The 144179-nt window shown below is 38.4% G+C and overlaps 1 protein-coding gene across 1 annotated transcript; it reads right to left on the reverse strand.

Moving 5' to 3' along the window:
* Nucleotides 1-17767: 17767 nt before the first annotated feature.
* On the reverse strand, nt 17768-119986 carry topaz1 (testis and ovary specific TOPAZ 1). Its single transcript, XM_077195545.1, has 18 exons — nt 119171-119986; nt 118916-118977; nt 117282-117343; nt 116913-117024; nt 116710-116762; nt 116481-116567; nt 116290-116353; nt 103935-104086; nt 46712-46804; nt 45440-45555; nt 45273-45339; nt 44917-45088; nt 22779-22879; nt 22527-22692; nt 22288-22440; nt 20712-20915; nt 20186-20363; nt 17768-18606 (listed from the first exon to the last, which is right to left on the reverse strand). The coding sequence occupies exons 1-18, from the start codon at nt 119917-119919 to the stop codon at nt 18396-18398; spliced, it is 2802 nt and encodes a 933-aa protein (XP_077051660.1). The 5' UTR covers nt 119920-119986; the 3' UTR covers nt 17768-18395.
* Nucleotides 119987-144179: the final 24193 nt, after the last annotated feature.

Here is a 144179-nt window from a genome sequence, read left to right on the forward strand (position 1 = left end):
TTCTGGAGGGCAGCTCCAGGACCAGGAGTACTTATTTCTTAAAAGTAAGAGTTATGTAAATGTTTAAGGTTATTGTTCAGTGCTGCTGAACACATTAGGTGTCAAGTTTATTTATGTTTGTTCATGAATGTTTTCTTTTCCTGTCAGAAAAACATTCTTAAAGGAGCCAGTGCCGTCTTCGGGCCCTACTTGCTGGGAGAGTGCCACTGGACCCTCTTTGTAGGTTGCTGTTAGGTTATGCAGAGACTATTATTCGCTAAATAGCATCACACTAGTCACTATTGTTGCTGTTGTGTCATTCTCATTTGTGTTGTTTGAGCTGTTAGTGCTTCACATTTTAAAATAATTTCAATCATTTTCAACACAGATTGGTTGAAATTCTCCTTCAAACCTTTCTCATGTTTTCCCATCTTGTGTATAGCATTGCAACTTGAAAGAGGGAACACTTTCCTACATTGACTCCTTGGGGGAGCAACCACAGCATTGCTTCCAAATAATTGAAAATTGGAGGTACAAGGTTTTTGTATTGCTCTATAAAATGAGATAATGAAAATTCAGCAGAGATCTCCTTCACAATTATTTTCTCTAATCTTTCAGCTTATTCGCTGCTGCAGAGGCTGCCAAGGGCCCTGGAAGATGATGAAGAGGGACCATGACTTACAAAACGACTCTTTGTCATGTGGAGTGTTCTCAATAATGGTACAGTTTGGTCGTTTTCTGCATACAGTTTCTGTTTTCTTTTGAAAATATAAATATTTTAGTTTTCACTTTAGAGCAATTTTGAATAAAAGTTTCAGATCAAATATTAATGGATTTTGGACATGGACAAAGTACTACCTTCAGCACACGATACAGGAGTCATGATCGTATAATCATTAAATGAGCACCATAATCTTCTCTTGTAATATAGTCCAATTTATTATAAGTTGCATTATTTCATTGAAATAGACTTTCTGTTGCTCTTTTAGTTTGCAGAAATGCTCCTCCAGGGACAACAAGGGCACCTCCAATGCCTCCCCATCGCTCAAGAGCGGGAGAGACTTGGGAATTTGTTGTTTAACTCCCTTGGTAAGTAGTAGACATTTGTACGGTATGGGTGCTCCTTATTGAGCTCTGCTGGCTACCTGTAGCTCCCTGCATTAAGTTTAACTTACTGATGATTTGGAGTGGTAGCTTTAACTTGTACATTCGGAGGATGTCATACTTTGGAGTACATTGTTACTACATCATTTCAAGCATAAAATACAACATTAAGTTTATGTTCAAAATCAGATGCTATTTATTTACGATCTTTCTTAGAAGGATGAGGTGAATACACAGTCTTGGTTCTACGCACATTGAAATAAGCATAATGAATCATTATTTTCATGATTATTATTTGGTTTTTGGAACATTATAATAAAATTAAAATGACATTAAGAAACATCTTCATTTCTTTTAGACACGAAGACCCAAAGAAGAAAAAAGGCAAGGGTTAATGATCAGAATATCCATACTGTTTCTCAACACATTATATACTTAACTCAATGTTTTTTTTCTCTTTTCTAGGGAAAAATCGCCAAGTCTAAAAATACAGGTAAGAGCAGCCACAGACTGGGACTAATTTTAGGTGTATTGATATTCTAGGCAAGTCTGTTTGTTAAGTAGGGCTGATGTATGTAGACAAGCTACAACCAAACCTAGTATAATTGTTTACATACATACAGAGGGAGGAATGGAAGTAAATTTGTACCAATGTTGTTCTAAGACTGGTTCTGCTTTTGATTAGCTTAGACACACACACCACACACACACACACACACACACACACACACACACACACACACACACACACACACACACAGTAGTGTTTCCATGTTTTATGGGGACTTTCCATAGACATAATGATTTTTATACTGTACAAACTGTATATTCTATCCCCTTACACTAACCCTACCCCTAAACCTACCCATCACAGAAAACTTTCTGCATTTTTACATTTTCAAAAAACATCACTTAGTATGATTTATAAGCTGTTTTCCTCATGAGAACCAAAAAATGTCCCCACACGAACAAGGATTTCAGATATTGCCATCCTTATGGGGACATTTTGTCCCCATAAGGTAGGGTTTACCAGGCCACCCACCCACACCCACCCCGAAGGCATTGAAATTGAAATTGGTTCTCGTGAAGGCATTGAAATTGGTTCTCGTTACGCACAATACAAACACATTGCCAGAAATAACTCTTCTGCATGACATTGGGCAGTGATTTTTTTTTTTACCTCGAGTACCACCTCAGAAAATATTAGGCTTTTCAAATACCACCATCTTACACTTTACAGCAGTATGGCATGCAATCGGGGTGAAATTGCAACAATACTGTGATGTAAAATCATCAGAATGAATAAGACAAATAGCAAAAATAATTTTTAATTTTCAAATATTGTTTTACAAGTTTTATTATTTATTGTGATTATTGCATCATTGACCTATTCACTTAGAATTTGCCACCAACACGGATGCACATAGATTATTAACTCTGATCTACACTCACCTAAAGGATTATTAGGAACACCATACTAATACTCTGTTTGACCCCCTTTTGTCTTCAGAACTGCCTTAATTCTACGTGGCATTGATTCAACACGGTGCTGAAAGCATTCTTTAGAAATGTCTGCCCATAATTGATAGGATAGCATCTTGCCCTGGATGTGCAACCCACAAATCTCCATCAACTGCATGAAGCTCCCGTTCCACCATATCCCAAAGATGCTCTATTGGGTTGAGATCTGGTGACTGTGGGGGCCATTTTAGTACAGTGAACTCATTGTCATGTTCAAGAAACCAATTTTAAATGATTCGAGCTTTGTGACATGGTGCATTATCCTGCTTGAAGTAGCCATCAGAGGATGGGTACATGGTGGCCATAAAGGGATCGACAATGACATTGTCAAAAACAATGCTCAGGTAGGCCGTGGCATTTAAACGATGCCCAATTGGCTCTAAGGGGCCTAAAGTGTGCCAAGAAACCATTCCCCACACCGTTACACCACCACCACCAGCATGATGGATCCATGTTCTCATTCTGTTTACACCAGATTCTGACTCTACCATCTGAATGTCTCAACAGAAATCGAGACTCATCAGACCAGGCAACATTTTTCTAGTCTTCAACTGTCCAATTTTGGTGAGCTCTTGCAAATTGTGAGCTCTTTCTCCTATTTGTAGTGGAATTGAATAGTACCCGGTGGGGTCTTCTGCTGTTGTAGCCCATCTGCCTCAAGGTTGTGCCTGTTGTGGATTCACAAATGCTTTGCTGCATACCTCGGTTGTAACGAGGGGTTATTTCAGTCAAAGTTGCTCTTCTATCAGCTTGAATCAGTCGGCCCATTCTCCTCTGACCTCTAGCAACAAGGCATTTTTGCCCACAGGACTGCCGTATACTGGATGTTTTTCCTTTTCATACCATTCTTTGAAAACCCTAGAAATGGTTGTGCGAGAAAATCTTAGTAACTGTGCAAATTGTGAAATACTTAGACCGGCCCGTCTTGCACCAACAACCATGCCACGCTCAAAATTGCTTAAATCACCTTTCTTTCCCATTCTGACATTCAGTTTGGAGTTCAGGAGATTGTCTTGCCCAGGACCACACCCCTAAATGCATTGAAGCAACTGCCATGTGATTGGTTGATTAGATAATTGCATTAATGAGAAATTGAACAGGTGTTTCTAATAATCCTTTAGGTGAGTGTACATTTCATATTGGTAAAACACTACTTTTGCTTGTGCCATTAATGTAAGTAGTCTATATATTTTCCAAAACTTCATAAAACTTTGATTTAATTATCAGTATTTTATTTACCTTATCAACTACCAAGAAAATTCATCAACCAATCAAGACGGGCGCTTTCACATGCAAACAATGGAACCTCCAGTATAACAGAATTAAGCTCTTCTTGCTCTTCTTTTGTTTTTAAAGTTCTCAACTACTGCTCTCTGCAGTCTAGCTTTTTAATTTTCCTTTTTCTGGACACAGCAGTGCATTTTCCAAAAGCCAGCTTGTGTGCTCTTTGGATGGTATTGTACAGTTCAGGGGTATGTTCAAATGCTTCAGACTTGCTCCACTCTATTAGGTCTAATAACATGGACTGTATGGGAGGATTCCCATGGGAGGCTTCAGACACTTGTGCATTTTCTTTGGGGTCTGTGAAAATGTCTTGAGGCTTAAGGACATGTGTGTCATGTATGCAAGCACATCTTTCTCCAAAACTATTAGCAATGCAAGTGCACAAACTCGGAGTTTCCCTATTCACAATACTCATAGTCCCATCACTATTGAAGATGGTTATTTCATCTTCAGTCTGCTGATTGAGACGGAGGCTGATGATTTCTAGCGCTTTATTATTCCACATTTTTTCAATGTCAATACCTCTCCTGCCTACCTCCATCTTCACCAAGAGAAGATGTTTGCATATGTTTCCCCATCCGGAAATTGGTGCATTCACACGTGAAGTCTAACAAGTTAACTTTGTAGGCTGTGTTGGTTGACTGTGACGGCACAGAGCACTGCCCCGCTTTTATGTCCAAATCTTTGCCCAAGCCATTTTTAAATAGCAGCGCAGCAGCCTGGTGAGCAGCAGAGCTGGATAATGTCAGTCATCCTTAGGGCTGTCGCGATAACCGCAATATTGCAGTATCGCGCTACTGACAGGCCAACCGCAGAGGAATGCAAGTAACCGCAGCAACCGTGAACCGCGTTTTCTTTTTTATAAGGCCACCCTTCGTAGTTCGTACCATGTGTATTGAATGTTAAATAAGTTAATAATGATAAGAAGACTGTTTATCATGGTGATTTGTACAGAGGATTCGTGGATTTGGACTTAAGCCTAAACAGACAGTGAATGTGATCGACTGAGCGTGTGCGATTACCTGCGTCTGTCTTTGAAGTCAAGTCCTGTATATTCGTGAAAAGGTTGCCGTTTCCAAGGAAAGCGAAATATTTGTCGTAGACTATCATCCTTTTAACGTGTAAGGGTATTTACCATGAATGGCATCAGTGACGCTGTTTAGTTTCGGTTACAATGGTTACATTGTTTTTGTGTATGCTGACCACATCATAACACGTATTTATACAGCAACAAATAAATATAAATAAATTAAATAAATGGCGGTAAAACCGCATATCGCTCTATTGAGCCACTCAAAATTACCGCAAGGTAAATTCCTTCACAGCGACAGCCCTAGTCGTCCTGCTTCGCTGAGGCCATCCATGTAGCTGCAGTGATGAAAAACAGGACACAAATTTGGAATTACAGCAAAATAGTAGCCTTTGCCTCAGATAGGACAGTGGGGAGCGACAGGACACCAGTGTGTGAGAGTGTGCCCTAGCTAGCTGCAACACAGGTAAGGGCACCATCATAAACTTTTTAATGGCACACATTTAGCATATTCTGATTAGATGGACAATAACTTGTCATGCAATACCATAAACTCATAACCATACTGTATATTGGCCCTAATTGTTAGATAGATTTTAGCTAAATGCAAGTTTCATTGTGTAGTCATTGCCATGGTGATTGTTTTTTAATGCAACAGCTCCATAAAATGAGACAGCTACTTTCATGAAGCTTGCCACTCTCACACAGTCTTAACAGTGAATTTAATTTTTTATTTTATTCTATAACAGGCTGAAATAGCCATTTGGCAACATCCACATTCCCTGTTAGAGAGATTACAAACCTGTAATAGTTATCTACATCTCCACATAGCAAGAGCAGAAGTTGGTCGATTCTTCGGTTTGCCTGGCCTCACAGAAACTGGTATTTCAACGTAAGGAAGAATCTTTAAGACAGAAAGGCATGAAAAACGTGAAAAGCTTGATGATTACAAATCTGACACCCACCATACAATCGGCTTCCTATTAAATTGGGAGAAAATAATTGAATAGCAATACAAAATAAACTATCAGTGTAAAACACTGATTCCTACATGTTTTGTCTGACTTTAGTGAAACAAACGGTCATTCAACCTAAAGAGCTGCATTAACTGCTGATTTGGGGAATATGGGTTTTGCATATGAATATGTCAAGTGCATAGTAAGTCAGTGTTCAGCATAGGTGGGAGTAAGTCACACATGTGCAAGTCACAAGCAAGTGTCAAGTCTTAACCTTCGAGTCTCAAGCAAGTCCAAGTAAAATTTTATAAAGTCAAGTCAAGTCACTGCCTTATGTCAAGCAAGTCAAGTCAAGTCGTAGCTTGGGTCACAAGTCACTGGCAAGTCATACAAACGTTTGACGATTTCACTGACTTTATATATTAAAATAAGTTAAAACTACAGAAGTTGTGGAGTATGGTTTTATTTGCAACTTTATTTTTTTTAATATATGCATTTCCACATATAGCTGAGTGGTTACTACAATAAAAATCTAAATGTCACTGAAATTAGGCCAACATTAAAGCATGAAAAAATAAATATGCCTCAAACATTGCAGAAGACCATTAAAAGGTATTAAACAATTCACAATTCAAGTATAATTCCTATGCGACCAAAGGCATTCTTCAAACTGGCATCCCCTTAATACAAGTTATATATTTTTAATTATTAAGTTAAAACCGCCAATAGGTGGCGCCAAATTACCGTATTAATGTACGAGTCATAGAAGCATTCATTTAACTTATGTTCAAAACGGCAGATTCGTACTGGAACTAAGCAACTAGGTCACTGAATCACAAATACGCATAACTCTTTCTGTGGCTTGTTTGGAACTATTGTCATTGGAGAAATCGAGCAAAAACAGAAAATATTTGGAATATTAGGCTATGTCTAAATGTCACATCACAATATTCACTCTTTGTTTACTGAACAGTTTTATAAAATCATTATCACATTTGCAATCGCGTCAATATTATGGAAATATATATATTTTTAATATCATGTGTTATAATTATGAAAATAACTCATACTAGGGCATTTTTTTCCACCACATTTTGAATTTTGGGTGCAATATTAATTCTGCTGGCATTTTGATAACATCTAATAGATGTAACCCCTGATAACATCTAACCCTGCTTTAAGAGAAACAAAACACGACAAAACATTAACAGTTTTCAATGTTGTTTTTTGTCATTGGAAAGAATGACATATTTGGCTTTAAAGCATGATTTAAAAAGAAATGTGGCAAATGTTATACAAAACATATGACATCATTAATTATCATTTGAATATTGACAACATTAAGCTACATTTGAAAACATAATTGTGTATGAAGAGGCATGCTCTTTTGACCAATATTCTCGATTTAAAGATAGTCAAATTAACTATAACAAACAAACAAGCCATAGCTTACTTTTAGACGTGGTGAATGAAGTTCGACTGTTCGCGGTTGTGATGGTCGTCCGATATCCCTTGCCAGTTATTATGCGTACAGCAAATCTTCTTGTATGAATATAGTCAATTTATAATGTTTATATCCAAAAAGAAACGATGCTGGGAGATGTTTTTGTATTTAGCGCGCTCACAGCGATGTATGTTTTATCTGGGCTTGTGCAGTGTCACGCAATCGCGCAGAATCTGATGACTGGCGTCAATGGTTCCGTTGCTTTCATTTTGTTCATCAATTGATGTTGCGATGATAAATGTATATCAAGTCATTCTCGAGTCATAGAGATCAAGTCAAGTCAAGTCTCAAGTCATTGGATCTCAAGTCAAAGTCAAGTCGAGTCATTTTCTTAATTTAGTCAAGCAAGTCTCAAGTCCTTAAATTTGCGTCTCGAGTCTGACTCGAGTCAAGTCATGTGACTCGAGTCCCCCATCTCTGGTGTTCAGTATGTGGTTTTTATTAGGCCCCTGCCATTTTGAGAACAGCTAGAGACTGGCACTGTATTTGCATGCATAATTTTAGGAACATGATGTAAGCAACACCTTGATGTTTTAAGCAAATCCTCTGACTCCCAATATGAAAATAAATTATTTGAAATATTATTGGCAAATGTAAGTAAAATACCTTTCAGCCTAGTTGTTTGTCTCACTGCTACAGTGATAGAACATTCTTCCAAAGTTTACCCACAGCTCCGCTTAAGTAAACCAATTTGTCTTCAGATAAGTTGTTACATGGGGACTATCCAAAAAGGTGTCGATCTCACTGCATTTCTTGGCAGATACATTGAGAAACTCTTCCTCCTTAGGGGAAAATATATTTAATCTGAGATGCTTATATACAAACATTAACATCTGTCTTCACAAGCCACCGGTTAACGGCCTATAACAGCATTAATTGCTTCAGATGCACATTAGGTTATATTATTTCACCCTGTCACGTGGCAGTTAGTTTCCATTTCTTGGCCAAAAGGTAGTTTATGTTATTGTATTGCAATGTAACTGTATATATCCCAAATTTTCACCAGAAGGCTCAGGTATGTTTCATGTAAGTAGAATTCAGGATTTTAAATAGGCAAATACTGTAAACTGTAAGTATTTATGTCACAACCACCTGCAATTACATTGCAGACCACTAGTTGATTGCCCTTAAATATACAGTACGGTTAAAGTTTGCACTTGTTTACACACCCACCACATTTTTAAAGAACACTGTTGAAAACATCTCACTGTGCCAAAGATCCTTAGAGAGTACTTTGTACCTGCTCAGTTGACCTTTCCTGTTAGTTTGTCAATGTCAACTGCACAACATCGTAAATTTAAATGTCACAAATAGTGATATTGTATATTCATCGACTTACCTGAAGCACATGGAACCAACAAAGAGGAAGCTTTGCATTTCGGAAACCGCTTTTAATAGCATTAAGCACTCTCAAGTCACGGTCCATCATCACTAACCTGTAACATTGAAAAAGAAAGAAAAGAAAAGAGAGGAAAAAGTTGCATCACACCCAAAAGCATACATTAGACAGTGTATTGTATACAGTGTAAACATTGTATCAAGAAAATTTAGAATAGAGAGTTAAGAACCTAGTGAGATCCAAAATTCAAAAGCTGTAGCTCAGTGCAGTAGTATTTTCAGATTCAAACATTCATATTTCCTGTAGTTCCAATTACAAAGAAAAGAATAAATACAGCATAACATATATTATGCTAATATTTGACTGAACTTGGATAGAAGCTTGGTTTACTCAACTGAAGCTTCTGTAGGCAGAGGCTTACTGTTGCAGTAGTTTCCTTGCTCAGGATAAAATAGGCAAATGGCACACCCCTTCCAGTTTTGTTTATCAATAACAGTGCATAAAATGCATACCCGTAGGCTGTTATGCCTTTGTATGAAGCATCCATGAAAACCATTGGATGGGGGTTCTCTTCCAAAAGTTGTTTTTGAAATGGTGTTTGTACAACTAAAATTAATGGTTGTTCGTTGTGAAGTGGCTGATAAAAACAGATGTTGTCTCTGAATTCCATAGAAACCAAATGGTCCACACTGACAGAATCACTGTCACCCAGACCTATGAGGTTTTTCTTTAAAAGCCGAATGTCATGAGGGGTCAAGTAAAACCGGCGGTCTTTTTTGTCCACATGCCCATTTTGTTGAGCCCAATCATATCTTTTTATTAAGATCTCAGAAGTGGAACAACCCTGTTGAAGCCATATTGCGATGAGGGAATGCAGTTCTGGGTGGATTCGTTTTTTCTCTTTAGAATTAGCCTCGTCATGGCCAGTGTGCTGTAGCATCTTTTGGATTATGGCACTTGATATTCCGGCATCCGTGATGACTTTGAAAGAGATGTATGCCTTGCAAGAATTGGCCCGAGTTTGTGTGGCAAGGCACGGTCACAGCCATAGTAATAATAGTCCTGCCGGGGGCAGACTGGGGGTCTGAAGTAGCAATGCTCCTTCTCCTGCACTTCGTTGATGTAACCCTCCATGAACTCCTTGGCATCCCCCCTAATAATAACAACATCTTGGTGGACCCTGGAGTCACGTGGCTTCTTCCGCCGTTTTTTAACACCATTCACCCAATGTGTCGCCATATTCTGAAATTAGAAAAGACACTATACTTCAACATATAGATTTTTGGAGAAACACAGGCTAAGCATCAAACTGATTGGTCCTGATAAATAGTTTGAATATTTAACTAACATAGTCTAATAATAATAATAATAATAATAAGAAAATTAAGGTCTTTTCATCTTGCGCTTTTCTATTTTACAAGTCTTGGCTGCATTTATCTCTCCACTGACTTCTTTTTCGCTTGATGGGAATTTGAGCCCTCAATAAAGTCTTCCAGGCAGCGCTGCAAATTATACAAACTACTAATATACTAAATAATACATAAAAAATATGACTTCTACCCTGAGACCAGGGAAGACGGTTGACTCCCTGTTGTTCAACTACGTTGCCCTGAGAAGAGAAAAATACGACTTCTGCCCTGAAACCAGGAGGGATTCACCTGCCCTGGGACAAAATTGTGGGAATCAGTCTCTGCCCTGGGACCAGATGAGACTAAACAGTTATGAAGAAAAGCCAAATTTAAAAATATGACTGACTTCTGCCCTGAGACCAGGAGGGATTCACCTGGCCTGAGACAAAATTGTGGAAAATAATGGTCTCTGCCCTGGGACCAGATGAGACTAAACAGTCATGAAGAAAAGCCAAATTTATAAATTAGACTACAACGCCCTAAATAGTCATTGATTTTTTTTGAATATAAGTACAGTAAAGCTTATTGCAATGTACTTCATCACACATAGGTGCACATACAATGCTCCATTTTCGAGAATATTACGTTTTTGTTTTTAAAAAAACGTACTTTGAAATGATAACCAGTTCCTCTTGCCTGCGTACCGGTGGGATTTTTATGGTTGAGATCGGAAATGGTGGCCCCGCCTCTGCAATTCTCTCCTCTCTTGTGATTGGTTGTCAGATTGAACCAATCACAAACGTTTCTGCCCTCAGGACAACTTGGACTCTATTCGAAAATAGAATTAGTACGTCCCAAATCATAGTATGTTGAAATGAGTGTTTCAAAGATACCCGGATGGTCTACTATTTCCGGTCAGAATCCGAAGTGTAGATCGATGCACACTCTACGGCTGATATTGCCCACAACCCATCGCGCGTTGGACGAGGATTCGGTTAGAACTACAAACACGAGTGAAAAGTGTTAAAAAACTACAGACATGGAGGACGCGCGAGTCCCGCGGTTATGTAGAGAGGTTTAGATAAAGAGGTTTGAGTGATTAATTATCCGTAGCTATCTAACCTGACAAAAATGAATGTATTCAATGTTGTCCACATTATATTGCATCAACAGCATTGTGAACTTTTGTAAAGATACATTTAGCCATTAAATGCATCATATATTCAAATTGCAAACAGGAGAGTATCCGCATGAAAGACCCACGACTGGAAGATGAACGTGCTCTCCGAAACAGTAGGAAATCAAATTAGATTGAATGGAGGATTTTAACTGTGATGAGATGATTGACAGAGCAGTTTACGGCGACAGGATCCACGCAGCACGCAACAGAGCTGTCCATTAAAGATGACGTGATAGTATGTCCCAAAGCTTGCCTACTCTTTAGCTACACACTCACAAGTATCTACTTTTTCTTCACAAAAAGAGTACATAGTTTTAGGGCGTAGTATAAGTAAGCGAATCGGGACGCAGCATTTGAGTCAAGAAAATTCCCACCAGCAAATCACATGCTTCAGACATCGGTCATGCTGGAGGAGTTCCACAAATTGTCCTCTAGGACCAGTGCTAGGGACCGAGGCGTTAGTCATGTGAACCAGTCTTTACTTTCATTTTAATGTAATTTGTAACCGTTTAAATTGTTTATCTTAGCTATATTAGAATGATATAAAAATCTAAATAAACAAAATGGAATGGCATTATGTCTGTGGGAAATTACATGACAGATAAAATCAAGACCAAAGAGAGACCTTTTTAAACTCAACAAACTGCACAATTAAGCTATCCTAATAATTAACTTTATAGTGCAACTTCTGCATATCTACCATGTTACAGTGCTTCGTGTAAACTTATAATAATGGATTAAAATAATACTACAATAATGTGAGCAGTGTCATTAAAGATAATTCAAAATGCATATGCACCATTTCAAAATTGCACACAGCTTTGAAGCTGCCAGTAGGGTGAACATATTATGGCTATTGTGGATGAATTTAAACATTAAAGCTTTTACATTTACAGATATCAAGTTAAACTGCTTACTCTTAGTTAACCATTAATATATCCTGTCAAAGAAAGTTGCAAAGATGTCATATGTCATACAGATTTTATTAAATAATGTAATTTGTGTAGCGTGATCGGAACACCTCAGAGCACAGAAGAAATAAAAGCTCAACCTCAAGACAAATCAATTATTATAAAGAATAACAGCCACAGGAATAACCAGCTCAGGTCAGCTGGGATTTTGTTCTCCCTGTAAGCAAAATACACTCACCTCAACTGCTTGTGCATCACCTGTTTGACAGAAAGGACAGATTCCCTGGTTCAGGCTACAACATAAAGATGGGTATGTGCTTTTTCTTAGGATTCTTAGTGAAAAAGGGTTTTTACCTGTGGTATGTCTTTACAACATACATTCTCCCCAGGACTGAAACTGGAGCTGTTAACACATGAACACCTGTTATAAAATGACAAAATAAGCATTTTTATAATACTTTGCAACAGGAAAATTAAATTAGCAAAATTAGTCTGATGTACAATTTAGTTTCTGCTAAAATTACGTTATGTTTTTATTTAATATTCCGGCATTTACATGCAAGACAAACTTTAAATTTGATCAATAAATATTGTACTTTTCATAAATATTACAAAATTCCCTAGATCTGTGACTCGATACAATCCTGTCTCGGAGGTCTAAAGTCAATTCCTTGGACTTCATGGCCTGGCTTGTGCTCTGACATGCACTGTTTACTGTGTGACCTTATATTGACAGGTGTGTGTCCTTCCAAATCATATCCAATCAACTGAATTTACCACAGGTGGACTCAAGTTGTAGAAACATCTCAAGGATGATCAGTGGAAACAGGCTGCACCTGAGCTCAATTTTGAGTGTCATGGCAAAGGCTGTGAATACTTAAGTAGCCTACATGTGATTTTTTCATTTTTTTATTTTTAATAAATTTGCAAAGATTTCAAACAAACAAAATATCTGTTTACATTAATAGGCTCTATGCACGAACGCTTCCGCGTTTTGTCTCAGCCGGGCCAGTTACATCCGGTACTGCGCCGGAAGCCGTTTTTGCATTCAGTGGAGATAATGGCATGGAAATTTACAAGAACTTCCAGCGGTTAATGTGAATGATGTCAATCATATTCCAAGGCAGTTAGCTGTCATACCTAAGAGTAAGAAAGAGAAGGGCTTTAAATTATATATTTCGAGTTACATAGATCTCTAAATGAAATGCATGTTTTAAACAGAAGTTGTTTGTGGGATCTACATCCATACAAAGACAGGCACAGTCAGTAAATGTTGATTGTACTAATACTAATACTAATTTTGCTGTATTAATTATTTGATTAATATTAACATGGCCCCTGTGTATTTTCTAGGGAGTCAAGCCAGGTCCTGTCAATAGAACGGTGGTTCTGTCTGCAAGACCCAAAGAGAGGAAGCTTGCTGAGGGGTTAAGGCACAACACAAAAATGTTATACTAAAGATGAATAATACTTTTATCTTTTCATTTCAGGAGTACCCTTTACAAGGGTGTCGCCAGTGAGCTGCCTGACCTCTCTGTCCTCCAAGTAGCAGAGGCATATAAGGACTTTGCCTTATATGCCTCTGTAGTTCTTTGTACAGAGAAATACAGAGTTCGTTCAGTCACCACTATCAGGATGTCCCATGAGGATTCTTTGGTGGATTCTGCCTTTGGTAAAGTTCAGTATGTGCTGTCATACCAGCAGCAATAACAAGCGACATTACTCACCATCAAGATACCCCACCACCGCCACTTGTTGGTTACAGCCTTGACACATCTGTTTGCTTGTTTGTCAATAGCAAACATGGACAACCACACATGAGGTCACACAACCACACTCAGCATGCCACCAAAGAACAGAGTGCATCACATGCTTGGCACTCGGTCTGAAAAGCCCGGGTAACAGCGTCACGTTTTAGGGAGGTTTGTCATGTGCGTGGACAGAGCTCAGCTGAACACCTGGCTGAAAGAATCTGCAATGAAACTCGTCAAACAGCAGACATGAAGCAAGGCCTTGAAATGGAATCTGCTGCAATTGAGGAATACTGTCTGCTGCGAGAAGTAAACTACCACACTTCTTAATTCACCCCGATGCACCTAAGCTGGGGGCCTCTCCTGATGGGATTATTTTTTACCCTAAAAAGCACCATGTTTTTGGACTTTTGGAGATAAAATGTCTCAATGTCAAAAGTTACGTGGACTGTCCTTACCTTAAACTTCACAATGGCACACCAGAACTGAAACAGCATGCATACTATTGGCAAGTTCAAGGACAAATGCTGATCTCAGGATTGGACAAGTGTGATTTTGTCATTTATGCACAGGATGACAAGATGATCCAGCACACTTATACAAAGACATCAAAATGTTTCAGACCATTTGAGAGAAAGCTGACCATTTAGCCCCTTTCACACAGAGATTACGGAAAAGAAAACCTTTGTCGACCATTATTGCCATTCCAGGTTTCAACAGACACAATCCCAGACTGCTTAAAGAGCTCCTTGTCACTGACAGATCCTGCATATAGGGATTACACAAAGGTGACCACACCATGTGGTGCATGCCGATTAACCCCTTGAAGGTGCATTGGGACTTGTAATTAGAGAAGACTTCACTTTGAAGCAGGAGAGAGGATGGAGTTTGGCAACGCAGTTCCGTGCAGTCGATCACCACTTGTATGTCTGGGTAGTCCTGGAACTCATTGGGTAGATGTGCCTTGACTCCCTCCTCAGACATCCATATGCGGACAGAGCCAAGAACGGCGTACAAAAAACTGGCCCAAGTTGTAATAATTCGTCTGACTGTAGACTGATGAATGTTGAATCTGTGGACCAGATCCCGCTGTGTTTGGCCAACTGAGAGGTGGATCTTCAAGAGGAAGAACTCATCAATGGGCTGCAGAGACTGACCCTATACAAATAACAAGGTTTGCAATTATGTACATATAATGTGTAGGCTAGGCTTTCACTGAAAATGTAAGATTAAGTTTTGTTTTTCTATTTATTTATTTACCCATGCACTGCCTGTTGTTCCAGCTTCACTCCTCATTGTAGTTGCTCTTGCTCTGGTCACAAGAATCATGTTGTGGGATGCAGGTTCAATGAGTTTCCAGAAAGTCATTAAATGCCTGTAAGTCATGAATCTAAATGAGATGTAAGACATGTTTATACATATACACACACACACACACACATATGTATACACACACACACAAACACATAGATATACATTTACATACACATACCGACATTTTAAAACGTACCTAGTATAGAACCTTATATCATCGTTGGAAGCAGCAAATCGCCCCAAACTAAATCTTTGACTGACTGACAACTCCTTCACCGGTCTCATTAGTCGGTCCACCTTTTTAAGGAGATCTTCGGTCTGATCCAGTGCATGATCAACTGCCGCGGGTTCTGGAACTAAACAATAATCATGTTCCAGATAATGGGCATCCATTGGCAAAGGAGCCTCATCCACTTGAGTGTAAACCTCCCTTCTTTGCCATACCCCGTGCGCCTTGGTTCAGCAACGGAGTAGCAGTTCCACTAGAATAAGGTTGGTACAGCTGCCTTTCGCAGCAAGCGATGCCCTTTAGGGGTCGATGGCTCAATCAGATCATCACTTTTAAAGTGACGACTGCAGGCCCTTGTATGAGATGTGATGTTAAATCCCTCAAGTCGAATGTTGTGAATCCACTCTCCATGCTTGTTTCTTCGTCCACAGGAAAAGTGTGGAAACTCAGTATAGAGTTTAACTTTGAGTAGGCCTCACATAACGGGACACAACAAATTGTGTCACAACGGATTACAAACCTGCGCACATATATACATAGATTCTTAATGTGCATGTGAATGCCATCAGCATCTATCACAGGTTCGCGTTTAAAGTCTGTTTAGAGAGAACGGTGTCGTCTTAGCGGCCCCTGTTTTAATAACAAACTATAATTTAGACGGAAGTGAATCAATCAAAACTAACTTTAGCTGGAAAAAACATTTTTCAACAACCACTATAAAACTAAACCAATCTCTTTTACCTTAAATTATATGTTTATCTCTGGAAAGCTGCTTTGAAACAATCTACATTGTTAAAAGCGCTATATAAATGAGGATGACTTGACTTGTCAAAAATGTTCAGCCGAACTACTGTGTTCCCGCCGTTGATATTTAAACTTTCTGGAACCCATCACTACAATGCTTAACTATATAATACTTATTATAAATCGCTGTCAAATTAATTTTTATGAAAGTTTTGCCCCTAGTACACTTCGCTATTGAACGCGCTATGCGAAAGTAAAGACACTGGCTGAGATTCTACTGGAAATACGTCGGCAGCATATGAGAGAGAGAGAGAGAGAGAGAGAGAGAGAGAGAGAGAGAGAGAGAGAGAGAGAGAGAGAGAGAGAGAGAGAGAGAGAGAGAGAGAGAGAGAGAGAGAGAGAGAGAGAGAGAGAGAGAGAGAGAGAGAGAGAGAGAGAGAGAGAGAGAGAATAGTAAAACATATTGGTTTAATTACAGCAAAGTTATCACCTCATTGTTGGGAAATATAATGTAGCTTTCAGTATTGAAGCGGTTTGATTTATAGAAGTCACTGGCAGAGATTGAAAACCAGGTCCTGAATATTTCTGTACACACAATTTATTTTCTTAAAGATAAATATAAAGTTTCCACCTCAATAAAAAGCTGTGATTGAGCAAATACAAGCAACATCTGCCTCAACATTAAAAAAATATCTTGTCCTCGCCTTGTGGTGGCTTGCAATTCAAAGGGGAATCGGATATCCGTGTATAGACGTAGGTCGGATGTCCAGATATCAGATATGTACCTGATTGAAAACAACATTTGAAAAAAATCGGACCTTGTGCGAATTTTTGTGTTTACACGAGTGCAACAAATTCCGATCTGTGTCAGACGTGAGTAAAAGATCGGATTTTTTGTGCCAGTGAAAACAAAGCCTTTGGTGCAAGGATTCGGAGTTAAAAAAAGAAGCAAAAACTAGACACAAATAGAAAATTAACTTCGAATGTACTTTTCCCTGCAGTTTACCCCATTCATTATTTTTTGGAAGTGGAAAAAAGTGTAGTTACTTTTGAATAGAAATTTGTTGAGAGAGCTAAAATGAATGTGACTTCTTTTTTTACAGCAGTTGTCAATTTGTTTATCCTTCCGATTTTTGAATTGACAATATTAAATTAAATAATGTGTTAATGCATTTGCATTACCTAAGGTGAAAATTGTGTAAATCTTATCTAAAAACATAATATGGCTAAAAAAACTTTAACCTTTTCAGCAAATTTAGAAACATATGCTTATTACAAAGCTACAAAATTTTAAGACATACTCCTTCAAAAATTAATGCTATTTTCAAGAAATTTCCAGCCTGATTTCACAACAAATTTTTCCTATTTATTGTCTTTACATATTTGACACCCATTTTTACGACTCATTTTTATTGTGAATATAGTATTGAAAGCAAAAAGAAAGAAAAGTTCCACTTGTCCACACAGACACCCGAGGGTCATCAAATACAGCAATGTATCCTCATTTAAGATTTGTCTGCATGTAAAAATATGGGCAACATATTATAAAAAACAACTGACTTTAGATTGGTATTGTATTAATTTTCAATTTATTTGTAATAATTTTTCAGTAAAACTGAACAAACTTAAACGTGCACATCACAGAACTAGAAAAAATTGTATCCAAAGATGGAATGTCTTTCATATTATTGTACACAAGGGCCTTTCAGAACTACCGCGTGATTTGCACTAATCACAAAATGTATTTGACAGTTTCTAATTGGCAAGACAAATGGTAACAGTGAAAGTAACTGTTGTATCAAGTCTTCAGTAGAAAATAATGGAAATATTCACAAATGCAACACTATTTTAGAAAATGTGTTTACATTTGGGGCCACTTTTTTTGTTAGTTTTTTTCCCCACAGAAGTTTGTAGCCTCATATGTAAATCTCTAGATTTCTTGGAAGTTCCAGGATTTTTTAAATTGTTAAGAACATGAAACTAAATATTATGAAAACTTATTTTCTTATTACTCAAAACAAAACAGTATTGTTTTACAACGTTTTAAACAATAAAATATATATTTAAAAAAAAAACACCAAAAAAATTTGTGCAACCAGTTTCAAAAAGTCTGTTTCAACAGTCCGAAACATGAATTAAACTTTGACCAGACTTTGAGACGTTTGTTACATCTGGGACTGTTTACAAGCATGTGTGTGTGTTAGCTTGTCCAAATCTCTTGTGCCCACCGCTCATTCTGTAAAAACCATTTGTGGGCAGAACCACGGTCCAGTTGAAACAGTTGCTCTTGGCTTTGATTGACAGCTGTGTAGCGGATGCTCAATTTGGGGTTTGGTATGAGAGCCGCCGAGAGGAGACGACAACCGGCTGCCAAGTACACACTCTCCGTAACATCCTCCACACCAGCATGCCTAAACCAAACAACTCACATACTCACAAATTATGACCAAACAACATTCAAGCACTTACAAGTAGGGTTGGGAATCAAAAATCGATTCCAATTCTGCAATCAGATACTTTTAGGTCAGGAATCAGATACTTGGCATAAAATTACAATTTAGATTCTGCTTATTGATTTCTGTGGCCACGTTTTAATTTGATTCTAAAGGGACGTCCCGGGTGACGTCACGGCATTTGGAGCAGCCATCTTGACGGAATAGAAAATGCTATACCGCCGGTGATAATACAGCTCGTCGGAAAATATTTCTATCATGCCCAGGGCCGGCGCGTTCATATAGGCGAACTAGACAATTGCCTAGAGCGGCACTTTTGTAAGGGCGGCAAAATGTGTGCCAACCGGAAATGAACAATTCACAAAATATGTTATTTATATGATTCACTGAGCTGCCGCCGCCCTGCAGTGCCGGCGCGCCCCTGCTCTCACGAGTCATGACTGGGTGATGGGAAGTTAGGATCATTTTACTGACTCTCTTGAGTCATTCTATTTGCTAGAGTTCGCTCGCCGTCCCCCGTGCTTTCGAGCACGGACTGTGTCGTTGCGGTCCGTGCTCGAAAGCGCGGGGGACGGCCAGCGAACTGTAGCGAATAGCCTTGTCTTATTGTCCTCACTGCTCAGCACTCATTTTGATATCCCTTGAATCGCTTCCCGTGCTTTTACATGTACAGCTAGGGGCAGAATGGCCTCCGGGTTCCGATCGCCGCACTTCGTGGGCTCGGGAAACTGAACCGGAGGTATGGGCGCGGCGCCCGCCTTCGGTGCTTGAATACGGCGGCTCACTGACAGCGGTGGCTGGCTGTTTCATATTGGATGTTCCGATTGCTTTGAATGGGAAACGTTTTGTGAACAGGGAACAGACTTAATGGACTGGCAACAATCTCCATAGAACATGAACTGGCACAGAGACTCGCAATAGAGGATGCAGTTAAGACCTTTGCTGCGATCAAGGTCCACCGTGCGCGCTTCTGAAACGTAAGTTAAGCTTCATTTGCTCTTTAGTCGTTATTTAAGATGCTGAACCTGCTGCACACATCTGAAGCTCTTGAATAACTTTTGTAACTTTAATAAGGATTTATCTATTTTTGATTTATAAAGTGAAGACTATGCAGTGTTATTTTACATTTGATTTCAATTTCTGTACCTGAATACTAGACCTACCTGAAAAACACTGTTAATTTTATTTGTGCTAATGTTTATTTATTGTTATTAATGTTTATTATTTTATTACTGATTCTTTACTTGTCTTTAATAATGTTTGAAATTTATATTAGTTGGGCTAGTTGTTTCTCTGAGGTATTTTTGTTAAAACTATAGGAAACTATGTAAGAAAGAAATATTTGCAAAAAGTAACTTCATATATGTTTGACTCAATTTGTTTTTATCTTATTAAAATCGAAACTTGGAATCGATAAGCAGAATCGGAATCGCAAAATTGTTAAAACTCAAACAATACCCAACCCTACTTACAAGCAAAAACAAATCTGTAGTTTTGCCTTTTAAGATGTTTCTATCTCACACACGCACACACCTACCGTCTAAGTGTAATTAGAAGTGACTGGGAGGATCCAGCAGGGGCCAGTAGGTTGGTATTAATAATGGTGATGAACATCTCAAAGGCCAGCGTCATCTCGATTTCGGTGAGACTACATGGCAGAAACAGACTGTCTCTTTCGCACACCACTGCAGTGTAAAACCCTGCTGACCGAGCACCTGGAACACATACACAAACATTATACAGGATATGCAGTGCATTAGTGACATGCTGAGCACTGTGGTATTTAAAAGTGGGTGGGCTTCTAAACATCAAATGCTAGACCCCCAAGCAAGTGAATCTTTAAGGCCCCGATATACTTCAGGCGAAATCGAAGAATGAAATGGTGTGCCATTTTCAAACAAATGGGTCAGGATGATTACTAACAGTATATCACTGCAAAGGTATTTTGAACTACTTTTTACCCCTAAACAAGGAACGAAAAAGAACTTCTCTGCGAGTATATCGAGGCCAGTAAAAACTTAAGTTGAGTTGATTTTGAGATATTGAGGAGATATCCGACTCACGTTTAAAAAGGGTCCTGGCCCGGCTCCAGTTGTTCTGCTTGCCCAGTTTATGGATGAGGTTCTGTAGCTGAAGAGTTTCAGGCACCATACCATGTATAAGCATGAACTCAACAATATCTGCTGCAACAGGTAATGTCTGCTTTATCACGCACAAGCGCAGATGAGCACCGAACATTTCAGTATAGTCGTTTATCTGCACACCATCTGTGAAATAAAATTGAATTGTCAGGAAAAATATTAATATATGCAATTAATTAAATTAAATTAATTAATCAGCATATCATTAATCAAATTAAATGAACAATCAACTCGCAGAGTCCTAACCATAATAGACTAAACCACAATGAATGTCTCTTCACACACACACAAATACATAATTTAATGCGTCCTTGCTGATTAAGTTAATTTCTCTGAAAATAAAATCTTGTTACTTGTTTCATATACACTTTTATACAAGATGTATATGTTTTCACTAGCAATAATCAATGTATTTGTTTTTACAATATTTTAAGCAGGTTTACAAAGAACAACCTTACAAAACCCTAATGAACAAGTCAAGGATGACACTATACTTTATGCTCCTTTTCAATTATGAAATGTTATTATGTGCTGAATCATTTATATTGTTTTAGGAAGATACAATAAACACAAAGGTGTTAATTTCAAGAGTATAACCAGTAACAGTAATGTAACAGGTGAGCTATCCTTTTAAGTATCCAGTTTTAAGCAGTTTTAAGTATCCTTCTTCACACTCTCACAACATTAGACATATTTTACTGCTGCTGCTGTCTTTCTAGTCAAAAGTGTATTATAAATGAGCGCACTGGCAAGTGTAGATATGGCATTATGTAGACAGCTACTTTGATTTTAATCGAGCAAATGGTTTTGTTGCATCGCAGTGCACAACTGGTTTGTAGCGCAAATGTAGTTTGACATAATTTGGGTGTCGAAAGAAGGCATTTAATTAGCCTTCATTTAGCGGCCCTTTCATGTTCACATGCGAGAATGCGCTTACTTCACACAGCTCTCTGAGCGCGCAAGAGAAATACTGTATTTCCTCGCACTAATTGTGAAATTATAGTCTGAAAGAAATATTCAAATTATTATTATTTCAGGCATTATAAGGGGGAAGCTATATTGCTATATTACTCAACCGCAAGCCAAAATACAGGTCCTAAAAATATCTATACCTGGAGTCCAAGTATCGATACAATGTCCCCACGCAAAATATCGCAACACTATGCTGTATCTATTTCCCCCCCACCCCTGATAAATACTGTTCTTTTGAACTTTCTATTCAAAGAATCCTGAAAAAATGTTCATCATTCATTTCATTTTAAAATATATTAAAAATAGAAAGAGTTTTTAAATTGTAATATTTCAAAATATTAGTATTTGTACTGTATTTAAATGCAGTCTTGAGCATAAGAGATTACTTTCAAAAACATTAAGGAACAACAACAACAACAAAAAACCTTACTGAACCCAAACCTTTGAATGGCAGTATATGCATGTATGCGTGCATGTGTGTGCGTATATATCACAATGAGAGAAGATGAAAGATAAAATAACTTACTTATCGGTTGTCTGAGTCCAGGTAAGTTGGTAAGAATCTCTAAGGTGTCTCTGTGTGATGTCTTTCCAGCTAAAAGAGTCAGGACATGTTTTCGACTTTCTATGTCAGCCTGCTCACAAGGCCACAGGCTTGAGCTCACAAACCATCCATCAGCTGAAGGAAAATAAACGCATACACTAGTAATTCCTTATTTCCAGATTCAGAACAACACGCACAAAAGTAGCATATCTCCTTTTTACCTCTCAGCATTTTCAATGCTCCCTCAATACTCGCGCTGTAAAGGAAGAGCTCTGTTGCCATAGTGACCAGTTGACAGCGAGACACCCCGTGTTCATTCCCCATAATCCCCTTCAGAGTGATAAACTCAATGTGCAGTCTGAACATCACACTGACCAGCTTCACTCCCTAAGAGCATGCAAGACATACACACAGTTTTCAGTCAAAGGTTTACTACTGTACAGCGTGCTTCCACAAACAGGATAAACACCCACCTTATTCCACTCTTGTGTCCTGTGGTACCTGAAGATCAGAGAGACTCCAATTCTTCCCAGGATGGTTTTGATCATTTCATTAGACGAGGCTTGCTGACACACTTACACAGAATAGAGACATGACAATCCACTCAAAATTAGTCATAAAACATGACATTTATTTTCATGACTTTTCCCATTGTTTAAAAATCGAGTCAGAATTTATTTTCAGAGACTGTACTCATAATATTCACATAATTATTTTAAAGCATGGCAAACCTAAGACACTTTATGTAACAGAAACTGATACAGTGTATATACGTATACATCTCTCTCTCTCTCTCTCTCTCTCTCTCTCTCTCTCTCTCTCTCTCTCTCTCTCACACACACACAATGACAGAAAGGGAGGGCAATTTCATATTTAGCGATTTGTCATCAAACAAACTGTTTATTCATTGAACAAGTAACATGTTTTCGTGGTTTGTTTTTAACATAGTAGGCTAATTGGAAGAAGACAAAAACAATAAGCACGACGTAGCTACAGTCCGTTTTTGCATCGCCAAACCAGATGCTCGTTAGATCAAAAAATAATGTCATATGTCATAATGATTTTATGGGAACCTGCCTTTACCTGCAATAGCCTCCTCCTTTTTAAAGGAGGTGTTCATTTCATAAACTGTACACAATGGTAGCTTATTTATTAACCTGTTAACCTTTGCCAGTGCGCCGACGCTCTGAAGCGTTTTTTTTGTAGCCTATAAATTAATATATATGTCCAAAAAACGGATAATGTCATACTTTTTAGTAGTGCTATCGTGGCGTAATAATCTGTTTGGTTGTAAAATGTATTACCTAAATGAAATGAAATCGGATGTATCGTCCTGTGGAATCATTAATTCACAGACAGCTTACGAAAATGATCAACTAATAAAGATCTTCATCGCTGGCAAAAATATGATGCATTTGCAGATTTGCTTTCACTAGACTAAACTGTAGATCCACGGCCACTTCATCCAACGCTCTTGGATGTTCTTAAATCTTCCTGTTACGAATCCGAGTCGAGTGTGATTGAACGCGCTTCAGACGATTCAGTGCGTGAGGAACTGAACAGATCATTCAGACTGATTCGCAAACCGATTTAGACAGATCTGCTAACTTGTTTGATGAAGTCTTTGAAGGGAATCGACTCAAAATAGTGATTAATTCGTAAATTGAGCATCGCTCATGCCCATAAAAAGATACAGCGCGCTTGGAATAAACTCAGAGGAACGTCGCCCAACGTAACATGTAAAAGCAGGCTATACACCTTGTGTCCCTGACAGGAAAATACCCTGCTGCCCGATCTGTGACAGTGGGCGCGGCGTCAATAATGTCAAATATACTAGGCTACACATTGGAATTGCGCGAAAATATAACGATATTCGAATAAGCTATTTTATGATCCCAACCCAACTTTGAGAATAGATTAACGGCAATATTTTTTTTTATTGCCCGATAAGAGTCTCACGTTAACGCCGATAATGGCCCACCTCTAATATATATATATATATATTAGGGCTGATTCGAATACCATTTTTTGAGCTACGAAGCTTCCGTAGTAATCAACGTTGAATATTCGAAGCATCGGAGGGAAATAAAAAATAATAATAAACGAGGCTCAAACATCCATTTCGTAACAGACATGCGTGTTTATTTGAGCACTTACGTCAATGAAACAATACACTAATGCCTGTAAAGCATTGAAATAAAAATCAGTAAATAATGGCTACTTAAATAATATAATAAAGTAATTTTTTTTAAATTCGTTTTATATTTCCACACAAAGACGCATGATATAGCCTAAGCCTACCGCTCTGTGCTTTGAGAGGGATCAGGGATATGGAACACGAACAGGAAAGAGACCATCTCTTTTCTAATATCTTCATGTTTTCTACTTGTTGTAAAATAGTGAATTTTATCTTCCTCAGTGTCAAGACATTTAGGCTATGTTTGATTTTGCGCTGCCAGAGAAATCGAAACTAAAAATCACACGTGTGTGTGAAACACTCTTTACAAATAAATTTGACGTGCCTTACCAAGTCTAATAACAAGCACAAGCTGTGTTAAAAAGAATTTGACATGCAAGTAAAAAGTTAGGCTACCTGTCCTACAGCGTTTTTTCCTACTTTAGGCTAACACAGTAAAGAATGCGAATATAATAGCCCTAATTAAAAGGGAAACAAGGGAAGAAACATTTATAATTCTCTGCAAAAATGGGTGAGACGTGAGTGAGGATTTGGGAAAAGAAACAAGAGATTCCATGTCCTGTGGAATAACTAATTGAATATTATTAAATACTGATAATCAGGAGACAAGAATACAAAGGCGACAAAACATTTTTATGAGCTCACGCACAACTCTCTCATTCCTCATGAATCCAAATGTGACCAAGGCTGCGATGTAACATTTAATTGTTAACCTATTGTTTATTTTGTAAGCAATGCTTTGTGCTTCACCCATGTCATAATATTCATGTAATACAGTTAAACAGCATTCACATACAAAACAAAATTGTTTTTGCGGACCACCGCCGGTGCTTCTCAGCCGCGGTGGTGCGTTGGCAAGTTTACCAGCACAGCCCTAAATAACGAGTAAAAAAGGCTAATACATTTAGTTTCTATTATTCTGTTTTCCACATTCTATTTTCCACAATGTCAAAGCAACGCAGCTTAACCCAAAAAACAAGCTGCAGTTGTGCGCTTTAGACCGAGAAAACTCCAGGTGCAGGGAAGACTTTAGTAGGCTAAGAATAAGCAAATATATTATATAATAAGGTTGGGTTCCTTCAACTGTCCATCCTAATAAAAATGGCTAAGCTAAGATAATTGTAAAAAAGAGTATTGTATTTCGGCAGATTTTATAGTTTAAACATTTTCAAGCGCACATGAGAACCGTTTCGAGGGGGATCCCAGGTGTGCGGGAAAAAAATAATAATTCCCCCGAATATTCGAATCCAGAAATTGAAAATCGAATACCAACCCACCGAACGAATATTCGGGTTCAGCCCTAGTGTGCATCTGTGAGTGTGAGAGTTTGTGAGTGTGTGTGAGTGTAGTGTAGAGAACAATTTCTGACATTCAAACAAATCCTGTCAAGTTTTCTGATTTGAATTTTTCTTTATTTTTTATAAATTATTTATTGTTCTGACAGCTCAGGTCCCTCTAAACAAAAATAGACATCTTTTTGCGCACTTTATTTTTAAAAGGCCTATATATTTGGCAGATGTAAAGCATACATGTGTATGTTTTTTGTGTTAGTCCATTTTTTTATTATTACTTTAACACAGTGCTTCATAAACTTTTCGGTCATTCCCCACTTTGGACAAAGGGGAATTTTCAAGCCCCACCTCCCCCATCGCCCCAACACAATGCTAATGAAATAAGCAACAAGCTTAAAATGTTCCAATTTATTGAAGTAACAAGTAGTATCAGTATAGTAAAAAGTAAAAGTTGCATCTAAATAATAAAATAAATAAATAAAAATTATATACCCACACATATATATAGGCATATTATAATACATGTTTACACAAAAAGTGTTAACACACACACAAGTACTGCCCCCCTTTACTTAACATACACATAAATTGTAAGAATATGACTAATAGTAAAGACTACTAATAGATAAACATTAGGACTATGCTAAAGCAATTAAATAGCAGTCCCAAACTAGTTTTTCTTAATACAATATTGATATGAGCCACCACAGTCATTTAAAAATATAAAAAATACAAAGTGAAAATAAAGTGGCATTTTGGGGTTATGGAAACAACAGTTACCATGGTGAATACACAATACTAACAAAAGAACTGTTAATGAATAGAATGAAAATCATACCTGCATGCAAATCCCTCTCAGCTAACACGTGATTTATTGGTTTTTACTTTTATTTCGTGACTTACTAATCTATATTGTAACAACGTTGCATGCTCGTAGTTTTTTTTGCACTTTATATATAGTGATTGAAGAGTGCGCGCTACGAGCACAGTATAGCGCCTGACAGGACAGTAAAGTCTGTTTTTCTGAGGTGAAAGACTTTTTATTTCAGCGTACACATACGTCACTGCCTGGTATGTCATATTGTGCTGGGTTTTCTGAAGTAGTCGTGATGACTCGTGATTCACCTCTCATAACATAATTATGCTCTAAACACACACACGCAGAGTGGATTTTCTTTTGTAAATCGCGGCTTTAAACGATTACGTAATCGTGGCATCCGTAATCGTAATCGAGATTAGAAATTCGATTGTGCAGCCTTAATCCATTCTTTACCAAAGATTCATAGTTTAAATATGACAGATCAATATTTCAATATTGATTGTGTTGTAAATTGAGATTATTGTTCATAGTTACACAATCTATTAATGTGGCTGTATGGACCTATTCTGCATGATATGTTTGAGTAGTCAAAAAAGAGAAATTTTTCACCGAGCTGCCTTGTAATTTAGGACAGTATGGAAGAGGATACCACAAATTGCCATGGTTTGAGGTGCTTCATCCGTAGTGGTCCTGGGACTGAGATGCAAAAACTCTCAAAAGTCACTCACAAAGGTTATCAGCAGCTATTATCTTATTCTGAGATCGTAGATGATGCAATGCTGATCAAAAGACTACATGAGGAATGGAAAGATGGAGATGACCCCAAGCTGAAGTACCATTTGGATTGCAGAACCGAGCTGTGCCATCGTTCGAGAAGTGTATACATTGCGAATCATACAGGTTTTATATTTTTTTATTCAGTGAATGTTGTTGCCACTCTCTGTCAATCAATCCTTTCAATTAACCCCCTTAATCCAATACATGTTGTGGCATGAATAAAAACTTCATAAAATTGTCTTTCATCCATCCATAGGACAAGATATGCAGGACCAACGATCAGACAAGACGAAAAGACGCAGGGTACTGTCTGGGCCAAGTACTTCAAGTGCTGGCAGCTCCACATCCCAAACCCCATCAGCACACCTGGTCTACCATGATGTTTGCATCCTCTGCAATAAGGGCATCAATGTTGGAATGCTGGAAAAATACCCTTGTGAGTTACCTGTCTGCTCTGTTCTCATGAATAGTTTTAAAGGTCTTTTTTTTTTTCAAAGTAAATCATGTATGTGGCTATAACCCAGACAGAGCCTGGAAGTTGTATCGTGCACCTGACAATCGCTTCCAGGACCGACTGAAAAGGAAATTGATGGAAACAGCTGTGAGACGAGGAGATACCTGGGGAGTTGAAGTTGCTGGCCGCCTATCCGGAATAATAGACTTGGTATATTAGTATATAAGAGGCATTGTATCATCTTTGGTGCAAGTCCCAGTTTGAGAGCCCAGTTACAAACTCTGAGGTAATATATTTTTTCCAGACTCTGTAGAGAATGTTCTGAAGCCATCATTTAAATTAAAAGTAGTATTTTCCCCCCTCAGGTTGGACGGCCTATAGATGAAGAGAGACAGTTGCTGTTTGAGAAACTGTGCAAATGGATGGATGAAATAGTGGAGCATGGTGTAACAAGTCTCACTGAGATCCACATGTAGATGGTAGAACTTGATCCCACGGAGGAGAAAAGTCTCACATATGGACGGCTGTATCTGAAAAAGAAGCTTCAGGGACATTATGAGGAGTCTCTCTACTTCACATCAGATGAGAGAAGAGGCGACATTGTGTGCTTGAAAGACACTACAAATGCAATCCTCGGAGAGTACCATCAACAGGTCATCAACCCCTTACAGACCATTGGTGATGCTGCACTTAAAGAGCTCACAATTTCCACTGCCATTCATCTAATCTGTGGAGACTTGGCAAGATCTCCACTTGACACAAAGCAGTACACCTCAGTAGACAGCATGACCAATACACAGAGCTAACTTGCTCTGATTCCTGACAGTCTCAAGCAGTTGCTGAAGGCAGTTGTAAAAACAGATGAAAAGGTGGCAATGTAGGGGCAGAATCTGCTGAAAGCATACCGCCCTCGATCAGGAGTGCTGCCCTCCCAACTCGGACTCACGATTCAGCTTGACCACATGTTTGGATCAAAGTGGTTGATTGACCGTATTCATCACTTAGGATACTCTGAATCATATGTTGAGCACCATCACTACAAGTATTGTTACTTGAACGTGAAAAACGGATGTGGTAGCATGGACCAGGATACCATAATCACAGATGAGGATGGTAGAGGAGCTGTGGAGGTTGAGGAAGCAGAGGTTGATACAGTGCTATCCGCAGAACAGCCAGAGGAGCAAGAGGAGAGTGGTGCTGGAATGCATAAAGAAAATCAGCAAACCCCTGCCATCTTTGTTTCAGCAGAAAGTACTGTTTATCAATGGCTTGGCGATAATAGAGATCTCAACATTGTGTCACTACAGGGAAAAACAGTATTCCATGCAATGGGCATAATCAGTGTAACTTGAGGAAAAGGCAGCAACTCTCAAAGCAACAGAGGTGAAAATACTGTCCTTTGTACAAAAAAAAAAGGAGCAGGATTGGCAGACATCCAGTTGGTTCCCATAGCTGATCTCCACCAAGACCCTCAAGCTTTGAAGTCAGGGGACATTGCTTGGATGGCAGGATGGGCTATCAAGAATTAAAACCCCACATTTGATCATCCCAACTGGAATGGCTTCATGAAATCCATACACCAAACTGAATGCAAGAGTAAGTCCCTCATTGAGTTCTTCCAATCACTGAGGGTGACCCAAATGAGTACAACACTATCTACACTACTCTAATGGAGTGCATACGCAGTGGTCAGTCTCCTGCTGTCATCACATTTGACATGCTAATATGGCTGAAAGCAACTCAGATAGTTCTCCAGTCTGACTTGCCCATCATCACAAGACTAGGAGGGTTTCATCTCCTGAAAAGTTTCCTGGGCTCTATCGGGGTTATTATGGCAGACTCAGGGCTGCAAGAGCTGATACAGCTAGTTTACCCAGGCAGCAACACTGCAGAACACATTCTCTCAGGAAGGGCTTATGCTAAGGCCATCCGGTTTCACCTCCTTGCACCAGTGGCAATTATTATAATATAATTCTTTTGTACCTAAAGAAAAAGATGCTACAAGCATCAGTCAGTTTCGTCCTCTTTCACATTTAACCCTCTGGGGTCGACAAACGCGCCGGCGCGTTTTGCTAGATTTTTTTCACATAGCAGGAAAATAGACTTAAAATACTCTGTCATTTTTGGTCATACACACTTAAGAAATATAAAAAAAATAAACTGTTGAATGTGTACTTTTTTATGTGTCCACTTACAATCGAAAAAATAAAACATTGTACTTTTGTAAAATAAAGAAAATAAACAGGGTGTGCTTTCTGCCTCTCTGTCTCCGTTTACTTTTTTCTGGAGCACGTCTCTAAACTTAAACAAAACTCAGCGAATACTATTCACCCAAGCATGAGCAATATATCTTTTTATAATCATTTAAGTTTGTACTTTTAAAATATCTAATTCAAAACTAAAATAAATATTCTCTGTTTATCTAATCTATAAAAAAAGAGAGGTGTCAGCCGATCTCATTATCGTTCTCTCAGCTCATTATTCTGCTAATGTGACACGCCTACGGCAGATATTCAGACGCAAATGATCTGAAGCAACACATGCAAACGTGTCAACGCCCCTCATAAACGCGATAACACAACAAATGTAATCATAAGATTAATGTATTTGTATTTCGTCTTGCGAGGCTGTGTGAGGAATAATCCTGGGACATTTACCTCAGAACATGTGCTGGTTTATTTTCATTTCAAGGAGCGACAGATCTAGCCGAGAATTGTGAGTACGTTTTTTATTCTTTTGCTTTGTTCTAATCGCGATATGGAATATAGTGTCTGTAAACGCAAAACGACTGTTTAAATTTGAATCACGTTTCTCTGTGTGAATGAATTAAGTGCACAGATGGATGCTGTTGTTTATGTTACAGATGAAATATGAAAGACAACATTTTATAGTTTTTGGATAGATTATAACGTTTTAATTCTAAAATAGACATCAAATAAGCTTTTGTTGGCCAGTTTCTGCTCATATGTAAATATATAGTATGTTCGGTCAAAAATAAACTCATCAACTAAGATGTTATTATAGTATTTGTTCTAATGTAAGGGTACTTTTAAAAAGAATACTTTATAAGAAATGTATGGGAAAAGACAATTTTCTTTTCAAGATGTTTACAACTAACTTTGAACAAATTCTGTAGAGTGGCCCATATAGCCTATTTGAACAGGATATGTTTCCAGGCATGAGTATGTACTAAAAATGTGCTTTTGACTTTCATTTATATTTGGATTATATATATACACTGCCATTCAAAAGTTTGGGGTCGGTAAGATTTTTACTGTTTTTAAAAGAAGTCACTTATGCTCACCAATGCTTTATTTATTTAATTAAAAATACAGCAACAAACAAAAACAGTAATATAGTGAAATATTATTACAATTTCAAATAACTGTTTTCGATTTTAATATATTTTAAAATATTATTTATTCCTGTGATCAAAGCTGAATTTTCAGCATCATTACTCCAGTCTTCAGTCACGTGATCCTTCAGAAATCATTCTAATATGAGGATTTGATGCTCAAGAAACATTTATGATTATGATCAATGTTGAAAACAGTTGTGTACCATTTTTTAGGATTCTTTGAAGAACAGAAAGTTTAAAAACAACAGCATTTATTTGAAATATAATCTTTTGAAACATTATAAATGTCCTTACTGTCACTTTTGATCAATTTAATTCCTCCTTGATGAATAAAAGTATTGATTTATTTTATTTATTTCCCCCCAAAAATAAAATAAAAATACTTACTGACCCCAAAGTTTTGAACGGTAGTGTTACAAAATATTCTATTTCAGATAAATACTGTTCTTTTGAACTTTACCTCAGAAGTGCTGGTATTTCGAGGAGCAACAGATTCAGCTGAGCAGAGGAATACTGTAGTAAGTTTTTTTAATCTCAGGTGAATCACGTTTCTGTGTGTGAATGAATGAACGGCAGAGATGCGCTGTTTACCACAACTTGCAACAAGACAGTTTAAATTTGAATCGCGTTTCTGTGTGTGAATGAATGACCCGCTTTTAGCAAACTATATTGCTATACTGAGATGAGTAAAAATCGACTGAAATATGTTGAAATAAAATGTATTTGTATAAGCAACGTATTAAACTGCAAATTAACATTTATATTTCTTATATAAAAGAAAGACCTATGTTACAGACATATGAAAGACAACATTTCGTTGACTAGTTTTGGATAGATTATAAATTTTTACTGTAAAATATTTGCCACCTCAAATAAGCTTTTGTTTGCCAATTTTTGCTCATATGTTAAATAGCCTACAGTACGTTTTGTCAAAAATAAAGTAATCAAATAATATAATATTATGTGTTTGTTCCAATGTAGCCTAGGCTATATCCAAGTAATGAATCCTTAAAGGGTTATTAGTTCACCCAAAAATGAAAATTAAGTCATTAATTACTCATCCCCATGCTGTACCAATCCCGTAAGACCTTCGTTCATCTTCAAAATATGTATGATAAAATGTATACTTTAGTTTTTACAAAGAAAGATTGCACTTGAATTGTTGTTGTAATTGTAACCTTTTTAATAAAAAAACTATATTTACAAGGTATATGTAAACAAACTAGTAAAAGGTAATATAAGCCTTTTCTTTAAATAATTTTTATTGAGTTTTATTAGTGACAAATTTGGGGAGAGGATACATATTCCAAAACTGAAAATACAGTATGAGAATTAACTGCACAATTACTAGACATGGAAAAATATATAAAAAAAGAGATGCTTCCAACTGTGAACCAATTTCAGGGTTCCCACTCTTTTCTTGAAATGATTTTCCAGGACTTTTCCAGGACATTTTCAAGACTTTTTCAGCTGCTACAGTGCGAATCAAGTTATCACAACTAAGGCTGGGCTATATACCGATATTATCATATCGAGATATATTTTGAAACAAATGTGATATTGTACCTATACCGTTATTTCTGTATTATAGTTGTGCAAAGATTGTTGTCTTTCACAATGCCACCTGCTTTCCTCTACTTGCAATGCCACACTACTAAAACAGAAGTTATTCTCTACTTTAGTTCATACACTGCTATTTTACTTGCTGATATCAGTTTAAAAGTCCAAACTCTCACAGTCAAGCTGTATTCGCAGTCAGTCACTAACGTTAGAAAATATTAACTATTATCGGAATTCTAAATTAATTGCATCTGCCCGCACCAAGGCACATTACGCATCTGGTATACATAATGGCATAAACTGATGAGTTATGTGTTTTTGACTCTAAATTATTTTGATTTATCAAATCTTTGTAACCGTTTTTGTCAATTATATTGCTGAAATGGATAGACCTTTTGTAAAGCTAAATGTGTTTAAATGCAAAATCCATTTAGCCTACTGGTGTATGAAATGGATCTGAAGTAAAATATTCTGACAAACTAGGGTAAAATACCGGTATATATCATATATCCCAAGCTTTGGAGAATTGCTATTTTCTACAATTGTACCTTATATTTTGTACATTTAACCAGATATTGCTTAAATGGTTATTCATCTCAATCTTTCTCTATTGTACTTTCTCCGAGTTTCTTACGAGTTTCCGTAAACTTTAATTTAATGATGTAAATAGACTTCTGTCCCTCACATTAAGCTATGGAATGGCTTCAGATGACTTTGTGAAATTATAATAAGACCCTCTCAGTCTCAGACCCAAGTCACCCAAACTGAAGTGAAAAAAGCGTGAGGCGCCGAAAAGCGCGCTGTTTGCATCCCTGCGTTTTATTCTCCCGTAATCCGCACACACAGAGTGAGTGCATTACCGGCCGCGCCCGCACTCGGCCATCAAATCTAGTGCCGCGCCGCACTCTATTGCGTTGGGAGTGCGTACGTCTCTAGATCAAGGGCCCGGCCCGAGGATAGTGTCGGGAAATATCGGCCCGCGGGCTCAAGTTCGGGCTCGGGCAGAGAATCTAAGCTCTAGTTCACGCTAAGAAACCGAGAGTTGTCATCCAGTCTCTTTGGTAGAGAGAGACGAGGAAAACACACAAGCATGCAAATGGAAATTATTGCGACCGGAAAGATTATCGAGCTCATTTTTTTATCGTGCGATTAATTGATTTATTGACTATAGCGACAGGCCTACACACACACACAGTTTACCTTTTTAAGCCCAACTGCAGCGAATGGGGAACATTCAGGCAGAGGGCAGGAGGAGAGGGACGGGAATGTTACGTTGTAGGTTCGGTAGACTCGTTATTCTCCGCTTTTCTACAATGATTAGCTGAAAGTGCTTCACCACGCTGCTGCATCGTGTTGTCACATGTCCGTAGTTTACAGGGGCAAGTCCTACATACTGAGATGTCAAATTGCGTACTTGCTACGCAAAATGCGTACATATTGGCAGGTTTGTGTCACGTGGGGCGCTGTGCTGGCTACATGCAGAAATGAAAGCAGACAAGCGCTTCAGCCCAATATTACCCTTTGAAGGCAGCTGAAAACAGACATTCATGCGTAAAATGTTTAACCCGTTTGCGTTCATCCACAAGGAGGGAAAATTATTTTCCAGGACAACACAAAATTTTCCAGGACATTTTACTTTTTTTCCCATTTTCCATGTGTTTTCCAGGACTGGAAAATTGGTCTTTCATTTTCCAGGTTTTCCAGGACGCGTGGGAACCCTGAATTTGCTAGAATATATATATATATATATATATATATATATATATATATAAAAAAAAAAATATATACACACACACACACACACACACACACACACACACACACACACACACACACACACACACACACACACACACACACACACACACACACACACACACACACACACACACACACACACACACACACACACACACACACATATATTTTGCTCTTGCATTCTTTCTTGTGGCTCAGTGACACACCTGAATGAATGGCTCATTAAGTATGCGGGCCCCATTGTCTCCTCAGGTGTGAACCACTAAATATGCATGATGGTATTGAAATCGTTGACGCCTCTTGTGCATATTGCCTTTCCAAACAAAAAGTGTCTTACAAAATTTAAATCAATGTATTGTTTTATGTGAATGATTAGGCAGGATGATTTTCACATCATTTTGAAGAAAAAACTCTAGGCAACGACATCCATTAGTCAAAAATCTTATTGACACATATTTAGTATGTGTTTTGTGGCCTTATTTCAGAAACTTTAGTTTTTAGTTTTTTCAATAACCATGCATAAACAATATTCCCTCAAAAGTACAAACATGTACATACATGTTGCTCACATATTATGGTAGCCCTGTTTGTGCTAAATAGAGTGTAATTACACCTTTGCCATTAATATGTTTATAACCAACTGAAAAAAGCACAAATGTCAGGGCATGTCAGAACATCTCATGGACCCCAAAAACCCCTTGGACCCCAGAGGGTTAAACGTTGAAGGTAAGATTTTCTTCAGCATTATTGCTCAGAGATTGTCAACCTACCTATAGGGCTGGGTATTGTTCAAAATCTTTCGATCCGGTGCCAATTTCGATAACTCAGTTTCGATACCGGTTCCTAACAATACTTTTTTCGATACCAATTTTATGAAATCCATTTTAACAAGATTACATAACACATTACCTCAGAAAAACTTTGGTTTTATTTTTTCAGTTTGACTCATGCTCCTTAGCCAGTGCAAAAAGTAACAAAAAAAAGCAAAGGAACAACAATTTTTTATAAAGAGCTCATGCTCACCAAAGCTGATTTTTTTAAATAAAAAATACAGTAAAACTTGTAATATTGTGAAATAGTATTACAATTTAAAATCTTATTTGAACATATTTAAAAATGTAATTTATTGTAATGAATTGAATTCGAAGCTGAATTTTCAAAATCATTACTTCCGTGTCACATTACCCTTCAGAAATATGAAAACAGTTTGCTACTTAATATTTTGGAAACTGTGATACATTTTTTCATGATTCTTTGATAAAAAAAAAAAATTCAAAAGAACAGCATTTATTTTAAAACGAATATTTTTGTAACATTACACATGTTTTGATGTCACCTTTGATAACTTTAATGCATTTTATTCCTTACTGAAAAAAAATTCTGAGCAACTTTTATGTTTACCCTGTGCACTGTCAAGGTCTTCATCATATTTGTCGTGGTAACGGTCTTTGCAGCAATTATTTTACCGCAAAAACTGCATCGCGCACTGCTATCATCGAGCCTGGAGAAATGCACCCACACTTTTCCACATCTTTAAGGTATTATGTGTGTGTGCTCGCATTTCATATGAATATGTGCGCGGAGAGTTTGTGTGCGTGTGCTCCGATTTTTTTACAGTCTATGGTGTGCTCGCGTCTCATAAGTATGCGTGTGGATGTGGAGAGTTTGTGCGTGCATGCGCGCGTCTCATATAGTATGTGCGCGGAGAGTTCAGCGCGTCTTGTGTGTGTAGAGTTTGCGTGTATGTGCATTTCATATGTATTTGTTTGAGCACTGACGTTGACGAATTAACTCCTTAAGTATCGAAATCTGGAACCGAACAACATGTCATTTTTTGGTACTCGATAGTATAGAGGCAATTCGGTCGTTACCTAAAAAGTATCGAACAAGGTACCCAGCCCTACCTACCTATTAAAGAATGGCTTCATTGACACTTCAGTTCAAAAAGCAGGCATTCCAGGGTTCTCAGGATGCTTGGAACACATCAATGTTATCTGGCAACGAATTAAATCAGCTAAAAAGGAGAGGACGGAACTCCATGTGACATTCCTGGATTTGGCTAATGCATATGGTTCAGTGCCACATGAGCTTCCATGGGCAGCATTTGATTTTTTCAGGGTACCGATGTCGATAACAAATTTAGTGAAAGCCTATTTTGAGATTTACAATTTAGTTTCTCAACTCCAGAATTCAACAATACATGGCAATGCTTAGAGGTTGGAATAATGGCAGGATGCACAATTTCTCCACTGGCTTTTACCATAGCAATGGAAGTAATCATTAGGGCATCAAAATGGGTAGTAGGAGGAGAGCGCTTGGCTTCTGGGATGCGACTACCACCAATCAGAGCATACATGGATGACATGACAATCATGACTACAACAGTAGCCTGCACTAATCGGTTATTGGGCAGGTTAACCGATAACATTGAATGGGCACGAATGCAATTTAAGCCCTCTAAATCAAGGAGCATCTCGATAATTAAAGGCAAGGTGGTAGATAAAACATTCTTCATTAATGGTGAGGCAATACCAACAGTTTCTGAGAAGCCAGTGAAGAGTCTTGGGAGATGGTACGATGGGGATCTAAAGGACACAGTTCGAGTGGGAGAAGTTAGACAACAAGCAGTGGAAGGGTTGAAGAACATTAACAGCTGCGCTTTACCAGGGAAACTAAAACTCTGGTGCTTTCAGTTTGGTCTACTGCCGAGGTTGCTGTGCCCACTGACTGTGTACGAGTTTTCTTTGACAACAATGGATAAGCTGGAAGCGTTAATAAGTTAATATATCAGGAAATGGTTGGGAGTTCCACGCTGCCTCAGCAGAGTGGGACTTTATAGTGAAGGAATATTGCAGCTGCCAGTCTCTGCTTTAACTGAGGAGTTTAAGTGCGCCAAGGTCAGACTGGAAATGAACTTAGTAGAGTCACGCGACAAATGTGTAAGGGAGGCAGCACCTGTGTTAAAAACTGGTAGAAAGTGGTCAGCAAAGAAATCTGTGGAAGAGGCAAAGGCTGCCCTTCAAATTGGTGATATCGTGGGGCAGGTACAGCATGGAAGAGGGTGTTTTGGACTCAGTTTAGCTCCTCCTAATTGGCACAAGGCAGCACCTGCTCAAAGGAGGAAGCTCGTAGTCAACGAGTTGCGAAAGCAGGAGAAGATAATGAGGTGTATAAAGGCCTTTTCCCAGGCTAAGCAGAGAGAGTGGATGAGATGGGAGAGTGTGGAACAACGCAAGATGGGCTGGTAAGACCTTTGGTCAATGGAAGAGAGTAGGATCAGTTTCCTTATAAGGTCAACATATGATGTTCTCCCATCACCACAGAACCTAAACCTCTGGGTAGGAGAGGATCCCTCTTTTCCTTTGTGATGAACATTGCCACATTAAGGCACATTTTGACAGGATGTAAGGTGGCTATTAAGTACCAAGTACTCCAATGTTTGGCTTTAGCATTAGAAGACAAGCGTAACATGACCAATCAGTTGCCACCTGTTCTAGCAAAACATTACACACAGAAGACAATATTCCTCCGCCCAGGTGAGCAACCACCAAGAAAAGGTGTTAAAACCAATTCTTGCTCAGGACAACTGGAAGCTGCTAGGGAGTGGAAAATGCTGGCTGATCTTGATCAACGGCTTATTTTTCCACCTGAGATGCCACCACTAACCTCCGACCAGATATTGTTTTGTGGTCTGGATCAGCACGCATTGTTCAACTGATAGAGTTAACATTGCCATGGGAGATTGCTGTAGATGAGGCATATGAGAGGAAGAAACTGCGGTATGCTCAGCTGGCCACTGAAGCAGAACAGCGAGGATGGAGAGTCCGGGTTTATCCAGTGGAAGTGGGTTGTCGAGGATTTGTGGCACACTCCACAACCCGGTTCCTCAGAGACGTCGGATTCAGTGGCCAAGAGTTTCGTCGCACAGTAAAGAACTTATCTGAAGCAGCAGAGAGGAGCAGCAACTGGCTGTGGTTGAGACGGAAAGAGACTGGCTGGCTGTGTACAGGCCGCCATGCTACGGTTTTGAAAAATTCTTGAAAATTTGATGAGTCTGTTGGTTTATTTGTATAGCTTGCATAGTAATTACAGTTATTACGTTCCTGTGTATTTTGCGTTAATGAGGATTGGTGTTTGGATATTGTGTTTTGCGTTAGTATGCCATACGGAACCGTTGCCACTGACCGCTTTAACGTCCGCAGTGGGGCTCGACAGCCTTAGTCAAATGGGTTGGCGCGTATGGTCGGATTGTGGAGAGGTTGTGAGAGACTGTGGTTAGGTCAAAGGAGCAGCCTCAGCAGCAGGAGGGATGTAAAGGTCAGTAAGCTGGGCTGAGTTGAGTGGGGGACGGAGGGGGGTGACTCTGGGACGCCAGAGTCACTGTCGAGCCCTCTTGAGGTGTCGTGATGGGCTAGTCGACGAAACAGAGGACGGAAGGTGCCCACTTGAAGACCCTAGAGATGTCCCCTACTCTGCTCAATCCAGACGGTTGTCATGAGGGGACCGCACTGTGGTTGCAGCCGTTGTGTGTGCAAATACACTGCAGCTATTAACACCAGACAGGAGGAGATTCACATCACCATTTGGAAAGAAGCGTAAATGGATGGAGAAGCATAGGTTACTTTAAAGCTACGTCTTGGTGCTTGTCTTTGCGAAAGCAAAGACAAATGAGTACAAATCAGAATGAAGTTTTAACATCTACTCTCGTGTAATGGAAATCAAGTTTCTGCTGAAAGATGTTGTGTTCAGCGAGCAGGAGTATAAAGACATGGAGAACTTCATCAGGACTGCAAAAGAAATGAAAAGAGGTAATTTGACATTTCCTTAATCTTTAAGTCTAAACCTATCTCAGAGTATGCAGAATTATATTTTATCTTATTATTTAGTAATACAATTCAAACTGTCTATCTCTAACAGATTCCATGGACACCCCAAGGTTAGTCACTGTATTCAAGGAGAGGATTGAGGAGAAGTTGAAAACTTTGACCCATGGAGGAAGGAAAGCTGCACTCTGGGTCTGGTACTATGGGAGAATCAACCTCATCAAGGTATTTATCAGGAGTGAGCGTGTCCCAGACCACACAGGTCACCTCAGCTGCATAATTGGAATGCTGAACACCTTTGCAGCAGCAGGCCACCATCAGTATGCAAAGCAAGACTCTATGTACAATTAATGCAGCAGCGACAGGACTCTCCCATGTTCCAAGAAACTCTATCCAAGTACACCGTGTATGGCAACCATGTAGTCTGGTTCTCAGACCATGAGTGGTCAGGCATATGGACTGACATCACAATAGAAACCACACTCATGTGTGAGGCTAAATCCTCAGGCGGTTTAAGCAGAGGGCGGTTCCGGAACAAATCTGCTCACAAGTCTTGGGTTCAGACACTGAACCAATTCTCGTTCATTCACCAGGAGCTTGAAGGAGTAATGAACAAACGTGGGGGACCTATCCACACAGACGTCACAAGAGCCCAAATGGAGAAAGTCAATGATGCTGTTAACGCCATAGTTGGCGGAAGTCAACCCCTTCGATTCCATACGGGACAGGAATACCCTTGTATCTTTCTCGACGAGGTTCAGCAGCACTACTGGGGACTCAGTCAATGCTGATCAGGCAGAGGTTGGCAGAGCCATACAGGCCAAGATGGATGGAAAAACTGTTATGGATACAATGGAAACCAAGCACAAGGTCAAGTAATTGGCAAGCCTCAGATCTACTCCGAAAAAAAATATAAATGGAGTCAATCTGGGTTTAGCAAACCAACTTTGCTCACCAAGCTCTACAAGACTGACAAAGCAGATGGGGCCATGGATGTGTTCAATGACATCAGAGCCAAGAAAAGTGATATCATCAAAGCTGGCTGCGAACTGTTCAAGCTCATATTCTGCGGAAATCCACCTGAATATTAAGAAGACTTAAGATTTGATATCTTCAGCAAGCGGGCAGCAGCCGGGAGCATCAAGCCTGAGAAACTGCCTCCGACTACAGGAGCTGCTGCACAGCACTCTGTGGGCATATCTCCAGACCAGAGATTGGCTACTGCTTCAAAGTCCATCACTGGATGTCCTTGAGTATGGATGGAAACAAGGAGAACAAGGTTATGCACCAGTCCCTACAACAGATCCCATTGCACCAGACTACCTTCTGAAGTTTGTCAGCAGCAACTGTGACACTCTCAGGTGCTGCTGTAAAAAGCAAGGAGTCAAGTGCATTTCTGTTTGTGGGAACTGTCATGGTAACTCTTGCCAGAACATCAACCAGCCAGATGATAACATGAGTGAGAGAGATGCAGGGGAGTTGGATGAGTTTTTTTTTTATTTTAAACTGATTTAATAAGTTTTGTTTCGTAATTGTTCAATAAAACCAGTCTTATGCTTTTTGCATGGACTTGGAGTCATTTTTACTCAAAACTATTGGCTGGGATAGATTCAGCACCCCTAAAACCCCCTAGTTAGGCATCTCAAAAGCTAAGTTTGGAGAAAAAAAAGAAAGAAAAAAACATTATTTTTACCCAGGCCCTCTGGCACCCCAACTTTGATTGCATCCCCAGGCATTTCCCCGAGGATTTGGCCGTGGATAAATTGGGAGGTGTTACTAGACACCTATAGGAACACATAGTAAAAAAAGCTATTGGTAAGAACTTTTTTGGCAGATTGGCAATAAAAATGCCTAACTTTTCCTAACTAATTATTTTAATATTCCTTTGTTCCGATCAGAGCATGTGAGCGGAGCGCGCATTTCTGAATATTCCTCCGCTCGCTCATTCCGCTCAGGGTCGCTCACTCAAACCAGAATGGCTGGCTGGTTCGAAAATTTGTGGAACAAGGGCTGCCTCCGACTAAAAAAAAAGGAAAATTTCCTCCCGTTTGGCATCTGTCCATCCCCATCTGTCACGTCTCAAATCCCCACCAGTGGGGTGCGCCCCACACTTTGAGAACCGCTGCTTTAACACCTCAGGGATGTTCAAGGAGCAACCTGTTTGTGCACTTTCTAAAGATTTTTTGTACTGTGAATTTGAACTGTCAGTTCTGTTTTTGAATAAAGGGTTGGAAATGAATGCCTTTTTATTAGTTAATTTTTTATTCGATTCATCGATTAATCGAAAAAATAATCCACAGATTAATCGATTATTAAAATTGTTAGTTTCAGCCCTACTGCCAACTCTCATGAATTCACAGTGAGACTCACGCAATTGTCACTTTTTAAACACTCTCACGCCACACATCCATTTTCTCGCGTAGAGAAAAATCAACCAATTTGTTCAAACGGCTGATTCATTCAGGAAAAGCAAGTGATTGTTTACATTTACATTTATTCATAATATAGCATAATATAGCTGACGCTTTTATCCAAAGCGACTTACAATGCTATATGTCAGAGGTCGCACGCCTCTGGAGCAACTAGGGGTTAAGTGTCTTGCTCAGGGACACATTGGTGTCTCACAGTGGATTCGAACCCGGGTCTCTCACACCAAAGGCATGTGTCTTATCCACTGCGCCATCACCACCCATTTCATTCATGTTCATTGAATCGTTAAAATGATTCGTTCAAAACGCAGATTTCAGTCATGAAATCATCGCTGTCTGTTGCATTGAGACTCTGCTACGGTTTCATTTTGAAATTCTCGTCAGCAAAATAAAGGGAAAACAAACAATATTGACAATATTGTTTATAAAATGTAACTCACAATGTTCATTTAACTGTTATATAAAATAAATATAATATTTGCTATTGTGCAAAGGAAAACAGCCCTCTTGCTGATGTGATATTGTATGATAACAACATAATGATATATATATATATATATATATATATATATATATATATATAATACAAAAACTCATTTAGGGACATACCAAATAACTGCACTGACACATCACGCAGTGAAAGCAAGCATGAGAGACAAATGCGATGTCAGCTCGCAGTGCGCCATCGTACATAGTTAAAAGTAAAAAAATGATTACAATATCATAATAGACAATACACATCGCACACCACTACACACATAAAGAATGAACTTACAATTGAACTGACATTAACCAACTTTCTTCTCCTCCTCTCCTCCTGTTTCGCGTGCAGGAGACAGACGTAATGCTGCCACGGATGTGACGCGTAATGTCATGTGAACGAGTAAATCCACAAAGAACGAATAGTAAATTAAAAAGTGTGCTAATTAGATAGTTTTAATTTGAAAAACATTTAGAAATGTCTAGTCAAATTGCCATCGAAAATGTAAGACCTTTCATTAGTAAAAATAAGACTAAGACTTAAGACTTAAGGATCTGCGCCCGCGGACACCCTGTCTATGGCCGAACATCGTGTAACATCGGTAACACCGACTACCGCAGCAAGCATGTCCACATGCTCTTGTTCAGGAAATTACAGTGGCTTAGGGCTTTGACTTCTGCCCAAAAATCATATTCGAAGTTTGTTTGTTTATTAATATTTGAATATATATTCGAATATTTATTAATAATATTTTGACCATTAAATGCTTTCAGTAAGACCTATATTGTTATCAAATTTAATAACAATATATGAATATGTTCTGTCCACCAGAGGGCAGTGTATCACTCAATGTCAATAGGCAAGCAATGATGTTTTCAGAGGAAAAAACAAACTGTCACGAATGTTTCTTTTTTTATTATTATTATTATTATTTGTCATCAAACCCTGGAAACACAAACAGTATGCACAGCAATATGTGAGCATAACAGATTGTTTCGTTTACATATTCTACCAGCCAGCCATTACTGACACATTGTTTAGCGATCTGACAGCAATTACCAATAGAACAAGGCACTTTGAGATGTAAATCGAACACTCAGGATGTTGTTCTCCGTAACACGACGGTTTATCTGGCTGCAGACTTTGTTAGGTTGTCCACCAAAAAGACAAGGTGATTCAGTTTCTGGCTCTAGAGAAGAGCGTTGCTTTGTGACTATATTCCCCATGCTGGAAAACACTTTGCTTTTTAGATTTTCAGGAATGTATATTTCGAACTCCTCAGGCGTGTTTGTAGGCGCTAGCGCTGCCATTGTTTTTGTTTACAGAATAGGCACTCAGTAACCAGGACGCTAACGTCACCTATGATGACGCTACAACGCTAACGTTGGCCCAGATGACCAATAATAGCCTTGTGAATGAACTTGCGATTCAGAACTTCACCAGGCGTGAAAAAAATTCAGAATTTGAATTGAAAACAACGTTTCAAGCAAACCCATTTACAAAAATAAATAAATGCACATAACAGATTCGAATATTAAAGGCTGCCTAATTTTCGTTCGAATATCTTTTTTTTATATATGTATATATATTCGAATAACGAAGTTCGAAGTCAAAGCCCTACAGTGGCTGTAGGGTTTTTATCTAGATGACAAAAATGTAAGATTAAGTGAACATTTTAATTAAATGTTGTTTGGCCTATATTAAAGAAGGATTTGATCATACTGTAAAGTGTAACAACAATCACCCTCAGTTGGTGCCCTCTGCAGGCATTTGTTATAATACATAATAATGTACAAGTTGATCATGTCCATATTATGTATATTACATTCATTTTAACAGTGTTGTTCAATGAAATCATATGATTTCTTGCTTTTGATACTTTATTTGAACCAATTATTATTGACTCAAATGTTCTATGTATTTTAAGTCATTTTAAAGGCTATTGTTCACTTACGTCTGTTTTTATTGCCACAAAAACATTATCCAATTACTCGATTAATCATCAACATAATCAACGAATACTAAAATAATCGTTAGCGACAGCCCTCGTTCAGACAGAGGATGAAAGCAGGTGCTGCAACAATGAACATTATATGAAAGTGATTCGGGTTTTTTTTTAATAATAAATGATGTAAACACTCTAGTAGATCTAATTAAAACAGTTATGAACATGCAAATGGGCATAAATGGTGCCCGTTGACTTTTAAATCATTGCTGTACTTCATTTTTTTTAATTGATTTAAGTTAGAAACAAAGTGCATCACGGTTTCTACACAAATATTAAGCAGCAAAACCATTTTCAACATTGATAATAAGAAAAGTTTTCAAGCAGCAAATCAGTATATTAAAATGATTTCTAAAGGATCATGTGAGGATCAATGAAGACTGGAGGAATGGCTGCTGAAAGTTCAGCTTTGCCATAACAGGAATAAATTACATTTTAATATTATATATATATATATATATATATATAAAAATATTTTAAAATGTAATAATATTACTGGTTTTACAGCTGACCAGTTAAATAAAGCCTTAATGAGCATAAGGCTCATTTCAAAAAGATTTAAACAAACTCACCAACCCCTAACTTTTAAATGGTAATCTACGTATGAATTACTACACAAAACAAAATTTTTATCAATGAAATCGAGTAAGTATGTACCTGATTCAGCAAACAGCTCATATGGTAGGGTGAGTTTGTCTTTGGGCTCTTTCAGCAGCGCCATGGTAACGCAGCAGCAGAACCTGAGAAGTTCGGGGGGACTGTGTGAACCCACACAAACACCACAGAATACTAGTGCCAATCCAGCCCAGTCATCCTGATGCTTCAGCATCTGAAGAGACACACACACACACACACACACACACACACACACACACACACACACACACACACACACACACACACACACACACACACACACACAAAATGGGGGAAAAAAAACAAAGAGAAACAAACAAGAGTGAGCAAATGTAAAAGTGTAAATAAGTACTATGGAAATGAGGTAATGATCTTACCTCAACTCTAACAACAGCCTGGGCCAGATCCGACAGCTCAGATGTGTGAGGGTTAGTCGCCAGAGCTCTACAAACAAAAACAGAGCATGTGTGACATCATGTCATGGTTTTTCGGTAATGTAACATGATAAAACTATTATCTGTTCTGCTGTTGGGAGCGAGAATACCTGCATTTAACAGCAAGGAAAATATCCATCTGTTGTCTAGTAACCAGCATCATTTGGAGATGACTCTGCATGACCTCACACTGATCCACACTGAATACACATCCTGCCTCAACAATCTAAATACATAAACACACATTAAATGTGGCATTATGGCTAATCTGAAATTGTAATTGCAGAGCGCACACACACTATCACTTATCTCCATTATATTATATAATGATCTAATGCAGGGATGCACAGACCTGTTCTTGCACATCTACCTTGCTGCCAACTTCAGATCCAACCCTGATCAAACACAACTGGACCAGATCATCAAGGGCTAGGGATGCTCATTACGGTTAGTTTTCCCGACCGATTAAATTCGCATTAAATAAAAATAAAATTGACGAGTGTCTGTGACCCGCTAAAAATACCCCAAGGTATAGGCCTACACTAAATATATTTTTTTAAACTTCACAAATTAAGATGACTAAAAGAAAACACTGAATCCGTTTGAAGCTTTGAAAACCGGCAATTTGTTAAAACGCCAGTTTGTTTTCAGTCAGACTAAGTTTTTCCGTCAAATAAAAATACCAGGCCTACCTCAATCCACACCTTGTCTAGTTTTTATTTTTTAAAAAGTAACATGTCTACATGATGTGGGGTTAGTCTGGAGCGCAGCCTGTTAGAGCCGCGGCAGAAAACACTCTCTCCGATGGCACAGATATCCCAGAAATGCAGAGATAACGTCTCGCTAGTGTGGCCAGCTTTGGGAAGCGCCTTTCACTTGCTTGTGGATGTTTGCTTTGCCAGTGATATTGCGTTGTACTTGTACCACTGCTGTATTTTAATACCACGTAGCACATTTTGCAAGTAACTTCATCGCCCTTTCTGTCGAAATGGTCCCACACAGTACTTTTCACTCGCTTCATTTTGCTTACTCAGCGAAATATGTCTGTAGGCACGTGTGGTTGCACGTGTCGATGCGCCCCATGAGTTTACAAATATAGGCTATATAGTATTTTTTTTATAGTATGTATTTAACCATGCAGCAAACAAAAAAACAAAAAACCTTAAAAAAATACTTTTAACTTTTAAACCGTTTAACTGGTAGTATTAATCGGTTAATTTTTTTACTTTCGGTTAATGGTTAAACGGTCAATATGAGCATCCCTATTAAAGGCACTTGATAATTACAGACAGTTCAGGGTTGGATCTGAACTCTGCGGGTAGGTAGATCTCCAGGAACAGGATTGGGCACCCCTGATCTAATGCTTTGAAAGAGAGCATTACCTTTGAGGTGAGGAGAATGAGCTCAGGGACAGTGTTGATCAGACCTCTTTCCCTCACAAGCTTAAAAACAGCCAACATAATCTCAGGAGGAGGCTGACACAAGAAAATATATAAGACATAAGAAAAACAAAGTATATATTTATGCATTATATAGACAGTAAGTAGTCAACCAGAATGCCTATTACCACCGCTACAAGGCCACAGTTGTAAAATACAACCCAGTGGTGAAAAAGGACCGTTTGCAACATTGCTCAGTAAGGCTGAAATTGTGACATTTTACTTTTAAATTAAGATAAAGTAATCAAATAAATTACTGGTAGTAACAACAACAACAACAACAACAATAATAATAAGACATAATATTTAATCTCTGCTAATTATTTATATATATGCTTAATGTTCCAGCTATTTGACTACTTTTACAGTGAAATATTACAGTGACGGCAGTGCATGAAGTGTGCTTACTTTTTACAGTACAGTACGCCTACTAGCCAGTATTTTAAATTATTAAACATGGTGTGTATTATGCCATATAATAAATAAAATGATATGAAAGGTTGATTACTCCTATATAACTCATTGATGTATTTCAAGAGGTCATGTACGTACTTGTTCGTTATCTGTCCTTTTTGACATCTATTCCTATACAACACAGAGCCCTGCACATAACATGAAGAAAAATACTAGTGTCCACAAATTAAAAACATTGTTAAACACTTTTTATATTAAATTGGTTCTTCGTTTTACTTTACCACTTTTTACTGTGCTAATCTTTTTTATGATCCAGAAAACATAGCATATAGGAAAATAAACACTCAGCCGCATATTGCGCCATCAGTCCATTTCGCAGCAGTTTCTCAGCCGCCAGTTACATTCGTTTAATTGGACATAAGGCCCAAAATATGATGCACTGCCATAAGAAAATACACATTTTGAGCAGTTTTTACTGTAACAATCTTTTTTTTATGGGCCCTTGATTTTGGCAAATAGGATGCGTTAAATTTGAGATAAGGCCTTGATATTAGAAGTACTGCCCTAATGAAAGCCAAATTGAGCAAATAGTTAATGCTCAGTTAATTAATGTGCATCCATGCTCTCATTTTCTTCACAGTAATATAGCTGAGATGCACAAAGGAAATATGTTATAGTATACATAATGGAAATTGTAACGCATGAGCATGTAAAAATTCCCATGTGCACGCAATAGTTTCTCGCGAGCACGCAAAATGTTTCTCGTGTGCACGCAGAGGCATGTATATTTTTTGTTTTTGCAAAGATCCCTTTAGGGGCTACGTACCAAGGTGCAGTTTAGCCTGAGATGAATGAAGAGCGCTTCTGTCACGCATGTGCGGACATGGGTACTGCTGAAAAAAAGGGACTGCTGGGTAGGGCTGGGTTTCGATTCAAATTTCAATAATCGATTCGATTCCGATTCTCAAGATCTTGAATCGATTATCATTATTCGATTCGATCTGATCTGATCCGATCTTCGAGATTAAGATAAGTGTTTTTGAAAAAAGCATTGACACAATGACATAATTTGGTTCCATTACCTTCATTAACCGCCTGAATCCCACGTTCACAACAACAGAATACGGGCGCATACCTTTGCAAATGAGGCCCGCAATCGCCTCAGTTATTTTGACAGAGCGTGCAGAATTAGTTTCCAGTTGTAGAGTTTGTTTCAGTGTCATCTGTTGCGGTCCGGTGGCGGGCTTGGATATGATGTCTTGATGATGTCGCATCATGTGGTTCCTGAGATTAGTAGTATTTACACAATACTTCACCTCCATTTGGCAGGCTTTGCAAATTGCTTTGCTTTTGTCAGTTCGTTCTCTGCATTGCTTGTTCTAAACCCGAAATGGTGCCAGATCGCAGCTTTGGGCGTTTCTGGAGTTTTCAAAGCAACCGCTTGCTTAACCTGTTAAGCACTGAAGCCATTTTTGAGTTGTTTTGTCTGAGAGACACGCATAAAAGTACAGACTCATAACTCCAAAACTGTAACAAGGAGAGTCAAAAGGGAGGTATTGTTTGATAGAACACTTTTCAAATTTTTTGAAAATATAAATTACATTACATTTGGACATTCTCCTGCTGAGAAACTGCTGATAAAAGACAAAAAATATATATATAATTTTTATTATGATTTTGCATATTTCTTGTTTGACATGGAATAACTCTGGAAGGAAATATGGTAGCTCAAAAATTCTTTTTTGGTGAATTCCCTCTATATATGAGCTGCATCTGGATAAAATTGTGTGGTGATTGGATAAAGGAATCAAAAGTTACAGCATTTGGAACCAAGACAGGCTTTTTGTTTAGTCATTGACGCCCCCTAATGGGCATTTTTAAAATTGTTCCTCCATGGAGAATATCTTGTCATAAACGCAATATATTATGTTCATTTTAATTTTAATAGTATGCTGTAAAAAAATGATGTGCCATTTTCAACGATCTGTGAATGTTTCATGAGTTGTATTATGTTTTTGGCACATTGCAGTACATAGAAAAAAAAGTATTTTATAGATTATGGAAAAAATAAATTCTATTTATTAGCAAATAACTAAGCAATACTTAGGAGATGTTCAAATTGGCTACATTCACTATTAAGTTCAGACTCTAAGCTTTCAAATGACACCTATTTTGTGTTAATCAAGGCAATATTTTTGAAAAATATGATAATTAATATTTTCGCAGCCAGGTGGCCTCCGCGGGCGGTGCCCTCAGAGTTAGAGGGACTACTCAGCACTCGTTCAGAGTTGATCGAAGTTGTTAGATGCTTTAAAAAGCTGAGATTCTAAGCTTTAAGGTGATACATATTTTGTGTTATCCAACGTTTGAAAAAAGCACGGATGGCTCCGGAAACATTGGAAAACACATTGCATCCCGGAAAGATGAGAGACATGTTTTTTAGCCAAGCATGCATCACTTCGTGAGGTATATCTCGTGATCAACGAAATGGATCATGTTGTGTTTGGGCTCTTTGTAATCGATTTTTGTAATTGTAATTTTTCACAATCCATGCATGTTTCATGGAGTTATGAGCTGAAACGTCACATCAAAACAACAGCATCACTGCTACTGCTACTTCATTGGTGCGCATAGTGCAAAGTCATGTGTTAGAAGTCCATAAGGAATATCTTTAGATCTGAGTGATGGATTATGGTGAGTTTGGGCTCTTTTTAATCTTAACAATCTGCTGTAAATAATGATGTGCCATTTTACACGCTTTATGCCTGCTTCATTGAGTTATGAGTGAAATCGCGGCATTAGTGCTCCATCTATATACAAGGCTCTATGTGCGCCTGTGGGGGTGCGTGTGTTACAACTCCATTAGGAGTATCTTAAGATCTGAGTGATGGATTATGCTGTGTTTGGGCTCTTTTTAATCGTGAGAGTCTGCTGAAAATAATGTTGTGCAATATCATACGATCTGTGCATGTTTCATGAAGTTATAAGCGAAAAACCAACGCGAGTGCTTCACCAGTATATTCTTGGCTAGGTACGTCTGTGGTATTTTTTGTGTTGGAACGCCATGAGGAATATCTTTAGATCTGATTTATGGAATATATTGAGTTTGGGCTCTTTTTAATCGTGAGCCCCTGCTGTAAATAACGATATGTCATTTTTCATGATCGATGTATCTTTCATGAAGATACGAGTGAAAAGGCCAAGTCTAAGCTACCTTGCTTGGCTACGTGCGTCTGTGGATTTTCTTTGTGGTAGAAATCCATGAGGAATATCTTTAGTTCTGAGTGATGGATTATGTTAAGTTTGGACTCATTTTAATCGTAAGAATCTGCTGTAAATAATGATATGTCATTTCCCACAACCGGAGTATGTTTAATGAAGTTACGAACGGAAATGTGCCTTAAATTATGCATCCTTATATGATTTACCTATGGTCTCTTGAGGGGCTTCTTGTACAAAACCTCACTCAAGTTTAGTAAAAAGCCCGAAACAATTATGCTTGTTCTATTCTACTCATTGAGACCTTTCAAATGACATATGGCACATGACTATCTGAGCTGTATGATGTATTTGACATATTGTAGTATGTACTACTTCATAAATTATGAAAAAAAATTTTTCTATTTATCAGCAAATAACTCATCACTACTTAGGAAGTTATAAAATTGGCTACATTCATTGTAAATTTCAGACTCTAAACTTTCAAATGACACCTATTTTAAGTTGATCAAGGTAATATTTTTGAAAAATATGATTATTATTTTTTATCGAAGCTAGGTGGCCCCAGCTGGCGGTACACTCCGTTTTAGAGGGATTACTCAGCACTCGTTAGGAGTTGATCAAAGTGATTAGATGCATTAAAAAGCTGAGATTCTAAGCTTTAAAATGATACCTATTTTGTGTTATTCCATTTCAGTGGTTGCTTAGAAATTTGAATATGAATTTTTATTCACTGGGGAGGGGGGGGGGGCGTTGGTTATTAACAGGTTAACGTTACTGACCGCCTTGTTCGTTGTTGTAATGTCCTTCCACCTCGCGGGTATGCGTGAATTCAATGACGCGGCAAGTTAAAGTTAACGGGGAAAATGTAGGCCTATTATTAAATCGATCATCTGAATTACGGATCGATGTTTAGAAATTAATATGAAAATCGATTCAGAATTGGTGAATCGATTTTTTCAACACAGCCCTGCTGCTGGGTAACTTCTCGACGTGATAGAGAACCGGTCAACAATGTCAATGGCATGAGTTCAAATCCTGAATAAACATTATTGCGTTGACAACATTGTTCATTGGGTTGACAACATTGTTGATGAAGTGTCTGCAGGGTGACACAATAGGAGTAGGAAGTTTGTAGCATTTCATCTGACTGTGTTTGAACTCTTCAATCACTGAAATAATGAAATATTTAATATTTATTAAAGTATTATGACAAAAATACTAAGACTTGTAAATTATTTAATTCTTTTTTATACATGTAGTGTATACACGTAGTACTGAATTGATCATGTGCAATTTCTCTTTGCTTTTTGTAGTCAGCCTCAAACGCTCACCTCCTAACAGTATGGGGGGGTTGGGACAGTTCAGTAAGCTCCATGGTGGGGGTGGGCAATACAAAGGTGTAAATTGCCGTTGTTTCATCTAGAGCAGGGGTCTCAAACTGCCGGCCTGGGGGCCATTTACAGCCCGGCATTTTTACAATAATTTTTTTATTTATTTTACAATAAAACGCATTCCGGCATATTTGATAAGAGAGCTGATTTTGGTCCTAGGAGTTTATTTGTTTGCTGCTAACGGAAACGAAAATGTGTCTCTTTCCAAAACGAAAAGAAAATTGGATGATGAACGCAGACAGTTTCAAGAAAGATGGACATTGCAGTATTTTACTGTGGAGTTTAATGGAAATGCTACCTGTCTGATATGCAAAGAAAAAGTCGCAGTCCTAAAGGAGTATAATCTCAAGCGTCATTATTCAACTAAACATGGAGAACAGCATGAGAAGTACCAGGCAGACGAGAGAGAAAAAACAGCCATGAAGTTGAAAAGAGAGCTAACATCCCAGCAAAGCCTTTTCCACAAAGCCAAAAAGGATGCTGATGCTGCAGTTGAAGCAAGTTATGTGGTGAGTGAGCTGATCGTTAAAGCAGGAAAGCCGTTCACTGAAGGGCAGTTTATGAAGGATTGTATCTTAAAAGTCGCTGATATTCTATGTTCAGAAAAGAAGAGCTTGTTCAACAATCTCTCTCTATCGGCAAACACAGTGGCAGAGCGGATTAGCGAGTTGTCGAGTGACATGTATGATCAGTTGCGCGCCAAAGCTAGAGTTTTCACTGCGTACTCTGTGGCGCTTGACGAAAGCACAGACAAAACAGACATTGCGCAGCTAGCCGTTTTCATCAGGGGTATTAATGAACAATTTGAAGTGACGGAGTTGTTAAGTTTGTGTCCAATGCACGGCCGTACCTGGTAGACTGGTAGGCATTAATGGCGCCCCATCTATGACAGGCAAAAAAAACGGATTGGTAGCGCTGGCACAAAAAAAGTTAAAAGAGGAAAATGCAGATCCAGCAGTTGTTCTGCACTGCATTATACACCAACAGGCCCTGTGCAGCAAATGCTTGAAATATCAACATGTCATGTCTGTTGTCCTGAAATGTATCAATTTCATCAGGTCGAGAAGTTTACAGCACCGCCAGTTTCGGGCCTTTTTAGAAGAAATTGAGTCAACATAGGGCGATGTACTTTACTTTGCAGAGGTGCGCTGGCTCAGCAGGGGGAATGTCTTGAAGAGATTTTTTTGAGCTAAGAGCAGAGGTGAATAGATTCATGGAAGATGGCAGAATGGATGTTCCTGAATTCAGTTCAGTTCAGTTTCAGTTTATTGTCCCCTAAGGGAAACTTGTCTTGCAGCCAGGTAAACATACAGGTAACACAACAGGTACACACCACATACACATACAATTAAACAACACAAACTACTAATTAAAAACTTATACACTACTACTCATCTAGGTCAAAGAATTGTGCAAATTTAGCAACCTAATTGCACTTGGTATAAAGGAGTTCTTTGTCCTATTGGACTTAAAACAAGGGACTCTAAATCTCCGACCTGAGGGGAGGACCTCAAAAGAACAATGAAGGGGGTGATTTACACAGTCCACTATGGCATCTGCTTTCCTCATAACCTGCCTCTCATAAATATTTGTCAAGGAAACCTGTGGACAGCCTATTAACTTACCAGCCACCTTCACAATATGGCTGAGGTTATTTTTCTCCCTCAGGCTGATGCCCCCATACCAGGCAATAAAAGCAAAAGAAAGGACAGATTCAATAAAAGATTTATAAAATAAAGACATGATAACCTTATCAACATTAAAAGAGTTAAGCTTCCTTAGGAAGTACAATCGTTGTTGTCCCTTTTTGCAGATCATCTCTGTGTTTGTGTCAAATTTGAGTTTACTGTCTATCACAGTACCCAGATATTTATACTGCTCTACCACCTCTATGCTGATTCCTTTTATATAGGTGGGTAGAGGAGAACCAAGTTGTTTTCTCCTAAAATCTATGAGCATATCCTTGGTTTTAGAGGTGTTAAGCTGGAGAAAAGACCTGTCGCACCAACTGACAAACTCTTCAACCACTGGCCCATGCTGAGATTCATGTTTCTGCAGTAAACTGACAATAACTGTATCATCAGCATATTTCAGGATGTGTCTATTGCTATAATGGCTCCTACAATCGTTAGTGTAGAGAATATATAGTAGAGGTGAAAGTACACAACCCTGCGGAGAGCCAGTGGAAGAGACACGCCTTTCAGAAAGACAACCATTCACCTTAACTCGCTGTGTTCTATTTGTTAAAAAAATCCATAATCCAGCTCACAAGATTACTCTCAATATTAAATTCTGATAATAATTTACTGACTAAAACATGTGGCTGGATAGTATTAAAAGCAGAAGAAAAATCTAAAAACAAGAGCCTGGCATGTGTACCAGGACCCTCTAAATGACTATAAAGGAGATTTAAAAGTGTAATCTGGGCATCCTCTACCCCTCTGCTAGCCCTGTATGCAAATTGCCCGGGGTCCAGGGCCCCACCCACCCTGAACAGCAGAAGCCGCTTTACTATCCTTTCAAATGACTTCATGACCAGTGAAGTCAATGCCACTGGTCTGAAGTCATTTAATGTGCCTGCAGAGTTGCCCTTTGCCACTGGAACAATAATAGACTCCTTCCAAGCCATTGGGACCCTTCCCTGTTCCCAGGACATCTCAAAAATGTCAGCAAACACCCCACAGAGTTGCTCTGAACAACACTTCAATAATCTCCCAGTAATTCCATCTGGTCCTGGACTCTTATTTACCTTAATTCTCTTAAATACAGACCTAACCTCCTCCTTTGTGATTGAGAAAGGTATATATTCTACCTGAGCCTGTTCCTCAGTTATTTTCTGTAGTTTGTCCGAGAAGTCATGAATATCAAAACGTGAAAAAAAGGTGTTCAGCGCTTCAGCTAACTCGCTATCATTTTTATACATTGGAAATTGGACTGGTTTATTATGTGTTTTTTGCAAGCCTATCATTGTTTTCACACCATCCCATGCTACCTTCAAGTTGTTACTGCCCAGTCTTTCCTCTGTCTTATTTTTATATTGCAATTTAGCCTTCTTGGTTTCTGCTCTGACCTCCTTAGTTGCCTCCCTAATTTCACGCTCATCCCCCTTATGAAAAGCCCTATGTTTTTTCATTAACACTTGTTTCAGTGAGCTAGTGACCCATGGCTTATTATTTGCATACACTTTGACATGCTTTTTGGGAATAATAAAATCCACACAGAAAGAAATATAACAACATACAGCATCAACAAGCTCATCAATATCCGAAACAGAGTTAATGAAGACAGACCAATCGGTGCAATCAAAACAACCTTGTAATTTCAGAACAGACTCATCCTCCCAGATCTCAATCTCTCTAGTTTTAACTTCCCCCCTTTTAAGCATAGGTCTGTACACCGGGGTGAGATTGATAGTACAGTGATCTGAGGATCCTATGGGAGCCAGAGGGGAGGCCTTATAAGCCTCCTTAATTGAACCATAGCACTTGTCCAAAGTCTTATTTTTCCTAGTTGGATATGTGACGTATTGATAAAAGTTGAGGGTTTTACACAGTTTGCAGTTATTAAAATCCCCCATAAGCAGACACGGGGCATCCGGGGAAAGAGATTGAAGTCTTTGAGTCACTTTGCGAATGATATCGGCAGCAGTTTGTGTGTTTGCTTTGGGGTGAATATATATTACAGTCACAAATATCTGGGGAAATTCTCTCGGGAGATAGAACGGGCGAACGGAGATGGAAAGCAGTTCGATGTCAGGAGTGCATATCTTTTCCCTGACGGTGATGTTGCTGCACCACCGCTGGTTTATGTATACACACACACCACCACCCTGAGATTTCCCTGTGACTTCTGCGTCTCTATCCAACCTAATTGACGCCCCAAAGCCGCTGATCGATAAATCCGTGTCGGTGTCTTTAGACGACAGCCACGTCTCACTGAAGGCCATAATACAGGCGTTCCTGTATTCCTGTAAATAGTTCGAGTTTGCTTGAAGCTCATCAATCTTGTTTCTGAGCGACTGAACATTTGCGAGTATTATTGAAGGGAGCGGAATACGGCGTATTTTTTGTCGTTTTAACCGAAGTCGGACGCCACCTCTCCTTCCTCGCTTCCTCTCTTTGCGAGAGTATTTGCGATCATTTCCAGGAGACCTACGCCTAGAGATCTCAGCTAGAATGACTTCAGATACAAGCGGGTCCAAATATATATTTCCCATACACGGATTGTCCCATCGCATCAAACATTCTCGAGAATATGTCCTTACCGGCTCACGTTGCTGGCTGCGTTCGCCTTGGACATAGTAAATCCATAAAGTCCATAAGATGACAGCGTAGTATATCTCCATGACGACTGCTTGAATGAACAATAGTATCTAGTCCATTTTCATTAAACAGCGAATCAAAACAGGAAACTTATAGCACTTCTGACAAACAAAATGCAGTCAAACAAACACACCTGCTGCTTGTCGCTACAGCTAGAGTAGCGCCACCAAGCGAATTTGATGATCCTAAATGGGTCATGGACCTTGGATTCTTAGTGGACATAACACAGGAGCTGAACATCCTTAACTTGAAGCTCCAGGGTCCTGGTCAGCTCATCATAGCAGCATATGAATGTGTGAAAGCTACATGCAGATCTCATGTGGCGGAGGACACAGCATTCAGTGGTGATGAATATGCCTCTGCTATTGACAACCTACAGGAGGAATTTGATCAGCGGTTTGCTGACTTCAAGTCACACCGTGACACTTTCCAGCTGTTCGCAGATCCCCTCTCAGCTGACTTGGAGAGTGTCCCAAGTGTGTTGCAAATGGAACTTATTGACTTGCAGTGCAACAGTGAGCTAAAAACTAAATAAGAGGCACAGGGAAAAGCAGACAGGACTGGAAAGTTTTTGAGACAGTTACCTCCATGCTACCCAGAGCTGTCCAAAATGTTCAGTTGGGTAATGTGCCTTTTCGATAGCACATATCTGTGTGAGAAACTTTTCTCAACTATGAACTTCAATAAATGCAAGTAGAGCTCAGTGATGCCCATAATGAAGCTGCTCCAGGGTTTCAACTGTGACCTCCATCAGGGCAAACGTGGCTCAGTTGTGTGAGCAGAAGCGCTGCCAGGTGTCTGGCAAGAAATAGAATAGTGTTCAAATGTATTCAGGGATTGCATGTGTTCACTGCAAGGTTGTTTGTTCAGTGCAACGTTTTGACAAGTTATTTAAGTTAAAAATAAAGTAAGGGGAAAAGAGTTAACTGTTAAAATTATATTAAATAAATTGTTAAATATCTGTTTTATATACTGATGTTTAAATTTTTTAAGTATGACACAAATGTGTTAGTTACATAATCTGAAGTAAATGAGAGCTAACTTTTCAGCAAGTGAAGTAAACCTCCAAAAGTTTACTTTGATTGCACTGATTGGACTGTTTTTGAAGCTGCTACCAACGATCTGGATGAGCTCACAGATACTGTAACATCATATATAAGTTTCTGTGAGGATACATGCATTCCTACCAGGACATTCTTATCATACACTAATGATAAACCATGGTTTACTGGGAAACTCAAACACCTTTGTCATGCCAAAGAGGATGCCTACAGAAGTGGGGATAAAATCTTGTATAACCAGGCCAGAAACAGATTGACAAAGGAGATCAGAGTTGCTAAAAGGAACTACTCTAATAAACTGAAAAAACAGTTTTCATCCAACGACCCATCATCAGTCTGGAATGGCCTGAGGAACATCACCAACTACAAGTCACCATCCCTCGATCTGTGGACAATCAACACCTGGCTGACGATTTAAATTCATTTTACTGCCGGTTTGAAAAGCCCTCATTCACACCACACACCCGGTCTGATCTGCACTTCACACATTCACCATCACCTCCTGCACTAACACCCCCCCTCCCCCCTCCTGCCATCCAACCAAAGCTTAACCCTCTGGGGTCGGCGGTATCGCCGGCGATACTAGCTCACTTTTTTCCTTATCAGTGCAAAAGAGACTCAAATTACTCTGTTGATTTTGATCTTACATATAAGTACATTATTAGATCCTGTGTCTTTTTTATGTGTGGGTACTCACAATAAAAACAAAGTGTTGTGCTTTTCGTCAAATAGAGAAAAATAAACATGATGCACGTTTTGTCAGTGAGGTCCATTATGAAACACGTCCGAAAAATGAACTTTAACTCTGTCAATACTTGTCACAGAGATACGAGAGATGTCTCTTTATGAAGCTGAAACTCTCTTCTTTTAAATTAAGTAATTTACTAAAAAAATTGATATTTCCAGTTCATGTAATCCGTTTGAAACCAAGGAGAGGTACAGTTTTTTCGGTCTCCCTTCATTATCTCTAATGAGCTGAGACCGCCACGCCCCCAGAGCTTTTCACATGGTAAATAGGCGATCTATGCATAGCACACGCGGCACGCCCCCCCGATCAATGCCATAAAAACACGAAGTTTCTTTATCAGATTCACTGATAGTTCATCGCGTTTTGAGGATGGCAGCACGCTACTCCGACAAAGAGGCCCTTCAGATGATTCTGGACAGCGATGAAGAATTCACCTTTTCTTCAGAGGAAGATTGCGACTCGGACGACGAACGGCTGCATTTTCAAGAACGAATTGATCTCGCCGAGTATAGAAGTTTGGAGTAAGTTGTTCAGTGTTATATAATTCCTTTTCTGATCATATAGAGCTCAAATGAATTTTTAGACTATATTTTGCCTAGTTTTGGCTAGCTTTTGACATAGGAAATATTGCCTCACAATATCCCTAACATTCGTGTACGCTCGTGTAAACTTTTTAAATGTGATATTCTCTAAACATATTTGTATATCAGCCTACATATATTTCACTCAGTTTTAAATAATATATGACACTGATTATCATGCTAATTAGCCTACTGCCTTATGTGTAATGCATTTTTGTTCGCGAATAACTGCTAGGTTATGTGATTGAGAGAAATATATTTCAGACTCCGGTAAAATACGTGATACTGTCTAAATACAATATATTTTATACATAAATGTTCAGTTTTGGTTAGCCTATGACACTTTATCATGCGTAAATACTTGTTTGTGAATACCGGTGTAAATGTTTGAAATGTAAGTTCATTCGTTTGTGTGTCGTTCGCGAACAATCCGTTCATTGTGTAGCCTATCCCTAAATGCGTGCGGTCTATATGGGCCATAGATACTCGCAAATGTTTAGTTTTGGTTAGCCTATGACACTAATTATCATGCTTACTGCCTTATGCACTGTTTGTGAATACAGGTATATCCTGCCTATACGGGAGTCACTGCACAGAGGAGGGTGAAAACACAAGATACATGGAGGACAAAGACATTTCCATGTCCTGCACCTGTGACTGCATACAACAAACACATGGGGGGCGTTGACCTGTCTGATCAGCTGTTACAGTACTACACAACACAGCACAAAACCATGAAGTGGAACAATGACTCTTTCATTGTGCACAAAGAGCTACATGGTAACTTGTCTCATAAAGAGTTTATGGAGCAACTTATCACAGAGCTCTGTGGTGTGTCACAGAAAACAGCACCAAAACGGACCAATAGTGACCATGTACCGGTTCCAGGAGCTGAGCTGCCATCAGAAGGCAGGGATGTTGCCACACTTGGTCGCCGCACATGTGTGCATTGCAAAGCAGTGCGTAGTAAAAAGCAATTAACACCATGGAAATGCCAGGCATGCAATGTTCACTTATGTCTTCAGTTGAACAGGAACTGTTTTCAAGAGTGGCATAAAGATGTGTGACTGTGTTACTCTTAATTTTTTTTTTTTTAAATATTAAAAATAGTAATGTCCAAACTTTTTAAACTTTTTATAGTTTTTATAGTTTTTGCTTATTCTGTTAAGGCCAAACATGTTCAAATGATCATTTAATTGTAATGGAATTTCAATGTTTTAATAAAACAATTGGTTTACATTTACATCCGCAGAATCATCATAATTTTTAATCTAAAATATCTCAAAGGATCTACTTCATCGAAAAAGGGGCTTAAAGATTTTCAAAACAGTAATTTGAAAATCAAACATTAAAAGTGGGAAATGGCACGTTTTCGTATAATGACCCATATATATATATATATATATATATATATGTGTGTGTGTGTGTGTGTGTGTTTGTGTATATATATATATATATATATATATATATATATATATATATATATATATATATATATATATATAGGTCTGGTCCTCGCATTCTTTCTCACACCTGAATGAAAGGCTCATTACTATGCAGGGTCTTTGTCTTCTCAGGTGTGAACCAACTAATTATTCACAAGGGGGTTGGGCAGTTGACGCCCATTCGCATATTGCCTTGGCAAACAAAAAAATGTTTTTCACAATTTTAATAAATCTATTGCAGGGCTATTCAATTAGCTTCATTCGAGGGCCGGATTATTAAATCGAAAAGTTGAGGTGGGCCGATGGGTTTAGCTTATTTATTGAAACATAACAGTATCAATAAGTAAGCTAAAGTAAACATAAAAGTATTTTAGGCTATTTACTCGGAAATGTGGTAGCCAACAGTATGCAGATTTATCAGACCATAATAAATAACTTATTTACAGCTATGTACAAATATATGAATTATACAAGATCATATATTCTATTGGTTAGAATTATTTTATTAATAATTATTATAGGCTTAAATTAAAATATTCTGACAGTGAGACTTCGTAACCATAGGTAAAACCATGCATGGCTACTCACTCACTACCACTGTATAAAAAATGCCTAAACAGGTAAAAACTATACACACAATTAATTATATATTTCTCTAGCCCCCTAATAAATGTAATGCAATATAAATGACTATAACATAGTATTCAATATAAATATTCCACATTTCTCCCCAAACCATGGTAAATTACTACAGTACATTGATGGTAAATGTTTGTAAGGCTGGTGATTAGGGATTTAGTCTTCTAACTTCGTTCATGGCACAATGTTTCTGCTATTTACAGTCATCAGTCGTGTTGGGAATGTTGAGGCTGTTTCATCCGATTTAAAACTAGTTAAAATCATTGAGTGATTTGTGGTTTGTAACAGAGAGATGTGTCAGATTGAAAAGCTTCTCACTGGATGTCGCAGCAATGTTTAATAATAGTGTCCGGGACCGGGAGTAAACGCAACTCCTTTGAGCTTGCGTTCCGTTATCCACTGGGCCGCACTGCGTAGTTCAAAGTAAACTAGTGAAACAACTGAAAACAGCGCTATTTGTTCTTACTGACCGAGAAACAGCTTCAGGTGATTCAGTGACAGAACGGTCCGAACGAATCCGAAACGTTTCAGACCGTTATGCAAGCGCGTTTGGCCAATTCATGGAAAGGAAATAATCGAACCAAATGATTAAACCAGGAATGATTGATATCGCTGGTTCAGTCGACAGAAATAAGGGACACACACATAATAACTGCTGAAATATTCGGACTGAAAAAAGTTTCTCAGGTCAATCGGAACGCTCTTGGTACACACACAGTGCGTATAGCTACAGCTGCAGGCGCCACTGCGGTCTCGCGCATATCTAACCAAATTTAGCCGCACCGCCAGGAAAAGAAGAGGAAGGAGGTTGGGGTGGCCTCGGGCCATATGGAGATGATTGGCGAGCCGGACCTGGCCCGCGGGCCGCCAATTGAATAGCCCGGATCTATTGTGTTATGTGAATGATTAGGCAGGATGATTGTCAGATCATTTTGAAGCAAAAACTCTAGGCGACAACTTCCATTAGTCAAAAGTCTTGTGGACACATATTTAGTATGTGTTTTGTGGCCTTATTTCAGACACTTTAAGTTTTATTTTTTTCAACAACCATGCACAAACAATATTCTCTCAAAAATACAAACATGTACATACATGTTGCTCACATATTACCGTAGCCCCGTTTGTGCTATATAGAGTGAATTTACACCTTTGCCATTAACATGTTTATAAATAACTGAAAAAAGCACAATTGTCAGAGCATGTCAGAACACCTCCAGGACCCAGAAAATCCCTCAGACCCCTGAGGGTTAAGGTCTGTGTGGAGGACGTGAGCAGAGTCTTCAAAAAACAGAAGACTTAGGAAAGCCTCAGGCCCAGACGGCATCTCATCTGCTTGTTTAAAAGCCTGCGCTGACCAACTTTCACCGGTCTTCACACAGATCTTCAATAGATCATTGGAGCAGTGTGAAGTTCCCTGCTGCTTCAAACGCTCCACTATCATTCCTGTTCCCAAAAAACCCAAAATCACTGGACTTAATGACTACAGACCTGTCGCTCTCACGTCTGTGGTCATGAAGCTTTCTTCGTGCTTTCTTGTTGTGCTTGAATGTTAAAATGGCCCTCCTATGAGCGTTCGTTCACAGCAGTGGCCCCCAGCAAATTTGAGTTTGAGACCCCTGATCTAGAGAGTGTCGGCTAACTGATGATGAGGGGTTTTAACTTACAGAGAAGACACAGGCAAAGTCTGTTTCAGGAAAAATGTCTCTGTGTCCAAATGTATTTTATTAAGTTATTTATATAAGATAGTTAAGATATTGTAAGTTATATAAGATATTGTAAGTTATATAAGATATTGTAATGCATTTAAAGGTTTTACATAAGTTGTTAATACATTGAAGTGTTCAATCCAAGTGTTTCAAGAATGTTCCAAGTGGGTTTTAGAATGTTTGAGCAGTTTGTTAGGATTGTTAACCATCTTATATTATCTGAACATGAACTGTTGGGCTAAGCATCCCAGCCAACTCTATAGAAACACATTTGAGTGGAACAGGAGAAACAGATCTCTATTATTCGCGATCAACCTCATTTTTATTGTAACGAAAACTTGGCATAATTTTTTTTGTAGGTTTTTGCAATTGGTGTGGATGACACGCAGCAGCATATACAGTATTATATACAATATAATAAGCAGTGTTGCTTCCCTGAAATGTTTCATTACATTACCTACACGAGAGAGACTCGATGTGCCAGCAAGACAGACAAACAAACTGGCCAAAAGAGACCCAGCGTGCACGAGAGAGAGAGAGAGAGAGAGAGAGAGAGAGAGAGAGAGAGAGAGAGAGAGAGAGAGAGAGAGAGAGAGAGAGAGAGAGAGAGAGAGAGAGAGAGAGAGAGAGAGAGAGAGAGAGAGAGAGAGAGAGAGAGAGAGAGAGAGAGAGAGAGAGAGAGAGAGAGAGAGAGAGAGAGAGAGAGGCTTCTGTTCTTAATTTAAGTTATGTTGCTATGTACTATTTTAATTTTACATTGTTTTAAATGTACTCAGCAACTAGGGCTGTAGCTATAGATTATTTTAGCAATTGAGTATTCTACTGATTATTCCACTGATTAATCGGATAAAAAATTGTGATAATAAAAATAGATCCAAATGAACCCCAGCCTTTAAAATTGCTTAAAAATACAATTAGGTAATACTTTACAATATGGTTCATTAGTTAACTACCTTAGTATACTAACCATGAACAATACTTCTACAGCCTTTATTAATCTTAGTTAATATTCATTTCAACATTTACTAATACATTATTAAAATCAAAGGTTGTATTTGTTAACATTAATGTACTGTGAACTAACATGAACAAAAAATGAAACTAACATTAACAAAGATTAATAAATACAGTTACAAATGTATTGTTAATTGTTAGTTCATGTTGGTTAATACATTAACTAATGTTAACTAATGAACCTTATTGTAAAGTGCTACCTAAATATATAAAAACAAGCAATAATTATTTGTTCACATAAATTATCTAAGTAATCATATGGGTTTTATTGAACAATGCTGTTAAAATACACAATGTAAAATAAATTATATAAATTAATATAAACATAACTTAAACATAACATAAACTTGGTTACATTAAGGCATGATCAAATCCTTGTTTAATATTGGCCAAACAACATTTTATTCAAATATCAACTTAATCTTTAATATTTGGTCCCTTCTGTACAATAGAAATGCAAAAGCTGCTGTAATTTCTTGAACAATAACATGTGCACGTCAAAACATGCAAACTCAGTGCAAGGGTTAAACTTTTATTTTGAAATCGCGAATGAACAACAATTTGCATATATTTCAGAAAGATATTTATGTATTCTCCAGTGTTGGCGTAGATTTACTAATGAGTTGCGCTACGAATCTTACGAAACGGCGCACACTGCGTACTAGGGATGTGACCGTGAGGATATTTTCCCACCGGTTAATCGACATGTGAGAACACCGGTAATACCAGTATCACCGGTGGGTGCTTTTAAATCGCTAATTTAAAGGCAAACGTAAAATGCGCGCATTTGCACGGGCATGCATAATGGTGCGGTCGTGCAGAGCAGCACTGTTTTGTTATTGTGGCCTGAACTGGCGCTAATTTGAAAATGAAACACTTTTATTTTACTTCACTTATAAAAAGCCGGTGCGGCAGTGTGCACTTGACTTTCACTTTTAAATTAGCGTCAGGGAGCTTGATTGAGATGTGATCTGACCAATAAAAATCCACCATTTTTTCCGACAAAGCAGTCAGGAGAGTTAGTAGATTAACGTTGGTGGATTTGAACTGGGCTTTAACTGAGGCAATCTGTCACGACACATTAAAGAGCCACAAAACCGTAGGCCTATTTATTGTTTAATTTTCTTTGACTGACCAAATTTGAAAGTTGAGACTTTGTTTCATGTTAAATATTACCTGCTCGGTCCTGTCTGTCAGCGCGTTGACTGGCCAACCGGATAAAAATTAAAAAAATAATAATAATAATACATTAACCCTTTAGCACGTACGATCACACCGGTGTGATCAGTCTTGGCTGGTCCCTGGAGCGTACAATCACACCGGTGTGTGCATCACGTGATCAACTGCTAAATTTAAATGTGCTTTCGCGCGTTGGCTGGCTCTGAGTCCAGAGACGGACGACCTCAGTGCTGTCATACATCACAACTATTGAGTGTTTTCAACCACATAATGTTTATTTATGTATAAATACATATAAGTACTAGCAAAACAATGATTTTGAGTTTGTAAAATACACACTGATGTCTATGAAAGCGGCAATAATAATCCTTTCCATTATAATAAGACGACACGTTTTATTCATATCAGATATACATTGTGTAAATAGCTTTACATTTTACCCTATTCTTCTCCCAGTTCACCGTCCACTTACTTTCATGTATTTCGTGAGAAGTGTAGGAATTGACGTGTTGTAAATCCAACAGATCCGATCCTCTGAACTGTGAAACAAACTAACATGGCGCCGCCCATCGCGCATACTGCTAAACTGTACGCGATCGTTATAAAGGTGTTTAAACAACAGAACACATCCACTTGCATATATTTGACAATCGGAATATCAGTGTTTAATTTTATAGCTAATACATTTCTGAATATTTTTAATAAAAAAGGAAAAATGACAAAAGCAGATCATCATTCATTCAGCGCTGTGTTGGGGTTGTGCGGTGTCACGTGACAAGCAATGACGCATCACCATGGAAACATTAAAGTGACAAGTTCTAAATAACGGTCGCCTTGAAAAACTCACTCTGGGGAGTCAGTTAGGATATTTTAAACTTACGTGTGAAAGGGTTAAAGAAATTATTCCCTCTGATTTTCTGTTTCATTACTAAAGTTTGACTACTTGCAGCAGTCTCGCATGTGCTTAGAGCTCGTGTGAATTGCACGTATAAAATGAAGTTATCGAACAACCTCGATCCATCAGGAAACACCATAGGTCGCTGAATTTCACTGCGCTTCTTTACACTGAGTTTTTCTTTAGCGTGAAGAAGCCGTTCGCCAGAGATGTGTTAAAAGATAGCGGAGTGCATTCATGATTATTAGGCTACCGGTATAATGATCCTCCTGGCGCCGGGTCTGAGTGAGTAATGTAGTCTTTTACCTTTGTTCTTTGATTAACATTTATGACACTTTAAGACTAGCCGCTGCTGACAGAGACGCAATCTGAAACGCGCCCCATTTTCTCACAAATCTATACGTTCATTTAAGACTTTATTTAAATAATTTAAGACTGCTCTTATGAGGACACTCGACAAAATGGACATTTTGGCATAATTTTGTGTTATGGTTTGTTCAAGCCCGAAAGAGAACTCTATTCTGACGCACATCTTTTCTGTGGTCCGTGTTTGTGTTTGTGTGTGTGTGTGTGTGTGTTAAATAGGCAGGACTCAAAGGATACTGCGTAATTGCGTTAAATATCCACACTCAAAACTCATCCGTTTAGACAAGCTTACTCATTGTGACTACGGATGTATGATACTTTATATGTATGATGACTTATGTATGATTTATGTATGATGTATTTTATCATGTTTTTATGCTAGTTGTTAATATAGCTAGTTTTTATTTTTGTTCTAATGTACCTTTCTTTAAGGCGACCTTGAGCGTCCAGAAAGGCGCCAAACAAATAAAATTTATTATTATTATTAATATTTTTAACGCTTTAAACTTTTTTCTTTTTTTTTCGGTGCCGCGGTGGGCAAGTGATGAAAAAGGTGTTGCGACTGAACACTGTGTAACACCGGTAATCGTATAAAGTGTACTGCGTGCAGATGAAAGTTATAAGCAGACAAACTCACAGCATGCATAGATGGAGTTTGAGAAACCCAAGACAAGGGGGAGCGCATATATTTTTTTAACTGATTCGCAGCCTTTGTGATTTCATGATAGCACTATGCTATATTATTATTGTAAATGGTTTTAAATAGATTGGGTAGCCTTAGAAAACTGTGTAATAATGCGGTTCACGGATTCTTGTCTGTGGAATGCGTCACATCCGGCATTTTCGCGGTTACTCGACACGGGTAAATTGCAATCGTGGATTTTTTTTAATCGAGTACTCGTTACAGCCCTATAAGCAACGCATAATTTTTTTTGGCAATACAAATGTAAAACTGTCACAAGAATAAGATTCAATAACCCTAATTTTGCATCAATTAGCGAATAGGGTTTCATTTATATTGCAGCACAGCCAGATCCGTATAAGCTCAGCAAAGCCACATTTGACAGCCACAGTCTAATAGATTCCCCTTTTGAAATAAATAAGAAACTGTTACTTAAGAAAACCAGTGAACAATCATGCTGAGTAGGGCTGGGACAATAAATTGATGCATTGCGATTCTCCAATGATTCTGGATTCAGTATGAATCGCGATTTTCTCTTCAATAGATTTTTAGCTTAGTTTTTAACACCAGATGGCTCTGCGTGCTTTAGAAACAGCCGTAATCTGCTTGGTTCCATTTCCTTTACACACACCACTTGAGGATTAATTTTATTATTGAACAACTACAGTGCTCTCAGTCCATCCAAAATGTTAATAAACCTCCACCCTGAATATTTAAGGAAGTAAAAGTGAGGTTTTGGCTTTCTTAGGAGAAGATTGTGTGTGCACAATTATTGGGCAGCCCTTAGTGTGCAGAATTATAATGCAGCACAATGAAAAACGAAAATTGTTTGAAAATGAAAAATTCACTTGTTTATTTACATCTCTTAAAGTGAGAATAATAAACAAACAACTCAATTTACAAATAAACATTTCTGACATAAAAAAGTGACCAATATAGCCAACCTTCTTTTCAATAACAGTTATAAGCCTTCCATTCATGGAGTCTGTCAGTTTCTTGATCTGTTTATGTAAACAGCCAACACAGGCACTGTTCAGAGAGGTGTACTGTTTTCCATCACCGTAAATCTCCCATTTAAGAAGTGCCCACAAGTTCTCAATAGGGTTTAAATCAGGTGAGGAAGGGGGCCACGTCGTTATTCTTTCATCTTTAACGCCTTTACTGGCTAGCCCCGCAGTGGAGTACTACGATGCATGCGATGGAGCATTGTCCTGCATAAAAATCATGGTCTTCTTGAAAGACTTTTTCCTGTACCACTGCTTGAAGGACTGCTATCTTCTAAAATCTGGCAGTAGGTTTGGGAGTTCATTTTGAGTCCATCTTCAACCCGAAAAGGTCCAACTAGCTCATCTTTAATAATACCAGTCCATACAATCAACCCACCTCCACCTTGCTGTCGTCTGAGTTGAAATGGAGCTCTGTGCCCATTACTGATCCAACCACGGGCCCATCCATCTGATCCGTCAAGAGTCACTCTCATCTCATCAGTCCATAAAACCTTTGAAAAATCCGTCTTCAGATATTTCCTGGCCCAGTCTTGATGTTTCAACTTATGTTTCTTGTTCAGTGGTGGTCGGATTTCAGCCTTCCTTACCTTGGCCATGTCTCTGAGCACTGAACACCTTGTACTTCTGGGCACTCCAGGTAGGTTGCAGTTCTGGAATATGACAGCACTGGAGGATAATGGGTTCCTGGTAGCTTCACGTTTGATTTTTCTCAAATCTTTGGAAGTTAATTTGCGGGGGGGTTTTCTCAACACGTTTCTTGCGACTCTGTTGAATATTTGCTACAAAACGTTTGATGGTTCTGTGATCACGCCCCAATATTTTAGCAATTTCAAGAGTGCTGCATCCCTCTCAAAGACTTTTTACAATTTTTGACTTTTCAGAGTCAGTTAAATCTCTTTTTGGCCCATTTTGCCTAAGGAAGAATTAGCTGCCTAATAATTATGCACACTTTGATATAGGGTGTTGATCTCCTTAGGCCACACCCTCCCTCAATACACAAGAACACATCACCTGAAATGCTTAAATCCAATAAGCAATTAAGTTTACATCTTGGAGTTGGAATAAATGCATGAAAATGATATGGTCAAAATAATCACTTGACTAATAATTCTGCACACAGTGTATGAAATAATCATTCATAAATTTCAAAAAAGGTTCAAGCGAATTACAAGGGCGTTGACAGTGGGCTGTTTTTACATAGATTTTGTATGATAAAAGCATTCTGAGGTCCAAGTACATTTAACCACTTGCGTGGACTCGCACTCAACCAAATGCTCAAGCGCTCTTCACAAAGTGTACGTGAGCATTTGAGCGTGCGGTTAAAAACTAGCCTAGAGCGCCATCTGCGGGTAACAACTAAGCTCAGAATCGATTGGAGAGAGAATCAAGATGCATACAGAAAATCTAGGAATCAATCCACAAATCATTTGAGAATCGTGATGCGTCAATTTATTGTCCCAGCCCTGATGGTGAGGATGTGCAAGTTGGAAAAATGTCTAATTTATGTTGATGCATGGCCCGTCTGTGTTATCTTTCAAAAGTTTCTATTGCCGAGTCTGTCTAACTGTTTCTCCTCCTAATCCCCTCCATATTAGGGATGTGGGCATCGACTAATTTGACAGTTGTTTAGGGCTGTTACGATGTTAGATTTTTCATACCACGATTATTGTGGCCAAAATAATTCACGATATCGATATATCGCGATATCTATATAATCTATAGGGGGGGGGGGGGCCACGGACAAACGCCGAATGGCACAACCGGTGTGAAAAAGAGAAAATGTGTTCTAATTTTAAAAACGTGGCCCTGCGCTTCTCGTCCGGTGTGCCGCGCGACCCCCTTTAAAGTGCTGTTTTCTTTTGAGCCGAAGAACTCCCATTCAGGCGAGCTTACTTTTTTCGGGTGTGGACAGAGACTTTCACTCTCTCGCTCAGACGACGTTCTCCTCAGAGTAGCTGCGCGGCCCGGGCTGCGTCTTCTTTGATAGGTGTCAGCGGGTGCAATACAGCGGAGACGTCAACCAGGTACTCGAGCAGGAGTATTTACGTGTCATGTTATCATAACAGTCCTATTGATTTTAAACATTGTGGTTATCGCCAATACCGGTATATCGCCACACTCTAAATTAACACGATGTCGATATTTCATGCTTTGAATATCACGATTATCGTCAACTTTATATTGCGACGTTATATTGCGACACCCCTACAGTCGTTTAAACAGAAGTTTTGTAACCGACTAGTCTAAAAGTAAGAAACCCTCTAAAGACTTGTGTATATATGATCCATTTGAGCACTTAATAAATTAAACAAACAGTCAAATCCCATAATAAATTCCTCTAACCACTGCACACTTGGCGAATAAATCATTTTGATTCCATTTCTGAAGCTCAGTTATTTTATCAGTTATTTGTAAGTGAATATACGATGGGCGTTCCCTTTCAAGGAAACTCGAGCTGCGTTTAGACGCGGTGGGAATGCTCTGCCTGATTGCGTCATAAAGCACGTGTATAATCAGTCCAATGGAAGAGTAAGATGTCATAGGCGGGTGACGTCATAGACCAGGAAGCTATAAAGCTCTCTGTATACTGTCCTTGTCGGTTTACTGTTGTCTGTCACAAGCACACGATATCTATCTATCTATATATGTGTATATATATATATATCTATATATGTGTATATATATATATATATATATATATATATAATTATGGCGAAACAAGAATTCAAGCGTTGTGTTGTCCCTTGCCCTCGTTTCATCACGGGTGGGGACACACATCAGCTTTGTGTTGCTTGTTTGGGGTGGAGCATGCCCAGTCAGTTCTCAAGCTGTCCGTGAGGACGCTCTGCTCTCGCCGGGCGTTCTTGGAGGAGGACGGTTCGGTTCACGCTCCCTGAGGTGGGGGTCCCGCTATTGCTGACGCACAGCGGCGGCTTTCATCCTGGGGTTAGCATATGGATCTAGTAAGCGGGGCTTGAGACGGGCCCCGCCCTTTCTCAGCCCTTACCTGCTGGATCCAGTGCCTCTGCCAAGGAAGGAGCCCGCGCTGCGGCTTCTCCTTCCCAGGTCGAGGCACCAATGCTGAGGCAATCCAGTTCTGAGGATCTGGATGTCATCAGTATTGATATGAGGGATTATGAGTCTTCGCCATTTCATACCTCTGGTGATGAGGAGTTTATGGAGGTTTTATCTTGTGCTGTAGCTAAATTAAATATTGAATGGCCAGCCGATGATTCTGAGTGTGTTATTAAAAAGAGTTTACTAGATGAAAGTTGTTACCATCTACAACACAGCCTCCACGTCGGGGACTCCCGTTTTTTCCCGATCTCCACACTGAGGTGTCGAGTTCGTGGAATAAACCGGCTTCATTCAGAGTGTTTAACCCGCAAACATCTAATTATAGTAGTGTTTTGGGTGCTTCTGATTATGGTTATTTGACGGTGCCTCGGGCTGAAGAGACGCAAGCTATCTCTCTCCCGAGTCAGAGTCATCGTTAAAAGCCCCGACGTTACCCACCAAGCCTTTAAAATCTACATCTTCGCTGGTGGGTAAAGCTCATTCGGCAGCAGGTCAGGCTGCGTCATTTCTGCACACTATGTCTATACTGCAGGCATACCAGGCTGATCTGCTGAAGGATATCGATGAACGTGAGGAAGTCAGACCTGTCTCTCTGGGCCACCAAGGAGATGGCCAAATCAGTGGGCCGTTCTATGGCAGCCCTGGTGGCCACGGAGCGGCATCTTTGGCTAAATCTTTCTGATATAAAAGATGAAGATAGGTCTGTTGTTCTGGACGCCCTGCTTTCGCCTTCAAGTTTGTTCGGCGACACTATCAACTGTGTCGTCGATAGGTTTCAAGAGTCAAAAAAGCAATCTGCTGCGTTCCAGAAGTTTCTTCCTCGACGTTTCGATGTCCCCGAGACTGCTGGACGGAAAGTGATTATTAAATCTGAGCAGTCTCGTCCGAGTTGCGTCCTATTCTAGATCTGCGTCACCTAAACAGCAGAGTTCAGAAACTCAAGTTCAAGATACTTGCACTCAAACAGATTGTATCACAGATTCAGTCCGAGGACTGGTTTGTCACAATAGACTTGAAGGACGTTTACTTTCATGTATCCATACATCCTCATCACAGGAAGTTCAGGGGCGAAGCATACCAATATCGGGTCCTTCCTTTCGGCCTAGGTTTATCACCCCTTTACAAAATGCGTGGATGCAGCGCTGGCTCCTCTGAGACTCCAGGGCATTCGCGTATTAAATTATATCGACGACTGGTTGATCCTTCTTGTCGACGTGCAACGCTATCGACGGATGCTTCCCTTACAGGGTGGGGGGCGGTCATGAGTGGCCGCTCGGCGACAGGTCTCTGGCAGGACCATCAGCTATCTTGGCATTTAAAACGATTAGAGATGATGGCGGTATTTCAGGCTCTCAAATACTTCCTGCCAGGCCTGAGAGGCCATCAAGTGCTTGTCCGCACAGACAACACATTGGTGGTCTCTTACATCAACCATCAGGGGGGTCTGAGGTCCCGATTATTATGCAAACTGGCTCATCAGATCCTCCTATGGGCCCAGGGGAAATTACAAAATACTCTGTTGATTTTGAGCTTACATATTAAGTGTTGTACATCATTAGATCCTGATAAGTGTCTATTTTTTTGTGGATACTCACAATAAAAACAAAGTGTTGTGCTTTTCGCCAAATAAAGAAAAACAAACATGATATGTGTTCTGCCTTCTCTCTGTCAGTTAAGTCCATTCTGAAACGCCTCCGAAAATTAACTGTAATTCCACGAAGCTTGAACTCTCTTCTTTTAAATGAATTAATTTATATATAAAAAACAAATATTCTCAGTTTATGTAATCTGTTTGAAAAGAGAGAGATGTCAGTCTTTTTCTTTCCAGCTCATTATACCTAATTACGCGTTAATGTGCCACGCCCACGGAGAGTGCGCGGTATTCAAACGCAAATGATCTAAGGCCAGTCATTCAAACATGCAAACGCCCACCAGCTGGATTTTAAAACACATCGTGTTTAGTAAGTATCTTACTACAGCTGTGTACAGAGCGTATCCATATGCTGTGAGGAATAATACTATCTAATAACCCTGGAAAATGTACCAGAAGTGCTGGTAGTTTCATTTCGAGGAGCAACGGATCCAGCTGATGTAGTAAGTCATTTATTCTTAAGTGCTTTGTTCTAATCGTGATATTGAATAGTGTCTGACTGTAAACCGCAAAAGACTGTTTAAATATGAATTGCGTGTCTGTGTGTAGACTAAATGATGAAAGAACGGCACAGGCGCACGCACGCTTTGTTTACTACAGTTATACAGCGTGTGTCTGTGCCGTTCATTCACTCTCGCACCTACATTAGTAAACGTTATGTTTACTTGAACATATCCAAACTATATTGCTATAGTCTACTAAGATGAGTAAAAATACGACTGAAATATGTTGAAATAAAAATGTCTGTATAAGCAACAAACTGCAAATTCACATGTATATGCATACATATTATACACAATATGTAACAGACTAAATATGAATGTTTAGACAAGATTTTGTGATTAGTTTTGGATAGATTATAAAGTTTTGACTGTAAAAAAAGACTACTGTCACATTAAATAAGTACACTTTTGTTCACCAATTTCTGCTCATAGTTAAATATACTATAGTATGATGCTTTGTCAAAAATAAAGAAGGTATATTGAATTATCAACTAAGATGTTATTATAGTGTTTGTTCCAATATTCAAACTAATGAATGAACCTTCTTTAATACGTATGATAAAATGTAGGGATGCACCGATATGAACATTTTGGACGATACCGATAACCGATAATTCTTTACATTTGAAAGCCGATAACCGATATATTGGCCGATAAATCTAAATTAAAATTTTTATATACTTTGATAGCCTGTATACATAAACAAATGGCTCACCATTAAAAGCCTTGTCTCAAACACTTTTAACATAAATCAAACATATACAATACAGTATAGCCTAGTTTGAACCAGTGTAAGATTCCTTAACTTTTAAAATTAATTTTACACTCCTATGGGCAACTTTCTTTATTAAAAAAATGGTAACACTTTATAATAAGGTTTAATTTTGTTAGCATTAGTTAGCATGAACCAACAATTTTATAAGACATTTTTAAGAAAGTTGTACCTGTTAACATTAGTCAATGTGAACTAACATGAACACACATATTTTATTAACTACTATAACAAAGGCTATTGCTCTCTGTTAATTAATGCATTAACAAATGAGACCTTATTGTAAAGTGTTATCAAAAAATCTATTGCCTAACAAAAAATAAAATACCTAAATAATGCAAACAAGTCATTGGATAACATTGGGCTGCATATAAAGAAACAAAATGGATCAATAAAATGGAATCGCCTCTGCACGGACAATAAGGAAATTATTTTTATCAAACCATATCATTGATGAAAATAATACGAGAACAAAATAATGGTAGTTATTAATTATAACACAATGTTTTTGAAAAAAAATAGACATTTTTAATATTACAGTGATAGTAAACATCTTTAATAGCTTAGTTACTGTTTCAAATGACATTGCTGTGTGAGCTGCGCACGCTGAAGCTGAAGAGAACGAACGTTATCGAATCGCTTTGCTAGAAGGTTAATCAACTCAACGGTTGCTGAAGAATGCAAACCCAAAGAATTTACAAATTTATTACAATAGTGAATACAATTATAATTATATGACAGTCCCAATCATAGCTTTTAATGTTTTGCATTGTTGTTTAATCTGATGCTGAAGAGAACGAGCACCGGGAAACTGAAGAACTTTTCTAGCAGGTTGTTTCACGAAACGCATCATATGTGAGATTAATCAGACATTTATTTTACATCAACTTTATATTACGACTTATCTGCACAAAATGACGTGAATGCACAATCGAACTTGTGCTGGTCATAATGTTGTAGTAGGCTAATCCCTGTTCTGGACGCGCTATTCCCACAACAACGCTCTGAAACGGCAACTAAACCCAGAGAATTCACAACGTTTTATTACAATAGTGTTCTCATTATATGGCATGTATATGACAGTCCCAATTATAGTTATAAATGTGCATTGCTGTTTGAGCTGCGCGCACGCTAAATAGGTTATAAAGATGATCACCGGTAGCCTACAATGAAGCGCTACTGCATCGTTAATTAACTCAACCAAACGCATCCTATATTAGATTAATCAGATATATATACACAAAATAAACATATTACAACTTACAATGACACAGAATGTTGCGAATGCTCAAGAGAACTCGACTGTGCTTGTCATGAAGGCTTAACTCCATAGATGCGCTCTTTCCACCACAACGCGCTCGTCGCGCTGAAACACTGGCGAACAAGAATTCACAACATTCTTTTACAGGCGTGTTTTTATTATAATGTTATGAAGCCTATGTGACAGATTTGTGCTGCACATGTTGCACGGAACTGTATCTTCCTTTTCGAAGTGAATCCAATCATTCAGAACCATCATGGAGAACAGCGGCATCTCTCAACTGAAGTAAATAATCTATGATCTATCGGCTTTGATATATCGGCCCAATTTTCTTATCGGATCGATAACGATAACATCAAAAAAGACCATTTATCGGCCGATATCGATATGTGGTCGATATATCGTGCACCCCTAATAAAATGTATACTTTTTACAAAGATATACACTTGAAATATTGATAAAATTGTAATTGTTGTTGTAATTGTAACCTATTTGTAATTGGTTACAATTTCTAATTGTAAAATATGTATATATATATAGATAATTTCTTTTGTCCTTGCAATCTTTGGTATCCTGTGACACACCTGTGTGAAAGGCTAATTAATATGCAGCTCATTATGTATGTGGCACATTATCCGGCCTTTGTCTTCTCAGGTGTGAACACGCCTCCACGTATATTGCCTTTCCAAACAAAAGGTGTCTTATAAAATTTAAATCAATGTATTGTTTTGTGTAAATGATTAGGCAGGATGATTTTCAGATCATTTTGAAGCAAAAATTCTAGGCAACAACACTCATTAGTCAAAAGTATTGTGGACACATTTAGTATGTGTTTTGTGGCCTTATTTCAGACACTTTAAGTTTTAGTTTTTTCAATAACCACGCATAAACATCATTCTCTAAAAAATGCAAACATGTACATACATGTTGCTCACATATTACGGTAGCCCCGTTTGTGCTATATAGAGTGAATTTACACCTTTGCCATTTACATGTTTATAAATAATTGAAAAAAGCACAAATGTCAGAACACCTCAAGGACCCCAAAAACCCCTTAGACCCCAGAGGGTTAAATGGTGTCACCTCTGTTGAGGTTCCAAGCGTACCGTACCGATACTAACCCTCTGGGGTCGGCTATTGCGCGGTCTCGCTTTTTTTCTTATCAGTGCAAAAGAGACTCAAAATAATCTGTTGATTTTGATCTTACGTGTTAGTGTTATACATCATTCGATCCTGTTAAGTGTCTATTTGTTTTGTGTATACTCACAATAAAAACAGTGTATTGTGCTTTTTGTCAAATAAAAATAAATAAACATGATGCGAGTTTTGCGTTCTCTCTGTCAGTGAAGTCCATTCTGAAACGCGTCCGAAAAATTAACTGTAACTCCGCGAATACTTGTCACACAGGCACGAGTGTTTTTCCATAATGAAGCTTGAACTCTCTTCTTTTAAATTAATTCATACATATAAAAAACAAATATTCTCAGTTTATGTAATCTGTTTGCAAAGAGAGAGATGTCAGTCTTTTTCTTTTCAACTCATTAAACCTGATTATGTGTTAATGTGCCACGCCCACGGAGAGAGCGCGCTATTCAAACGCAAATGATCTTAGGCAAGCCATGCAAACATACCAACGCCCACTCAGCTGGATTATAAAACACATCATGTTTAAAAATAATCTTGCACTTTACCTCGTCTTGCTACGCTGTGAGGAATAATATCTAATTATCCTGGAAAATGTAGCAGAAGTGCTGGTAGTTTCATTTCGAGGAGCGACGGATCCAGTTGATGTAGTAAGTTCTTTATTTCTAAGTGCTTTGTTCTAATCGCAATATTGAATAGTGTCTGTAAACCGCAAAAATACTGTTTAAATATGAATTGGGTGTCTGTGTGTGAATGATGAATCATGAAGGCTATCAGCTATCAGTGTATAAGCAACAAACCGCAAATGAACATGTATATGCCAATATATCATAAACACGATATGTTACAGACTAAATATGTATGTTTAGACAAGATTTCGTTGATTAGTTTTGGATAGATTATAAAGTTTTGACTGTAAAAAAAAAGACTACTGCCACATTAAAAAGGTAAGCTTTTGTTCGCCAATTTCTGCTCATATGTTAAATATACTATAGTATGATTTTTGTCAAAAATAAAGTAGGTATATTGAATTATCAACTAAGATGTAATTATAATGTTTGTTCCAATATTTCAACTAATGAATCCTTACCTTTTTAAATACGTATGATAAAATGTATACTTTTTACAAAGAAAGAATACACTTGAAATATTGTTAAAATTGTAATTGTTGTTGTAATTGTAACCTAATTGTAATAGGTTACAATTTCTAATTGTAATATATATATATATATATACAGGGATTAAAGTGAAAAAATTTCTTCTGACTGAATTTTTTTTTTCAGGCCAAGTCATATTCCTTTAACTTTATTTAAATAGTCGAGACCAATAGCGTTTTAAGGGGAGATGTTTTAAACCCCTTTAATATTGCCAGTTTGCATATTTTAAAAGCTATTTTAATCTATGAAAAAAAATTACTTAGCTTGACAAATAATCATCCATCTACATAACTTCTCATTGGATGTTTTTATTTATCTTATAAGACCAAACAATGCTAAATTATAATAATATATAGTTTGTTTCATGGCAAATCGCTTTGGCTGAGGGCAAAGTGAAGTTTCATAACTTTATATATTTAGGCTATTTAACTAACTTTTTAGCCTATTAGAGAGCTGACTTATGTTTGACTGAATTGTTTGCTTTATTTCTCATCGTATAGCTTCTTATATTAGACTACTTATGCTTTTATACTGGATATTATTGATCATTAATAATATATATTATACAATATTAAACAATATATATTTAACAAAAAGAGACAGGGTTGTGTAATGTTATATATTCTAAAATATATAAAATATTCTTTATATATTTTACTATGCATTCTCTTGTATGTGTACATGCATAATAAAATAAAACGATACAACCCATGATCAATAATGTTTCATATTTTTAAAATGAAAACAAAAAGAAGCAGGGTTGTGTTTTATATTTCGTGTTGTTATAAATATATGGAGTGAAGATAATCAATGTGCGTTGTCTGAACCACATTTGTGTGGCCATATAGGCCTAATATGTTTATGATAATATGTTCATTTATAAATGAAAAGAGGTGTTTTGTATACATTTCGTTTTATTGTTGATGAAAAGAGGCAGAGTTGTATTTTATACCATATTTCGTTTTATTGTTGCCTAAAATATACATAAAGAGATAACCGGAGTAGCCGGAGGGAGCTGAGTGACGCGATCAAGAATGCCGCAGTTCCGTTTGCAGAATAACCGGACTCACGTCCTCTCGTCCTTGGCAGTTCCTTCTCCTGAGTCGAACTTAGCAAGTCCGAACTATCAAGGACGCAAGTCCGAAGTTTGCATATTGGTATTGAGAAACGGCCAATATTGACCCGCGTTCTGTTTTCTATCATGCGGCATACACGTTTGCGATGACGTAATATGCACGCAAATGCACCAGGGTTCGATAGAATTAAGTTGAATGTGAAACCAGACCAATGCTGCGGGGGGCGCAGGGAACAAACGCGCTCGGATTCGGACCACAGCAAACCAGCTGTAGCCTGACATGCACTTCTCCAAATCTGAGGGGGCTTTCACACTGGCAGTTTAGTTCGGAACGGGGCACGGTTCGCATGAAAAATCGCTAATGTGAACGCTGTCATGGGACCCGGGTGCGCACTGGGGTACCGAACCCGAGACTACCTGGAGGAGGTGGTCTGAGTTTGGTTGCTCCCGAACCGTGCTGCGATTCGCGTGTATGTGAAAGCAACACAGATTTGGGTGCGCAGTGCGTGCAATCAGGGCAACAAATTAATGGAAATCCACTGTCGCCTCAAAAGAGTCCATTTGCAAGCAGCGGAAAGACAGCTTATGTGAAACACACACACAGTTAATCTGCATTGTTTACTCAGCTATGAATAATAGCACCAAATTAATAAAAAACACAATATATTGACCCGCATCGTGTTTTCTATCATGCGCCGTGCACGTTTGCAATGATGTAAGATGCAGGCAAACGCACCAGAGATCGATAGAATCAAGTTGTGTGTGGAACCAGACCAACGCTGCAGGGGGCGCCGGGAACAATCGCGCTCGGGCTCGGACCTCAGCAAACGAGCCCAGTGTAAAAGCCCCCTTAGTGAACATGGAGCAGTTTTTCCGTGAACGGGAATTGAAAACCGGTAGTGGATCATAAGCAAAGAAATTACAGAATGTTAGAGTGGAGAGAGGAACGTGCTTTTGCTCCAATCCAGGCTTTATCACATCCCTCTCAGCAAGGTGAATACACCTCGTCTTTCCTTAATTTAAGACCTATTCAAACTAAAATTAAGACATTTATTAGACTATTTGATAAATGAAAGCCTATTTACGGCCTTAACATTATGAGAAGTGAATTTAAGACATTAAGGACAGACAGGAACCCTGCAATTGACGGAAATCCGTCATAGACTCGCTGCAATTAACGGAAATCCGTCGTAGCGACGGAGAACTTTAATCCCTGTGTATATATATATATATATATATATATATATATTTTAGGGCTGAACGATTAATTGCATTTGCGATAATATCGCGATATGATGAAACACGATTTTGTAACCGCAAAAGCTGCGATTACACTGGTAGCGTGACACGCGAGAGAAAAGCAGTCTGCAGATCAAGCATCAACTTGGCACGCTACGCATAGGTCTGGCATACAGGAAAGAAGAGTTTATTTTTAATGTATGTGATATTGTGTTATTTATTCTCTCTCCAACAATTCTGGATCGATTCAGAGAATTTCAGAATCGAGTCTGAGCTTAGTTTTTAAACACAGATGCGTGATGACGCTGCGCGGGCTTTAGAAACAACCGTATTCTGCTTGTTTCTAATTTCTCTCTCTCACACACACACACACACACACACACACACACACACACACACACACACACACACACACACACACACACACACACACACACACACACACACACACACACACACACACACACACACACACACACACACACACACACACACACACACACACACACACGACACGACTCAAACCTTCCGAAAAATAATCTTTCATAAAGTTTTTTGATGAAAAATAATCTTTCATAAAGTCAAAGGCGGTCTTGGCCGCCGGAATTTTCCTTACAAATTCTCCACAAAGGCATTATTTATGTCTTTTGGAATCCAGTTATATATTATATATTAAATACTTATATACTTATATATAAAAAATATAAAAATCAGTGAGAACGCTGCTTTCATTTTAAAATACTTACGCGCGCTTTATGAAGAGCGCTCGTGCATGCGGCTGTGAGCGACTCATTGGTTAAATGTACTTGCATCTCAAAATGCTTTTATGACGCGAAATTAATGTAAACACGGTCAGTTATATCTTAACCCAACAAGACAAACCACATTTACAATTTCAAAAGAGATATGTGCTTTAGTGTGAATGCAAAAACGTTCAGACAGTCTACTTTAAATACTGAAAGCACTCTTTGTTTATTGCTTGTAATGTTTTTTTTTTGTTCCTCTTTATTTACTAGTTCTTATATTTTTAAGCTATATTAGTTTATAGCCTATTTAAAATTCTTAACATGTAATTGGTTTAATTCAATGTGTTTATGTGTTTATATATATATATATATATATATATATATATATATAATTTTTTTTTTTTAAGTATGTATATTTACACATGTAATTAAATACATATTTTAAGTGTTGTTAAGATTAATCAATAAGAAAAAAAGTAGATTGGATCATGATCTGCCTAAAGATTCCCATCTCCAGTGTACAATGATTTATTGCTTGTCTTTGTCAACTAATACAGAAGGTGAAGAACTTAAAAAGTAATTGCATATTAAATCGCAATCGCAATATTGGTTAAAAAAAAAATCGCAATTACAATTATTTTCCCTAATCGTTCAGCCCTAATATATATATATATATATATATATATATATATATATAAAATTAGTGGTGGGCCGTTATCAGCGTTAACGTGCTGCGTTAACGTGATACTCTTATTGGGCGATAAAAAAAATATCGCCCTTAATCTATTCTCAAAGTTAGGTTGGGAGCTGAGTCTATACTACGCAAGCTAGGATGACTTTCACCTTGATATTTTAGCGCAGATGTATACCTAGCCGAATTGCACTTTAGGGGGCATTTAATACCAATATATTGAAACGTATGTTTATCCATACTCCCTTAATAAAGGAGTCTAGACATTAGAAAAATATCAGTCTATGCGTTTTATATTTAATATGAGGGAAATACACATCCGTAACAGACGTGACACAAAAAACGTTAACTTTTAGGTGGCAAAAGTACAAAAAGTAATACTACCCACCGGATGAAGTAAGGTTGGCTCTCCAAAGAACATAAAATATTCAATTTGTCTTATTTTTTGTGAACGCATTTATGAGGGGAAACAGTGTTACGTGACAGTTCCCCGTTACGGACGTGGCCGCTCTGAAAGCGGCACTGAAAGACTGCTTTAAAATTTTTACAGAGACATCGATCAAACAAAGCACAAAGCCTTTCATTAAGGTAGTTTTTGTTTTGTATTAATTGTATCTTAATTTTAATCAATGTTTCATCAACCAATTGCCTGGATTTAATAAATAAGAAGTAAATATAGCAGACAACAGATAATCATGACACAGAGGTGCCGGCACGTGAACTGGATCTCTTCTTGCGAGTCATATGAACCGAAACAGCATATAAGGTAGGCCTACTTGCCTCAGGAGTACAGTGTGTGGCGTGAGGTGCGAATGTATAATGTAGAGAATGGTTTCGAAAATGGAGAGAAAATATAAATCGGGCGCATTAAAAAGAAAAGAACGAGATAGTCTTTGTGTTTTATTTAACATAAGCTTACTTCGCTTAACAAGTGACATTATTACATATGCATTCATCAGATTTTTTACGTTTTTTTATGGTTTTAATTTTAAAATTACTTGGTAGCAGATGAAGCACTGTACCCCCATAGAGTCTAGCTCCGCCCCTGCCGATCTTACAAACTACCTGCGAGGTCATTTATTTGGGTAGCACACATTCTGAATGCCTTCGGCAGAATTCAAATGAGCCATTTTAATCTAGATTAATCTAGATTAATTCCAAAATTACAGTGAGATTAATCTAGATTAAAAAAAATTAATCTATGCCCACCTCTAATATAAATTCTTTTGTCCTTGCATTATTTGGTACCCAGTGACACAGCTGTGTGAAAGGCTCATTAATATGCAGATCATTATACGGCTCATTATCCGGCCATTGTCTTCTCAGGTGTGAACACGCCTCCACGCGTATTGCCTTTCCAAACAAAAAGTGTCTTATAAAATTTAAATCAATGTATTGTTTTATGTGAATGATTGGGCAGGATGATTTTCAGATCATTTTGAAGCCAAAATTCTAGGCGACAATATCCATTAGTCAAAAGTATTGTGGATAGTGTTGTCACGATACTAGAATTTCTAACTTCGATACGATACCTTGAAAAATATCGATATTCGATACCATTTACGATACAACAGAGTAAAAAACTGCCACAATATTAAGGGGTTTAAAAATATTTAAAGCTAAATATAACAAGTCTAGAACATGACAATGAGGTATATTTTACATGAAAAACATGTCCTGAGTTCTATCTGTTAATATTATTTCATTGGACAAGAGCTAACATGAGCCGTTGTTTTTTTATTACCTACTGTTATCAAAGATTAAAATATACTGTTACAAATGCATTGTTCATCGGTCATAAATGCTGGTTAATACATTAACGTAAATCAAAGATTAAAATATACTGTAACAAATGCATTGTTCATCGGTCATAAATGCTGGTTAATATATTAACGTAAATCAAAGATTAAAATATACTGTAACAAATGCATTGTTCATCGGTCAAAAATGCTGGTTAATATATTAACGTAAATCAAAGATTAAAATATACTGTAACAAATGCATTGTTCATCGGTCATAAATGCTGGTTAATAGCCTACATTAACGTAATTTGATGAACAGATTTAAATGCAAACGTGCGTGCATCACACGCGGAAACAATGCTCAATGGATTGGCATGAAGTCAAGTCACCTTTATTTATATATTGCTTTTAACAATACAGATTGTGTCAAAGCACTTAACAGTATCAAATTGGAGTGTGAAGCGCGTCTCCGCGCTATTCTCCGACATGCCCGCTCGCGGTGTGTAGCGCGTGCCCTGTCCACACTATTCTCCGACACGCCCGCTCGCGGTGTGTTTTTTTACACGTGTCAGCGCTATTCTCCGGCATGCCCGCTCGCGGTGTGTTTTTTACGCGTGTCCGCGCTATTCTCCGGCATGCCCGCTCGCGGTGTTCTTTATCAATCAACCAAAGCCGGTCGCGGCGCCGCACTCGCCATCTTCCCATCCACTTTTGCTATTTAACCAGAGCGAATGAGACGAGTGCGTCACGTGTCGTGTTTGTCAACGCGCCTTTGGCGAGAAGTGAAAGTGACCCCTCGGCTAGTATCGGTGTATCGATACTTCGGGAAATTAGTATTGGTACCGTTCCGATATTTCAGTATCGATATTTATCGAAATATCGATATTTTTGACAACACTAATTGTGGACACATATTTAGTATGTGTTTTGTGGACTTATTTCAGAGGGTTTAAGTTTTAGTTTTTTCAATAACCATGCATAAATAATATTCCTTCAAAAATACAAATATGTACATACATGTTGCTCACATATTATGGTAGCCCTGTTTGTGCTAAATAGAGTGCAATGACAACTTTGCCATTAATATGTTTATAAGCAACTGAAAAAAGCACAAATGTCAGGGCATGTCAAAATATCTCAAGGACCCCAAAAACACCTCAGACCCCAGAGGACTAAAATGCGACGTGAAAACACTGCAGATCACTGATTGGTCAGACAGACAGAATCGTCACTACCAGCGTCACTGTATTTGCGTGACATCAAACCCCCTAGATTTAAATAGCCAGTAACAGCCACCGCTGTAGCACCTGTTTTAAAACTACTTGCTTGAAGAAGAAAAACTTCCAAAGAAGAAATGGCTGAATCGTGGTCAGTAGACGAGAAGTGCAGACGTTCATCTCGTTGATTACCGGGAGCGGATAAACTATAACAATCAGTCATAATCCCATAAAGTGGAAAAGCAACCGAGCTAAAGCGAACCGAGCCGTGCCCTGCGGAGCCGAGTCGTACCACGCAGTGGAAAAGCGAAGCGAGCCGAACCGTGCCGCGCCGAGCCAAACCGTACCATGCAGTGGAAAAGCGCCATTAGTGCTGCATTTGACACTATCGACCAGAACATTCTTTTAAATAGATTTGAAAATGATGTTGCCATTAGTGGAATTGCACTAGCATGGTTTAAATCATACTTATCTGACCGTTATCAGTTTGTAGCAGTAAATGAAGAGATGTCTTATTAGTCAAAAGTTCAGTATGGTGTACCACAAGGCTCAGTACTAGGACCGTTGCTGTTCACTCTGTACACGCTACCCTTAGAAGATATCGTTAGGAAGCATGGAATTAGTTTTCACTGTTATGCTGATGATACTCAGCTCTATATTGCTTCATGCCCTGACGAAAACTTACCAATCCACAAAATAACAGAATGCATAGCTGATTTAAAAAACTGGATAACTAGTAATTTCCTACTACTTAATTCTGAAAAAACTGAGATTTTAATTATTGGACAAAAAACTTCCTCACGTAATAACCTAGAATACTACCGAACACTTGATGGCTGCTCTGTCAAGTCCTCGTCGTCGGTTAGGAACCTGGGTGTGCTCTTTGATACCAAGCTTTCATTTGAAAGTCATGTGTCTAGTATCTGTAAAAACCCCAATTTTTCATCTTAAAAATATATCTAAATTACGTCATATGCTCTCAAATAAGAATGCAGGACAATTAGTTAATGCGTTCATGACATCAAGGCTAGATTATTGTAATGCTCTACTGGGTGGTTGCCCTTCACGTTTAATAAATAAACTACAGCTGGTCCAAAATGCAGCCGCTAAAGTTCTTACCAGAACCGGGAAGTATGACCATATTAGCCTGGTTCTGTCAACACTGCATTGGCTCCCTATTAAACATCGAATAAATTTTAAAATATTGCTGATTACTTACAAAGCACTAAATGGTTTAGCTCCCCAGTACTTGGGTGAGCTCTTAATGCATTCTAGTCCCTTACGTCTATTTCGATCTCAAAATTCTGGCCAGTTGATAATACCTAGAATATCTAAATCGACTGCTGGCGGTAGACGACAATGCATCCCTGAAGTGCCAGCCTCATCAACACTGTGAAAACCTCATGAATACCTCAACAAACTCGTCTCCATAACGGCGTGATGACTCCGACCCCCCAACCAGATGGAACTGGATAAATATTGTGAAAGTTCTGATCCCATCTGACTTCTGACCTATAATGCTGCCTGAATCATAATCATACACTGTTCGTCCGTTGGCCAGAGGAGAACTGGCCCCCTGACTGAGGCTGGGTTCTCCCAAGGTTTTTTTCTCCATTATTTCACCTGATGGAATTTTGGTTCCTTGCCACTGTCGCCTTTTTCGCCTTTCTTCACCTTTGTCGCCATTGGCTTTTGGCTTGCTTAGTTGGGGATTTCATTTTATATTTAACAATATTATTTTCCAATTACCTCTGTAAAGCTGCTTTGAAACAATCTGTGTTGTAAAAAGCGCTATATAAATAAAGGTGACTTGACCTGCTATGCACACTTTGGTCAGTGCGGTAATAATGTGATTAAGGTGTTTACATGCCTGTTTCATTGCAATTAAAATCGGCGTACGCCACAGTTGAATGTGATTATGGTTACTACGATTATGAGCTTAATCACATTAGTTTGGTAAAAGTATTGCGTTTACATTAGGTAAAGATACAATTTATACTAGGGATGGCTCGATACCACAATTTTGGCTTCGGTACGATACCAGAACCTAATACCCCTGTGTCGATACTAAATCGATACCACAGGTAAGAAAAAAAAAAGAAAAAGAAAAAAAAAAGTCTCAATTTAAGTGACTATTAAAAAACACTGCTTCAAACTCTCCACTACCAAATGTGCAAAGGAAGGGTATCAAAATGTGTAAAAAAAAAAAAAAAAGTCTGGGAACATACGTAGGTTAAATTCTGATTTTGGAAAAAAAAATCCTGAATTTATACAATTAAAATAGGTTCATATTCAAAATGATAGATTCACAAATAATAATAATAATAATAATATTAGAATAATGAAATGACATGTAAACCATTAGCTGTCATGCATCAACAGAATTATCAACATTTATTGCATTTATTTATCTCGGTTCGGTTTGGGTTCATGTTAGTTTAGTGCATTGCATAACATGCTAAACATGTATTAGTACATTTCATTTTTTAGGTCATTTAATTGCTGATTGATATAGATTAATAAATGCTATAATACTGTTAGTTCAGATTACCTAATGAATGTTGACAAATGTAGCTTAATTGTAATATTCATATTACTACTATCGCTCTCTCTCTCTCTCTCTCTCTCTCTCTCTCTCCTTTCTCCTCTAGGGGTCGCCACAGCGGCATTAATATGCCATTCATTTTACTATCACTAACACTAAATTTAATATCATTTAGAGCCCGACCGATATGGATTTTTGGGGGCCGATGCCGATACCGATATTAGGGAGTAAAAAAAGCCCGATACCGATATATCGGCCGATATTATTTATGTGTATATTATAATACAGTAGCAATATTATTTATGTGTATTATAGTACAGTATACCAGTCAAAAGTTTGGACACTTTCCTATTGGTGTGTAACTTTTGATGGGTACTTTACACAGTAGCTATAAACAGAATAAATATATTTTATAAACACGTTTTGCAATGATCACTCAAATGTGGTAATCAAACACTTGTGTGACACAGATATGTAATGGAGGCAGGGGGAATGATAGAATGAGAATTATACAGCTGAGCTGTAACCAAACTAGTTTGCATTGCATGTTATATTATATTATATTATATTCTAAATACTGTTGCATAATCTTCACTAACGACGACTTTGTCTTTTAATTTAGTCATAACTTGTATCAATAAATATATAAAAAGTGTCACTGACAAAACCTTATTATCTTCTATTTTTACTCTTAATTCCTCTAATCTCTACCAGTGGAGGAAGAACTCAGATCTTTTTACTAAAGTAAAATGAATAATATCATAATGAAAACGTTTTTAATTACATATGTACAGTACTTTTATACTATTTTAAATAATTAGTAAGCAAAATGTACTAAACGTGAAACTAGGCTACTCTTAATGCAAAATGGCCCTATATAAAGTGTTATAATTATATACATTTTTGGAATATTGCTTGATGTTGTAACGTAGCGTTATCAGGCAGAATGAGCTTTAACACTGTGTCTACACCGGACGTGGCCGTTACTGCTCGCGTCGCAACAGCTGTTTACCCTAGACAAAGCAGAATCAGTTTACTGTCGGAGATCGCTCGAGCCACGCATTTTAATCAATGTTTCATCAACCAATTGCCTTAATAAATAAGAAGGCCTAAATATAGCAGACAATATAATCAGGACTTCTCAGCTGCACGCTTGCAATAGTCACAAGCTCACACAATACGTGACAGAGGCTTGTAGCAGAGAAATCAATTCTGTGAATTACACTGCGCAAATCACAAGTAGGCTACTACCCACCGGATGAAGAAGGGTTGGCTCTCAGTCTCCACAGGCTACATAAAATATTCACTTTATTTTATTTTATTTTATTTTTCGTGTTTGCATTTATGAGGAAAAAACAATGTTACAGACGCGACAGTTCAGCACTACGGACGTGAGCGCTCTGAAAGCGGCACTAATGCTTTGAAACTTTCACATAGACATCAAACAGAAAGCACAAAACCTTTCGTTTCAAAGTGAATTTCGTTTTGTATTAATTGTATCTTAATTTTAATCAATGTTTCATCAGCCATTTGCCTGGATTTAATTTATAAGAAGTAAATTTAGCAGACGATAGATAATCTCGACACGGAAGCGCCTGCGGGTGAACTGGAGCTCGTCTCATGAACCGAAACTCAGCGTATAGACCTGAGAATTGAAATATATCTATATTGAAATGTCTACTTTTAAACAGAACAATTCAAAACGAAAGACAGACAGACTCATGTAATCGTATGAAATGTGCATTTCTCTCTCAGCATCGTCAACTTCATCTTTGGCTGACACTGACTGAAAACACTTGTTTATTAATAAACAATTAAAATGTCTCCTTGCTATATTTGTTGTATTCATAATCATTATTTTTGCCAGTTCTTGAGACAGCTTTTAGGTGCTTTATTGGCAGCGCCACCCTTACATGAATCACCGTACACGCATTTTTAAAAATATTCATTTATCGGCCATTATAAATGCCGATACCGATAGTTAGGAAAATGCCTAAAATCGGCCGATAATATCGGCCCGCCGATATATCGGTCGGGCTCTAATATCATTAAATTTTTTATTCTTTATTCATTCAAATTCAATTAATATATGTTTGTTTGAAAGTGCAAAAATGATGAGACCCAAACTTAATTGGTTCTAGCGTGTCATGCAAGCAGATTTGAGCTTTCGTGTTTACCGTATCATATATAATTGATAAGCTCTTATGCATGTGCGCTGTTCAGTGTTCAATAAAAGTCTAAATTAAATCAGTTGAATGATGGACTAACGGTCACAAACCTGTCGATCTCTGAACTCTTTGAACAAGTCAGGATGAGCAACTGACGAGTCAACTGCTTAAGTTAGGCAGATTTGATGTGTTGCCTCTCCGTTTGCAGACTGGTGCATTGAGATCTGTTCCTTTGTTGTCACCGTTTGCCGGTTTCGCATGACCCGCGTCAGTTTAAACAGTGCACTGCCACCTAGCGGTGAACTTCGAAACAGCAGCGCATCAAATACCGAATTTAACAAAATTATGATATTGTACCGTTTGAAATATAATATATATACCGGTATTTTGGCAGTACCGGTATACCGCATATCCCTAATTTATACAAAACGAAATTCACTTTAAAGAAAGGTTTTCTACAAAACAAAACTTAATGACGTGGTCAAAATCATGTCTGACCTCCTCTCCATATGTCTTTATGTGATTATTTAATATGAGATTGATCAAATTATCTTGATTCACTACCTAAAAGTAACATTATAACTTTCATCTGCACAAAAGGATGCAAATGCATTTGAACTTGAACTAAGTTACGTGCTAACCAGAAAGTGTTACTCCAGTTGTGGATGCGCTCTTCAGGTAACAATGTGCTGAAACAGGCCAATAAAACAAAGAATTCACAACATTTTATAGTGTTCTAATTATAATGTTACGTATATAGCAGATTGGCGCTAATCTTTCATCTACTTCATAAAGTGATTCCAGAGATTCCAAAGAAACATCTAAAACAAATATGACTGTCTCAAAGGGCATCCTATACAAGATTAATCAGATATACAACATAAAAATCATATTACAACTTACATCATCACAGATGGACTCAAATGTACAAGTGAACTTGACTGTGCTTCTTGTCTGAATGGGTAACTCCCATTATTGATGCGCTCTTCCGGCTACAACACGCTGAAACAATTCACAACATTATATTCAGGGTTTGTACACCTTTTCCAAGGTCAAATTCAAGCACTTTTTCAAGCACTTTCAAGGTCCATTTTAAAGCTTTTCCAGCACCTTACACCACCGTAAATTACATAAAAACACAAAATAATAATTTTGACTATGTATTGGTATCACATTAAAAGAGATAATGCTATAAACAGCCAAAATTGTGTTTCGTAATAGCAGAAGGATCAGACATTTAAGCAAAACACAAGTTTTATTTTTCAAAATGTATCACTGTCTAGTAGCACTGAGTGGGAGGATTTGAGCCAACTGACATGCAGCTGGGTCATTGTGTCAAATCAGACAAATTCCAGGAAAACAGTTGCCACATCCTCTTAGATTTTGCTCAAGTTTATGCTACCTTCAGTCTTTTCACACTTTTTTCCAAATCTAGGGCATGCCGTACAAACTTGTAATGGTTCAGTCATATTGACATGTTTGTCTTTTACCCTACAAAGTTTGGGCTGTCTATGAAAAATACTTTTCATTATATTAATGTCCAAATATTGCTTCCGAGATAATGTGATTTTCAGGCTGTAAAACTGAAGAAATTTCAAGGGCTGAAAATATGAAGACAGGATTTGAACAGAAATATTTTACAGGCCTTGGTTTTGAGACACATTCTTGATATGGACAAGGTTTGAACAAAATCTGAGACAGCGCAACAGCAACCTGTAATTCCATTTTAACCCAGAAGACTCAGTGCACAGGCAATTGCCTGAGAAATAGCCTATATTTATTGAAAAATAAAATGTATTTCATTGTCAAGACATATACATTTATCTACTTGAATAGAGCAGTGTAAATATTGCATAAGGCCATCCTCAACCTTACAGTAGGCTTGTATGACACTCCATCTGACACACTTTCTGTTCAGCAATTAACAACTGTTGTTATATACTGGGCTAACGTTAGTTAATTACCGAACTAAACTGCCAGCGTGAAAGAACCCTCAGTCACTTAGACTGCGAATTCCTAGCTAGCAGTTACTAGGGTAAACAAATAGGCATTAACGTGTACAGTAGGCTACTTCAGTTGGCTTACTTGAAAAGTCTAGGGTGCTTTCACACTGGAAGTTTAGTTCGGAACAGAACGGGGCACGGTTCCCATGAAAAATCGCTAATGTGAACGCTGTCATGCAGACCCGGGTGCGCACTGGGGTACCAAACCCGAGACTGCCTGGAGAAGGTGGTGTGAGTTCGGTTGCACTCGAACCGTGCAGCGGTTCGCGTGAATGTGAAAGCATCACGGACTCGGGTGCGCACTTGTTCAGGAAATAAAGTGACCTGTTCATGCATTTTAGCTGATTATGATGTATTTAGTTAAATAAAACACATGTAAGGGATGATAGTGTTGATAATTTACCTTGGATAAGAGCGAGAGTGAGAGAGTGTGTATTCACACACACATAGCGCGTGGACTCAGGGCAACAAAATAATGGAAATCCACTGTCTCCTGCGTTTGCAATCTGCAGAAAGCCAAATGCGACACAGTCAACCTGTGTTGTTCACTCAGCTCCGTATAATAGCACCAAATTAATAAAAAACACAATATATTGACCCGCGTTCTGTTTTCTATCATGCGTCGTGCACGTTTGCGATGACGTAAGAGGCACACAAACGCACCAGGATTTGATAGAATCAAGTTGAGTGTGAACCCGTCTATGGTGAAACCAGACCAACACTGCGGGGGTGCCGGGAACAATCGAGCTCGGGCCGTAGCAAACGATTTATTTCTCCATTTAATAAACAAACTATTCAGTCAGATAGGTATTTGTTGTGAAAGAAATAGTTACAATTTCAAGGATTTTCAAGCATTTTATCCAAAATTTAAGCACTTTTCTAACCTTGAAAAAACATAAAAATTCAAGCATTTTCAAGGAGTCATTATTAAATCATTATAGTGTTAAGTAAATGGCAGATTGGTATAACTGTATTTTCATGATCAGTGATTCAGGCTAGAGGTTGACCGATAGTGGATTTTACCGATACCAATATCTAGGTTTGAACGTACTTGCCGATAACTGATTTCAAAAAATGGATACTGAATAAAAAAGCAAACATAACACTCCAAGTAAAACAGTGCTGAACTGAAATGTGCTCAATTTAATAAATATATAAACAGAGTTGCTGCACACTTTTGAAAGTCAAATTGAAGGCTTTTTAAGACCTGAAGAAATCAAAATGAATACCGTAAATTATGGGTGCGCAATATTGACAAAAATGTATCTCGAATTTTTTTTCAAGTTTTGTTGATAATAATTAAATTATATTTTACTGATTGTGTTTTTGTACTGGTACCATGGCTGGTTTAGGCCTGTTGTTGACAGCAGACTAGGGTTGGGCCGATGGACGATATCATCGTCCATCGTGATGTCTGTCAGCCATCACGATGTTTAGGCGGCATCGCGAACTTGCTTACCATGTCATCAACTATCTTCTATTCCAATTCTCAAATATGTGTAAGTGAGTTTGTTTTGTTGTTTTAAAAACCTTTTATAAATGATCTTGATCTGTAACGTGAGTTGGGCGCCGTCATGTTTGTTTGGGCCGCAGTTTAAAGATTCCTGTCTGTTGGATTTATTACAGCGCGTGAATTCATCAGTTTCTCCCGAAATACATGAAAGTGGCCGGTGAACTGGGAGAAAAATAGAGTTGACTGTTTAGTTATTTACACTGTGTGTCTGATATGAATAAAAACCGTTGGCAAATATATTTGAATGGTTTGTTATTGCTGCTTCCATAGACACCATTGTGTATTTTACAAACTATAAATGTATTGTTTTGCTATAAATTATATGCATTTAAATGTCTGAAACCTAAAATAAACATTATGTGGTTAAAAACACTGAACAGTTGTGAAATAGCCTATGACAAGCACCGAGCGTGTCCGTCTTTGGCTCAGCGCCAGCCACAGCGCGAAAGCACAGTTTGAATCTGGCAGTCATGTCGCGTCACTTTACATTCCCTCCTTAGTGGTCAGCTGCTGCAGAGTTTGCCGAAATCAAAATTGCTGATGAGATCTAGAGGAAAATATCTAGTGGAAAATGAAAATGAGAATAACATTTTTATTAAGGGGCGATATTTGGCACCTTAAATTGATTTCCAGGGGCATTTTCACCTATATATGGATGGATTTTTTTTTTCTAAACTTATTAGAGGTATGCATCACCATCTATGTCAAATTCTAACATTCAAATTAAATTCTATTAGAATAATAACACAGTACCACTGTTACCTGTCAAATTAAATCATTAAATCAAAATCCATCTTTGCAGTGCAGAGGTGACACAGAAGCAGTATCAGAATTGGCATTCATATATTTACACTCCATTTTCAATTGCATAAATAAAGCTACGAGATTTTTCTTTAATTCAATATTTAAATATGAAATTTTCTAATTTTAACGTTTTAATTAAAGGGGACTTTAAATATGAAACTAAAATCACCAGTAGGTGGCTGCAAGTGAGATGAGGGAGCCATTCATTCAGCCGATTCGTTCAAACGGCGGATTCATTCAGGAAAGAAACAAGTGAAAGTGAAACAAGAGTGACATGAGTTGTCAGCTCGCAGTGCTGTCGTAGTTAAAACAATGATTACGATATCATCATAGACAATACATAATCGCACACCCCTACGCACATAAAGAATGAATTTACAATTGAACTGACATTTACCAACTTTCTTCTCCTCTCCTTTCGTGTGCAGGAGACACACGTAATATGCTGCGATAAATAACGCAAATTGTCACGTGAACAAGCAAATCCACAAAGATAGAATAATAAAAGAATAATACGTACGTTAATTAGATAGATGTATTTAAATGCTTTCCAAATTAAAACTAAGTCAAAGTGTCATCTAAAATTTAAGACTTTACATAAGACTTTATATTGCCTTAAATTAAACAAAAAATACTTTAAGGATCCGCGGGAACCCTGATAAATATGAATATATTAAAATGAGAAGATCAACAGAACGAACTCTACAGAAAAATATGTAAACATTAAAATATTACAGGTTAGATGTCTTTCTCTTTAGCTATAACCTAGAAACGTTTACATTTTATAGTGTAACACTTTTTTGGAAGAAAACAAAACTAGAGGTATTTCGGATTTCATGGAAGGAGAGCTCGATTGCTTACAGAGAGGCTTTAAAAGCTGCTAGATCTGCTTATTTTTCAACCCTATTAAAAGAAAATAAACATAATCCAAGGTATTTATTTGAAAAAGTGGCTACACTAACGAAAAAGAAAGCTTCAAGCCCAGAAGTTTCCAAGAAACACAGCAGTAATGACTTTATGAACTTCTTCACTTATAAGATTGATAATATTAGGGACAAAATTATAACTATGCAACCGTCTACTACAGCATCGCATCAGGGAGTGCATTATAGTCTCCCCGAGGTAAAATTTGATTCATTTGTTGCCATAGGAGAGGAAGAATTTTGCAAACTCGTTAATTCATCTAAATCGACAACATGTATGTTAGACCCTATACCGACTAAACTACTGAAAGAGATGCTTCCAGAAGTCATAGATCCTCTTCTTAACATCATTAATTCATCTTTGTCTCTAGGATACGTACCAAAAACCATTAAGCTGGCTATGATTAAACCGCTTGTTAAAAAAACGCAACTTGATCCTACAGAATTAGTCAATTACAGGCCGATCTCGAATCTACCTTTTCTGTCAAAGATACTAGAAAAGGCAGTATCCTCACAAAAGAAATGGTATCTGCGAGGATTTCCAGTCAGGATTTAGACCGCACCATAACACTGAGACAGCTCTCATTAGAGTCACAAATGATTTGCTCTTATCATCCGATCGTGGTTGTAAGTACGACCATATTAGCCCGGTTCTGTCAACACTGCATTGGCTCCCTATTAAACATCGTATACATGTTAAAATATTGCTGATTACTTACAAAGCACGAAATGGTTTAGCTCCCCAGTACTTGAGCGAGCTCTTAACGCATTATAGTCCTTCACGTCTATTGCGATCTCAAAACTCCGGCCAGTTGATAATACCTAGAATATATAAATCGACTGCTGGCGGTAGATCCTTTTCCTATTTAGCACCAAAACTTTGGAACAATCTTCCTAACATTGTCCGGGAAGCAGACACAGTCTGTCAGTTCAAAGCTAGACTAAAAACACATCTCTTTGACCTAGCATTCACATAACACTCTATAGACTTCTATAATTCAATATTAGGCTGCTTAGATTAGGTCAGCCGGAACTGGGAACACTTCCATCAAATCCTGATGTACTCGTTACATCATAAGAAGAATGGCATCTACGCTAATTTTAGTGTCTTTGTTTATCCCGAGGTTTTCCCACAGCCTGCTGGATCCAAGCCGTTTCCAGATCTGACGAAGGACTTTCGCCTGGACCCGATGACAATGTAGTGCTGTAGTGCCAACTAGCCTCTCCCTATGGAGGATCCCTATACCACTCTACAGATAAAGCGTTGTGGAATTTTTCGGTTCGCGTACCTACCCAAAGTGATAAGATAAAATAAAAATTCTGCATCAAAATTTATAGACAAGTAGTTTGTTTAGGCATGGTTTGTAAGGAATTACAAACCTGCGCACATATATTCAAACGCACATAACTATAGAATCAATTCTTAATGCGCATGTGAACGCCATCAGCGTCTATCACAGGTTCACGTTTAAAGTCTGTTTAGAGAGAACGGTGTCGTCTTAGCGGCCCCTAATTTAATAACAAATGATCATTTAGACGGAAGTGAATCAATCAAAACTAACTTTAGCTGGAAAAAACATTTTTCAAGAACCACTATAAAACCAAACCAATCTCTGTTACCTTAAATTATATGTTTATCTTTGTAAAGCTGCTTTCATACAATCTACATTGTTAAAAGCGCTATATAAATGAGGATGACTTGACCAACTCCCATTTGTTAACAAGGATGTATTAGCTAGCTTACATGAACTATATGCATTATGCAATATACATTTTTACAGCATGTATTCATATTCGAGCAATACAATTGTACCTTGATCATTCATGTTAGTTCATAGTACATTAACTAAGGTTAACAGATAAAATAAAAATTAAAACTGTTAAAATGTATTGTAAATGTTGAAATTAACAAACTAACAATCAACAATACTTCTACAACATGTATTAACCTTAGTTAATGCTAAAAATTGAATCTTATTGTAGTGTTACCATTTCATATAAATCCAAAGAGTCATACTTAAACTTGGCCATCTTTAAATATCTGCAAAGCCCAGAGTATTAAAATTACATAAATGTATATTACATGTGTACTCTCTCACTTTATTAGAACACTTGATGATTATCTTATCAAAATAACAATATGTATTGCAGTGATAAAAAAATCTGATTGGTTTATGTTTATGTCGGCTGCACAAACATATCAATGTTGAGAAAGCAATCACGTCACTAGCTTTAAATATGCAACTTCGCCGGCTAATTAATGCATAAAAGTGACCAGCTGGATGTAAACTAATGCGAAATTAAACATTTTGGTGAGGTTTGGGTGTATTTTTGTCAGATTGTTTTAATAGATTTAGGTATTAATGTTAGCGTCCTTCTCAGCCTCAATGGCAAACATTCAGGTCCTTCTCAAAAAATTAGCATATTGTGATAAAGTTCATTATTTTCCATAATGTAATGATAAAAATTTTACTTTCATATAATTTAGATTCATTGCACACCAACTGAAATATTTCAGGTCTTTTATTGTTTTAATACTGATGATTTTGGCATACAGCTCATGAAAACCCAAAATTCCTATCTCAAAATATTAGCATATTTCATCCGACCAATAAAATAAGGGTTTTTAATACAAAAAAGGTCAACCTTCAAATAATTATGTTCAGTTATGCACTCAATACTTGGTCGGGAATCCTTTTGCAGAAATGACTGCTTCAATGCGGCGTGGCATGGAGGCAATCAGCCTGTGGCACTGCTGAGGTGTTATGGAGGCCCAGGATGCTTCGATAGCGGCCTTAAGCTCATCCAGAGTGTTGGGTCTTGCGTCTCTCGACTTTCTCTTCACAATATCGCACAGATTCTCTATGGGGTTCAGGTCAGGAGAGTTGGCAGGCCAATTGAGCACAGAAATACCATGGTCAGTAAACCATTTACCAGTGGTTTTGGCACTGTGAGCAGGTGCCAGGTCCTGCTGAAAAATGAAATCAGATGGAAGCATGAAGTGCTCCAAAATCTCCTGATAGCTAGCTGCATTGACCCTGCCCTTGATAAAACACAGTGGACCAACACCAGCAGCTGACATGGCACCCCAGATCATCACTGACTGTGGGTACTTGACACTGGACTTCGGGCATTTTGGCATTTCCTTCTCCCCAGTCTTCCTCCAGACTCTGGCACCTTGATTTCCGAATGACATGCAAAATTTGCTTTCATACGAAAAAAGTACTTTGGACCACTGAGCAACAGTCCAGTGCTGCTTCTCTGTAGCCCAGGTCAGGCGCTTCTGCCGCTGTTTCTGGTTCAAAAGTGGCTTGACCTGGGGAATGTGGCACCTGTAGCCCATTTCCTGCACACGCCTGTGCACGGTGGCTCTGGATGTTTCTACTCCAGACTCAGTCCACTGCTTCTGCAGGTCCCCCAAAGTCTGGAATCGGTCCTTCTCCACAATCTTCCTAAGGGTCCGGTCACCTCTTCTCGTTGTGCAGCGTTTTTTGCCACACTTTTTCCTTCCCACAGACGTAACCACTGAGGTGCCTTGATACAGCACTCTGGGAACAGCCTATTTGTTCAGAAATGTCTTTCTGTGTCTTACCCTCTTGCTTGAAGGTGTCAATGATGGCCCTCTGGACAGCAGTCAAGTCGGCAGTCTTACCCATGATTGCTGTTTTGAGTAATGAAACAGGCTGGGAGTTTTTAAAAGCCTCAGGAATCTTTTGTAGGTGTTTAGAGTTAATTAGTTGATTCAGATGATTAGGTTAATAGCTCTTTTAGAGACCTTTTCATGATATGCTAGTTTTTTGAGATAGGAATTTTGGGTTTTCATGAGCTGTATGCCAAAATCATCAGTATTAAAACAATAAAAGACCTGAAATATTTCAGTTGGTGTGTGCAATGAATCTAAAATATATGAAAGTAAATTTTTTATCATTACATTATGGAAAATAATGAACTTTATCACAATATGCTCATTTTTTGAGAAGGACCTGTACTTCTGTTCTTTCTCTGCTAATGCAGCATCTAGTCAACAAATGAATTACTTTATAATGATATGGCAACATGGACTACAGTGTCAGCGCTCTCCGTGCAGCTTGTGATCTCCGTGCAGTCTCACGTGTTAAAGTAAACAACTCAGCCAGTGATAGTTTTATTAGGGATGTACCGATACAATTTTTTCAGAAACGATACCAAAAATTCTGAGTATCGACCGATACCGATCCGATAACCGCAGTTTTTTTTTTTTTAAATCAAGTAGAATTTCTATAACTCTCGTGTGTTGAACTGATAACCACTCTTGTGTGTTAAACACAATCTTCTCAATATAGACAACTTCATTATCAAGAAAAACAACAAGTCAAAAAAAATATGATCATATTCTATGACAAAAATACTATTATCAGGGTTCGTACACCTTTTTCCAAGGTCAAATTCAAGCACTTTCAAGGTCCATTTTAAAGCTTTTTCCAGCACCTTACACCACCGTAAATTACATACCAATACATAGTCAAAATTATGATTTAGTGTTTTTAACACATTAAAACAGATAATGCTATAAACAGGCAAAATTCGTAATAGTTTCGTAATAGCAGAAGGATCAGATATTTAACCCTCTGGGTGTAAGGTGTTTTTTGGGACCTGGAGGTGTTCTGACATGCTCTGACAATGACATTTGTGCTTTTTTTCAGTTGCTTATAAACATATTAAATGGCAAAGTTGTCATTACACTCCATTTAGCACAAACAGGGCTACAATAATATGTGAGCAACCTGTATGTACATGTTTGTATTTTTGAGAGAATATTGTTTATGCATGGTTATTGAAAAAAACTAAAACTTAAAGTTTCTGAAATAAGGCCACAAAACACATACTAAATATGTGTCCACAAGACTTTTGACTAATGGATGTTCTTGCCTAGAATTTTTGCTTCAAAATGATCTGAAAATCATCCTGCCTAATCATTCACATAAAACAATACATTGATTTAAATTTTGTAAAACACTTTTTGTTTGGAAAGGCAATATGCGAAATGGGCGTGACTCATGAATAATGCTCTTATTCACACCTGAGAATACAAAAGACCTGCTTAATGTGCCTGTATAATGAGCCTTTCACACAGAGGTGTGTCACTGAGCCACAAGAAAAAATACAAGGACAAAAGTATATATATATATATATATATATATATATATATATATATATATATATTAGGGGTGGAGCCGAACCCGAATACGGTATTCGGAAAGGCACAAATAACGTGTTTTTTACGAATACTTATTTCGAACAAATACTTTAGAAAATATTTGTATTCGGGAACAAGAAAAACTTTATATCAAAAAGCTGCGTTTCCTCACGAGACCGCAGTTCGCGAGTGAGTGAGTGACGTTCAGGAAGAGGTGACTGACACAGGCTGCTCCACACAGCAACAGAGAGGGCTCGGCTAAGCGAAAAAACACTTAACTGCATTACTATTTTTGTTGAATAGATTTTTGTACCTTAACTGGGTTCCGGAGGCAGTTTATAACTTTCGGGAAGTGGAGTTTGATCGGGAGATTATTTCATTACGCTGCATTATTGACGTCTGCAGCCGGTTGCTCTCATGTTCGCTCTGTTTGCGTAGCTCTGTTAGCTCCGTAATTATTTGTTTTTATTACATGGCTTGGTTGAATTCTAATGTAGAATGCGGTCTGTTATTTCCATGGTTATTTCTTAATAACAGACCGCTGCTAAGTATAACACACCGTTGCCACGAAAAACAGAGCGTTGCCATGGATTCTAAACGTAGAGACGGAACGGACTATTTTTTTTAGCGGAAGCAATACAATAGTTTTTAAATCAATAAACTCCTTTTTAAATCAATATTTTGAGTCAAATTATTGATTTATTTGGTAGGTAGCCATGTAGTAAGAGGGATAATGTATAGCGAGGTGGTTGTTATAGCGAATACAAACCCTTCAAGCTGATTCAAGACCCCTCCGCTTCGCGTCAGGCTCATAATCAACCGCCTCGCAATACATTATCCCTTACTTATTCTGTCTGTTCAGCGTCCTCCAACAAGGACGGGTGGTGGTGGGATTCATAATGTTCACAATGGTATTTTATTAGTTGTTGGTTTAACCATGGATGAGGTAATGGTTGTTATGTTATTTTCTTTTCAATGACGTTCCTTGGTACATGTTCATTGCTGGATTTATATAATGTAAGAATACATAAGTGTAACGCAAAAAAGCTAGATTTTTACGCCTATTTTGGATTTTACTCGAATACAAATACAAATACTTTTTCCCCCTCAACAAATACAAATACAGATACAAATACCGGCTGCTTTGCACACCCCTAATATATATATATATATATATATATATATATATATATATATATATATATATATATATATATATATATATATATACACATATATACACTACAAAATTGGTTCACAGTTGGAAACATCTCAAAAAAAATAGTATTTTTCCACTTGTATTTTTGTTTGCAAATTGTATAATATCGTATATAATATTTCTAGTAATTGTGTAGTTAATTCTCATACTGTATTTTCAGAAAGTTTTGGATATGTATCCTCTCCCCAAATTTGTCACTAATAAAAAACAGAAATAATTTGAAGAGAAGGCTTATATTGAAATTAAGATTGTTTGCATCTACCTTGTAAATAGATGTATTTACATCTATTGGTAAATACAATAGATAGGCTGGCGGTAGATCCTTTTCCTACTTGGCACCAAAACTTTGGAACAATCTTCCTAACATTGTCCGGGAAGCAGACACAGTCTGTCAGTTCAAATCTAGACTAAAAACACATCTCTTTGGCTTAGCATACACATAACACATTATAGATTGCTATAATTCAATGTTAGGCTGCATAGTTTAGATCAGCCGGAACAGGGAACATTTCCCATAAATCCTGATGTACTTTGTACATCAGAAGAAGGATGGCGTCTACGCTAAAATTAGTCACTCTGTTTATCCCGAGGTTTACCGCAAACCGCCGGATCCAGGCCATATCTAGATCTGAGGAAGGACCATCACATGGACACGACGACAACCCATCCCTGAAGTGCCAGCCTCAACAACACTGTGAAGGCCTCATGGACACCTCAACAAACTCATCTCCATACCGGCGTGATGACTCCGACCCCTTACCAGATGAACTGGATAAATATTGTGAAAGTTCTGATCCAATCTGACTTCTGACCCTTTTATGCAGCCTAAATCATAATCATACACTGTACGTTTGTTGGCCAAAGGAGGACTGGCCCCCCGACTGAGCCTGGGTTCTCCCAAGGTTTTTTTCTCCATTCTGTCACCTGATGGAGTTTTGGTTCCTTGCTTGACTAAATATATTATTTGCTATTTTATTAAAAAGGTTACAATTACAGCAACAATTAAAATAACAATATTTCGAGTGTAATAATTCTTTGAAAAAACTAAAGTATACATGTTATCACACGCATTTCAATGTTAAGGATTCACTAGTTTGAATAAAGCCTACATTGGAATAAACACTATAATAACATCTTAGTTGATGACTTTATTTTTGACAAAACAAACATAGCCTGATATATGTAACATTTGAGCAGAAATTGGTGAACAAAAGCTTATTTGATGTGGCAGTAGTCTATTTTACAGTAAACACTTCATAAGACTGGTTTTGTGATCCAGGGTCACATATAGATTAAGTAGCACGGGTATATGTGTGGGAATAGCCAACAATACATTGTATGGGTCAAAATTAAAAAATTTTCTTTTATGCCAAAAATCATTAGGATATTAAGTAAAGATCATGATCCATCAAGATATTTTGTAAATTTCCTATCGTAAATGTATAAAACATTTATTTGTGTGAGTGAATGCAGCACAATCGCAAACATAAATGGACAACTTTAAAGGCAATTTTCTCAATGTTTCGATTTTTCTGCACCCTCAGATTCCAGATTTTCAAATAGTTGTATCTCGGCCAAATATTGTCCCATCCTAACAAACCATACATCAATGGAAAGCTTATTTATTCAGCTTTCATGTGATGTATGAATCTCAATTTAAAAAAAATGACCCATAAGACTGGTTTTGTCATCCAGGGTCACATCCTCAACTAGGAAACGAAATGTTGTCTTTCATATTTCGTCTGTAATATCGTTTGTTGTTTTCATGATAGCCTATATTAGGGCATATAAATATTAATTTGCAGTTTAATACGTTGCTTATACAAAGACATTTTAGTTCAACATATTTCAGTCGATTTTTACTCATCTCAGTATAGCAATATAGTTTGGTAAAAGCTGTTCAGTTCATTCCTTTCACACACAGACGCGATTCATATTTAAACAGTCTTTTTGCGGTTTACATACAGTAGGATATCGCGATTAGAACAATAATAAAAAAAAGTACTTCTCAGATGGATCCGTTGCTCCTCGAAATTAATTTAAACCCGCACTTCTGAGGTAAATTTCCCAGGATTATTCATTTAAATCATTTTAAATGAAATGATTCATTTAGATCATTTAAAAGTACAAATTTAAACAATTATAAAAATATATTGCTCATGCCTGGGTGAATAGTAGTCGCTGAGTTTTGTTTAAGTTTAAAGACGTGCTCAAAAAAAAGCTCACTGTGACGGAGAGCCAGAAATTACAACCTGTTTATTTTCTTTATTTTACAAAAGCACAATGTTTTATTTCTATTGTATTTGGAAACATAAAGTAGACATTTAACAGTTCATTTTTTTCATATTTCTTAAGTCTGTATGACCAAAAATGACCGAGTATTTTAGGTCTATTTTGCTGCTATGTGAAAAAAATCTAGCCAAACGCACCGGCGCGTTTTAAGACCCCTGAGGGTTAAGGTACAGCAATAAAGCAAGCATTTTATGCAAAACCATAGACCTTTATCTACAGATCAAGTATAATAATAGTAACATTGAATCACCTTGAAGAGGGTTTCATCGTGTTGACTGTTGTAACCGAACGCGACGCACTGTTTGAATGCTGAATTGAGAATGACTGACAGCCACAGAGGAGGGAAAAGTTTACGTGAACTTGAATTTAATGACTTAAATATTAATTTCTATCTCACATTATACTATAGAATGGCTTCAGAACACTTATTATATAGTCCACAAAAACTTTATGGTGCTTTATAATGTTTTTGTGCCTTTTGTGGGGCTTAACAATAAAACAAAATAGTATACGCACAATCCGATCCGGCAAAGAATGGCAGTATCGGAGCCTTTTATTTTGCCTCTAGAGGCCGCTCTCGCTCTGTATAATGACAGCAGTCCCATCTCAGCAGAGGTATAAAGTCCAGGGGTCAGAAAGTAAAAGTCCTGCCCTATGTTTATTCCACCCATAAACTCAGCCAGCTGATTTCACTAATTAGTTCTATCTCCTGGCTGAAAAACTGTGCTAATTAGCAAATCCAGGTAATTGGAACAAAATACCGAGGGGGACTTTTACTTTCTGAACCTGGAACTTACACCTCTGCTTCTCAGCGCACCCTTCTCAGCCACTCCAGCAAGGGACGCAACCCAGAAAAACTATCGGTATGGATTTTTGTCGATAACCGGTAGTTCCACCAATCAACTGTACCAAATATCGGTACAGATATATCGGCAAAACAGATGAATCGGTCGACCTCTTATTCAGGCATCACTGCACGCTTTCAAAGCCATATTTTCACTTTATTTTACCGGTCTGGATGGCATACTGTCTAAAGCTAACCAATCAGACGCTACAGATTCTAGAGAGCATTTGATTGGACAGAAAATCTGAAGAGATACTGCAGTGCAGACTGATATCATCAAAATAGCTGATCCATATTGGCGGAAGTGAGAGACTGCAAGTTTTTGCTTATAACTTCTAAATGCGAATTTTGTCTTTGTTTTGGCACACACTAGCTTAAAGTCCCCATGAAATCAAAATCAAGGTTTTTTAGCTTTAAGTATAAATATGTTAGACTTACTGTTATCTATAAGCTAATGTGCTCCAAAACAAGACATTTTTTTATTACTGCAAGAAGAACAGACTAACATATATTAAGCAATAATGTTAATGAAATATGTGTTATTAGTAGCCTGCTGTATTTTAAAGCAAAGTCCATGAAAAAGCATAAATCGAACTCAATTTTGACGTATACTGTTCTGTTTGAATCCATTCTGCAGTGTACCCACAGTGGCAAAAAACATATTCTGGTTGAGTACCATCTGTACACACATAAAATCTTATTCCACAAAAGACCACAAGGAAACACACTCACCAGCCTCTTGTGTGCGAGAAGCAAGTTAATGACTGCCTCAAATTCTCTGAGCAAACATATATTGAGGAGAGACGAGAGCAGAGAATTGACTGTCTCCTGGTTGAAACTCCCGCTGGGAGAACATTTATTGTAATATCCCATAAACACTTCCACTTCACATAGAAAAGACAGACAGAAAAGCCATTTAGTCAAGCTAGGATTATTTATCTGTTTGACAGCATAATTCACCCCAAAAAAAGGGTAGGCACTTTTGTTGTCACACTACTGGAATCTGCAATTTCGATACAATACCTTAAAAAATATATTTTTTCGATACCATGGGGAAAACTGCCATATTTAAAGCCATACAGATAATTTGTTATTATCTTATATTTTTTTGATAATTTGGCTCATTTTGTTGAAGCTTTTACACTGCCCAGGAAGGCTTTATTTGAAGTACATTTACAAAAAGAAAGACAAGTAAACAGTCAGTAATAAAATAAGAACAAATAATAAAATTGCAAATGATAGCACAAATAAATAAAATAGAATAAAGAGACCAATGAAATAAACATTGATTTAAGTTTTTCAGGTGCATTTAACAGTATCCAGGTAAGAAATACTAAAGAAATGAAAGCAATTGTAATTAATTTTTACAATGAAAACTTATCCAGTGTTATTTTACATTTGATTAGTTACAAAAGATCAGCGAGTGATTTCCTCGTCTTTTGTTCTTTGATTAACATGACAGGCAGCAGTAGGTTGATTAGGCTGTTGCCACTTTAAGAGCTTACGCACGGGTCCAATATACTGATACACAACATGCGTTTTCTCTTGACTTTTTACTTTCTAAAACTTACTGCTTTTACCAGAATATTTGTCAAGACAGGCATTTAGATTTTTTTATTATTTATTTGACGATTTAAGCTCAATTAGCCACGAAAAAGAAGTCAATTTGGTACTCACAATCTGTTTGAGACAGCTTTATGAGAGCGGCCCTTATATAGAACAGTGGTCCACGCACATTTGGTTTTAGCATGAAACCTGCTGGAATGAGTAAAAGTATGCACAATACAAGCACTATTCAACTGGAGCAAATAAGACGAGTGGTTGACAGGAAGCAGGTGTGCGTCAATTCGCCGTCGGAGAGAAGAGAGAGCGAGAATGTGCAGCTGGTATCTTGTATCGAAGAAAAGCAGTATTGGAACCGTTTCAGATATTTCAGTATTGATACATATCAAAAAATCTATATTTTTGACAATACTAGTATGCACATGACATCACAGCAGGCGTAAATCCCTGTGGTTACACCCACTGAGTGACAGCATTGGTGTTCAGCTTGAATGCTGCGAAAACCCCCCACAAAACACTAGGGTTGCATGTATTTGTTCTTAAAGTGACAGCAGCCTAACAATCCTTCTGACATCTGCATACTTAATGATAATTAGACAACAAAAGACAAAGAGAAAATTTACTCGTTGAACTTGACTAAATAATGTTACTATTTGTAATGTATATTTTATTTAAAATGTGCAGTGTTATTTTACATTTGATACCAGTTTCTGTACCTGCATAATAGACCTACCTGAAAATTTTAAAACACTGTGTATTTCATTTGTATCTTAATTCATTTGTATTTATTTGCACTATTTCTAATTTATTTGTTCTCATTTCATTTCTGAGTGTTTACTTGACTTTAATAATGCTTGAAATTTAATTAGTTATGCTAGATGTTTTTGCTGTGGTACTTTTGTTAAAACCATAGGCAAAAGTTCCTTGTAAGTGTTCTTTAGCTTGTTGATTTTCTTTAATGGTATTCAGCAGCAACGTAATGTTTTGCAAAAATACTTAGAATAAATGTGAATGATATGTGTTTTTTTGTGGTGGGGGGTTGCCTTATAACCAAGATAGCCAACCCTACAAAGCACATCTAAAAACGAAGTGCTATGCGATTGACACTACAAATAGATTCAACAAGAAATGGGAGCCATTTCTTTACAAACCGCAAAAAAAGACGGAAAAGAGAAACAAATGAATAACAGCAATTTGCAGAAAAAAATGGAACCCAGGCAGCAAAAGGTGGATTTGCAGATACCATTTTGTATAAGATATGTTGAATTTTAGGGTAAAATCATAACCTAGGTTAAATATTGTAACTCATCAATTAAATATTTACCATCATATATTGTATTCTACAAAGTATGTGTTCTACAAAGGGAGATGGTTAGATGTTAGACAAACTGCATTGTCTGCCTGACGGTAGACTTGCTGCAGTAGTCAGTGTTACCGGTGTTACACAGTGTTCGGCCGTACACACAGATTACATTACTTGCCCACTGTGGCACTGACCTCGTTGTTTTGCTATTTTTATAGAAAAAAAACAACAACATTTAGTTCAGTTGGACAACAAAAGCTACAATTATAAACTGAAAGTGTCTGCTCTGCTCCATATATAGCATGAGCTGCAGAGTCGCAGGACAGTGGAGCAGGAGTATGATTTCACTCATCAAATGTTGGGGTAAGGAGAGATGAGATGACTGACAGGACGATGATGGAGGATTTGGTGCGCAACAGATCCTGAGCGTCATTGGCTGCGATTACACTTGGCATTAACATGCGATCACCGTGATCCGATCAAGCAGATCGGATCATAAGCCAATCAGTGCACGGTGCGTTAACACCTGTCCACATTAAGTGGCTTCTGTATCTGGATAACAGATCGGATCTCGCATTCCCATGAAAAAAAAGAAAAGAAAAAAAGAGGATGGCTCTGGTGCAAAGTCGACCTGAAGTGGTGGGTTTTCTTTTAAAAACAGTTTTCAGTTGGGGGACATTTTACAAATCTCGCAAAATGAAGAGGATGAAGAGGCTGCAAGTACATATAATGTGGATAGATGCCGTAATGGAGACGGTACAGAGAAACGTATGGGTCCGAGAACGTTGCCAGCTGTGGTGGGAAAAATGTGCGTTCTTTACAGAAAATTAATGGTTCTGCAACTTCCGGGTGTGAAGGCAAACGTTTCAGTATATTTGCGATGTACTTCACACTCGACTATAGTCGCAAAACCACACAGCTCTCAGTTGCGGAGAGAGGAGGGGGAATAATGACAGTGGGTCGGGGTTTTGTGTGACATCCACCTGTGAATGCAGACACGATGGCTGGATTGTGTTTACATTACACTGAGATCTGATCACAATGCGCCCACGACCACTCCGAACCTGGACACGCTGTTATCCGATCAGAAGCGCATTTACACTTAAAATAACAATTCTTTTCAATGTGTATGTGGACAACATCCGGATACAGGTCGCATGTTAATTGCGACCAAGTGTAAATGCAACCATTGACAAATATCTTATTTAGTAAAATGTGTAGTCTGTACCACCACTCGCTATACACATACCTGTTATCGGTAATACCGGTTTATTTTTTTACTATTGTAAAAATATCCTCAGTGACATCCCTACCTGACGGTTATCCAGATAACTTTAAACATTTCTACAAAATAAACTGAAACACCAGAATATACATTGATGTCCTCATCACTTTAATTTTGCCAACAAATCCCATCTTAGAGTACGATCAAGCGTATAGTAAATTTAATAGTATAGAATAGGGCTGGGAAATATGACGATATTATCGTACATATCAACGATGTCTAACAAGTATCGCAATGTCGATTATACTTTAACAGTCAGTTTCCAGACGATAATCGTCAATATCGGGGAAAAATTACAAATATATTTTACTTAGCCCTAGGGTTGCAGCTATCGATTATTTTTGTAATCGATTAATCTAGCACTTAATCGATCGATTAATCGAGTAATCGGATATTTTTTTGTGTGCGTTTTATTAACAGAATAGTTATATTAAACTTGTGTCTATTTCAGTTAAAGCTGTTATAAGTTATATACTATAAGCTATATAGTATGCAAGTTATAAAGCTATCTCATATGTGAATTTTCCTTTAAGATGTTATAATATAACCACTCTAAGCATCTAAGCATATTTGTGTATTCTGGTAGTTTAACGCTGAAGAAGAGCTGTAACGTGACTTGTTGTTGAACACGCAGTAAAAGCTGACGCACTTTTTGTTCCGTGCGTTTTAACTGAAAAATTAGTACTCCGAATCTTAATTAAAAACCAACAGGCTGGGGACTTAAATTTTTTGTTGTTGTCTGTATTTGGCAGACGTGAAATACAAACAAGGTCTCGCAAAGACTGCAATACAATATTTGTTCCTCCATCACGTCCCGGTATGTACAGTGAATGCATGCTGAAATTATTGTTGCGTGGCTACATAAGTTTAAGCATATGTGATGCATTGCTGCAATTGGTCTGACTGGCGTCTGTGTGTGTGTGTGTGAAGGGGTTCTTTTTTTAGGCTATACTCTTGCAATTGAAAGTTATAGTTACGTTTACTACTTAAAAATGTCATCAAAGCTAAAAATCATATCTAGTCAAACCGCATCACGACATCGCTACAAATACAGTATGGGATTAAAATCAGCGAACATCAATAGGCTTAGACTACGTTACCTTGTTTCAGCGAGTTAAGTGTATTAAGTGAATTAAGTGTGTAATGATCCAACACTTTCGACAATTTCTGCCGTTTATTTACATATTTATTCTCAGCCATCGCGCCAACTAATTTCAAAATATATGCTTCCTGAACAGGTCCGTGTGAATAAATGGTCCGTGTGAAACAATCAAATCCATGCGCCGCGCGTATAGTGCACGTCATAGGAATTTAACGAGGCTTCGAGGCAGAGTTTTTGACTCGAGGAATTTTTGTAATCGAGTAACTCGAGGAATCGTTTCAGCCCTACTTAGCCCCATAGTTACCATACACATTTATTCACATGCAATAGCATGAATGAAATATTTTCTATAGGCTAGTAGTTAGTAGGGTTAGAAATAGAAAATCGATTCATCTTGATAGCATTCCTTCAGCACAATCAACTAATGGCCATGACCACAGACCTACTCTCGCTCGCACTTGCAGGCACTCTCTCTCTCTCTCTTGCCCTCACGCTCTCTGCGCATAACGGTTTGAATGAACAACAATAAACAGCTGTTGAGTGATGGTTTTGTGCAAGCAATTTAAGGTCGCGACTCTTGTCCTAAATATAGCAGGCTTCATTCAGTGATTGAAACAAATATTATTAACATTAATTGAAGTTTTTAACTTCGCGCCATTGGATGTGCAGTTGCCGCAGCACAGCCAATGAGTCAGCCAGACACTCACTGTGCTAGCTGTGCAGCTGGAAAATGCGTTTTACATTTTAAGCTTTAGAATTTTGCCACTGGCAAAGCAGACAGCCGCGCCTCTGCTACCGCGGGCGTGTTTTTCCACATTCGAATATTAATTTTCACCTTTGAAATTCTGTTTTTTAAAACTATTCGAATATGTATTCGAATTTAGAATATTCCTTGACAGCCCTAAAATACATGCATAATTAAGTCAAAATATCCCCGTAAACAGCCAGTTTTGTCTTAAACGGTCGAGAAAGAAAAACAGTATGCCTACTGAATCCGTGCATTGACAGCCTATACTTGCTGCCACCCTTAATGTTGATCAAAAAACAAAAGAAAAAGAAAATCACTCACTGAACTTTTGTAATTTTAAGGCCTAATTTTATTTGGCTATTGTTTGGTACTGGCTGTAACGGCAACATGTGTCTGTGACTTTGGGATGCGATCTCTGTCAAACATCTTTTATCTCTACTTTTGTAGAATTTTTTTTTTTTCTGGATTTCTTTGTTCTGCAGACAAAAAATGTAAGTGTATCCTATTAATTTTGAATAGCAGAGATATATTAATCAGAAAAAAATGGTAGAAGTAACTGCACCTGTTTCCGATTATGAATTTAAATAGGCCTAATCAAAAATCACAAACATTACCATTGTAATTAAAATGATTTTATAAATACAATTTAGTTATACTTCAAACGGATGAAGAAATTGTGGTGCTTTGAATATCTCATGCATGCGTTCAGAGTTTAAAATGTTGGTAGCTCCGTTACAGCATCTTGGGAGCGTTATACTTTGCTGTAGATAAAAAATAAAATAAAAATTCAAATATAATTTTTAAATACTTCTGTTTCTAAATTAAATAAGCAGTAACTTTTATTTCGTAAGCGACTTAAAGGGATAGTTCATCCAAAAATGAAAACTAGCCAATGATTTTCTCACCCTCAAGTTATCCTCAGAGTATATGACATTCTTCTCTCAGACGAATACAATCGAAGTTATATTAAAAAAATGTCCTGGCTCTTTCATGCTTTATAATGGCAGTGCATTGCTGTTTTTGTTTTAAAGTCCATAAAAGTGCATCTATCCATCATAAATATGTTCCGGGGTTTAATAAAGGCCTTTTGAAGTGAAGCGATGCATTTGTGTAAGAAAAATATCCATAATTAAAACTTTATAAAGTAAAAAAATTAGCTTCTGGCCAAACAAACATACGGATTCCACTTAAAGGGACAATGTGTAGTTTTTTAGGTATTTTATTATCTAAAATCAATATTTTTATTCATAAATATGTCCTCAATGGTGTACAAATACCTCTGCCAATTATCTGTCTTATCCTCGTTAGCGAAGAATTTATTATCTTTATATACATGTGACGGGTAGGTCCACGGAGGCTTCCATGTCATTCCGCCATCTTGAAAAACTATAATAGCAGAGAGGGACAAAAAGTACTAGGCCAACGCGTCTCCACAATGTGTTTTCCACAATGCGTTTTCGTTCAGAGCCAGCGCCACGTAACTGAAAGCAGCAGAAACGGAGGAGCAGAGCAGTGAGAGGCGCTTGTCGCTGCCCCAGCAAGTTTAAAAGCATTGCACTGTTATTTTTAATGGCGGACCACACATATGCCGAGCCACAGGAGAAGAAATCCTCGTTGCCAAAAAAAGTCCAAAATTTAAAGTAAAAGGAAACGTGACCAGAGATTACAAAAAAACAAGAGTCAACGCACGTACTTCAGAAAATATAACGAATAAAGAAGGCATAACTACTAATTACAATAGTTCATGTTTTTTTCCCAGTCAGTAATTCATACTGTAACATTCGTTTGTTCGTTGTGCCAAGTTGCAGTTTGTTTGAAATAACAAAACCTGTTCACCCGAAGGAAATCTAGACAAAGTGCTATTAGAAGACATCCTGTCATAGCTTTATGGTACATAACAGCCACCGTAGATGCAACACGCATTTGAAAAAGCGAGGCTCTGGAGAGCACAATTCGTTTGAATGCAAAATACAATTTCACCGCTAGATGGGAGAAATTCCTACACAATGTCCCTTTAAGTGTAAAGTGCAACTTATGCAAGTAATGTGCCGTACTGCTGATATTTACGCCACGCCATGACGTCACAAGTTGAGCATTAGGCTCAAGTAGACTGCGTATAGTCGTTTGGCCGGAAGCTAGGATTTTACTTTGTAATGTGTTAAATTAAATACGAACACAAACTCATCACTTCACTTCAAAAGGCCTTTATTGACCCCCCCAGAGCCGCGTGGAACGCTTTGATGATGGATAGATGCACTTTTATAAAGCTTGTAAGAACCAGGACATTTTTTTATATAACTCCGACTGTATTCGTCTGAAAGAAGAATGTCATAAACACCTAGGATGACTTGAGGGTGAGTGAATCATGGGCTAATTTTCATTTTTGGGTGAACTATCTCTTTAAGGAGACCTTGGAACTATAAAACCAGAAAGGAGAGAGCAAAAAAAAAAAGTTTAATCCCTGATTTTAGACAAAAAACAAAAACATTATATTTTAAAATGTTAAAAACAGCGCTACACGTTATAATTAGGAAATTAAACTTTATTTAATTCATCTTGAATTATGAACTTCATATCATCATTAAATCAGGCGATAACGGCAAAAAGAAAGAGAAACATCAGACTTTGTTAAATAGCAGACCTGCCAACCTTGAAATTATTTTGAGTACAATGGGGGATGGGGGGGTGGGCTCCAATACTGCTCAAAACCATTTTTTATTCATGATTAATATTGCACAGGGCCTGAATTTCGTTTTGGAAAATAGGGGGGAAATCCCCCTTTAGGTCATTCTTATGGGGGGGGGTGGGGGGGGTTAATTTGAGGGGGGAGTTTTTTTAGACAATTTAAAAAAAATACGTTTAGCTAAATGATTGCTCACTCATTGTAATTGTGTTTTTACAATGTGGTCATTTTTTTTAGTTTACACAACAAAAGGAAGCTTGATTTCAATCTTTGAATTAAATTGAAAAGGTAGCACAAATAAATACATGAAATAAAGAGAAAAGTTTAGGTCTAACACTAGTATTCAGAAATGCTAGAAACGGAAAAAATAACACGCAATAGTCTTTTAGTCCTGTATAATTTGAATACATAGGCTATTAATCCTAATTCCTTACAATTAATGCTATCTTTTGTTGTTTTATATACAATAATGACAGACACATTTTAGGCTACTCTCACTTTAAGAGCTAGTGCACGGATCCATTAAGGGGACGTTCACATGTTGCGTGTAAAGGGCAGTCAGCGCCACTTTCTCCTCTTTTAAAAAGGGCTCCCTGTTGCTAAGCAATCATGAGCCATGATCTCCATGAATACGAAGACGTTTCAGCAAAGGATGTACGCGCAAAAGACGTAACGTGAACTTTTTGTATTATTTTTTTAAGACATAACCGATTGTGTTTGAGAGGATACTCCCCAAGACCGGAATTTAGAGAATGTTGTGTGCTTTTGACCGTTAAAGCGCTATAATTTGCGAAAAATAACTCAGTTTTGTTACTCACGAGCTGTTTGTTATGCGGTTTAAAATCGCTTGAATGTTTAAATAGGTAAGACTTAAAAAGACGCACAAATTATAAACAATAGTGACGATGCAATGGCCCGATTGTGCAAGTGACATTTCCATCAAATGTCCCGACTCCTGAAACGCGAGAGTCTAGAATCACCGCCTGCAGCTGCAGAGCGATTGGCTTGCCTTGTGTAACCTATTTTGAGAGACAGAGAAGACGCGGCATTGGCAGAATCACTCACGCTGTTTGTGAAAATGCGTCTTGCAGAATTTTTTAAAATGACTGATCTTATAATCTGTTAGGTTAAATTTACTCATAGGCCTACATGCTAGATTGAATGAATGTTTGCGGGAATTTCCCGCATTATAAACGCAAGACCTGCAGGAATGATTAAAATGATGCGCAATACCCGCAATCCCGCACCGAAATTCGAGCCCTGTTGCATTGCATATAATTTGTGCTGGTCAATAGTCTAAAATTAAGAAACACCTAGAAAACAGTAAATAAAAAATTAAAACACTAAAATCGTAACATTGTACATTTAAGATAGGCTAATTAATTATCTCACAGAAAAAGGGGCTTTTATTTGAGACGTGCTGTCTTTGCATTTGAACATAGCTAACATTTATTCAGCTAATGCGTGTCCTGTTTAAAATGTGCAAATACAAACATTTTTATAGAAAATAGTTGACAATGAATAGACAGGAGTCCAATAATAGCAAAACGAATCACTTATTCTAAAAAGAATATCAAGTATAATAAGTTAGAGGAATCCGACATATAGCCTAATGAGTGCTAAGTTAACAGTAAAATGTCCATCATTTAACGAATTTTAAAAACATGGATGGATAATACAAAATGTATTCTGACATTTTGACAGAAAAAACAACCAAGAACAAAATTTAAACAGCCCGACAATTTTCATTTTACAATTATCTTCTCTCTCTTTGTGCGCGCGTCAGTGTTTGTGAGAGAGCTCGCGCAGCACTGATACAACGGTACTTTTTAATAAATAAGTAACTAACGCACTAGTTTTCATACAAAATAAATATGTAACATAATTAGGTACTTTAGTTATTATTAACACAATAACGTAACACATGCAGGCTACGTTTCTCAACACTGAGAATGAATAAATAAATGCCTGTTTGTCCAGACTCGCGCTTATCAGTAATCCACAAAGAAATCACAGAACTTTCATAATCACTAAGCCATAATGATTTTAATTTTATTTATTGTTCAGCATTACTTAAGCATTTTATAATTTGCATGACTGAATGATGTTTTCCCTTTTATAATTTGCATGACTGAATGATGTTTTCCCTTTTATCTGAGTGACAATGAATGACGGAGTATTTTAAGATAATGCGATTGCAATCACTCCCGTTTTATAATCAAATCCAGAGGATTAAGTTAACTCAATACAATATTTCAACTTTCCACATCCATTCCAGCCCGTTTACCTTCAGGACTCAGAAGTACCTCGACTATTGTACTGTCCTCATTTATGAACTCAGTCAGACGGCGGCCGTGGGAGTGTAAGAGGATCGAGCGGGATTCTTTATTGCTGCCGATTTTCAGTCTCTTTTTAATGATAGGCCTTACGCATCTGTCAATCATCCTCGCATGCTATGCAGGGAATGAACCCAGCGCTATGATTGGTCGAACTCTTCTTCTTTTGCTGTTGCTTGATTTGAGGACTGCGCGTGAACCGAGGCGCGTCACCAGGTTTTTGCGTAGTTTAGAGTGACAAATCGTACCAGTGTACTTTGAGGTCAAAATGCGTATCCGCTATGCAAAATGCTTACAGGTTGGCAGGTCTGAAATAGGGAAGACACATTGCTATGACATCCACATGCATGCACCATTCTTACAATCACCAAATTGGGTTCTGTTCAATTGTACTCAACAGTTTCCCTTGTGAAACGACATTAATTTCAAACACAGATGTGATAAGAACAGTTTATTAGCAACAGAAATTATTAGCAACACTAACATAACAGCAAAGGTAATGTTTTATGTTAATTTAAGCTCAAACTAACCAAAGTACACCTTTAACGTTTCAATCATTAAATTAAACTAACTGAAATCGCAGGCTATTATTATGCTGAGTTAACACTGCACGATTTTCAAACTCGTCAGATCACTGTTCTTTTCACACTGCCTGACTGTCTGGGGTAGCATTCAGTTGCTGCTGTGTGCACACTGCACAATGGATCGACAACAAGAGGGCTTCACATTGGATGACTTTACAATAAGAAAAATCGCAGACAACTCCGCAAACTACATTTCACAACAAAATACATGCAAGAAGTGATAAGGAAATAACGCAAGATCACGTGTGCGAGAGACCGGAGTTCTCGTGCGAGACTGGAATTGTTATAAAAAAATTATAGCCTGCAAGAAGCTTGTAATCCAAATTCAAATTGTCTGTGCGCTGAAAAGGAGTAAAATAAAAATTTTATGGATTATGGAGGAGGAAATGATTGGGAACTTATGCGGGGAGCAAGTATTGTGTGTTCTGCAAAGAAAATTTGAGATAAATAATTTTGCAATGTGCTGCTGTTGCGGCTGGTTAAGCAAATGTTTGTGCTTTGTTTCACTTTGATATACAGTAATTGTAAATATATATCTTAAAAAACTGATATTCTGGTCTATAACTCCTCCAAGAACTATCCGCTGCCCTGTATCTTGCTCTCTCATTGGCTGCAGGTCATCACAGACGTAATTTTCCGTCAAAACACATTTCAAATAGCAGGATTATGAATCGCTGACAGGTCCAGATATTTAGAATCCCAAATATCTCACGGGTGTCAGCGACTCTCAGATTCTCTCAGATTCCGTCTTTGATTATTCACACTGCGTGAATTTGACTTCGATTTCGGGCATTTGCCGGCGATTTTTGAGTGGGATTGCGAGTATTTAGCATAATTTTATTAATTTCCGCCGATTTTGTGATCAAAAACAAAGTGCGCGTTTATAAAGACAAGTATATTGGCTATATAAAACAGTATAATGGATCTGTGCGTCATTACTTAAAGTGACAGCTGCCTAATATAACAACTTCCAAATAATATTAAAAATATCTATATGGCAGTTTTTCTCCTATGGTATCGATTTCAAAATAGTGGCCACTGAAAATGCTGAGTGGCTAGTAACTTTGGAAAACCACTGACCACAGTGGATGGTGAGCAAAAAAGTTAATGTCAAGCCCTGGATATAACAATGATAATCATGATGATCATAACAGTGATCATCCAGATTTAGTTCTACCTATACTGTTTTTGCACTATGTATTTCCCTCCAGTCAAAATCAGGTAGACTACATATAAATATCAGGACACTTGATTCCTGGCCACATGTCAATGTCCATGGACCACTGGTTCTTTGGCAAGTTGTAAACGCCTTTAATTTGACAAGATCATTGTTTGTTTTACTTCTGTTTTCGCAGTAAAGCCCTATTAAACCCAGTCTTTTGCAGGATGTTTTGCCACACAGTCCGGCTGAGAAGGCTTGTCCCATCGGGAAAATGTCGTCAATGCATACCCTCTATTTCTTTAATAAGTTAAGTTCTGTTACCTGCTCGTAGAATAAGAGCATGTTTACCAACATGACAGAACTTCTTCACTGTATCCATGCAGAACTGAAACAAAACAATGCAAACCATGAACACAAATTATACTCAGATGATACTCAAACAATCAAAATTTTTTCAGGAGGAGGCAGTGGTGTTAAAAAACACTGAACCAGATTTATATTACAACACACACCTTTTCGTCTCCATCTCTTGGTATGTGCAGGAACCAACAGACACTTCGCAGGCAGGTGCTATATTCACTGAAGTAGTACCAACAATACTGAAGACAGAGAGAATTTTGGTACAAAATGTGCTACATGTGAATAATGCATAAAAATAAAACAAAAGTAATGGTAAAATTAATATAACGCTAACATTCCGTGTGCTCTTATCTATCTGTGTCAAAGATTAAGTATACTTACACTGCCATTTACATTTCTCAAAGCAGAAGTCTCTTTTGCAGTCACTTCAACCCCTTGGGGATAAAACATGTGGCATGTGACATTTGTGGTTAGATTGCTTAATTGCTTAAATTGACCGTATACACTACATATATTCATAAGCAAACTTGAACATTTCAGGCAGATTAATCTCAGATCTTAGGTTGGTGTTGAGTTTGACCTACCATTACCGAATGTGTTCATTACAAGACTTGTTGCTCTTGTGTTTTTAACTGTAATAGCAAACAGATTGTTTGTTTCTTTCATGTCTTGGTTGTTATTGCAGTCTGTGGCATGCTGCAAGATGAGGACACGAAATATTAACCTTCTGTTCATCACAATTTATGTTCAGAACCAAAAACCAAATAAGTGTTAAAAGTTGAATTTCTGTGCCACTAGCAGCAACAAACAGAATTGAAAGGATAAGAACCAGGTTTCCCCCCAAAACTAGTGTCCCTTTTGCTTGAGGAGAAGCTACATAATTAGTTTAACGGCACACTTTAAAATAAAATTATCACAATATAATGCAGTGTTTTGGAGCAATGCAAACTGACCTCTGACTTTAAAGTATTCATACACTGGGCAGGCTGAGCTATGTAACTCTGTGTCTCCTTTACTGTAGGTGAGAAACAGAATATAAGTCACTTTCTTGTAAAAAATAAGATAAGAAAAAGCTCTAATATTTGATGGACAACAAAATGTTGTCCATATAAAAAATGAGACCTTCGCACACCTTAAAGGGATTACACAAAAAAGTCTGTCATCATTTACTCACCCTAAAGTTATTCGAAAACCTGCATGCATTTCTTTCTTCTGCAGAACACTAAAGAACATATTTTGAAGAATATTGGTAACCAAACAGGCCCATTAACTTACATAGTATTCTTTTCTTTTTAGAGATGCACAGATTGATCGGCTGGTGACCGGAATTGGCCGATTTTCACGTGATCACACCGGCAGCAGCGCGTGAGCGTCGAGCAGGAGCGTTGCGTGATCAGCAGTGAAGCGGCGCTTCGCCGCAAAGTCTATTTTTGCTGCCCTGCTCGCACTCAATTTAAGTGAAAGCACACTTTTGTTGAACAAAATAAATATGATTTCACCCAAAAAGTGCCTAAAATGCACAGAATTTGCATGTCTGGTGTGTTTGAACAAGAACTGGAGTAGACCATGTCAGAAAAGAAAATGAAGACTCAAAAATATTTATAGAAAATGTACCCATTTAAACTTGTTTTTATTATTTCCCAATAGTTTCCCAGCACTTTCTCCACCTGCCCGAGCTTAGCGCTTGTTTAGCCTGGCTGGACATGTGGCAGATGAGAGAAGAACTGTTTGCGAAATAAAACTTGCCATTGATGTAACAAGTGATTGCAATAGGCCTGTGTGTGTGTGTGTGTGTGTGTGTGTGTGTGTGTGTGTGTGTGTGTGTGTGTGTGTGTGTGTGTGTGTGTGTGTGTGTGTGTGTGTGTGTGTGTGTGTGTGTGTGTGTGTGTGTGTGTGTGTTGAGAAATATCTTTATACTGCAAGGCTTTATTTATTTTATTTGCCATTTATATATTATTTTATTGCCATTACCTATTTTCATACAGACGTTTAGTTTCCTAAATAAGTAAATATATCACTTTTTTTTTTGTTGAATATTGGAAGTGAAAATGGGTTCTTCCATACCATAACACTGCACTTAGATATGTGTGAATTTCCCACACCAGGAGTAATAATTTATATAGTTCTATTTTATTTAATTTGTTAAAAAAAATTGTCTATGTTCTATGTAAAATGTTCTATTAAAGAAAAGATACAAAATAAATATTTGTGTTTGCTGTAAAGTGGTTAGAAAAAATGAAATCGGAATCGGCCAAAATCGGTATTGGCAGGCCAAACTCATGAAAAATCGGAAATCGGAATCGGCCTAGAAAATTGTAATCGGTGCGTCTCTATTTTTTTTTTTTTTTTCATTAGTATTCACAATATGTTCTTTTGTGTTCAGCAGGAGAAAGAAATTCATACAAGCTTGGAACAACTTGTGACTAGGGTGAATTAAATGATGAGAGAAATGTCATTTTTGGATGAACTATCCCTTTAATTAAACTAATTAAAAATCAGAATTAGGACACAAATTAAACTCAAAACTCAAATTAACTTTGACATTTATGCTTAAAATATTTTTGTCAAACAATTCAAGGTCACATACCCATCACAGTACCACCATCTTTCGTCTTGGCGTCTACAGCAGTTGAGTGAGGTTCGCTGATGCTTTAAAATAAATGATATATTAAGAAACAGAACCATATTCAGTTAAAATAAAAAAAAATTTAACTCTAAAGTTAAATGCATCACCAAGAAAGAAGAAATTCAATTAAATACAAACAGCAATCTTACAATAGTAAGGCTTTCTTCACACATTTAAAAAGATCCATCATTGTTTATTAAATCTTAAATGAATTACCGATCTGTGTTTAGGTCCCAGACAATCTTGCAGGGATTTCCAGTTTGAAGTTTCGACTCTGATTTTTGCTGTGTCTCTTCATTCTCCTCTGTTGACGCATCTTCGTTACTCACAGTTTCAGTGACAACAGCCCCAAACAACTCTGGATCATCTTGTATCACATCCAGTATAAGGACATCTTCTTCATATGCTCGAGAAACATCCAGGAAGCTGTCGGCAACCAGAGGGGATAGTGGAGGGGTGGAGCCCTGTTCTTTATCTTTAATCTGATATGTCCCATCATCATCAGACAACAAGTTCTCAGCAGCATGATGTTCCACTGACTCCCCATCTGAAGACAGACTAGCGAAATTCTTGTTTTCATCTTCAAAAGTGGAGTCTGTGATTGCGTAGCTGTCAAATACTTGCATTCTTTTCCCTTCTCCTGAACGGTCAGGTTTGCTGTCGGGTGTATGCACAACCGAATTTGGAGTAACAATTTTGGTGTCCTGGTCCACCAAGGAAGAGGCTGTCACTAAAGAAGAATGCTGTGCTTTCAGCATTTTTAGTTTAAGACATATTTGCGAGAGCGACTCTGGGTTATAGAGAACTTGTCCACCACAATTTCCGACCCCCTCCTGATCCTCAAATGACTTTTCTCTTGAGGTTTGGCTAACTGGTTTGGGATACAACAAATCTTTGGGCAATTTTTGATCTTCTTCCCTGATGACAGGAACATCAGACTGATTGTTGGACCCACTTGAAAGCATTTCCTGATTAGATTTCTTGATAAGGGAATGTTTTTTGAAAAGGCCGTTCCCTTCTAATGACGCTGCATAGTCAGAGTACACAAGGACATCCTCAAAAGCTTTCTTCAGACTTTGGTTTGACTCAAGCTCTGCCGGTTTGGAAACATGAGTGAATATGACTCTTGGACTGTCTACTAGACATTTCCAAGCCCTTTCTGGTGTGCAAGTGGGTGGTTTTTCGCCAAACGCACTGCAAGTGCTGTGTTCTGCAAGTTTCGAAATATGAAAAATATCTTGAGTCATTGTACCTCTGGGATTGTTAAGACTTTGTGCTCGATTTTTTGAAGTCCTTTCCAACACAGCAAAAGTGTCAATGGGTGGTTTCTCACCTGGTGCAGAAGAAAGTAGTTGCCTCTCCAGTACTTCTCTTGCGTTGTCACTGCTCTTACTTTGCTTTGTGGGTTTGGAAAGTTTGTTTTGAACATCCTTATCTGATAAGCATTCAGGTGCTACACCGTGAGAAGTCTGAACGGTGGCAGGAAATGAAGTGGTCACAATCCACCGGGGTCCAGTTAGATGTGATGGTCTGATTTCATTAGGAGGGCCCATTCTGGGGAAGGGCCAGATTTTGCATGTGCGAGCGCATGATGATTGAGGGAAAAATATGTAGGCTTGCGTTCGCTGGCAGGAGGAACTCTCAGGTGAGTTCACTTCACAATCAGAATCCTCATTTCTTCTGTCCTCCTCCTCTTCATCCAGTGAAAGACCCCCGTTCTCATTGTCATGTCCGAAACCAAAACCATTGACAGTTACTCGTCGGAGTATTAGGGGTGGTACACGACGGACTGGGCTGGAAGGACTTTCAGAGATGTTATTCATTGGACAGGCCTTGTCTTTCTCACAGAAACGCACAACAGGCCCGTTGTCTTCACAACGTGGGAGTACCGAGGCAGTTTCTTCAATGTCGGTCTGTCTCATCCTCTCGCAGGCTTGATTCCTTACAAGGCAAGCATCCCATTCCTTTACAGATCCATCTGGAGTCTCTGCTGTGTCTGAAATGTATGTGCTGCCTGTAGCTCCAGATGGAGGATCACCTGATGAGAAAGAAGCACAGCTATGGGTTGGAGTGGAAACTTCCCAGGATTGGTTAGCAATCTTAGTTCTTTGCTTCCTGATGCCATGGAGATGAGGTTGCACGAGAAAACTGAATTCTTTCATTAAGCACCTCACTCTTTTGCATTTCCTCTTTTGTCTTAGTACCGCTGGGAAGACACATGAGAAATCACGTGAGGCTATGTCAAACACTCGGCCTACATCGCACAGTTTCACCATGGGGTTTTTCTCAAAGCGGAAAATCTGTGTGGTCGGGGGCCGACGGGACTCAGAGTTATGACAGGCACCTTTCTGCCACGCAGTCAGGCTGGGGCGGCCAGCTCTCGATCTGTGATTGAGTAAACGGGCCGGATTCTTACTAGGGGGAGGAGTGTATTTTACATCACCACACAAAGCACAGCACGAATTTTTCACCAATCGTTTGCGGTCTTTCCTCGTGTCTGACCTAAGTCGTCGTCTCAGCTCAACTTTTGAACTGATATCTGCAATCAGACACAAAGAATGTGAAAAAGGTGAGAGTAAAAATGCAATATGAATATAAAGAGCCTCCCTATAACTGCTTTCTCCCAAAAAGCTGACAAATTTCTCCAATAAATCATATAATTTAATGATAAATGATAACAGGAAATTCTGTTATCATTTACTCACCATCAGTTGAACTCAAATATTTTCAGAAAAATAGTCCATATAATACAAGTGGATTGTAACCCAAAAGTTGACATGTCAAAAACCACGCACAGTGATGATGACAATACCCATATGGCCATTTATAAGAGCGTCGTGAAGCACTAAATCAGCACATTGTGAAACGTAATATAAGTGCATTGTGAACCTCGCACAAGAAGTAGCACGAAAGCACAAAGGACCTTCACAACACATGCTTCAAACGTTCCTGACATCAACTCAAAACATGCATATGAGAGTTTATAGTTTACAATGAAGATTTAACAATAAACATCACTTCCGTCCAACTGTCAAAGTGCATCGTGAAGCACTGTTAGCACACTGTGAACGTGAAGTGCCTGTGGAAACTCACGCAAGAAGTAACATGGAAGCAACACAACACACTTAGCCTATATCATGCTTCACAACATACTGACGTTTACATTAACTCAAATGTGCATATAATTATAGCTTATAGTTTATAATAAAAAAAAATTATTACACATCTATCATTTCGCTTCAGAAAACATTGATTAATCCACTAGGACAGGGGTAGGCAAGTTCGGCCCTAAAAAAAACCTCACCTGCCTATAGTCTTAGTAATCCTGAAGATATTGATTAGCTTGTTCAGGTGTGTTTGATTAGGGTTGGACCAAAATTCTGCAGGACAGCGGCTCTCTAGGACCGAACTTGCCTACCCCTGCACTAGGATAAGGTGACCAGATTTCTGAAATGGAAACCGGGGACATTTACAGTTTGAGTAGTCAAAATATCAGTGAAATCTCATTTGTTATTATCCATTATTTAAAAAACAGGGACAGTAAATTTTTTTATGTTTTTTTTTTTTAATTGTTGTTTGTTTTTGGTTGTTGTTTTTTTAATTACATATAGTTAAATGTGGAAATTACTGCAATGTGACTGGAACTTTTGGGGATTTTAAAATTGTGCAAAACAATCCTGCACCCAGTTGAGGCCCTGTTATAAAAGCACACAAACAGTACTACTTTATATCAACAAGAAATAACATTAGTATGTTACTACCCAGAAAGCAATAACGATGTTTCTTTGGTATTTGATGATTATGATGCTCTGCTCTAGTCTAGGTAACGTTCTTCATGAAGTAGTGGAGCGTGACCAACTACAGTCGCTAACAGCGCCATCTGTTGGTGAAAATAATCAACACGATTGCTCCTATCCACCTTATTCTTCGCCCGTTCTATTTCCCATGATTCATAGCGGGTTCAATGGATTAAACGGTTTTCTACTTCCAGTTGAAGTGTTTGTTTACATATCATGCGAGCACTAGCGTAAAGGCTATTGTGATATTTTTTAAAGTTATTAAAGTAGTTGATAATTGTTCGGTCAAGATGGGAAGTACACACCGCCAATGAAATCTTAAAAGATCTTGATGGCGACCGTATCAGAGTCCCACATCCCTCAAAATTGACAGGTGGGGTGCTATGGCCAGGAGTTAGCCATACTGACATCATTAATTATTTTATCTTTTCGGAAGGTGTAGATTGTGAGGAGATGTGCAATTACAAAAGCACAGAGGCTTTCAATTACTTCTATAGTAATAAAGTCGGGCGATTTCTTTACTGAAGCACGGAGACTATGTCTTTTTGAAAGCAGAGGTAGACAGGAGTCAAAGTGCTAACCAGCCTTTGCTTATTTGCGTGGGTTATGCTCCAGCAGTCAGGGTGATAGAGACTGTTGGATATTCATAACTGGATTAGGGAGATCGTGCAGTCATGCAGCAGCTATCCTTTGGAAGGTATGAATAAAAAAAAAATCATTTTGTTTTTAACTGTGATTTAATAAAAATAACATGATCAGATCACTATTGATTAAGTTTTTTTTTTCGATTTAGTTTAGTGATGTGAGGATGACAATCTGAAACACATGGCAAATGGATATAGATCAGACTCTGGTAATGTATTAGGCGTTTGTCAACAAAATGGTGCGAACAGACATACACCTTTTTCAGTGGATGCTTCAGTTTTAGCCCAGCTAACCAAAAACATCTACTCTCTGGCATTAAATGTAGCTGATATGGAACCAGACATGGGCCTTCTCTTCTTTGAATTGTTAAAAAAAACCAACAGCAGCACATGTAGAGCCTGAACTCATTCTCTCACTGCTAATACAGGTAGTAGGTCTATCGCTACGAACCGGAAGTAGCCAACCGGAGTCGTCGTCATGGCGGCGCGCATTGTTTAGACAGAATAAGGTGGATAATCAGCAGGCTGCTGTGTGTTGGTTGGGGCTTTATGCAATTTATTTGCGGGTTGTTTTGAACAAGCCGTAAACCGGGGCAATTCAGGGGACAGCACCAGTGGGGGACGGAAGACCAAAAACCGGGAAACTGTCCCCAGAAAACAGGGACTTCTGGTCACCTTATACTAGGATCCATAGAAGATATGGATTACTGTTGTGATGGCTGTGTGTGGTTTTTGAAGTGTTGACTTCTGGGTTACTGTCAACTTGTCTTTTATAGATTTACAGAGATGGATTATTTTTCTGAAGAAATATTAATTTGTGTTCATCTAAAGAAACAGTCATACAAATCTGGGACAGCAAGAGGGTGAGTAAATTATGTGAATTTTCATTTCTGTTTAAGATGGATATAAATCAATGCACTTATAACAAAACTGTTGCTTATCTCTGCCTTTTGAATGTATATAACTTGTAGTTAGCCCAACTGACTTTGCTGTCTGTGGAAACATGAGGTCTGGAAATAAATAACTGGTAAACATGTTCCTCACTAAATTACCTCCACCTTTATTTGCATGTATAAGGATGTCTTGACCCTTACTTGGTGTTCGTCCAGATATAGTGGCTCTGGCTTTACTTGCATGAGCTCTCCGGACTTCCGTCTTGATGGTAGTTTTCACCTGTCCATCAGACCCACCAAAATGATCAATAAAGTGTTTCCTCGGTTTCCTTCCCCGACGAGATTTTTGGTTTTCTTGACTGCCAGTTTTTTTTCCGTATTTTGGATCTAATGTTAGTTGGACAGGTGGAGTTTGATCCACTGATTCTCCACAGACGGTGGATTTAATTGAAATAGTATCTGACTCAACCGACTCTTTACTGTTTATATACGACAGTGCGCGACACGGCGTTCCTGTTGGCCCGTGTATCACGCGCTTCCCGCCACTTCGATGTTTTTTCCTGGCAAAGCACAAAGCTAAGCGCAAACGGTAGAAAATTTCTTTTTTATGTTCGGTCAATTTTTTCAGTGCTTTTTTGGACGCTGACCGACTCCTTGTACATGTAACTTGAGCTTTAGTAATTCCACCTCCACAGTTACTAAAGCCACTGACTCTGGATGTTAAAGTACCTTGATTATAATGCCTTCGGCAGTCGTCAAGTTCAGCATGAGCGTCTTGTTTGGAGCTCGCCTGCCCGTCAAAACAGGACGGTGGTTCGTGGTCGGCGGTAGCGCAGATATCGTGGGCGTTTAGCTCTGAGGAAACGACATCTGCTGCCTCCGGAGCTGGATAGCTGTCTTGGCCTTGTACCTGTATGCCACGATCAGCAAGTGGATTTAAACCAGACACAGTTTTAGGCCCAGTCCATCGCCGTTTATTCTGCTCTAGTTTGTTATATTGCTTAAACGAATCCCTCTTTAATTTGATCCTCGAAACGCCGTTGCATGGAAACATTACTACAGCCAACTGCGATTAAACTAACAGTTAACGTTAACGAAAAACTTGTCACGCATGAATTAACTCAAATCTTTTTCTCCTCAATGAACTTAAAAATCAACATGTTACAATTTATACTGAACATATTGTCGATTTAAGGCACACAGAGAATGTTAAAGAAAGCGTCGCATTAAATTCGCTGTTTCCAGCTAGACGTGCATCAATCGCGATAAAGCTGGTAACATTATACACTAAAATGGCAAGCGGTAATATACAGATGCACGTCAAAACCTATTTTTTTATAGACAATATTAATGAAACGCATGTGCCTCAATACCTGTCCGTGTCACTATGTGATTATTAACAAAACAGTAAAAACACCCTCCCACTTCCAATTTCAAATTAAGACATGCGCAATTGATGGTAGAGTATTCGATGAATACTGCCAGCGCGTGGTTTAGTCTTTTTTTATTTTTTTTCAAAAAAGGAAAAAATATTGTATTGATCTGAATAACAAAACCTTATGAATTATAGAAAGTTAGCTTCCATTTCAATGAAGGTAGTTTTGTTTCTTTATTATTCAATCAAAAAATATATTTTCAATTAAAAAAACCTTCACTTCAATAAAAGAAAAACTTTTCAATCAAAGAAAAAAAGTATTTGAATCCAAAAATATATTTGAGACTCAAAAAAATTAATTTGAACACTGCTTTTCTTTGATTGAAAATGTTTTCTTTGATAGAAGTACGTTTTGTTTTGTTTAAAGCAACCTTTTTAATTGAAGTGACATTGTTTTTTGATTGGACCATATAAAAGGTAGGACATTTGTGTCTTTATCATTCAATCAAAAAAGAAGTTGCTTCAAACAAACAAACAACAGAATCAATAAAAAAGTCACTTCAATGAAAAGATAAACATTTTCAAATATAGAAAATCGTTTTTGAATGCAAATAAAATATTTGAGACTCCAAAAATTGCATTTGAACACTTTTTTATTATTATTGAAAATGTTCTCTTTGATTGAAGTAATCTTTTTTGTGTTTGGGCCATACATGGGTAGGACATTTGTGTCTTAATCATTCAATTCCAAAAAAGTTGTTTCAATCAAAAAAAATATTTTCAATAAAAGAAAAAACTGATAAAATGCAAAAAAAAATTACCCCGTGAATAAAAAAGTATTGAAGAGAATGGGTTTTTTCGTTGTTGTTTTTTTTATTATTTGAAGTGAAAAAAATTTAGAAGTTCAAATTGTTTTGATTGAATCATTTTGACACAAACGTTCCGCAGTGGTCGGGTGGTTCTCTATTGATCAGACATGTTTGATTGACAAGTGTCTACACCAACGACATCTTTCTGACAAAGAAGTCATGTTCGCCACTCGCCAGCAAGCTTTTTGCCAGCAAGTGGAGGGAGCAGCCGTGAAGTTCATTTTCCTGAAGCTACAGATCTATCTCTGTGAGCCTTGCAGCGGCCAAGTACAGGGGGTAGTGAACTGATGATCAAATGAGTGTTCCAATTATTTGTAATTTTGGTTTATAGTCAATCTTGCACCTAGCACCCTAAAACCAAGTGATGTACGCAGTTGTGGTTATGATTATTTTCAGGAATTGAATAATCTGTTCCATATTTTGTATTTAGCTGTCTATTGCTGAAAATGACAATAAATACACAATCATACATCAAGTTAAACAATCTGTTATTTATTTCTTTATCTATATGTGTGCATTAATTCTATCTATCAATCTATCTATCCATCCATAAATACGTATCCATAAACTGATATCAGTTTGTCTAATGAGTGCACACTGCACACACTAGCTCAAAAAGAGTAGATCGACTTGTTTGAGCTTCCACGGTTGCCGTAGTTCCCCTGTAGTGAGAGCGCAGCTGTTGCGAGTTAGCAACATGCACGCGAAATATTTGCTAGTGATGGGCAGATCGAGGCTTCGTGAAGCAATGAAACAGTTGAACCAAATGGTCCATATTGTTTCGAGGCTTCGAATCAATCCGACACCCGTCTCAACGGTGACACCTAGTGGTCACTTGCAGGTGTTGATCTGAAACAACCTTGACGAGCCATGAAAATTTGTTTTTTTTTTATTATTGTACTTTTCTAATATGTGAATCTTGTAACCTATAGGCTCCTCCCTGTGCATAATGTTATTTTGGTCTTGCAAAATGAATATTAATAAAATAAATCAAGCCACAATGTCTCACTTTTTTACATATTTTTATTCAAAAATATTAATTTTTCTGCTGTGGAAGGACTTCGCCTACTTCTTTTTTTACAGATAATTTCTCCAGCCTTTGAAAAAATCCTCTCACAAGGGACACTTGTTGCTGGCATGCAAAGATATTTTTTAGCTAGGACATACAAATGAGGAAAGATTACTGCTCTCTCTTTCAAGTAAATTAGTGGATCATGAGTTCTGGGCAAATACGCATCGTTGATGTATTTTTTCACTTCCACTGTGGCATCAGCTGTAGCATTGTGTATCATCTGGGTTTGATGGATACGAGTATCAAAAAGTTCCCATAAAATGCCCTGTGTTTCTACTGGTGTTGATGGTGATGGTGATGATGTTGATGGTGATGGATACATCTATGCATACCTTGCTTAGATGGCCCAGCAGTGTCAGTAGCAGGCCTAGGTACAGGGGGAATGCCATCCTCTGCACCCTGCAAAATGGCAGGATGAGGGCTCCTCAAATGGCGCATCATGGATGATGTATTGTTGCAGTAGGCGAGCTGCCGATCACAATACACACATCTCACTTTATTTGGGGTTTCTAAATGGAAATGCTCCCACACCACAGATGTACGGCATCTCTTCTGGTGAGCCTCCATTTTATCTATCTATCCAAATCTATCTACAGGCCCGTCGCCAAGGGGGGGCATTAGGGCCCCCCCCCCCCCAGATGACACAACGTGCCCCCCTAATCATATGGTCATTGAGCAAACTATTGAGAGCAAAAAAACGTATCCACGTATTCCCTAACGAAATGTCGTCAGCAGCATTTAGCACACAGGTGCACTAATCTCTGTAACTTGTCTTCAGAAATATGAAAATTAGTCGGAGCGTGTAAGGCTCTGCGCAAGGCTTACCTTCCCCTGGCCAAGCTGGCTTGTCGAATTTTCTGATTAATTTGCCTGCTAAAAACAGCCTACTGTTTCCACGTAAAAAAAGGTAATTTTTCTCAGAATTGCGTGATATAAAATCAAAATGGCAAATTATAAAGTCAGAGTTGAGTGATATACAGTCACATTTGCGTGTTATAAAGTCAGAATTGTGAGAAAAACTCTGAATTGAGAGAAATCCATGTGAGAATCGTGAGATAAAAAGTCGCAATTATCTTTTAGGCTACTTTTTTTATTCCGGGGCGAAAACAAGCTTCCATATACTTCTGATTGCTTTTAGAGGGAAAAGCTGTCCATAAATGCTGGTCTAGGATCAGTTTTCTCCGTCATAAAAGAATATTGGCTAAACTCCGGTGTTTTGAGCGGTGAGTGGATTAGTTTACGCGCGTGCAAATCCTCTCGTTATAATAAGCAGTTAGGCTATGTAAATAAGGCATTATTGTGTATCAGCTTTACTGATAGCCTAGGAACTTTGTGAGATCGCGATGAAGTTGTATAACCGCTTTTTAAAGATAATAAAATAGGCGCTCTTTGCGAGCTTTCTGCCATGTCAAATCCTGCATAACCTATAGCCTAGTAAATGTTTTTAAAGGGGAAGCGCATATCCTCATGGTGTTGGTTCACCCTCCGCCAATGATCAGAAACTTAATATTTTGTGTTTTGGTGTTGTTTAAATATAGAATTTGGTCTATTTCAGTTATATTAGATTAAATAGGGGATGTTATTGTTTTTGTGACTTTCTGTTTTGGAGATCATAAAAAGTGTGCCCCCCCATGAAAATGAAATGCCCCCCCATTCTATATGTTCTGGCGACGGCCCTGTCTATCTAGATATGTATCTCTAATCTATCTATGTAATTAGATATATGTATCTACAATCTATAATTTAGATATAATATGTATCTATAATATATGTATTTAGACATGTATCTATAAATGTATCTATAATCTATGTATTTATATATGTAGGCTATCTTTAATCTATCTATCTATCCATCTATCTATCTATCTATCTATCTATCTATCTATCTATCTATCTATCTATCTATCTATCTATCTATCTATCTATCTATCTATCTATCTATCTATTAATCTAGCTGTCTATATATATATTTATATCGATGTATCTATTAATGTGTCACTATATGTATACTCTGTGTCTCTAGCCTATCAGTCAATGTGTTGTGTAAATTTAAATGTAAGCCTAAATATAACTGAACAAATCGCACTATAAATGTCACTATATCACCAAAAATCCGCTATCTCAAAATCAAACTCCTCTCACAAAAACCCACGAGGTCAATATTCGTTGATTTCACTTGTATACAGATGTGCGATTGTGTGGTCTGTTTCCGACCGTGTCAATCAAACGCTGATTCGGCGGATCACACCTGATGAAACATTTAGTGAACAACTAGCCGTTATCAACTAGCCGTTCGCGCACTGCTATCCTGTCTGAATATATTTAGATATCTAACCTAACACCATCACAAAAATTCCTCAACGTGAAGTTCCATTCCCTCCACTTGCTGGCAAAAAGCTTGCTGGCGAGTGGCGAACATGACTTCTTTGTCAGAAAGATGTCGTTGGTGTAGACACTTGTCACTTGTCAATGCGTTTAGACAAGCGTTATGGGGGGGAAATCCGCGTGCATATGGTGACGCAAAAGTGTGTGAAATTCGATGTAGTATGCACTCCAGGCGAAGAGGTGGCAATGTGAAGCACTGCCACACAACAACACCAATATCTGAGAATATTTTGTACAACTGCTGAAAAGACTCTTGTACGTTTATCAGAGCTGCTAGGGCAACTTGAAGGTCCGACGTATGGAAATAATCCGACATGTTGGTTGTTATTTTCCTGTACTGGCGCATGCCTGTGACGTAAACGCGTACGCGACGAGAGCCACAGTGAGCAGATTTGCGTTTTTACCCTTTAGACAGGAACGCGACGGTGGAGCGTTTTTAAGATTTCCTCTCTGGAGGGTGGTTTCACTTTTTTGTGTTTTTAAGCCCCCAAAACGCCGTCGGCGTGTAAACGAAAGGCACATCCGATAAAATATTTTTATGTTATCACCCGGAATCGTTCTCGTTTAAACGGGGCCTGAGATGGCGTGTTTATAAATGAAAATGAAACTTTTTGAAAATGCTCTCCAAAGTGGATACATTTGAAAATGCCGTTTTTGAGTTTAGGCCCTGTTTACACGAGAACGATTCCGGGAGAAAACGTAAAAATATTTTATTATATAATATTTTATTTATAATATTTTATTTAGGCAGTAACCTGTCACTCACAGTGCATAACATAAACAGTATTGGTTATTGTGTCCCAACAGGACATAGTAACCTAACCTCCCAACAGGACACAATACTGAACGTTTTCAGACATAACACCCCCCCCCCCCCCCCCCCAGGAAACTGAAACATAACATTCAGCCCACATTCCCCAGTGTCCCTATCACCCTGTCACACAGTCCCCATGGCACACAGGCGGGACCCTCATTCTCTGAGGGCATGCTGGCCGTGATTCTGCGTCAGACGGTGCTGGTGGATTACCCCACACCCAGTTAGCCCTTGGCCTGAGCTGCCAACCTAGAGCCACTGCTGGGGACAGAGGTGATGCAGGTAGTGAGGGGGCTGCGACTCTGTGCAGACTACAACGAGTCCCATTCTCCAGTCTGTAAGTGGCCGGCCCCAACTGCTTGGTCAGGGGCTCTGACCAGTATGACTGCAGCTTATTTTGGCGGTGGAGGTGTTTGATCCTGACCCAAACCCCTGGAGAAAGTGAGGGGGTCTGCACTCTGTGCGTGGCATCAAACCTCTCTTTCATCCGAGCCTGCGAACCCTTCACCTGAGCTCTGGCTTTCTGGAGCCCTGGGCTACCACGTGCAGAAGCTGGCTCAGCTCTCAAGCAGTCCAGTGGTTCACGTCCAATCATGTGTAATGCAGGTGACACTCCTGTGGTGGAATGCTTGGATGCCCGGATGGTCAGGAGAGTTTGGTTGAGTGTGTCACTGAAGGTTTTCCCTTCCTTCAGACAGGCTCAGATTCCATTTTTGAGTTTTATTCAGTCTTCTCTCCTCCCCAATACTCTCTGGGTGATACACTGCCTCTCTAATGTGCTTGATGGACCGTATTGTGAGAAACTCTGTGAACTCCGTAGACGCAAATTGAGGCCCGTTATCGATTGTGCACAACCAACAGGTAGCGAGCGTGAGCAGGTGCCCTGTGAAGTTCACCACAGAGGTCGACCTGAATATGTTGCCAGGGTGAAGACAGCCAAGTGGTCGGGGTGAGAAGGGCTGTGGCAGGCTGACTCGTTTTCAAGCGCAGTTACGTACCAGCTCCTCAACATCAGTGTCTGTATGGGGCCACCACACTGTGTCACGGCAACGCTACTTAAAGGTTGTATCAGCGATTGTGGGGGACGTCACTTCTGTTTGTGTTTGAAGCGAGATCCCAAACAAACCAAGTTAGCTCGTCCCTCCCTCCCGTTTCGTGCATAATGAAAAAAAACGATCATGCACGCGAGTAGTTATATGATTCGGCTTATGTCAAAATGATTTATGACCCTATGATTGACAGGTGGGCGGGGCTAACCTTTGACCTTCCGGAGGGTGTTCCGGAGGTCCTTTGATGTAGGGATTAACCTTTGACCTTCCGGAGGGGTTGTTCCGGAGGTCGCTTAATGTAGGGATTAACCTTTGACCTATCGATCGATCAAGTTGACAGTTGTCTTTACCCTATTGACCTTTGTATGATATATGAAGTTGCCAGTTGTCTTTGCCAGTTGTCTTTGCCCCATTGATTTTGACCTATTGACCCCGGGGGAAATAACTTCTTGGTGTGGGAAATCCCCTCCGTGTCGGGGTGAGAAAATAATTTTTCCAATGTCGCATATAGATTAGAATAGATTAGAATTACAAAAGTAAAATCATCTTACCGTTTCACTATGGTGAAAAAAAGTTCCTCCGAGTGATTCTCTCCTTTTGCATCTGACAGTATCCGCACTGTGTGTGTGCGTCTGTGTGTGTGAGTGTGTGCGTGACATCCGATATCCTGGCATTCCTGAGCACGCTATATAAATGGGTATAGTGAGAAAAAGTTTTTCTAATAATTTCACATATTTTACACTAGAGTTGAAAAACATTGATCTTTAAAATGGTTATAAATTTTAGTCATTTACAAATATCTTACACTAAAGTTGAAGTACATTGATCTTTTAAAAGTGTATCAAATATCTTTTCAAAACAAAAATAAAATCATCTTACATTTTAGAGAGTTGAAGAAGTAAATCCCAACACATCATTGTCCATATAACGTATGAATGTATTTACAAAGATGCAATAAGTTTTGATACAAAATATCCCCGAGTGTTTTTCTCCCACACCGGTCGTTTTGACACTCTGTGATTCAGAGTGGAGGAGGAATGTGTGTGTGTGTGTGTGTGTGTGTGTGTGTGTGTGTGTGTGTGTGTGTATGTGTGTGTGCGTTTGTGTGTGCGTGTGTGTGTGCGTGTGTGTGTGTGTGTGTGCGTGTGCGTGTGTGTGTGTGCGCACGCGCCTGTGCGTGCGTGTGTGTGTGTGTGTGTGTGTGTGTGTGTGTGTGTGTGTGTGTGTGTGTGTGTGTGTGTGTGTGTGTGTGTGTGTGCGTGTGTGTGTGTGTGTGTGTGTGCGTGTGCGTGTGTGTGTGTGCGCGCACGCGCCTGTGCGTGTGTGTGTGTGTGTGTGTGTGTGTGTTCAGCCAGCAGTATGAGACGTTGAGGATGTTTTGTTAGTGTTAATCTTAAAAGTTAATGTTAAAAATAAAAGATAATTTAAATTCAATTCAATGAATTATTTAAAGTCTTAATAAAAACGTTGTAATACAGTCGTATCTTCTATTTAACTTTTGAAGATTACTGTAATGATTTTATTTAACGGTGACCTAAAGTATAATTTTTATTAATATAGCCATAATGATTTTTGTACTGTAACAGCATATTTAATCCCGTACACAAACACGACCATCACAGAAAACAACATCTTTACATTGTTTTTACATACATTGCACTCACACTAACTCAGTTCCATAAATTAACTAATCTCCATATTTAAATTAAATGATTATAAATATAGAATAATAACAAGTATGTTACTAAAATGAATTCAAACAATTTAAACATAGTTTTAGCTAAATGAATTTATATAAAAAAGTATATAAAAATACCTTACATTTTCATAGTGCCGAAGATGTAGTTCTTTATGGAATGATAAAAACAATCCAAAGTCATAAACAAAGCCCTCCTGGTTCCTTCAGTGATAAACTGCAGGGTGAAATGAATGCATGACCCCCGAGATACAGGACAGATGAGCCTCTGGGACACAATTTCATAGCATATGTAAAGTTAGTCTGCTTTCCAAAGTTTTATTCATACTAAATTCATTTCAAAATCTTAAAAGCTTAAATTAGATCTTTTAAAATTAAAAGACTGTTTAAATCTAAGCTTTAACGTTTTATTAAAATTGTATCTTCTATTTATTTTCTTAGAAGACTTATGTATGATATAAATGAATTTACATAAATTTAACCTAAGCTATTATTTTTACTAAATAAATACTGTTCAAAAAATAAAGCAAAAACCGTACTTTGGTATCTTAGACAAAAATATTTCAAACAGTATTTTTTGTCCATGCCGCATGAAACATGTTGTCAAAGTTTGTCACAATGTTTTTTTTTTGTAGTTGTTGTTTTTGTTTTTAAGAAATCCCAGGACTCTACATTGCTCTTATTTAGATTAAGTTGTATCATTTAGAAAACCACTGTACATTTTCAGAGACGCAATGTACCTTTTTTGGTCCATCACACAGCATATTTAATTTTACTCCTCTTAATTCAAAGCATGATCTTACTTTTTCTATGGTAGCTATATGATCTAAAATTGCACGTATAAGGTGTATATCATTTTTTACTTTTCTTGTATCTCCCAAACTATCCTTAATCAGTGTGGAAACACACAGGGTGAAACCCTTTACTGAGAATATACTATCGGTTATCTACTCAAAATATATGTAGAACTTTAAAATGTTAGCATTTGTTGATGCGACAGTTTGTCTGTAGGCTGCATGAACAGCCTTTGGGAGAGCAGCTGATGATACTATATAGCAGGAAAACATGCCCTTTGACCTCCTCCATTTTGGAGGCTTTTTTGTTAAAGACCCAACAATTTAGTCCTTAAGCGGCTATAGTAATTTATAGCCATGTGTAACCTGAAAAAAAAAAACTGAAAGAACATTGTGGACACGCAGCTCTGACGTTTTCCAAGAGTATTTTGCCCAGCCTCTTCTTTATAAAAAGTCAAGACAAATCATTTCTGGACCAAAAACTTTTGCACCCTCACTCCTCTTACCACCTCATCAAAAGACATGTCTAAAAGTGAGTATTGTCTCTATAATTCATTTATGCTACGGTGTTTTATTTAAAAAGATTGTTTATACATAAGGAAAAGACGGTATAATTCATTAGTGTTTTAAACGTGCTATTGCTGTTTAGCTTACCCTCTAGCATGCTTTGTTGCTCTTACACATTGTTATATGTTCTATATCATATGTTTTTGGCATCATATATGTTTCAGAAATATATATATATATATATATATATATATATATATATATATATATATATATATATATTTCCCCCCCATCCAAGCACATTTTACTGTAGTTGGCCGCTGCGGGGTTTCCATAAAGGACTTTTAAAATAAATGTTTTGGTTTTTATTCAGTTTTAAATCTTATTTAGATTATTTGAGTCAAACATGGTTATATGTGCATAGGCCTATTTATTATTTAATCTGTATTTTATTCCTCTTCAGTTACTTACTTTTTAAATTTCGGTAGGCTACTTTTTAATTCTTCCTTTACTTTGTCTTTGATTTTAACTTTTAGCACTTTGCATGATAAAATTGTTTAAAATGTAAGCTATAAATATGAATGGCACAATGTGATAACCAAAATATATAAAAGTTAAGTCAAAGCTATTTATATAGCGTAGCGTTTTTCACATTCTCATAATTTAGTTATACATTCTGACGCCGGGCACTGTCAAGCGTCTTCTTTCAGATGGTTCAATATTTATGATATTATGCTCCCCTGAATGGAAAAGAACTGTAAACTTCATCATTGTACTGTAATGAACTGCGTTACTGCCTATAGGATGATTGCATGATTTTTTCCATTTAAAATAACATGGTCTTTCCTTTTCTCTCTCTCTCTAGAGACAGCAAACACTGCAGGACGACCGGACATCCAAGTAACATGTTAGTGTGGTTTATATTTATTTTTAATAAGAAACATTATAGAGTGCAACAGGCGTTTTCTGGAAGTAAAAACACTTCCGGTAACCAGCGACTGTGAAAAAGGGGGCAGGTACTCTATTGGGTGTATAATGAACAATTGACAGATGAAATGACAGATATTTTATGTAAACAGGCAAAATCTCTTCATCTGATGGTGGCCATGTGTTTTCGCCTATCATAACTGGTTTAACTCATGGCTCCTCCTTTGAGATCAACATAACTTCTGACGAATCAAGTGTACCGGCACATTGTAAGTGTAATAAAACAGTTTCGCCTATGTATTAAATTAATCTTAATTAAGCAGTCCGAGTTAACTATTTGGGACCAATTGGAAATTTACATTCTGATCTAACAGCGTCATGTACAAATTTGTCATGCTCCTGGATTATTTTACTATACTACATTAGCCTTTTATTTAGTGCTGATTTTATCAAAGCGACGAATTAACTCAATTCATGGTTGCAATAATAAAATAAATGAACAATTGACAGATGAACTGACAGATATTTTATGTAAACAGGCAAAATCTCTTCATCTGATGGCGACCATGTGTTTTCGCCTATGATAACTGATTTAACTCATGGCTCCCCCTTTGAGATCAACATAACTTCTGACGAATCAAATGTACCGGCAAATTGTAAGTGTGATGCATGAAAAACTATTAAAACAGTTTTTCGCCTATGTAATGTATAAAATTAATCTTAATTAAGCAGTCCGAGTTAACTATTTGGGACCAATTTTAAGGAAAGTTACATTCTGATCTAACAGTATCATGTACAAATTTGAAATATTTTGGTACTATTGAATCAAGTTAAGTCATGATGAATTTATCTTATCTGGTGTCATGCTCCTGGATTATTCAGAATTGTAACTATAGCCTTTTATTTTACGGCACTTATTTATTTTACTACAGATTTTATCAAAGCCAAATACTGTCCAAAAGGGGCGACTGGGAAAGAAGAGAAACAGGTCAATACAAGGTTAGATTCAATCTTTATATTCTTTCCCCATTTTGCCTTCATTTTTGTCACGGTTGAGAAATTCATGGACGCTTCCTCGCGCTGTGTGTGTGTATTTTTGTGAATGAATGTGTGTGTGTGGGCGTGGTCGCTGATTATCCTTCGGGATTATCAGCGACAGGTGTTGTGCATTACCACTGCTATTTATACTCATCTAGTGCGTCTTGTGTTTGTCAGATCGTTGTTTTGTGGATGTTGCCTGTTGTGTTCCTGTCTCTTCGGCTCCCCGTGTTTCCTGCCCTGTCTTCGTCTGGAGGTTCGCCGTTGCAGTCCTTGTCTTCACTTCTCACCATCACTGGGTTCATCACTTCACGTCTGACCACCAGATCGAGTTGGCCACGCAAACCTGCGCTGCCTTGCCATCACCACCACTATCGGATTACACCGCATTGTGAATCATCTTGTGAACTGCAGCTGCGACTCTCTTATACCTCTGAGACCTTGTCTGTTTCTCATTTCTCTGAGACTGGTGATACTTACTCTAATAAAGGATCTGTTTACTTGCTATTGTCCCCTCTATCCATTCGTTACAGAACGATCTGACCATGCAGGGGGCAGCAGGTGGATCTGATGTCAATGACTACTTCGCACATAACACAGCCCGAATGGAGCAGCAGGAAGAGAATCTCGCTGCAACTGGAAGAGCGGTGCAGGCATTGGTAGCGCAGGTGTCTGGGCTCACCCAACAGATTCAACAACTGAGACTGCCCATTGCGCCCAACCCACCGCCGATTCCCCACGCACCACCCGCACCCGTCCGTCAACATGAGCCGCGTCTGCCGACGCCGGAGAGTTATTCTGGTGAGCCAAGTTATTGTAGAGCTTTCTTGACCAAGTGCTCTATGTTTTTTGCTCTCCAACCCCAGACATTTCGCACTGAAGATTCGAAGGTGGCCTTCGTGCTTACACTTCTGTCCGGACGGGCTGCGCTATGGGGGACGGCGGTGTGGGAAAATCATCGATCCTGTTGTGACTCGTTCGCGGCACTCTCGGAGGAGATGAAGAGGGTGTTTGACCGGGCAGTCGCAGGCAGGGAGGCGGCTCGCCAGCTCGCAGACATCCGTCAGGGAGAAAGATCCGTCGCCGACTATTCAATCGAGTTTCGCACCCTCTCCGCAGAGTGCCGCTGGAACGAGGAGGCGCAATGGGACATCTTCCTGCATGGGCTGGCTGACCGCATCGAAAACGAGATTTATACCCTGGACCTGCCAGAGAAGCTCGACGACCTGATCGAACTGGCCTTAAGAGTGGATGCACGCTTGCATCGGTTGGAACAACGCACTCGTACGACGCCTACACAGAGGAGCCTTGGGGTTGCCCCACTCAACGTTCGTGATGCGGTCGGCCCCGTCGACGATCACGAGCCCATGCAGGTGGGTCGAGCCCGGCTCTCCCGGGAGGAGAGAGAGAGGAGGAGGTCCCGAGGATTGTGTCTCTATTGTGGCGGGGCTGGACATTTTCTCAATAATTGCCCAGTAAAAGAGCGTGCCTGGCAGTGAGGAAGAGGATCCTGTCGGGCGGGGTCTCCATCCAGAAAACCTCTTCCACCCTTCTCCCGGTGAGATTGCAGTGGTCAACTCGGTCACATCACTGCCAAGCTCTTCTCGACTCCGGCGCAGAAGGTAACTTTATGGACTGGTCACTTGCACAACAGCTTCAGATACCCACCATACCACTCACTAACAAGATCTCTGTCAACGCACTCAATGGTCAACAGTTACCCACAGTATCCCACACCACCAGTCAGATAACACTCATCACATCCGGCAATCATTCAGAAGAACTGTCATTTCTCCTTATGGACTCCCCTCAGGTTCCTATTGTCCTCGGTCACCCCTGGCTGGTGCAGCATAATCCCAGGATAGACTGGGGACATAACTCTGTTTCTGCCTGGAGCACGGAGTGTTATGCGTCTTGTTTAGTGTCTGCTGGTTCGTCTCTGTCTTGTTCTGTTTTGCAGGAAGAGTCGGTGAATTTGTCAAACGTGCCCGCTGAGTACCTCGACCTGAAGGAAGTGTTCAGTAAGTCCAGAGCTGCTTCTCTTCCTCCGCATCGTCCCTATGACTGTGCTATAGATCTACTGCCAGGTACGTCTCCGCCCAAGGGCAAGCTTTACTCTCTGTCTGTTCCCGAGAGGGAGGCCATGGAGAAATATATTTCTGATTCTCTGGCATCCAAATTCATCCGACCTTCCTCTTCTCCAGCGGGGGCGGGGTTCTTTTTTGTGGGGAAGAAGGACGGTTCTCTGCGACCTTGCATTGATTACCGAGGGCTGAACAACATCACGGTAAAGAATACTTATCCTTTGCCGTTGATGTCTTCAGCCTTCGAGAGGTTGCAGGGAGCGTCGGTCTTCACAAAACTGGACTTACGTAATGCTTATCATTTGGTCCGCATCAGGAAGGGGGATGAATGGAAGACCGCTTTTAACACCCCCAGGGGGCACTTTGAATACTTGGTTATGCCTTTCGGACTTTCCAATAGCCCGGCGGTCTTCCAGGCACTCGTCAATGATGTGCTGAGAGACATGGTCGATCAGTTCATTTATGTCTACCTGGATGACATATTGATTTTTTCTTCGTCTCTCCAGGAACACGTTCAGCACGTCAGACGAGTGCTTCAGAGGTTGCTAGAGAATGGGCTTTTTGTCAAGGCGGAGAAATGCGCTTTTCATGCACAGTCTGTCCCTTTCCTAGGTTACGTCATTTCGTCTGAGGGAGTGCGTATGGATCCTGACAAGGTTAAGGCTGTGGTGGATTGGCCAAGTCCAGATTCCCGTAAGGCCCTACAGAGGTTTCTGGGGTTTGCCAATTTTTACCGACGTTTCATTCGTAATTACAGCCAACTAGCCGCACCTCTGACTGCCTTGACCTCCCCCAGAACGACGTTCAGGTGGTCCGAAACAGCCGAAGCTGTATTCGCCAACCTGAAGAGCCGCTTCGTTTCGGCTCCCATTCTTACGACCCCTGATCTGTCACGTCAGTTCGTGGTGGAGGTCGATGCGTCAGAGGTGGGGGTAGGCGCAGTGCTCTCGCAGCGCTCTTCTTCAGACGACAAGATGCATCCTTGCGCGTTTTTTTCTCATCGCTTGTCGCCTACCGAACGTAACTATGACATTGGTAACAGAGAATTGTTGGCAGTCAAGTTAGCATTGGAAGAATGGCGACATTGGTTAGAAGGGTCGGGGGTACCTTTTATCGTCTGGACTGATCACAAGAACTTAGAATACATTCAATCTGCCAAAAGACTCAACTCCAGGCAGGCTCGGTGGGCTCTTTTTTTCGGTCGTTTTGATTTTACTCTTTCGTACCGCCCGGGTTCTAAGAACATCAAACCCGATTCTTTATCTCGTATTTTTGATCCATCCGAACGCCTGTCTACTCCCGAGTGCATTTTACCGGAGACTCGATTCATCTCCACACTCCGATGGGAGGTCGAATCGAAGGTCAAGACGGCCTTAGAAGAGGTAACGCCTCCGTCCCGGTGCCCACCGAACCGATTGTTTGTGCCGGAGGGATTACGGGCCGACGTTATTCAATGGGGTCATTGTTCCAATGTAGCCTGTCACCCAGGAGTAAACCGAACTAGATTTCTAGTTAAGCAACGATTCTGGTGGCCATCTATGGCTTGTGACATTCGAGATTTTGTTTTGGCCTGCTCGATCTGTGCGATTGGTAAGACTTCCAATCGACCCCCAGATGGGCTTCTTCAACCGCTGTCTGTCCCTTCGAGACCCTGGTCCCATATAGCGCTAGATTTTGTTACCGCCCTCCCGCCCTCCCAAAGCAATACGGTTGTTTTAACCGTAGTGGACCGGTTCTCGAAGGCAACTCATTTTATTCCCTTGCCCAAATTGCCTTCAGCCAAGGAAACAGCGGTGACTGTCATCGATCACGTCTTTCGGTTACATGGCCTCCCGATGGACGTGGTCTCTGACAGGGGATCCCAATTTGTCTCCAAATTTTGGCAAGAATTTTGTAAATTACTGGGGGCCACTGTCAGTCTATCTTCGGGTTACCACCCCCAGAGCAACGGGCAGACCGAGAGAGCCAACCAAGATTTGGAGAGAATGTTGCGATGTGTTGCCGCCAAGAATCCTTCCTCTTGGTGTCAACAACTCTCAATGGTGGAGTACGCACACAACTCGTTACCTGTGTCATCCACGGGCCTATCTCCGTTTGAGGGTAGCTTAGGATACCAGCCACCTATTTTTCCTAGTCTGGAATCCGAAGTCGCGGTTCCCTCCGCTCACGCTTTTGTCCAGAGGTGTCACCGTACATGGACCAGAGCCCGTGAGACTCTGCTCCAAGTAAGGGCGCGCACCAAGGTTAAGGCCGATCGCCACCGGTCAAGACCTCCCGTGTATGTCGTCGGTTCCAAAGTGTGGCTTTCTACTAAGAACATTCCACTCCGCTCCGTTTCTAATAAGCTAGCTCCCAAATTTATTGGCCCATTTCCTGTTACCAAGATTATTAGTCCGGTGACAGTTCGCCTCAAACTCCATCCTGCGTACAGAAGAATTCATCCCGTGTTCCATGTCTCCAAATTGAAACCCGTATTTTATTCACCCATTAATCCGCCAGCCCCGGTTCCCCCACCGCCGCGACTCGTAGATGGGGAACCCACGTATTCGGTACATCGAATTCTGGACTCGAGACGGAGGGGACGCGGATTTCAGTATCTGGTGGACTGGGAGGGTTACGGTCCGGAGGAGAGAAGTTGGGTTCCTGCTAGGGACATTCTGGATCAGTCCCTTATTGATGATTACTATCAACAGGTAGGTTCCTCTGGGAGCTCCAGGAGCCGCTCTTAGGGGGAGGGGTACTGTCACGGTTGAGAAATTCATGGACGCTTCCTCGCGCTGTGTGTGTGTATTTTTGTGAATGAATGTGTGTGTGTGGGCGTGGTCGCTGATTATCCTTCGGGATTATCAGCGACAGGTGTTGTGCATTACCACTGCTATTTATACTCATCTAGTGCGTCTTGTGTTTGTCAGATCGTTGTTTTGTGGATGTTGCCTGTTGTGTTCCTGTCTCTTCGGCTCCCCGTGTTTCCTGCCCTGTCTTCGTCTGGAGGTTCGCCGTTGCAGTCCTTGTCTTCACTTCTCACCATCACTGGGTTCATCACTTCACGTCTGACCACCAGATCGAGTTGGCCACGCAAACCTGCGCTGCCTTGCCATCACCACCACTATCGGATTACACCGCATTGTGAATCATCTTGTGAACTGCAGCTGCGACTCTCTTATACCTCTGAGACCTTGTCTGTTTCTCATTTCTCTGAGACTGGTGATACTTACTCTAATAAAGGATCTGTTTACTTGCTATTGTCCCCTCTATCCATTCGTTACAATTTTCCTTTTCCTGTTTTAATTTTTCTATTTTTATATTCTCAGATCATCAAGGGTTTCTGAAAGAAAACACCAGTCAGTTGGTTGAAAATATGAAGAACATTGATCCAATCATTGACGATCTTGACTTGCACAATGAATCAGTTGCAAATGTGCGAGCGAATCCAACACGCCCGATGAAGATGAGGGAACTGCTTGACTGTGTGAATTGTGAAAGCATTGCCAAGGAGCTGGTCAATGCTTTGTGCAAGCCCATCATCAAAATGTTTTAACATATTGTAAATTTCAATTGTTTGATAAATTATCTAACGATTATACCTAACTATCAACAGTTATATGTGAAATGAGCTCAGTCGCATTAGGATTCTTGATATAATCCAAAATATATCAAATTTAAAAAAAAAATCTTTTGGATATGTTTTATTTAAGTCCAGATGATATAAAAATGAAATGAAATTATTTTTTGCTTCTTTTAAAAGAGAATATCTTTTTAAGATAGCTACTAAAAATAAAACAAAAAAATGTGTCTTGATTCTTGCACATTAATAATTTAATAAATAAATACTAGATGAGAATATTTAAGAGATTAAATATTTCAGAGATCCTATGGATTTCCCCTTCCCATCATGCTGGATAGGGGTGTGCAATTTGAAATAAAACGTTATTTATGTGTTTTAACAGCAAGATAAAAAATCGTTGACTTGTGAATGTTTATATTTAAAAGAGTTTCTGATATGTTAGTGTTTTACCATAAAGTGTAGACCATGATAATAATAATTAAAGCGGTTTTAATCATTATAAAAACAACTACTTTGGGGATGCATTGGATGCGACAAAACCAATAAGAGTCTTTACCGAGTAAAGATTTTGTAAAAGGTTATCTTATTAGATATATTTGTAAAGATTGTTGAACACTATCCCTAAATAAACGAAACAATTGGATTATTTGAACTTAATAGTTTTGGACTAAATTAAGAATGTTAACCTGATTCAACTAAATGGCATTGAATTAATCCTATGTAATGAACTTAAGTTTACTGAAATAAACAATGTTAATTAAATGCGACATTACCCCGCTATGCAGAACCTGTTGACATAAAAAGTTGAGTAAATCCACCAGTTGTTTTCCAACAAAATGTTGATTAAACATTAAAAGTTCAAAACATATGGATGATTGAATGGATCTCGATAAGCTCCGTAACAAGCGTTTAGATAGTAGCTAGGATGTATTTTATTTTGCGCAGACTTTAAGTGAACTTTTACCAACTATTAAGATGTTAAAGTACAGTTATAGACCTTTAGCGCATTATTGAGTAACCGAATTCAGGGTTGTTCAATAGTTATCAAGCACCCGCACTTGGTGAGATTATTCAGAAAAAGTAATTTTCTGATAAATCATCGTACACGGATACACTGTGTTTTGAGGGTCACTTATAGAAAGATGTATTCATTCTTTGTTTCGGTGTATTTTTAAAAACATAGATAGATCTACATAGATGTTTTACACAAAAAATATTTCAGAGATCCTTGTGCGGTGTTCTGTAGCCGCATAAAGGGGTAAAATATACATTTAAGCGCTATTTAAAACTAGGATGGTATAATATACTGTAAAATACTGTAAAATATACTGTAAACCATAAAATATAATGTAAATGTCTCAAGCGAAGATGATGGTTTAAACCGTCATTTTATTAAATCACGCCAATTCATGCGAATACTGTCAAATATGAACAAAGAGAAGACATAGAGTTGACTAACATTACCGCTAACTGTAGGAACCAGATATCCAGGGGGGAAAGTGTAAAGAAAAACACCATACAAAACATTACAATCACACCCGGCGATACGATAAGTGTTACGATAGTGTTGTTCAAAATGAAACCGCGGTAAACAATTTAAGAACCCTAGAGCTGTTAAAGATGCGGTTCAATATAAACAAGAATCCATCTCTAATGCGACTGAGCTCATTTCACATATAACTGTTGATAGTTAGGTATAATCGTTAGATAATTTAT

The sequence above is a fragment of the Siphateles boraxobius genome, unplaced genomic scaffold (genome assembly GCF_051911475.1).
Source record: "Siphateles boraxobius isolate OS27281-9 unplaced genomic scaffold, OSU_SipBor_1 33, whole genome shotgun sequence".
Classification (NCBI taxonomy): domain Eukaryota; kingdom Metazoa; phylum Chordata; class Actinopteri; order Cypriniformes; family Leuciscidae; genus Siphateles; species Siphateles boraxobius.

Bases quoted from the DNA above. Each gene is read 5' to 3' on its own strand.
- topaz1 (XM_077195545.1), bottom strand. From the start codon at position 119,919: ATGCTTTCAAGTGGGTCCAACAATCAGTCTGATGTTCCTGTCATCAGG. The intron at 116,354-116,480 runs GTGTGTGTTGTA...GTTTTGTTTCAG, and splicing joins CAAGAGATGGAGACGAAAAG to TTCTGCATGGATACAGTGAA. The intron at 22,693-22,778 runs GTGGGTGTTTAT...GCATGCTCTTAG, and splicing joins GGACACAAGAGTGGAATAAG to GGAGTGAAGCTGGTCAGTGT.